This window comes from Myotis myotis, unplaced genomic scaffold (genome assembly GCF_014108235.1).
Source record: "Myotis myotis isolate mMyoMyo1 unplaced genomic scaffold, mMyoMyo1.p scaffold_m19_p_6, whole genome shotgun sequence".
Taxonomy (NCBI): Eukaryota; Metazoa; Chordata; class Mammalia; order Chiroptera; family Vespertilionidae; genus Myotis; species Myotis myotis.
Window position 1 is genome coordinate 84280917 of NW_023416368.1, and position 137322 is coordinate 84418238.

Consider the following 137322-nt stretch of genomic DNA (forward strand, 5'->3'; position numbering starts at 1 on the left):
TCAATGGAAGATATAGAGTTCAGAACCACAATTTTAAGGTCTCTCAAGAACTGTCTAGAAGCCGCTGATAAACTTAATGAGATCTGCAAGAAATCTAATGAGACCCTCGAAGTTATGATAAAGAACCAACTAGAAATTAAGCATACACTGACTGAAATAAAGAATACTATACAGACTCCCAACAGCAGACCAGAGGAGCGCAAGAATCAAGTCAAAGATTTGAAATGCGAAGAAGCAAAAAACACCCAACCGGAAAAGCAAAATGAGAAAAGAATCCAAAAATACGAAGATAGTGTAAGGAGCCTTTGGGACAGCTTCAAGCGTACCAACATCCAAATTATAGGGGTGCCAGAAGAAGAGAGAGAGCAAGATATTGAAAACCTATTTGAAGTAATAATGACAGAAAGCTTCCTCTACCTGGTGAAAGAAATAGACTTCCAAGTCCAGGAAGCGCAGAGAACCCCAAACAAAAGGAATCCAAAGAGGACCACACCAAGACACATCATAATTAAAATGCCAAGAGCAAAAGACAAAGAGAGAATCCTAAAAGCAGCAAGAGAAAGAAAATCAGTTACCTACAAGGGAGTACCCATACGACTGTCAGCTGATTTCTCAACAGAAACTTTGCAGGCCAGAAGGGAGTGGCAAGAAATATTCAAAGTGATGAATACCAAGAACCTACAACCAAGATTACTTTATCCAGCAAAGCTATCATTCAGAAGTGAAGGCCAGATAAAGAGCTTCACAGATAAGAAAAAGCTAAAGGAGTTCATCACCACCAAACCAGTATTATATGAAATGCTGAAAGGTATCCTTTAAGAAGAGGAAGAAGAAGAAAAAGGTAAAGATACAAATTATGAACAACAAATACACATCTATCAACAAGTGAATCTAAGAATCAAGTGAATAAATAATCTGATGAACAGTATGAACTGGTGATTGTAATAGAATCAGGGACATAGAAAGGGAATGGACTGACTATTCTTGCGGGGGGAAAGGGGTGTGGGGGTGAGGGAAGAGATTGGACAATAATCATGCACCTATGGATGAGGACAGTGGGTGGGGAGTGAGGGCGGAGGGTGGGGTGGGAACTGGGTGGAGGGGAGTTATGGTGGGGAAAAAAGAGTAACTAATGTAATAATCTGAACAATAAAGATTTAATTTAAAAAAAAAAAGGTTCTGCCAAGAGACACCCTCTCCAACACTTTGGAGCTTTTCCATTTCCCACACCTCCATTCCTGGCCGTTCCCAAGGTCTTCATTTGGTCAAACTGAGGGGGAAACTGACTAGATTGCAAATAGCACACACATGCTCCAGTTGTGTCCACTTCCTCCATAATTAAACAAATGGTCACCAGCTTAGACCTCTACGGGTTCAGCTGAAGAGTTGCTTTCGGGTCAAGATTTGCTGCTGTTGGCACGAGCTTTACCTCCCCCCCTTCTCCTTTCTCCTTAATCACACTGACCTTTAGCTTCCTGCAATGAACCAAATCCCTTCCCACCTCAGGACCTTTGCACATGCTGCTCCCTCTGCCATGAACGCCTTCACTTAGGTAACTCCTATTAACCCCTTGAGCAGATTATTGCAATTAGAAGGGAAAAAAAAAACCCACTGTTTTTCCATTCGTAATAATACTAGAGGCCCAGTGGGGTCCCTCAGCCTGGCCTGCGGGGATTGGGCTGAAACCAGCTCTCTGACATCCCCCGAGGGGTCCCGTATTGTGAGAGGGTGCAGGCCAGGCCGAGGGACCCCACCTGTGCACAATTGGGGCCGGGGAGGGACCATGGGAGGGCTCCAGGGTGTGTCCAGTCCATCTCGCCCAGTCCCGATCGGCCAGACCCCAGCAGCAAGCTAACCTACCGGTTGGAGTGTCTGCCCCCTGGTGGTCAGTGCACATCATAGCAACTGGTTGAATGGTCCAATGAATGGTGGGACACTTAGCATATTAGGCTTTTATTTTATAGGATGACCAGCTTCATAGTGTTACTATGAGGATCAGAGGAGATACCTAGTTTAAAACACTTGGCACAGTGTTTCAGAAAGTTTTAGGATTCAAATCAAGAAGCACCTCCCCAATGAAGCCCTCCCTGACCACCCTACTCAGGTCAGGTTCCCATGTGTTATCCTTTCTCATGGATCTCTCCATTTGGGAAGGGGGGAATATACCATAAATATGATTAAATAACTGCTTGCAATATTATCTGCTTCATGTTTCTCTTTCCCATTAAGACCATGACTCTGGAAGGGCAGAAATGGTGCCCAGCACCAAGCCCTCCCCGTCAGAAGCACTTGATACATTCTGTCAAATTAATGAGTAGCCCTAGCTGATTTGGCTCAGTGGCTAGAGAATCGGCCTGCAGACTGAAGGGTCCCGGGTTTGATTCCGGTTAAGGGCATGTGCCCAGGTTGTGGGCTTGATCCCCAGGAGGAGGCATGCAGGAGGCAGCCAATCAATGCTTCTCTCTCATTATTGATGTTTCTAGCTCTCTCTCCCTCTCCCTTCCTCTCTGAAATCAATAAAAATATATTTTAAAACAAAAAAAAATTAATGAATGCATGGATCAAATAAGCTGCATCTGTGACTCAATTATACTAAAGTGTCAGAGGCTACACTTCTTATCACTGTTATCAGCCTATCCATTTCCTCCCTTTCCACACCTTTTTATAAAGACAAAGGATAAAATGTCGAAATGCTCACTCACGCCACTGCACAAACAAGCCACATCTGGTCAGGCCAAGATGGCACCAAATCTCAAACAGAATTATTGGTGGGTAGGCAGCGCCCCCATGTGATCGCTGGGAATGTTTGATTTCGTGTTTATTACAATGCTATTCTGTTTGTCCTTCTAGATCAGCTCTCCCCCTCCTCCCCCAAGTCTGTGCCTGAGAGGCTGACAGCGTGGGCTGCTCCCTTGCCGGCCTTGTTTTCTGATGCAATCCCTGAGCTCCAGCAGGAGAGGGGAGGGTGGGAGGAAAGAGAGGGCATAGGCTGAATCTAGTGACTTAATTTTAGAGTTCAGAGGTGAAACCATGTAACTTCCCAGGCTAGGTCATAAAAAGACACTACTTTTGCCTTAGCCGGTTTGCTCAGTGGCTAGAGTGCCAGCCTGCGGACTGAAGGGTCCCGGGTTCAATTCCGGTCAAGGGTACATGGTGGTGGGCTCCAACCCCAGTAGGGGGTGTGCAGGGGGCAGCCAATCAATGATTCTCTCTCATCATTGATGTTTCTCTCTCTCCCTCTCCCTTTCTCTCTGAAATCAATAAAAAATACTATTTTAAGAAAGAAAAGAAAAGAAAATTTAAAAAGATACAACTTTCACCTGGTTTTCCTTCTCTTGGATCGCTTGCTCTGGGGAGGCCCACTGCCAAAATGGGCGTATACCCAAACACCTCCAGAAGGGAGAAATTAAGACATTCCACCAACAATCAGCATTCACCTGCCAACCATGTGATGAGCCACCTAGGGAGCAGATCCTTCAGATGACTGACCCCAGCCCTTCAGATGACTGCAGCCACCACAGACACCTTGATTGCAATCCTGTGAGAGACCCTGAGCCAGAAAAGCTTTGGAAAGATGCTCCTGGATTCCTAACCCACGAAAACTGTATAAAATAACGCTTGGGGAAATTCACTTGGGGAAATTCGTTATGCAGCAGTAGAGAACGACTACAACCGCTAACAATAGCCCCATGCTTCTGCCCCAGGGCCTTTGCACTTGCTATTGGCTCTGTCTGGAACTCCCCCCCCCACACACACACACACACCTCCTTCAGGTCTTCCCTCAGATGGTACTTCCCACCACCTTCCCTGACCCCCTTTCTCCATCTCCCTACGTCTGTCCCCCTCGCTAGAAGGCCAGCTCTTTCTTTTGTCCCATGCTCTGTCCACACTACCTGAAACAGTGCCTGGCACAGGGTGAGCACTCCATGTGGTGGCCATTATTATGAGAATCTAACATTCCTGATTCTTGTCATAGTTAGATCAGTCTCCCACCTGTTTCCTGCCCACTGGGTGTCCACCCTAACCAGCTGTGACCTCCCCCTCCATTGGTTAAGTAGCAATTGGCAACGATAATAAGAAAGCCCCTCCATGTCTCCCCACTTCCCTCTGGTTAAAAATCCCAGGTCCTCCATACAACCTCTTAGGTTTTACGCCGCCTCGAGGAAAAACCATGAGTCCAAAAAGAGACCAGATTAAACAGGCTTTATTGGGAGCACACGGGCGGGTTCACCGGCTCAGAGAGGGGAGCCGGAGAAGCCGCGCCCAACCTGGGCAGGGGCAAGGTTTTATACTTTTCTGAGGCAATTGTTGCTGGCCGAAACTGGTGGCAGTCGGGGCTTTCCAGGGTCAGGTGAAACCTGCGGCCTGTCCTTGGTCATTTTCCGGAGCCGTTTGTCCGGCAGAGATTTTTCACCGGGGTGGGGTGGTTTCCAGACGTCAGTGTGGACAGGTCAGCTTCTCACCGGCCCAAGAGAGGGAGGGGGTCCTTTCGCCCCGGGGCAGGGTGCCAGCGAATACCAGACATTCCGGACTCTATGATGGGATAAGAGGACGACGTGATCATCTGGAGAGGGAGGTATATGTGAGAGGAGGGTATAGGGGTTGGGGACCTCTGGAGAGATAGGGATTACAGCCGAATTGATTATGCGGAGGTCCTGAACCAGTCTATACTGCCCGTTGGGTTTTTTAACTGGGAGGATGGGGGAGTTACAGGGGGAGTTGATGGGAATGAGGAGCCCCTGGGTTTTTAGCTTGGTGATTATGGGGCTAAGTCCCATCCGGTAAGTGCGAGAGATGGGGAACTGGGGGCGGTTAGGATAGGAATGAGGAATTTTCAGTTTTACAAGGGCTGGTGTATGATGCCTGGCCACAGAGGGAGTTTCAATATTCCAGACCCCAGGGTTTACTTCGGGTAGAAGAGGGTGTGAAGGAGGGGAGGGGGCGTCGGACATATAGTCCAGGAGAACAGCTATGAGGGGGTGGTCCGAGGAGGAGAAGGTTATGGATGCGTGGAGTTTAGTTAAAATATCCCGCCCCAGTAGGGGGACAGGGCAAGTTGGGATAATGAGGAAGGAGTGTGAAAAAAGGCGGTCTTGGAACTGGCAGGCTAAAGGAGTTGTTTGCCTGGGGGTTGAGGGGGACCCATCTATCCCCGTAACTGAGATCTGGGAAGGAATACTAAGGCCCGAATGAGAGGGGAGGACCGAGTAGGTAGCCCCCGTGTCTACCAAAAAGGAGATAGACTTACCCGCTACCTGGAGAACTACCCTGGGCTCGGCGAGGGTCACCGGAGTCGTGGAGCCAGGGCTACTTCATTCGTCCGCCAGCCCGAGGAGCTCCATTGCTGGGTATACCTGGTTCTCAAGCCCCCCACATGGAGATGTAGAGGGCCGAGCCAGGGTCGGACAGTCCGACTTCCAGTGCCCAGAGCGTTTGCACAGAGGACAGGGCTTTGTTGGCGGCCGGGGCTGGGGGCACGATTTAGCCCAGTGGCCTTCTTTACCACATTTGAAGCATGCCCCTGGTGGGGATCGGAACCCACCCTTTGAGGGCTGGCGCCGACCCGGTTCCCCCGCCGGCCGCAGAGCCGCCACCAGAGCCTGGGCCTGAAGGGATACCTTCTCACGGAGCCGCTCCTGTCGGGCGGCTTCTGCCGTCTCCTCCCGGGCATTAAAGACTTTAAAGGCCATTTTTACCAGGTCCTGTATGGGGGTTTCAGGGCCCTCCTCAACCTTTTTGAGTTTCTTTCTGATATCGGGAGCAGATTGGGAAATAAAGTGTGAGGCCAGGACAGTAGCCCCATTGGAGGAGCTAGGGTCAAGACGGGTGAATTTTATGAGGGCTTCTTGAAGGCGGTTAAGAAAAAGGGCAGGGTTTTCATCAGCTTGTTGGGTGATTTCTCTTAATTTATCATAGTTTACTACTTTATTGGAGACAGCATCCATCCCTCTGAGGAGGTATCTTAGCGGGGTGTTACGGTTAGGGATGTTAGAGCCTTGCCCAGTCTGGTAATTCCATAAAGGATCCTCCCGGGGAACAGCCTGCTCTCCTATGGGGACAGTGGGATCTACTTCATGGTCCCGGTCAGCCTGGTGTCGAGCCGCGGCGATGATACGTTCGCGCTCATCCGGGGTGAGGGAGGATGAAAGGAGGACATGTACATCATGCCAGGTTAAATCATATGTCTGAGTTAAGTATCGAAATTCTTTTATATATGAGGTCGGATCAGCCGAGAACGATCCTAGGCGTTTCTCAATTTGGGAGAGATCTTGGAGTGAGAAGGGGACATGAACCCGGACCAGACCTTCGCCCCCGCTACCTCTCGGAGGGGGCAAAGAGGGGCCGGGGTTGAAGAATGTGAGCGGGTATGAGAGGCAACCGGAGAGGAGAGCGAGGACGGTTGAGGTTCGGGTTCCTGAGCCGGGGATTTCGGGGGAGGAGAAGGGACAGAGGGGGTTTCGGGGACGGCAGGAGAAGTCGGGGGATGAACGGCTCGGTCAGGGGGACGGTAAGGAGGAGGAGAGGAGAGGAGGTCAATGAGGTCAGGGTTATCGGTTGAATCAGAGGTTTTTGGGGGGAGGTGGGGCGGCGGGTGGGTCGGGATTTTTGGGAGAAGGCGGAGCAGTGGGAAGAGGAGGGTTGCTGATGGCTAGGAGTATCTGACGGGTTGAGCAGGGAGAACAGAGGTCGGGGCGGGAACGTATGTCCCAAAAAGCCTGGACGTAGGGGACCTCAGAATCTTTGCCCGTGCGCCGGCAGTAATTAAGTCTGTTAGAACATTAAAGTCAAAGGTGCCAGTTGGGGGCCAGCGGGACTGGTTATCTAGAGGATATTGAGGCCATTGTTGTTGTGAGAGAGAAATTAAGCGTTTGGCCTTGAGTGTCTGAGTATACCCCAATTTGGAAAAATTTTTAAGGAGACACCCTAGAGGTGTCTTAGGATCCGGCCTGGACTCTGAGACTCCCATAGTTGAGGGGTTTCCTGCTCCCCGAGATTAGAGACAAAGCACCAAGGGAGGCGTCCCACCGATTGGTACAGAGTCCCGGTTCTGGGTTGGGGTCTGAAGAGGACCAAGGACGTCTCCTTTGTCCTCAAAGAGACCAGACAGTGGCCCTCTGAGTCCGGAGGAGTTCTCTCGGCACGGCCGCGACTTAGGACGAGAGGCTCCGGACGGATCTCGGAGAGCAGGAAGGAAAGGGAGGGAGGTTTCCCGTGTGACTTACTGGAGATGGAGTCCGGGGGAAGTCCAGGCCGAGGTCCAGGGCGGCAAACCGGGGAAGTGAGCTGGACCTGCCAATCGACTCGGACCCCGGCACCTCAGAGTCTGGGAGTTAGCCCGGGAGAGCTGCCGCTGCCCACTGCTTCCCAGGTCGTAAGAGGAGACCGGGGCGAGGATTGTCCGAGTCCGAGACCCACTCCCGGGTTTCGGCACCAAATCTTAGGTTTTACGCCGCCTCGAGGAAAAACCATGAGTCCAAAAAGAGACCAGATTAAACAGGCTTTATTGGGAGCACACGGGCGGGTTCACCGGCTCAGAGAGGGGAGCCGGAGAAGCCGCGCCCAACCTGGGCAGGGGCAAGGTTTTATACTTTTCTGAGGCAATTGTTGCTGGCCGAAACTGGTGGCAGTCGGGGCTTTCCAGGGTCAAGTGAAACCTGCGGTCTGTCCTGCGGTTTGGTCATTTTCCGGAGCCGTTTGTCCGGCAGAGATTTTTCACCGGGGTGGGGTGGTTTCCAGACGTCAGTGTGGATGATGGGGCAGAGGCCATGTGCTCAGAAAAGTGCCTTCTTCCCGAGCCCAGGCCCCTGCTGGCCACGCCCAGGATTTAACAAGACCCGACTTGCGCCTGGCCAATCGGCAGGGCCCACAGCCGGCTCCCCTCCCCTCACTATTCTCACGGGTGGCACTCGGTTTCCGGTCGCTGCGTCGACTGGAGGCCCGGGTCGGGTTAGCTACCTCAATAAAGGACCTTCTGCTTTTGCATCGGACTGACTCCCTGGCATGGTTTCTTGGGGATCTTGAATTCTGGGCATAACAGTGGACAGGTCAGCTTCTCACCGGCCCAAGAGAGGGAGGGGGTCCTTTCGCCCCGGGGCAGGGTGCCAGCGAATACCAGACACAACCTACAGGCCCCCATCCCTGCCTTAAAATTCCACCATCAGCCACACAGAATCCTGAACTGTTTACAATCACTAATAGTCTCCACAGCCACAAAGCTTTGGGGATCAAGCAGAAACCATTAGAGTAGCTATTTTTTAAAATATGTTTTTATTGATTTCACAGAGGAAGAGAGAGAAACATCAATGATGAGAATTATTGATTGACTGCCTCCTGCACACCCCACACCAGGGATGGAGCCCACAACCCGGGCATATGCCCTTGACCGGAATTGAACCCGGGACCCTTCAGTCTGCAGGCTGACACTCTCTCTGCTGAGCCAAACCGGCTAGGACAGAGTAGCTATTTTTTAATCTCATTTTTGTTTGCTAAAGAATATCTTTATGTAATAAACATAGTATTATAAAATAATCTAACAGAATTTATTGGTATAACTGTACTTGTATATTATTTGTAAGTAAATATCCAGCTGGGGGTGAAGCTTCAACATTTTTACTGATACGGGTGCACAATTGGAAAACAAATTTAGAATCATTTATCCTAATGCAATTGCCCTCCGTCCCCTGACCCCCTCCCCCGTCCCCCACCCCCCACCCCCCACCCAGGACATCTGGCATTGTCTGGAGACATTTTCAGTTGTCAACCACTGGGGGAGGGGTGCCCCTGGCATCTAAGGGTGGAGGCCAGGGATGTAGGTCAACATCCTACAGTGCACAGAGCAGGCTCCAGCACAAATAACTCTCCAGCCCAAAATGTCACTAGTGAGGAGGTTGAGAAGCCTGGCCTAAAGCACCAGACTCTCTCTTGATTCCGGCGTCTTTGCACCGGCTGCTTCCTTCTCCCCACTCTTCCTCATCTAGCTAAATTTACTGCTAAAACCTCAAAGCTCAAGCCGCCCCCTCCTCCAAGAAGCCATCCCTGCCGCCTATAAGCTGGGCCAGAGCCCCTCCTAAGGGCCCCTCCAGCCCCCTGTGCCGAGTGGGTAAGAATCAGCTTGGATCCAGGGAGTCTCAACCTTCAGATTTACAATGCAAATCCCTGCAGCCGCTGACCGCCGGGTTCGGCCGCCTGCTGGGACCAGGTGCTTTTCACAAGCACCTCCCCCATGCCCCAAGGCCTGTCCCTGGGAACCCGCAGCGGAGGCAGCCCGGTGCTAGTTCGCCTACTAGTTTGCATGCGAGGATTCCACCCGGGGTCTCAAATCCTGGCAAATATACACACGCGCGCGCGCGCGCACACACACACACGTAGGATGTAGTCACTACTTTCATCCCCATTTTACAGAGGAGTACACTGAGGTTCAGAGGGGACCTGGCCAGAGACTCAAGAAAGACGTAGGGGTCCAGGTCCTCGTTAGCGCCTGATCCTGGGGGGAGGGGAGAGGGCGAGGAGCTGAGGGACCAGGAGCTCGAGGGGGCGGGGGCGCGCACACCCGCAGCGGCCTGGGGATGCGGCCCCGCCCCCACGAGGGACGTGAAGACGCGGACCCCGCGCAGCGTGGGGACATGTGACCGACCGCAGCGGCCGCGCCGCCTCCCCACCCCGAGGTCTGCGCGCTCCGCCGCCGGGTGCAGACCCCCGCCGCCCTCCGCGGTTTGGGGCGCAGAGCAGAGGCGGAGCCAGGGCGGGGCCAGGGCTTCATCCTCCCCTCGCCACCCACCACCCACCACCCACCCATCGAAAGCGAAAGGGAAGGAAGGGCGGGGCCTGCCGGAGCCCCTCCCCTGCTCTGCGCGCGGCTGGACCGCGGGGCTCGTCCCAGCCGGGGGGCGCGGAGCGCGCAGTGCGGACCCTCGCGGGCACCTGCGCGGCGGCCACCATGTCTCAGGAAGGTGTGGAGGTAGGAGAGGACTGCGGCGGGGCCGGGGACCCGCGAACGATGCCCGGGAGGGACCAGGGCCGCGGAGGGGGCTTCGCACTTCCTGGGGACACCCTCCGAAGCCCAGACCTTCCCCCGCTGGCGCTCGTCCCCACTCCCCACCCCCGCAGGAAGGAGAGTGGCGGCCCCCTCCCCCAGAGCGACAGGAGGCCTCCTCGACGAAAAGCGGGGGCCGCAGGGTCAGGGGTCAAAGGCCAGGGGCTACCTGGCCGGCCTCCCTCCGACCCTGGGAAGCTTGCCCCAGTCCGCACCCTCCCCCAGTGTCCAGTGAGGACTTTGGCTTTTTCCAGGAAATGCCACGGAGGGTGGAGATGGGAGGTTCGGAGGCCAAAGCTAAGGGTCAAGTTCAGGCGGGGAGAAGGGTGTCTAGAAATGGGGGGAGGGCAGTGGCTCTCCTCCCCCCATCGGAGCCCCCCTGTCCCCACCCCAGCTGGAGAAGAGCGTCCGGCGCCTCCGGGAGAAGTTTCATGGGAAGGTCTCCTCCAGGAAGGCGGGGACTCTGATGAGGAAATTTGGCAGCGACCACACTGGAGTGGGCCGCTCCATCGTGTACGGTGAGCGGGCGGCAGGCTGGGGGTAGGGGACATGGTCTGAGGAAGGCAGGAAGAGGCCTTGAGATCCTCTCTTGGGAGGGTCTGGGGACCTGAAACTCCCACAAGGTCTTTCAAGGGTCCTTCACTTACACTTACTCTCCCCACCAGGAGTAAAGCAGAAAGATGGGCAGGAACTGAGTCACGACCTGGATGCCCAGGTAAACTGCCTCCCGCTCCTCAAAGGACAGGGTAACGGGAGGGAGAGCAGGGGGAACCCGGCCCGTCCATGGCGAGCCCCTCGGGGCACTGCCACGTCACAACTCATGGTCCCACCACATGTACTCACTCCTCAGTTGCAGGGAGCCTGCAGACAGAAGATGTCCATTACATGCTGATGCTATTAAATGGGGGAGAGACATGGAACTGGGCAGTGACGGGAGCCAGGAAGAATGTCATCATAGAGGAGGCGAGAGGTCAGGGAGAGCTTCCTGGAGGGGGTGTTGCCAACTCTTCAAGGCTGGAGGCTAGTGATCCCTGGGCATGCTGGGCATGGAGGGGTCAGAAAGGGTCGACCTGGAAGAGGGAATGGCTGAGCGAAGGAATGCAAACAGGCTGAGATGAGCAGGAGATGGGGCGAGAGAGGGGGCAGAGGAGCTCATGTGTTGAATGAATGAATGAATGAGTGAGTGAGTGAATGAGTGAATGAATGAATGAGTGAATGAATGAAAGCTCTGAGGCACAGGAACATCATGACCCCTTTGCCCTGTGGTGGCTTTGGCAGCTGATGCACTGTGGATTTTGCCGGCCTGAAAAGCCCAGCAGAGAGCTGCTGAAGAGTATAATAAAGCACGCATTATATTCTTGCATTTATACCTATAGAGTATGATAGAACATAATAGCAAAGAGCCCTGGCTGGTGTGGCTCAGTTGACTGAGCGTTGCCCTGTGCACCAAAAGGTCTCCAGTTCAGTTCCCCCTCAGGGCACATGCCCAGGTTCCGTTCCCAGGCGGGGTGCATACGGGAGGAAACCGATTGATGTGTCTCTCTCACACATCAATGTTTCTCTCTCTTCCTCTCTCTAAAATCAATACAAACCTATTTTTAAATAATAACAGTAAAGAGTAGCATTGATTGAGCACTTCCCTTGCAACAGGGCCCCAGGAATTTTACCTGTTGACTCATTTCATTGCCACAGTGGCCCCATGAGACAGGTCCTGTTATTTATTGTCGTTTTACGGATAAGGCAAGGGAGACACAGAGTGATGAAGTCACTAGCCAGGATTACGCAGCATGCAGGTGGCAGCTGGGATTTGAACCCCAGCCACCCAGTCAGGGTCTGAGCTCTGAGATACCCCTCATTAGGGACCCAGCTGAAAGTAATGGAACCAGGGGTTGGTACCTGCTTCTGTCTGAGCCCAGCGCTGGAACACTTAGCCTAAAGCAGTGTGGCCTCAGAGGGGCCGCCTGTCCCAGTGCCAGCAAGTGTGTGGCATTTGCGAGCAGGATGGGAGCACGGGGTCCAGGCCTGCGCCACTGCACTCTCTCGGGGTGATCCCAGGCAGGCTGTCTCCTGGCTCTGGGTCTCGGTGTCCCCATCTGAACAATGAGGATAACAAGTATGCTCACCTCCCAGCACTGCGTAAGGACAGCAGGGGTCACGCACCTGGCTCTCAGCTAGTGACTGCTGCTCCATCAGCTCCTTGTGAGTTAGGGACACTCCGTTCTTATATGGGGCCGGGACCCTCCCCCAACAAACGAGGTGAAAGAGCCTGAGCTGAATCCCCAGCCTCTGCCCCTGGTATCTCCACCCAGGACCCACCGGAGGACATGAAGCAGGACCAAGACATCCAGGTGGGTCCAGTATCTGGGAATGGGGGAGGCGGAACAGGGAGGACCCCCATGGGGGAGAGAGGGGTACATCCTAGGGGCACAAGGGGGCCCGTCTGTTGGGAGTGTGGAACTGACATGTTTATGTTGTTGGAGGGCTGACCACCCTCTCGTGCTCACCACCACCCCACCACCCCCGTCCCACAGGCAGTGGCAACCTCCCTCCTGCCGCTGACGAAAGCCAACCTCCGCATGTTCCAACGTGCCCAGGAAGACGTTATCCCTGCCGTGGATCGGCAGTTTGCCTGCTCCTCCTGCGACCATGTCTGGTGGCGCCGTGTGCCCCAGCGGAAGGAGGTGACAACCCAACCCCGGGCCTTGACTCCTTGACTGTCGTGTCCCCCATCCTCAGCATCTGAAGCTCTGACTGCAGATGTTCAGCCTCTGAGAGTTCATCCCCAATTCCCCACCCTGAGCTGGACTTCTGACCTCCAACTCGAGCTCAGCCCTTACCCCAGAGCTCTGACTCCGCAGTTTGACAGCTACCACAGAAATCAAAGCTGACTCCGAAAACACAACCCCAAATCTGGCTTCTGAACCCCCCTGACCAGTGATGTGCTCCTGGCAAATGCTTAAGAACCAACTCTTGCAGCATAGGCCTGGGATGGAGCCTAGATTTGTAGTGTTTACCAATTTCCATGGTGTAAATATTCCCACTTTGGCCAATATCAAGCTACCAGAGTTCTCTTCTGAGAGTAAGCCCACACCCTTCTCCACACCCACAGGTGTCTCGGTGCAGGAAATGCCGAAAGCGCTATGAGCCAGTACCAGAGGACAAGATGTGGGGTGTGGCTGAGTTCCACTGCCCCAAGTGCAGGCACAAGTTCCGGTGAGGATGCTGACCCCCACCTCGCCCCTCAGCCCTGTCCCACCCCAGCCCTGCCCTCCCTGCCTTGGCCCCACTGCAGTCCAGCTTCACCCTCACCCTCAGACCCTCATGGCCCTGCCTGCCCACAGGGGCTGGGCACAGATGGGGTCCCCATCCCCTTGTTATGGGTGTGGCTTTCCGGTGTATCCGACACGGATCCTCCCTCCGCGCTGGGACCGGGACACGGATCACCGCAGCACCCACACCCACTCCTGCTCAGCTGCTGACTGCTTCAACAGGCGAGGTAAGGACCTGGCCTGGCCTCCCCCAACTCTGGGTGGGCTACTTGGCTTTTACTTCAGCCCCTTCTTCCATGTCTTCTCTGGTGCCCCGAGTCTCTGTGGCCTCCAACGCTACCTCCCATTGCATCAGCCACCTTCCATGGTCTCGCGCATGAGGCTCTGTATTCTTGGTTCCTGTTTTGTCTTCTGAAGTCTCAGGTGATGCCCATGTCCCCGGGTCTCCTGTGGCTTTGACACCTGTGACTTTCACGTCTGAATTTCCTGTAGCTCTGAGTCTGTATCCTCAGCCCCTTCCCTCCCCAGAGCGCCCTTGGCCTCAGCCCCCTTGTCCCCAGAGTCTCATGTGACTTCAAGCTCCAGGACCTCAGAACCCCTCCTTTCCCAGAGCCCCATGTGCCTGGGACATCCTGCGCACACCCCAAGAGCCGGAAGCAGAACCACCTGCCCAAAGTCCTGTACCCCAGCGACCTCCACATCAGCAGTGGCTCCACGGTGGGCACCTGCCTGAGCCAGGGGAGCCTCCTAGAACACCTGGACAACCTCATCCTGGAGGACCTGAAGGAGGAGGAGGAGGAAGAGGAGGAGGAGGGTGGGCCCCAGGAGTGACCCGTGCCAGGTGTGGATGCAAACCAGACACAGTCTGTAGATATTTTGTGTTGTTATAAAATATGAGCTCAAACCGAGATCTGAGTGCCCTTGGGGAGCCACACGGGTTGGAGATGTTGGCAGGGGGATTCCTGGGTCCTACTTTCAGAGTCCTGGGGAGCAGATCCACAGTGGGAGGGTCTGTGGGACGGGGCTCACACTGAACCATAAAGGAGGTGTGGCCAGGACAACTTGGGCTCCTGCTGACAAACATCCCCTGGGGGACAGATGGTCACAGCCTCAGGGGCCGGATCAGCATGGCCGCCTTCTTGAGAGAGTAAGCCCCGCCACGAAACTCAGCCCAGTAGACACCGTCCTGGTAGCGGTTGCGGTAGTGGCCACCACGGTGCCACACACCATTGAGGTTGGAGTGGGCACAGGCATGGTACCACCAGCCTCCCCGGTGGTACAGGGCACAGTTACCTGAGGGGAGAGAGAGAGTCCATGTCCTCTCACCATAATAAAAGCTTCTACCAGTACCTCACTAGTGCAAGGCTTTAGCCAGGCATCCCCTTCCCCACTCCCACGCCCCCTGCCCCTGCCACCCCCCTCCCCATGGGCACTTTCTTCTTCAGAGTAATGGCCTTAATTCCTTCCCTATCCCCTTACCAAAGTACAAGTCACACTTTTCCTATCCTTTCTGCAAACGAGGATCTCTACCTCTCATTCCTTTACCAGGGAAAAAAAATTTCTACTTTCTTTCTAAAACAGTGGTTCTCAACCTGTGGGTCGCGACCCCTTTGGCGGTCGAACGACCCTTTCACAGGGGTCGTCTAAGACCATCCTGCATATCAGATATTTACATGACGATTCATAACAGTAGCAACATTACAGCTATGAAGTAGCAACAAAAATAATTTTAGGTTTCTGTTCTCTTGCATACCCTTACCAAAGCGAAATCTGACCCATCCCTTCCATTCTTTGACTAGAAGTACCATCTCCCTTACTCCCGCCCTCCTCTTCCCTCCACCCCCCACACCCCAATAAGAGCTCCTTACCAGAATAGGAGTCTCGGTCCCTATCCACAGTGCTGAAAGGCTTGTCATTGTGCCAGGAAAGAGAGTCTCCCGCATCTCCATGGTACTGGCCCAGCCGTAGGCGGTAGTGGTCACTCTCGGGCTCCAGGGAGAAACCATCATAGTGGGCGCGTGCACCACGGCCTCCCCAATCCTCCAGGAGCACCAGGAGCTCGTTGTCCCCACGGCTGGTCAGCTGATGCACAGGTTCAAGGCCCAACCAGTATTCCCCATTAGGCTGCCCGAAGCCCGCCTGGCAGGAAAGTCAGGGAGTTAGGAACAGGTCCCCTCCCCTGCCCAGCCCTGCCCCTGCCTACCTGCGCTCACCTTGTAGTGCTGCCAGGTAGTGAAAAAGTTGACGGAACCATCTTGCCGCCTCTGGATCACCGTCCAGCCTCCACCCTCCAGCTGTTGCTCACACCATGCTGACACCACGTGCCGGCCCAGTCGCAGCTCATACACTCCACTCTGCCCATGGCCTGCCCGGTGTGCCTCTGCACAATCTTGCCATGGGCCTGTGGGCACAGAGATATGGAGTAAGTACAGCCTGGACCAACCAACCCCTTATTGAAATAAGAGTCCTAATTTGCACTGGTCCCCTCACCAGAATAGCAGTGTTCTCTCTTCCATTCTGTCCTCAGAATTAGTGCTCCAGTACTGATTTCCTTACCTGAATAAGACTGAGTCACTCTTCCCTCACTACAGCACAGGTAGATCCTGGAGTTCTTAAATCCTGGTAAAATGATCTCACCAGAATAAGAGTCCTGAACATGGCCCTCTGAACCAGCTCAAATTCTCACCAAAGTAGCAGTGTTAAATTCCCTGACCCCTCATTAAAATAAAAGCGCCTCCTTCCCTGTTTTCATACCAGAGTAAGAATTTTGGTTTTTATCAGAGTAAGAGCCACAGCCCCTCGTTCAGTCACCAGGGTAAAATTTCCTTCAGTCCTCTCACCGTGAGAGGAATATACCATAAAAATCCGGGCTCATCACACCCCCAGCAGCCCTGCCCTCATCTTACCTGCTGGCTTGGTGGGGACTGCAGGGTGCCCTGCAGGTAAGGGAAAAGCCAAGGTCCCCTGCTGTCTCAGGGTCTGGTCTCTCTGGGACTCTGGGGCTGGGTCTAACCTGCTGTTGTCGCTGGTGCCACCCACCAGACTGACTGGAACCACCGGTACCAGGGGTGGTGGCAGGACCTGGGTGACCAAGAGAATCATGTGATTGCATTAACCCTCAGCCCAGGCCACCTTGGGCTCCTCCATCTCCATCTCAGCATCCAGATGGGTAGGAGGTCAGGCAGGGGCAGGAACTGATCCTCCCCAAATGCCCAATTCTAGCTTCAAGGACAGGCAGAGTTGAGCTTACATTCCCGCTCCCGTGTGCACGGCTTAACCAATCCGTGCCTCCAAATCCTTTTCTTTAAAGTGAAAATAATGAGTGCCTGCAACAATGAGGAATAACTTACTGAATGCTTTCAACAACCCTGTAAGGTAGGGACTGTCCCAGAGCAACAATCTCTTATTCAAAACCCAGGCCCAGACACGTGCCAGAATTCAGAATACTATGGCAGGAGTTAGGGACAGTGATATACAGCCTGCATTGTAACATTACATAACACCTCCAAAACATGGGGCTTTGGTCTTTATCCACATAATGTGCTTGCTTGAAGGATTCTAAGACTATTCATATGACGTGGATAAGTAAAGACTTTACGTGACCACCAGTTGCGTTTTGACCCGAAGGATTGTAGGGGGGAAATGTAGGAATCTGTGTTTTGGAACGTTTCGGGTTCAGGAGGCCCATCTTCCAGGCAACACGCACAGGGAGTGGCGGCGGGGCTACCGCGTGGGTTACCTGCTGCTGCCCGCCCGCGCCCCCCGGACACAGGCGCTCCAGGCGGGCGATGAGGCTGCTCTGCTGGCTGACGAGCTGCGCCAGCTCCCGGAACTTGACGTCCAGCTGGTGGAAGCGGACGGCGGCGCGCTGCGCCTCGGCGGAGGCGTTGAGCACGCGCTCCCCCAGCAGGGCCAGCGCCGCCGCCGGCTCCGCCCCCGGGCCCGGGCCCGCCTCGTGCTGCAGCTGCGCGCGCAGCTGGCCCAGGCGCGAGCTCAGGCCGCGGCTCTCCTTGCGCAGCGCGCGCACCTCGCCCGCCGCCTCGCCGTCCGCCGCCGCCAGCCGCTGGAGCTCGCGCAGCAGCTCCTCGTGGCGGCCCACGCGCGCGCGCAGCGCCGCCACCTCGCTGGCGTTCACGGCCTCCGTGGCCGGGCGCGCGGCCGCCGGCCCGCTCCAACACACGGCGCCCGAGAACTTCTGCTGCGGGAGCACGAAGGTGTAGGTGCAGCGCGGGGCGCCCGCCCGAGCCCAGGATGCGCCCAGAAGAAGCAGCAGCTGCAGCGCGCGCAGCCCGGGTGCCCACATGGCGGACCTGCAGGCAGAGGACGGAGGGGAAGGAGAGGGAGGCCCGGGAACCCAGACTCGACCCCCAACTCTCAGGCCGGGCCAAATCCAACTGCTCCCAATGCGTGTGTTTACACCTGCGTGGCTCTGGGCCCACCCAGGCCCACCTCGGTCCTCCCACCCCAAGGCTGGAGGCTACCTAACAATGGGATCCCAGCCAGGCCTCTCTCCACTGAGTTCCAGGCATCCTGCGGGGCAGCATTGGTTCAGCGAGCATTCACTAGTGCCTACTGTGTGCAAGGCGCTGGGAATATAGTCGGAAACAAAATAAAATTCCTGCCTGGTGTGCAAGGAACAAAATAAAGTATGAGGTTAATAAAGTTTTAGATAGCACTCAGTGCTAAAGATAAAGATCAGAGAGACATGAAGCAATTTGAAAGGAGGGAAGACCTGCTGGAGAGGTGACCTTTGAACAAAGTCCTGAAGGAGGAAGCCATGGGGATGTCTAGGGGAGAAGAGCAGCCCTGGCGGGGGGAACAGCATGTGCAAAGGCCCTGAGGCTAGATCACTCCTGATGTATTAAAGCAGTGGTTCTCAACCTTCCTAATGCCACGACCCTGTAATACAGTTCCTCATGTTGTGGTGACCCCCAACCATAAAATTATTTTCATTGCTACTTCATAACTGTCATTTTGCTACTGTTATGAATCATAATGTAAATATCTGATATGCAAGATGTATTTTCATTGTTACAAATTGAACATAATTAAAGCATAGTGACTAATCACAAAAACAATATGTAATTATATATGTGTTTTCCGATGGTCTTAGGCGACCCCTTGTGAAAGGGTCGTTCGACCCCCAAAGGGGTCGCGACCCACAGGTTGAGAACCACTGTATTAAAGGAACCTCAGGAGGCTGGAACAGAAGCAGGGCAAGTATGGTTAGAAGGGGGTGAGGTGGGGTGAGGGGCAAGTCTCACTAACTCAGTCTAGTAGTGGACACCCCATTTCCCATGTCCTCATCAAAACTGACTGGTGCCACACCCACACCCCAACACCCACATGCCCCCGGTCTGCTGTGTCCCCCAGGTGTTTGTTCCCCAGTTTACACAGGTGACCTCCTATGAGTGTCCTCACTCAAGGTTGTGTACTCGTAGCCATCACCTCTGACCCCGTAAGGTCCACACACGGGCCCCATTGCCTTCATTCCTGGGTTCACAGCCTCTGAGATGGGGACAAACCTGACTCCCATGTACACTTGCCAACCCAGAACACATCTCACTCGTCCGCACATCACCTCTCTCTGTACTAAGTTCTATGACCTAACCCGCACGTCCTGGTGGCAACACGGGCACATGTCCATGGTCTTTATCGTCACACACATTGCCTCGTTCACATATTCAGCAAACACTCCCTGAGTGCCTGTTGTGTGCCAGGAGCCGTTCCAAGCGATGGGGACACAGGCATGACCAACAGACAAAATCCCTGCCCTCATGAGCTTGACATCCTGGTTGGGAAAATGGACGATGGACAGGTCAGAGGGTGATAAGTGCTTAGAAGGAACCTCAAGCCGGGAAGGGGTGGGAGTCCTGGGCTGGGGTGGGTGTTTTAAATAGAAGGGTCAGGCCTCTATTTAAAGAGAAGATGACACTTGAATGAAGACCTGAAGGAAGAGAGAGAAGGGGAAGAGCATTTAGGCAAAGGGAACAGCAGTGCAAAAGCCCTGAGGTGGGAGCTTGCTTGATATGCCCAAGGAATAGCAGGGAGGCCTGTGTGGCTGGAACAGTGAGCGAGGGGGAGAGTGGAAGGATGGAAGAGGAGAGAGGTGAGGGGGAAATGTGTGCAGGACCCTGAGAACCTCCAGGAGGACTTGAGTTTTACTCTAACTCATGTGAAAACCAGGAGGGGTTCTGAGCTGGGAAAAGGCCCGTTCACGACTAAACTCACACACCAAGCAGGAGCTTCCAAGGGCAGCAGGGAGCAGGGTCCTCTCCTAGCGCACCCCCCCCCCCCCCGCCCCGACACCAGGTCCCACTCTACAGAAAAGGACTGCATTTTCTGGAGCTAGAGTGTGTAACACCCACTGCCTACCAGGGTCTCAGCCTGAGGTGAGGAGGAGGCCGGGGAAGCCCTCCAGCCAAGGAGAGGCCCAGGTCTCCCACAGGACAGAATTGGCCTCCACCTGCCCTCCCACCCTCCTGCCCTCTCACCTCTCACAACCAAGATCCTGAATCCAGCGAGGAGGCCCGTAGCAGGCACAGAAGTCAGAGGAGGAGCCAAGGGTCCAGCAGGGGCCTCTGAGCAGGGGAAGGGAAGAGGCCAGTGGGAGAGCAGGGGGGAGGAGACTTGGTAACCCCCCAACCCTACCAGCCCCCCATCAGAGCCTGGGACTACAGCTGGGATGCTGAGCCCAGGAGCTCTAACTGTAAATATTTAGCATTTTCCGCATGAGAATTGAGGCCAAATTGCCAGACCCTCCTGCCCAGGCCACCAGAGCCTGATAACACAGGTCAGTGCCCTGGACATTCCCCCCGTAGCAGAACACAGAGCGTGGGAGGCTGCAGGCCCCAGGAAGCCGGGAAGATCCAGCATCAGACACATGCACACGCACAGAAAAGGACAACAGCCAACATCAGCAGTGGCACCTGCTGTGTATTAGGCGTGACTCTAAACGCTTTACACCTTTTATCGCATTTAATCCTTGCAGCCTGAGCTGGCTTCTATGCGTAGCCTCATCTTGCAACAGGGAGAACTGAGCCTCAGAGAGGGTGAGTGACTTGCTCACGGTCCCACAGGCCAAAAGGGTCCACAGTGGGATCTGGCCCAGCAGCTTGGCTCCAAAACTTGCACGTGTATATTGCGACAGTCACACACCCCTTTGTGCGCATAACAAGACACGCAGACCGCTGCACAAAGCAGCAAAGATAGACAGATAGAATCTGTGTGTGCGTGTGTGTCTGGGTATTTGCCTGGCACGTGCATACACACACTTTTTCCAAAGACATAACTGGAAACATGACACAGATTCAGGCAGCAGTGTTCAAAATATGTTCACACACACACACATATACATCACAACTTAAAGGAAAAGATCCTGCCGAAACCGGTTTGGCTCAGTGGATAGAGCGTTGGCCTGCGGACTGAAAGGTCCCGGGTTCGATTCCGGTTAAGGGCATGTACCTGGGTTGCGGGCACATCCCCAGTGGGAGATGTGCAGGAGGCAGCTGATCGATGTTTCTAACTATCTCTCTCCCTTCCTCTCTGTAAAAAATCAATAAAAAATATTTTTTTTAAAAAAAGGAAAAGATCCTGTGGACTGATTGTGTCTGAACCTGTGTGCCAGACATTTACACACCCAGGTACACGCAGTCACACACTGACAAGCACAGAGATGCAGATCAGTGTGCTCCCAGTTGTCTAGTAAGACACTGATACCTGCCCCCACCCACACCCTAGTGCACGTGTTTCCATTTGTCCACACACTGTCACATCCTCACACTGGGAAAGTCATGCAGGGACAGAAGCAGGCAGAAGTCATCATCCAGCCATTTTTCAGGGGTACGAAAAGACTCACGCAGAGCCTCCAGAGCACAGGTCTGGGATCTGCAACCCGTGCGAAGGCCTCCTCCACCAGCAGCCTTTCCTGCGTTCCGTTCCTACTGTCCTCAACTCGCAACCCAAGTGGACTCCTGGGCTGAAAGAGGAAATGGTCCTCCCAGATCTAAGAGAGGCTGCCAAGCTGGGCTCCAGCCTGGACTGGGGCCCCCCACCCGCAGCCCCCTCCAGCTTCCCCCATTGGCAGCAGAGAGAGAAAAAACCTCCTAAGTGACAGAGAGGCTGACATAAGCGCGAGTCTGAAAGACAGGGAAGGGGAGAGACGTGGGGGAGATGGGGAGACATGGGGAGTCCGGAGAGAGAGGATATGAGAGAAATGGGGTAGGGACAGAAAGAGAGAGGAGAAAGATGGAAAGAAATAATGAAAGTGGCAGAAACAAAGTTGGGGAAGAGGGAGACAGGGAGGAGACAGATGGGGAGGAGGAGGCAAAGTGGGGGAAGAATTGGGGAGGGGGGACAGAGGAAGCAGGAAGGCAGCTGGGGGAGGGAAGGCAGATGGGAGAGGAAGCAAATGGGACAGGGAGAGAGATGTTGGGGGCATCCCTTCCCCTCACCCCAAGGTTCTGGGGAAGAAGCCAGAGCCCTGAGGCCAAGACTGGGGCTTTGAGCGGAAACCGGAGATGAATTTTTCACCAAGCGCCGAATTGCTTTGAGTTTCCAGAGGTGATGTGGAGTTTCCATCCTCAGCTGGTGTGCAGACAAGACCCTCTGGGGAGGGCAGCTGGCCCTCAGGAGCTCGGGGCCCAAATGAGTAATCGACCATGGCGCTACTCCCTTTTCTGGTTGCTCCCCAAGTGCCTGGTGCCAGTGTGCCAAGCACTGGGTGTACGTACATCGTCTCTCTTAATTCACCAGTCAGGACTTAAATGACTTATCATATTCACTTTAGGATACATTAGAAGCCTCGGGGTGCAGACATTGGTTCTCAAAATCGCACCTCTGGCGGAAATGACCGAGGCGGGATTCGAACCTGAGCTTCCTTTCTCGGAGCGCTCAAAAGCTCCGGAGCCGCGCGGCCCCGCCCCGGTTTCCACGGAAACAGGCACCAAGTGTCTCCATAGCAATACATCAATGATTTCCCCACCCCGCGCACGCTAACTGGTGCGTAGACCCATACGGTGACGTCATCGCTCAGCGACGCCTCACGTGACCACCTCTCCAGCGCCGGAAGTGAACGGCACGGCGCCGGAAGCGGCCGGCGGAAGGTCCTCGTGGAGTAGACGCCAGCATGGGGCAGTCGGGGCGGGTGAGGTGCGGCGGCCCGGGAGGCGGGCAGCACGGGTGGGGTCCCCGCGGAATCGCAGGGCTCACCTGTCGCCTCTCGCCCCCGTAGTCCCGGCACCAGAAGCGCGCGCGCGCCCAGGCTCAACAACGCAACCTCGAGGCATACGCCGCGCAGCCTCACTCGTTCGTGTTCGCCCGGGGCCGCGCCGGTCGCGGCGTCCGGCAGCTCAGCCTGGACCTCCGGCGGGTCATGGAGCCGCTCACCGCCACCCGCCTGCAGGTCTGCACCCTCCAGCCCACTTCCACTGACCGTTGAGGCTGCGAGGGTGCCGCCAGCCTCGCGGGGCCTCATTTTCCTCGGCTAGAGAAAGGGTTCCTGACGGGGACCATCGTCCCAGCCTCAGCTTTGCGGGGCATGAACGCGCTCAGCTTAGGGCTTGGCCGGGTACCTGGAGTTTGTGGTTAAGAGGGGACTCTGGAATCAGCAAAGTTGAGTTGGAAACTTGACTTCTCTCAGAGGCCTGCAGCAAGTTACGTTTTAAACACGCTGGGCTTCTGTTGGCTCATTTGCAAAAGGGGGCGATGCTCGGTAAGCAAGGACAGAGGCAGCTCGCTAGGCGAGACAGTGCTCTAGGCGAGGCCAAGGGCAGTTCACTCCCCTCACCCCCTTTTCAGAAACATTAGATGCAAGAGAGGGCATAACAGTTTCAGCTTAGAGTCTTTGCTCAAAAGAGGAATGACTGATCATTTCTTTTTTTTTTCTTTTTCTAATATCCAGATACGCAAGAAAAATTCTCTGAAGGATTGTGTGGCAGTGGCTGGGCCCCTTGGGGTCACGCATTTCCTGATACTGAGCAAAACGGAGACTAATATCTACTTTGTGAGTGGATCCCTGCACCCATCTCCCCCATACCCTCCTTCTCCCCCAGCTCTCTTGATGAACCCATGTGCCTCTGAGCTGCCATGATTCTGGCTTCAAAGTAAACGCTCTGAAGAGATGGGGCAAAGGTTCCCACTCCTGCTCCCCACCTGGATGCCTCCACCCTCATTGATCCTTTCTTTGTAGAAGCTGATGCGCCTCCCAGGAGGCCCCACCTTGACTTTCCGGGTCAACAAGGTAAGGCTCAGAGGTGAGAACCATGTGGGGTAGGAGCTGGGGTGGGGAATGACGTCCGCCATGCGTGGCTGGTGGTCACCCCCTCCTCGCCCCGCCCTGCAGTACACCCTGACACGTGACGTGGTCTCCTCGCTGCGCCGCCACCGCATGCACGAGCAGCAGTTCACCCATCCTCCCCTCCTGGTGCTCAACAGCTTCGGCCCCCTGGGCATGCACGTGAAGCTCATGGCTACTATGTTCCAGAACCTGTTCCCCTCCATCAACGTGCACAAGGTGGGCAGGGCCTGCGTGGTGGCAGGTGTGGGTGGATGGGGCAGGTAGCAGGTACCACACAGGCCCTAGGGCTGACTGCTCAGTCCTCACCTCCCAGCACTGAGGCTGAGAGTTCTGACTCCCAAGGTCAAGTCTCACTTGCATTCTATGTCATGGGACTCCCTTTGAACTGCCTTCCCATATGGCAGGTGGAAAACGCCACTGGTGCTTGCTTTTTTTAAAAAAATATATTTTCATTGATTTCAGATAGAAAGGGGGAGTGAGAGACAATCATGGGTCGGCTGCCTCCTGGACACCCCCTACTGGGGATCGAGCCTGCAACCGGGGCATGTGCCCTTGACCAGAATCGAACCTGGGACCCTTCAGTCCGCAGGCCAATGGTGCTTTCTTGAGTGCTAGTTTATGCAGTGTCCGTTGTGTTGTCATGCCCCACCTTAGGGGAACTGAGGCTGACAAGTGAGGTTACTAGTCTGAGGTTAGTTATAGGCAACAGTTCCTAAGCCCTGGCACCAGTGGGCCTCAGATTCTGCTTGTTGGAGATGATCATCGGGGAGTTGGAGTGGGCGGCCTTGGTGGGCTGGAACCAGGTTTCTAGCCAGCAGTCCATGGACACCGCTTGCAGCCCCATCAGTCCCTGCAGGGCGTGGCCTGGCCTCCAGTACGCAGTGAGGCCTAAAGGAACTGACATGGCGCCGTGCCCCTTCCCAGGTGAACCTGAATACCATCAAGCGCTGCCTTCTCATCAACTACAACCCTGACACCCAGGATCTGGATTTCCGCCACTAGTGAGTACAGGCGGGGGAGGTGGGCTGTGCTGCTCTGTGTGCGGCTGATGACAGTGCTGCTACTGAGACTCCGTGATTGCTCAGTCTCAAAGTAAACGCCCTGACGCACCACGAAAATGGGAGAGGGTAAGACTGGCCCCTGACTCTGTGACCCCTAACCCCCCACCTCACTCACTCCGGCCTCTGCAGTAGCATCAAAGTTGTCCCTGTGGGCGCAAGTCGTGGGATGAAGAAGCTTCTCCAAGAGAAGTTCCCCAACATGAGCCGCCTGCAGGACATCAGCGAGCTGTTGGCCACGTGAGGAAGGGGCAGAGTGGGAGGCTGCCATGGTCTAGGGCAGTGGGAGGCAAACTGCGGCTCGCAAGCCACATGCGGCTCTTTGGCCCCTTGAGTGTGGCTCTTCCACAAAATACCGACTTCTGCGCATGGGCCAGGAAGTTTCAATCACGTTGTACATGTGTGCCCACACGTGGTATTTTGTGGAAGAGCCACTCAAGGGGCCAAAGAGCCGCATGTGGCTCGCAAGCCGTGGTTTGCCGGCCACGGGTCTAGGGGACCCCAGGAGCCTGGGGTTCCCTGCTGAGCTTTGTGTCCCTGGCACAGGGGTGCGGGACTGTCAGAGAGTGAGGCAGAGCCCGATGGCGAACACAACATTACGGAGCTACCCCAGGCCATCGCAGGGCGCGGCAACATGCGGGCCCAGCAGAGCGCTGTGAGGCTTACTGAGGTGAGGCCCAGTGGCTGAGGGGACTTCCTCCAGCAGCCCCAGTCCTGAAGGAGGACTGACTCTTCCTCCATGTCCCTCCAGATCGGACCTCGGATGACGCTGCAGCTTATCAAGATTCAGGAGGGTGTCGGGGAGGGGAACGTGCTCTTCCATAGTTTCGGTGAGGTCAGGGCTGGCGGGCACAGGGCCTGGGGTCTGAGGCCCCCCAAGGAGGGCTGTTAGGTGCAGTGGGCACACATGGATCTTGGTGAACCGTTTCTTCTAAGTGCACAAGACAGAGGAGGAGCTGCAGGCCATACTGGCAGCCAAGGAGGAGAAGCTGCGGCTCAAGGCCCAGAGGCAGGACCAGCAGGCCCAGAATGTCCAGCGTAAGCAGGAGCAGCGAGAGGCCCACAGGTGTGTGGTCGGCGGGTGGGGCAGGTCCCTGGTGCAGGCTGCTACACTGACCACCACTCCTCTCCTCCAGGAAGAAGAGCCTGGCGGGCATGAAGCGGGCACGGGCAGAGGCTGATGGGGACAGCGATGCTGAGGACCCTGGGGCCCCCCCAGAGGCAGAGAGGGCTGGCCAGCAGGAGGAGGAGGATGAAGCGGAGTACTTCCGCCAAGCAGTGGGCGAGGAGCCTGACGAAGGTGCTTGGCAGGGATCCGTGCAGCCGGGCACTGGAACCTGTCCCTGCCCAGGTGACCCTGACACCATCTTTCTTCACAGACATGTTCCCAAAGGCCCAGCGGAGACGGTCCACCAGGCCTCCGAGCAAGAAGCAGCAGTTAAAGCAGCGGAGGCCAGACCGTGGCAGTGACCACAGGCCTCCAAAAGCCAAGGGCAGGCCCTGGGGGACCCAAGCCAAGCTGGGGCCTCGAGGGGCTGTTCAGAACTATGGCCGAGGCCGAGCACAGCCACCGAAGAGAGTGGCCTGAGGCTGAACCTGAGCAGTGGGTGAAGTGCCCCAGATTGGGGCCCCAGAGATGCTGCCCTGGGCTCCTGCCTGGGTGTCCAGGTGCAGCCCTCAGTTTCCTTTCATAAAGGAGCTGGTTCCCCAACCTTCTAATAAACACTGATTTCCCATGAGTCAGAGGCTGCAGTTGGAATGAGGGGATCAGAGGCCGCTGGGAGTTGGGCCTGGAAGTGTCGAATGCGGGTGTGGAGCTCAGATTTGATCATGGTGGTTGGTCCGGTCTGGGTCCTGGGCTCCTTCCCAGCCTCCCTCAGACGGAGGTTTCCTGCCTGCCCAGGCCAGGTCTAGAGCGCCATGAGGAAGGAAGTGCGCAAACGGCTGGCTCAACAAGATCTGACTGTGGGCGGTGGGTGGACCTGTGGAGGGAGGGGCCAACAGGCTGCTGTTCACTGGGGGTGGGACCCGGACACACTGTAGGCAGGAGCCCCAGAGGCAGGGCGAGGGCCATGGCGGACACGATCTCAGGTGAGGAGGGAGCACAGGGCCCTGGCCCCTGTGTACCCCGGGCTTGGGGTGGAGGTGGGAGTGGGGATGGTGTAAGAAGCACGTCTGAAGCCAAGAACTAGAACAGGAAGGCAGAAGTGAGAGGGTGGTAACAGTCTGGTGAGGGAGGTCTGTGCACACCCTCCCTTCAGAAGGGACTGGTTCCTGGGGGTTTTACTTCAACAGTGATCAGAGCTATAGACTGTTTTGAGAAGATTAGCAGGGGAGGGGACTATGGGGTGCAGTGGAAATGTTAGGGTGGTCAGAACCAGAGGGCGAGCCTTCAGGACGTCCGTGACTCAAAAAGAGCCGCCAGCGCAAAGGCCCTGAGGCACATGTGCCTAAGAAAACCAGGAAGCAGACTGGAGGTCGCCGGGAGCAGGAGATGAAAGCCAGTGGGTGGGAGCCAGCCCTCCCTCAGGGCCTTGTGGGATGAGGCAAGTGCTGGCTTTTCCTCCCAGGAAGGAGGGACCCCTAGAGTGGCCTCTGAGCAGAGGCACGGGGCCGGTAGGTGCTCACAGGCGCCCTCTGGAGGCTCGGGGAATAGATCAGGTGAGCGGAGCCGGAGACCCGGGCCTCGGCTGCTGTTGGTCCAGACAGATGACGTGGGCTGGACACAAGTGCGTTAGGGGGACAGTGAAGATGGGTACTTGCTGGTGGATTGCAGTGAGGTCTGAGGCTCCCCTGACTCCTGTTCTCCATCCCAGTCCTGATGCCTCCCAGCCATTATTTCCAGTTTACTTGGGTCCTTTGAGGGCACCAATTCCCCCTGGTTCTTCAGGGTGCAGGACCCCAAGGGAGCCAAGGGAACTTGTCTTCTGACCGTTCTAGGCCTGACTCCCTCCACAGAAAGGAGCTGGACTCATCAAAAGTCCTCTGAAAAAGGGGTCATGCAGGCCTGGTGCACAACAGGTACTCAGGCCTGATCGACAGCACAACGCAGCTCTGAAAGCAGAGGCTGTGCCCAGCGAGGTGGGGGGCAGGTTTCACTCAGCCACACCCTCGCCCACAGGTGCCCCACCCTGCCCAGCCAACATCTCAGCAGCTGCTGATCGAATCCTCAGTGGCTTCCAGGAAGGCTTCCTGTGGCCCATTCTGGTGACCGAGTTCCTGGTGGCAGTGGCTGGCAACAGCCTGGCCCTCTACCGCTTCGGCACACGGGAGCAGCGCCCATGGCACCCAGCTGTGATCTTCTCAGCCCAGCTGGCTGTCAGCGATCTGTTCTACGCCCTGACACTGCCCCCGCTGGCTGCCTACTTCTACCCACCCAAACACTGGCGCTATGGGGAGGCCATGTGCCGCCTGGAGCGTTTCCTCTTCATCTGCAACACGCTGGGTAGCATCATCTTTATCACCTGCATCAGCCTCAACCGCTACCTGGGTGTCGTCCACCCCTTCTTCACCCGCAGTCACCTGCGTCCCAAGCACGCCTGGGCCATTAGTGCTGCGGGCTGGGTGCTGGCGGCCCTGCTGGCTGCACCCACACTCAGCTTCTCCCACCTGACGATACCACAGCAAGAAGGCCGCTGCTCCGTGTCCAGGCCTGAGGCCTGCATCAAGTGCCTGGGGACTGCGAGTGACAACCAGCTCAAGGCCTACACAGCCTATAGCCTGGTGCTGATGGCACTGGGCTGCGGCCTGCCGCTGCTGCTCACCCTGGCAGCCTTTGGCGCCCTTGGGCGGGCCGTGCTACGCAGCCACGGCATGACGGCAGCCGAGAAAATGCATGTGGTAGTATTGGTGGCCAGTGGTGTGGTGCTCTATGCTGGTTCCTATCTGCCCTACTTTGTCACACGTGTGATCAACGTGTCTGCCCGGCAGCGCTGGAGAGCCCGCTGCCCATCCTTTGTGGACGAGACTCAGGCTGTGAAGGCATTGGACCTGGGGTCCTATGTGGGCCACCAGGTGACGCGGGGCCTTGTGCCCCTGGCCATCTGCATCCACCCGCTGCTCTACATGGCTGTAGCACCCAGCATAGGCTGCTGCCACCAATGCTGCCTTGGCTGCAAGGAGGGCCGGGCCTCAGAGAATGCTGAGAGCTCCAGCCAACCCCTGCCCCTCACTGCCACAGACACCAAAACCTTGGGGCCCCCGTCCCCTGAGCTGAGCCCATGACCTGACCTATTTTGAGCCTCCCCCCCACAAAGCACTGGAGCCCAGCAGCCGAACGGGTGAGAGCACAGCAGGGGTCAAACCACTTCCCCAGAGGCCTGTCATGGGAGCAGCAAGCACACAGACCAGACAGGCAAGAGTTCTGCCCCCAGCACTAACCATGCGCAGGGCTACAGAGCAAACCTACGCAGGGGAAAGGGGAGGGCTGCCCCCACCTGCCACAAGTGGGTGATATTCATGTATAAACAGGACACGCATAGGGCAATTGGAGCCTTTTTATTGCCCTTGGAGTTCCCTGCTTTTGGAGGTCGCCTTCTGTCGCCACAGGGTCCTGGGGCCAGGAGCCAAGCAGCAGCAGCAGTAACAGCTGGTTTAGTTGGTGGATGGTCTAGAGAGGAAGACGGGAGTGATGAGAAGGGAGTGTAAAGTGTGGGGGCTACAGGCCCCAAAGGGAGTCCCAACCGCCACCCCCCTCCTGCCCCGCACAAAACTGGGGCCTCAGTGGGGGCGGGCAGGACATATGGAGCTCAACCAGCAGTGACCAGCCTGACCCTGGATGGCAGTGGCCCCTCCTCGAGATAAAGGACAATAAATGACTTGCACCTCACAACAGGCTTGGCAATTATTCAACTGGTGTGGGGCTGTGTCAGCTGTCACATGGTGATGGGGCAGGGGAGGGGTCTTACTTGGCCCACTCAACGTTGAGGATGAGGTGGTCGTAGCCAAAGCCGGACACTCCCGCAATGGCACGGGCAGCGTCCTCACGGCGGTGGAAGCTGATGAAGGCAAAGCCCTGGGGAAGAGGAGAAAAAAGGGAGTTCAGGGCTCAGCCAGACGGATGACCCCTCCCCACTCATGGCCATCAACCCACCTTGGACTGGCCGGTGGTCTTGTCCTTCGCCAAGTAGATGCGGGAGATGGAGCCGAAGGGTCTAAAGAGCTCTTGCAGGTCTGTCTCACGGGTGTCCTCTGACAGGTTGGTGACGCGGATGGTGGCATTGTCATCGGCTGGGCATCGGGCAAGGAGAAGCAGCCGTGAGTGGCCGGGCCAGCTCGGGCCCCACCCACAGGATAATCACTGGGTGCTGGGAGGTGCCTGCCCACGGGCCATCAGCAGGGTCCCTCACTGCCTCACCTCTGCGGTTGGGCTGCATGGACTCCCCACGGCGGCTGGCCCCATCCCGCAGACTCGGTGGCACGTACTTCCCTGTCTTGCTCTGGGCCGCCTGCACAGGCTCCAGCTCTGGAAACCAAAAGCACAGTCGGGTGAGGCCTCACCCTAGCACAGCAGAGGGACAGACCCACCCAGGTGCTGTCTGTCAAAGCCCCAGGCATCCGGTCGGTCCCTCAGAGACCTGGTGGCCATGACATAAAGGTCACATCCAGGAAACCAGCAGCACACAGAGCAAGAAGCCATAGGTGTTAATACGGTCTGAGGAGCCCACAGGGTTGAGAGCTAGAGGAATGCCCGCCTGGGCCAACACAGGGGAACACGAGCACATGGGGCAGGACAGTCCCTGGGTCCCACACACATGTCAGTAAACAAGTATGCTGCACACACAAGTCAGATGGAGACTTGTGCAAACTCAAACTCACCATCAGCAAATCACGCTGAAGGATGTGGACTATGAACAGTCACGTGTGTGAGACTACTCATAGGTGTGCGTGTGCATGCACAAAAACACGCACGGGTGGCAGCCGTGTCCATGGTGGACAGACACGGCACACTCAAGTCAGGACCATCACAAAATCAGCAGAACCACAGGGGGCAAGTCTCACATACAGCGGTCCACCATCTCCCAATCACGCACAGTGCAGTTACACACACAGGATGCACATGGGTGATTCTCACAGCCCCCAACAGGAAGCGACAGGTGACACCACCAGCAGTCACAGCAGCCACCTGGCTAGTCTCTCACACACAGAAACAGGGACTGTGGCCACAGCCTTCGCAGTGCTCACGCTGCAGTGTGGACGGTGACCAGAGGTGAGGGGCACAGCCCACTCACACAAAGCAGGTGACAACCTAGGACTCACACACAGTGCCTCCCCACCCCACCCCACTTCCTCCCTGGCCTGCCAGCCACACCCCCGGGCCCCGTCACCTCCAGGCAGTTTCTCCTTCTCGCCGGTGGACAGGCCCAGCTGCTCAGCCAGCTCCTTCTGCATGGGCCCCAGCGTGTCCTTGTAGGGACAGCGGGTAGTCCAGTGGTCGCCCTTGCAGATCCGGCAGGACACGATCTTCTGGCCCTTGAGCTTGTTCATCGGATCCTCCTCCTCCTGGCAGTTCAGATCCTGGCAGGGCAGACGAAGGCAGCTCAGAGGGGGAAGCCACATCACCACCACCAGCCTGGCGACCGCCACCCCGCCCTGTTGCCCACTTACCTCCTTGCTGGTGATAAAAGTCATGGACACATCATCGCTGACCGTGGTGGTGGCCACATTGGGTCCTGGTGGGTCAAACTCCGAGTTCCCAAACTTCTTCCAGTTCTGGGCTCAGGGCAGAGGGGGGGACAGGTCAGGACAAGGACGGAGCAGGTAGGCCCTCCCCTCTGGACCCAGGACCCACAGGAGCCCCTTCCAGGGTGTCTTGGCCTTAAATCCCCTTCTCCACCCTCTCCAGATGCGTGCCAGACCCTAGTTTCACATCAGCTCCAGGAGGCCGGGGAAGCTCTCAGCCTCATGTTTTCAATGAGCAAACGAAGCTCAGGGGGAAACAGCTGCACAGCCAACACTTCCTAGGGGGCCATGCAGGGGGTGGACCAGCTCCCAACAGGGAGTGATGCTCAGAGGGATGCAGGGTCACTCAGACTCGAGGGGCCTTGGGCTAAACAACCTGAGCCTCAGCTTCCTCCCCTAAAAGGTGGGGACCACAAATGCTCCCCTCCTCCCTGTGTTGCTATGGGGGTCAAAGGAGAAAACTCCTCCTACAAAGCTTATGGCAGGGTCTGGCACAAAGTGTCAAGATAACTGTGCCAAATCTATTTACTGCTATCGCTTCTTCTGCTGCGACCACCTCAGGGGAGCTCTTGACTCTGTTCCTCCTGGTAGAGAAGCCAAGCAGAGTAAGAAACAACCTCCCCCACGCCTGGACTTTTGGGGACCCCAACAGAGTGCAAACACCCCTGGGCCTCAGTTCTCCAATAAAATAGGTAAACCAGTTACACTTTTCCCTTCTAAAAACAAAGGCAGTGGGAACAAGAATTCTTCATTCCTCTGAGTCAGCCCTTAGGGACCCCCAAGACCAGGAAGGAGCAGGGTCTTACCTTCCTCCTGGCAACTGCCTTTGAGGCCTTCCGGGTCTCGATTCTGAAGGTGCGGACAATCTGCATGGGAGAGGAGAGGGGTGGGCTTCCTGTGCCTCAAGGCTCCTGGGCCCAGGGCACCTCTGTCACCAGCCCACCCAACACATACCACCCGCCCCTGGTCCGGGTGCCCCACCTCCTCACCCAGCCTCACCTTGAACTTCTTGCCATCTTCATCTATCTTGTACTCGGTTACTGTCTTGATGTTCCCATTGATGACCTCCTTGGGTGCCGGAAGTGGAGCTGCAACAGGGGAGGAGGCAGAGGAACTGAGCCCTCGGCCATGGGGGTTAGGAGGGCAGGTGGTTAGGGGGAGCGGCGGTCCAGGGATGGAGCGGAGGGTGTCACTCACCTCCTGGCAGTAGCTCGGGCTCTGGGCTCGTGTCGCCAGTGGCCAAAGGGATCCCCTTGAGGAGCTCGCTGGTGACGCATTTGTCTGTGAGAGGCAGCGTGGGGAGAGGGATGGAGTGGAGGGGCAGGACTGCCCAAGCTAAAACGGGGGTTGGGATGATGCCCAGACCAGGAGCTGAAAAAGGCAGGACCGAGGCCAGAGGACTGGCCAGGAAGCGCCCTGGGACAGCCGTGCGGGGGCCCGCGAGCTGGCTGTAATCACCCGGAGCAATCGCCAGGATAGGGTCTCCCTGGCATGGAGGCAGGGGCAGGCCACCGGGGCATCTGGGCGCTGGCACAAGGCCGGAGGCGGACTGTTACAACCCCCTCCGCGGAGCGGCTGAGGACTTGGGCGGTGGCAGGGGAGGAAGAGGGGCTGGGGCCAGGGCACATCGGGACCTGGCGAGCCTGGCCATGTAAGGATGGCGCGGGGCAGAGCGGGCTGTGAAGGGAAATGCGGGGTCTGACGGCGGTGACGAGGTGGGGGGCGGGGGCTGGAGCGGGCGGCAGTGGCCGGGCTGGGGGGGTGGGGGGGCCGCGGCGCCCCGGGGCGCCCCGGCGAACTCACCGTCCTCTACCTCCTCCTCTACCTGGTCGGCCCAGCTGGGCTTCGAACTGCGGGGACAAGTTTGCAGAGTCAGCGAGGCCTGGCTCCCGCCGCCGCAGCTCGCCCAGGCCCCAAACACCCTCTAGGGCTCCCCCAAGTCGCCTCCCGGCCCCTCTCCCCGGCCCTCTACTCACTCAAAGTCTCCGGTGGGCATTGCAGAACTCTTCCACGCAGCCCAGGCCTGGGCCAGAGACCGGAAGTACGGGGGAACAAGACTTCCGGTGCGTGGCCTACACCAGCCCGCCCCAGCGCCCACAGCGCCCCCTGCAGTCAGGGATGCCCTCTGTGCGAGCGGCTGGGCGCTGGGACCCAAGCAGGTAGGAGCAGACGCGGATCTCAGGGCTTAACCGATTGATTACCTTTTAAAAAAAAATTTAAATCCCAGACAAGAAAAGGACTAAAGGAAAACACACAAGAAAAAAAGTAAAAAAGAAAAAGAACCAAAGGGATTTATCACCACCAAACCAGTATTACAAGAAATGTTAAAGGGACTTCTTCAGGAACATGAAAGAAAAAATATAAAAATGTGAATAATAGAATGGCAGTAACAACATACCTATAGAAAACTACTTTAAGTGCAAATTGATTAAGTGATCCAATCAAAAGACATAGGGTAGCTGAGTGCGTAAGAAAACAAGACCCTTACATATGCTGCCTACAAGAGACCGGCTTCAGACTGCAAGACACAGAGGCTGAAAGTAAAGGGATGGAAAAAGATATTTAAAGCAAATGGAAACAAAAGAAAACCTGGGGTAGCAAGACTTATACCACACAACACAGGTTTTCTTTTCGTAATCTCACTCGAGGGTGGTGAATTTTCCACTGATTTTTTTTTAGAGTGAGTGGGAGGAAGGGAGAGAAGGAGGGAAAAGAGAGGAGAGAGAGAGAGAGAGAGAGAGAGAGAGAGAGAGAGAGAGAGAGAGAGATTGGTTGCCTCCCACACTCACCCCAACCGGGGAATTGAACCCATGACCCTTCAGTGTGGGCAAATGCTCTAACCACTTAGCAACACTGGCCAGGGCCAAACTAGACTTTTTTTTTTTTTAATATATATTTTATTGATTTTTTACAGAGAGGAAGGGAGAGGGACAGAGAGTTAGAAACATCGATGAGAGAGAAACATCGATCAGCTGCTTCATGCACAACCCCTACTGGGGATGTGCCTGCAACCAAGGTACATGCCCTTGACCGGAATCGAACCTGGGACCCTTGAGTCCGCAGGCTGACGCTCTATCCATTGAGCCAAACCGGTTAGGGCTAGACTTTAAAACAAAGGCTATAACAAGAGAAAAGAGAGACCCAACAAGTCCACTTCTGAGAATTTATCCGAAGAAACCCAAAACACTAATTCAAAAAGACATGCTTGGGTGCGAAGAGATCAACCAAAGAACTTGTATTCATAAGCCATGGACATAGACAATAGGGTGGTGAAGGCCTAGGTGGGGGCTGGGGGCGGGCTAGAAGAGGTCAATGGGGAAAAAAAGGGACATATTAATACTTTCAACAATAAAGATTTTTTTAAAAAAGACATGCACCCCCATGTCCACTGCAGCATTATTTACAATGGCCAGATACCAAAGCAACCTAAACGTCCATCAATAGAAGAATGGATAGAGAAGAGGTGGCACATATATACAATAGAATATTACTCCACCATAAAAAAGAGTTAAATCTTGCTATTTGCAACACCATAAATGAACCTAGAGGGTATTGTGCTAAGTGAAATAAGTCAGACAGAGAAAGACAAATACCACATGATTTCACTTATGTGTGGAGCCTGGAAAACAAAACAAATGAACGAACAAAACAGAAACAAACTCACAGATACAGAGAACAGACTATTGGTTATCAGATGGGAGGGGGAAGGCGTTGGTGGTATAGTGATGAGCATAGCTGCCTTCCAGATGGGAGGGGATTGTGGGGATGTGTGAAAAGGGCCAAGGGATTAAGTTGTGCAAATTGCCAGTTATAAAAACAGTCACAGAGATGTAAAGAACAGGGAATGTAGTCAATAATATTGTAATGACTACGCCTGGGTCAGATGGGTACTACATTTATCAGGGGGATCACGTTGTGAGTTATATAAACGTCTAATCACTATGTTATACACATGAAACTAATGTAATGTTGTGTGTCAACTGCAATTTAAAAATAAAAAATTATTTTAAATTTTTAACTGTCAATTATACCTCAATAAAAATAATAAAATAAATAATACTACCAATGAAGCTCATTCATTTAGCACGTACTGTGCTTAATGAATCACTTCCATTTTGCAGCTGAAAAAAACTAAAGCTAGTCTTCCTTGTCCGGAGAGAACTTCTCTGGTTCAGATGAGCCAGGTGTCAAGTGGCCCCCTCAACCACTCTCCCTTCTTTCCTTTGCAACATTCTTGGCTCTCTGATATCATCTTTTCCATTTATTTGTTTATTGTTCAGCTCTCCCTTTAGGGCATGCATTCTTTTTAAAAAATATATATTTTTATTTATTTGAGAGAGGAAGGGAGAGGGAGTGGGAGATAGAAACACCAATGATGAGAGAGAATCATTGGTTGGCTGCCTCCTGCATGCCCCACACTGGGGATAAAGCCTGTAACGCAGGCATGTGCCCTAAACAGGAATTGGACCCTGGATTCCTTGTTCATAGGTTGATACTCAACCACGGAGCCATGCTGGCCGGGCAGGACATACATTCTCAATGTGGTTGACATGGCTCCCACGGGGGCCAAAATTAATTCTTGGGGGGCAAAAAAACCCTCATATACTACAATGGCTTGTGGCCGTCTAAAGCCAACCAACCCCCCCCAAAATTTAAATAAAGCGAACCCATCCAAATAAGTATTTAAATTCCATAATTAGAGAGAAATTGAATGTAATTGGATTGAAATTGATTTAAATTTCGAGATAATTCCATTTTTCCCTTTAGAAGGACAATGATGAAAAAAAGTTTGAGAAACACTGCTCTAGAACGTCTGCCGCAGAAAGCAAACATTTGCCTGCTTTGCTCACCTCTGGGTCCCCAGCACCCACAGGGTACTTGCTCAGTTAATGGGCATTTGGGGCGGGGTGGGAACCATACTATAAAGGATTTTTAAACCACACTAAAGAATGTAGGCTCTTTACCCTATAGGCTGTGGGTGTGGGTGAAGTCACTGACATATTTTGAGTGGTAACCCAGTGTGACCAGATGTTCTTGTGAGAAAGATTATTCTGGAAGCTTGAAGAGGAGAGAGTGGAAAGGATGAATTAGCAAGAGGCCTGAAGGAGACTGGGGAGATTAGTGAAAGAACGAGGGTGGTCTGGAAATAAGGATGAAAATATAAAGTTTGTACAAAGAAGCAATGCACATGTGTGCACTTGTTCAAACTTACTCCAAGAAATGCAAAATGCAAACAACATACCAATGGGCAAAACTTTTAAAATGTGATGTTACCCAATAGTAGCAAAGATGTAGAGAAGCATTCACACACTTTGTCAGGGCATGAAATTAGGCAAACATTTTTGGATTGAAATTTGACATCTACTATAACTTGAACTGCACAGATGTCTTTTCCTTTGAGCCAGGTAGTAATTCAACCTGTGATGAAAACTTGTAAATGTTTGCAAAGATGTGAGAATACGATATCCACGCAGTATTGTTCATGATAGCAAAACCCAGAAACGCCCAGGTCTCCATTCATAGGGGCTGCTTAAACAGATTGAAATATACTCTGCCATAATCGATGAGATGTTAGGAGGCCTTTAAGGAAGTAAATCCATTTGTGCTCATGTTAAAACACAAGCCAAGGTAAGAGGAGGAAGCAAGATGTAAAATGACATATATTATGGGAACCAATTTGTGTAAATTTTTAATAGCGTATAGATATGTAGATGTATGCATATCAGAAAAGGAATATCAAATTGTTCCTGAGGGATGCTTTGAGAGGAAGGCATCAGGGGAGAAAAGCTTCTTTTTTAGCCTTTTCTGTTACATTTAAAGTTTTTACCATGTGTATGTATTATTTTGATTTAAATGTGAATAGATACATAAATATGAAATCATTTACTTTATATACATTAGATATTAATATGTAGTGTGTACTTATGTAATACATGTGAGATGTAACATGTGCATGTATTTTTTATTTTTTATTAATTTTAGAGGAGAGAGAGGAAGGGGAGGGCTAGAGAGATAGAAACATCAAAAGAACCTGTAGCCCTAACCAGTTTGGCTCAGTGGATAGAGCGTCGGCCTGCGGACTCAGGGGTCCCAGGTTCGATTCTGGTCAAGGGCATGTACCTTGGTTGCAGGCACATACCCAGCGGGGAGTGTGCAGGAGGCAGCTGATTGATGTTTCTCTCTCATCGATGTTTCTAACTCTCTATCCTTCTCCCTTCCTCTCTGTAAAGAATCAATAAAATATATTTTAAAAAAAACAACAAAAAAAACCCCTGTAATCTGGGCATGTGCCGATCTGGAATTGAACTGGTGACCTCTTGGTTCCTAGGTTGATGCTCAACCATGGAGCAGGAGGCAGCTGATCAATGATTCTCTCTCTTCATTGATGTTTCTATATCTCTCTCCCTTTCTCTTCCTCTCTGAAATCAATAAAGATATATATTTTGCCTGAACCAGTTTGGCTCAGTGGATAGAGCATCCGCCTGCAGACTGAAGGGTCCCAGGTTCGATTCTGGTCAGGGACATGCGCCTTGGTTGCAGGCACATCCCCAGTGGGGAGCATGCTGGAGGCAGCTGATCGATGTTTCTCTCTCATCAATGTTTCTAACTCTCTATCCCTCTCCCCTCCTCTCTGTAAAAAAATCAATATATTAAAGAAATAAACATATATATTTTTAAAAAGGCTGGAAAACAAAGACTATGCAACCATCATGAATAAAAACTTAGCTAGATGTTGCTTCCATACACGTACCAACCCTGGAGAGAAACTGTGATGCCCAGATAAGATTAGCCACTAAGAGAACCAAGATGGCGGCATAGGTTAACGCCGGAGTTTGCTGCCTTGAACAACTACTTCAAAAGTGAAACTAAAAGACAGAACGGACATCACCCCGAACCACAGGAACGCTGGCTGAGTGGAAGTCCTACAACTAGGAGGAAAGAGAGACGCATACGGACACTCAGAGGAGGCGCAGTGCTTAAGTCAAATTCTGAGGTGCGGAGTGCGCGAAGCGGGCTGGCGGCGGAGGGCGCGGTTGGCGTTTTCAATCGGGAGGGAGTCGCAGACTCTGAGCTCCAGATCCGGGCGAGTCTTTAGGGACCCAGACTCAAACGGGAGAAGCGGGACTGTCTGGCTTCGGTCAGAGCGAGTGCAGCTTTCTCTCCGAGCTTTGCAGGGGGTGCTGGGACTCAGAGAGGCAGAGCCCCTGGGGACAGGACTGAGAGCCGCCATAACTGCTTTCTCCGGCCCACCCTGTTGATCCTGTGGGACCCGCCCCGCCCAAGCCCTGCACAGAGGCTTTTGCCAGATAGCCTCAGGCAAAAGCCAGATTAGCACCTCCCTAGAGAACAGAAGTTTTCTCACCGCAGACATAGCTGATTCTCATAGCCACTTGGCCTGGAGGTCAAACCCTCCCTGGTATTAGCTACAACAATCAAGGTTTATAGGACTGCGCACAAAGACCACTAGGGGGGGCACCAAGGAAGCATAACAAAATGCGGAGACAAAGAAACAGGACAAAATTGTCAGTGGAAGATATAGAGTTCAGAACCACACTTTTAAGGTCTCTCAAGAACTGTTTAGAAGCTGCCGATAAACTTTATGAGATCTACAAGAAAACTAATGAGACCCTCGATCTTATATTGGGGAACCAACTAGAAATTAAGCATACACGGACTGAAATAACGAATATTATACAGACTCCCGACAGCAGACCAGAGGAGCGCAAGAATCAAGTCAATGATTTGAAATGCGAGGAAGTAAAAAACACCCAACCGGAAAAGCAAAATGAAAAAAGAATCCAAAAATGCGAGGATAGTGTAAGGAGCCTCTGGGACAGCTTCAAGCGTACCAACATCAGAATTATAGGGGTGCCAGAAGATGAGAGAGAGCAAGATATTGAAAACCTATTTGAAGAAATAATGACAGAAAACTTCCCCCACCTGGTGAAAGAAATGGACTTACAGGTCCAAGAAGCTCGGAGAACCCCAAACAAAAGGAATCCAAAGAGGACCACACCAAGACACATCATAATTAAAATGCCAAGAGCAAAAGATAAAGAGAGAATCTTAAAAACAGCAAGAGAAAGAAACTCAGTTACCTACAAGGGAATACCCATACGACTGTCAGCTGATTTCTCAACAGAAACTTTGCAGGCCAGAAGGGAGTGGCAAGAAATATTCAAAGTGATGATTACCAAGAACCTACAACCAAGATTACTTTATCCAGCAAAGCTATCATTCAGAATTGAAGGTCAGATAAAGAGCTTCACAGATAAGGAAAAGCTAAAGGAGTTCATCACCACCAAACCAGGATTATATGAAATGCTGAAAGGTATCCTTTAAGAAGAGGAAGAGGGAGAAAAAGGTAAAGATACAAATTATGAACAACAAATATGCATCTATCAACAAGTGAATCTAAGAATCAAGTGAATAAATAATCTGATGAACAGAATGAACTGGTGATTATAATAGAATCAGGGACATAGAAAGGGAATGGACTCACTATTCTTGGGGGGGAAAGGGGTGTGGGGGTGCGGGAAGAGACTGGACAAAAATCGTGCACCTATGGATGAGGACAATGGGTGGGGAGTGAGGGCGGAGGGTGGGGCGGGAACTGGGAGGAGGGGAGTTATGGGGGGGAAAAAAGAGGAACAAATGTAATAATCTGAACAATAAAGTTTTAATTTAAAAAAAAATACAATAAAGTAAAAAAAAAAAAAAAAAAAAAAAAAAAAAAAAGATTAGCCACTAAACATGGTGCTTCTGGGTGTTTCCATTTGGCCTCATCTTTACTTCCTCTTTTTGTCTTTTTCTGTATGAAATACTTTTGTTGTTGTTGTTGCTAATCCTGACCCGAGGATATTTTTTCCATTGCTTTTTATTTTATTATTTTTTTTTTAATTAAATCTTTATTGTTCAGATTATTACATTTGTTCCTCTTCCCCCCCCCCCCCATAACTCCCCTCCTCCCAGTTCCCGCCCCACCCTCTGCCCTCACTCCCCACCCACTGTCCTCATCCATAGGTGCACGATTTTTGTCCAGTCTCTTCCCGCATCTCCCACACCCCTTTCCCCCCCAGGAATAGTCAGTCCATTCCCTTTCTATGTCCCTGATTCTATTATAATCAACAGTTCATTCTGCTCATCAGATTATTTATTCACTTGATTCTTAGATTCACTTGTTGATAGATGCATATTTGTTGTTCATAATTTGTATCTTTACCTTTTTCTTCCTCTTCCTCTTCCTCTTCTTAAAGGATACCTTTCAGCATTTCATATAATCCTGGTTTGGTGGTGATGAACTCCTTTAGCTTTTCCTTATCTGTGAAGCTCTTTATCTGACCTTCAATTCTGAATGATAGCTTTGCTGGATAAAGTAATCTTGGTTGTAGGTTCTTGGTATTCATCACTTTGAATATTTCTTGCCACTCCCTTCTGGCCTGCAAAGTTTCTGTTGAGAAATCAGCTGACAGTTGTATGGGTATTCCCTTGTAGGTAACTGAGTTTCTTTCTCTTGCTGTTTTTAAGATTCTCTCTTTATCTTTTGCTCTTGGCATTTTAATTATGATGTGTCTTGGTGTGGTCCTCTTTGGATTCCTTTTGTTTGGGGTTCTCCGCGCTTCTTGGACCTGTAAGTCCATTTCTTTCACCAGGTAGGGGAAGTTTTCTGTCATTATTTCTTCAAATAGGTTTTCAATATCTTGCTCTCTCTCATCTTCTGGCACCCCTATAATTCTGATGTTGGTACGCTTGAAGCTGTCCCAGAGGCTCCTTACACTATCCTCGCATTTTTGGATTCTTTTTTCATTTTGCTTTTCTGGTTGGGTGTTTTTTGCTTCCTCGCATTTCAAATCATTGACTTGATTCTTGCGCTCCTCTGGTCTGCTGTCGGGAGTCTGTATAATATTCGTTATTTCAGTCCGTGTATGCTTAATTTCTAGTTGGTTCCCCAATATAAGATCGAGGGTCTCATTAGTTTTCTTGTAGATCTCATTAAGTTTATCGGCGGCTTCTAAACAGTTCTTGAGAGACCTTAAAAGTGTGGTTCTGAACTCTATATCTTCCATTGACAATTTTGTCCTGTTTCTTTGTCTCCGAATTTTGTTATGCTTCCTTGGTGCACCCCCTAGTGGTCTTTGTTCGAAGTCTTATAGTTAAATCTTGATTGTTGTAGCTAATTCCAGGGAGGGTTTGACCTCCAGGCCAAGTGGCTATGAGAATCAGCTGTGTCAGCAGTGAGAGAACTTCTGTCCTCTAGGGAGGTGCTAATCTAGCCTTTGCCTGAGGCTATCTGGCAAATGCCTGTGTGCAGGGCTTGGGCGGGGCGGGTCGCACAGGATCAACAGGGTGGGCCGGAGAGAGCAGTTATGGCGACTCTCAGTCCTGTCCCCAGGGGCTCTGCCTCTCTGAGTCCCAGCACCCGCTGCAAAGCTCAGAGAGAAAGCTGCACTCGCTCTGACCGAAGCCAGACAGCCCCGCTTCTCCCGTTTGAGTCTGGGTCCCCAAAGACTCGCCAGGATCTGGAGCTCAGAGTCTGCGACTCCCTCCCGATTGAAAACGCCAACCGCGCCCTCCGCCGCCAGCCCGCTCGCGCACTCCGCACCTCAGAATTTGACTTCAGCACTGTGCCTCCTCTGAGTGTCCGTATGCGTTTCTCTTTCCTCCTAGTTGTAGGACTTCCACTCAGCCAGCGTTCCTGTGGTTCTGGGTGATGTCCCTTCCGTTTTTTGGTTTCACTTTTGAAGTAGTTGTTCAAAGCAGCAAACTCCGGCGTTAACCTATGCCGCCATCTTGGTTCTTATTTTTTTTTTCTTTATTAAGGTATTACATATGTGCCTTTATCCCCCCCCATTGCCCCCGGCCCCCCCCCACCCCCGAGGCAGGGAAGGCCTTTCTAAACAAGCAGAGAAATATAAATCTAATCCCTAAATAGAGTCAATATGGCAAAGATATGACTCAAGATGAAAGCAACACAAGCAGAGGTAAAAAATCCAATGCCAGAACAGCTCCCAGAGAAGACAAAGTCCGTGTCACCTCAGAGGAGGAACGGGTCCTGTGGCCACCAGACACATGGAGTGTGGAATCACTCCTTAAAAAACGCTAAGGAGACCTTCTCTCCTCCCCTGACAAGGACTAAGGGGTCAAGGGCAGGGCAGGCTGAAGGAAGTTGGTATTGTGGGAGGGGCAGCCACATGCTCTGTAACGGAAATAGGAACCCTTTTATACTGGATAATCTCAGAACCTCTTGAGACAGTTCCCTGAGGAGATGACGGAAGAGAATATGTCGGTGCAGTGCTGTTTGCAGCAGAGGCCAACACCTAACTACTTACTGGAAGGAACTTGGTGAGTTTAGCACTTGCATTACATTTAGCCCTTTAGTCTAGAAGACCTGGGCTCCCAGTGGGTGTTACAGGCGAAGGGCCTCCGAGGACACCAGGTGTAAGTGCACATGCAGGTCGAACAGCAGGTGCCCCTTACCCTCCTCCTGGTGGCACTCAGGTCACGGGGCTGGTGATGGACGCTTCTTCGTCTGCTTCTGCTTTGCTAGCGTCTTATAGCAAGTCCTTCCCCAAAGACAAACCAAGGAGAAATTTTGTTCACCTTAGAATTCAGGACTGAGTTAGGCTGGAGGCCCAGAAAGCCCACCTCCAGGTTCTTCTTTTTCAAAAATATATTTTATTGATTTTTTACAGAAAGGAAGGGAGAGGGATAGTTAGAAACATCGATCAGCTGCCTCCTGCACACTCCCTACTGGGATGTGCCTGCGACCAAGGTACATGCCCTTGACTGGAATCGAACCTGGGACCCTTCAGTCTGCAGGCCACTGAGCCAAACGAGTCAGGGCCAAGCTCCAGGTTCTTAAGCAAATAAGGGGTTTGTCTGGGGTGGCAGGCCAGGGCTCCAACTAATTTTTTGTTAATCCTCACCTGAGGATATTTTTTCCATTGTTTTTTTACAGCAATTGGGAGGGAGGGGGAGAAACATTGAGGTGAGAGAGACACGCATTGGTTGGTTGACTCCCACACACATACCCCAACTGGGGCAGGGGATCAAACCTGCAACCCAGGTACGTGTTCTTGACTGGGAATCAAACCCATGATCCTTCCGTGTGTGGGCCAACACTCTAACCACTGGGGGTGGCAGCCAGGGCTCCTCTCTCCTTGCTCCACCACCCATGCCAGGGGCTTCTGTTCCCATGGTCACAAGAAGGCAGCTGCCCTGCCAGGGGCTGCCAGGGGTCAGGGCCACTCCAAAGGCCTGCAAGGCCATGGGTTAGGCCAACCAAGACTATTCTTTTAAAAGGCCTCCCTGGGAGCTGCACCAGCGAGTTCCACTGCAGCTCACTGGCCAGAACTAAGTCCCACAAGTTAACCCCCACCCCTCACACACACGCACGGGACACATGAAGTGATGTAACGTCATACAAACGCCTCTGTGGGGCCCCCTTCAGCACTAAGGAACCCCTTCTCATTCAGCCTCAGCTGAGAGACGGCCAGAAGCTCCCTGTACATGAGTCACCACCCCAGATGATTTATAGGAGCGATTTATTTGAAGAAATATTACAACATATAAAAACTACATAAAGTCTTAATTTCCACTCATACAGTGGTAAATTTGATATAATGCATAATAAAAAACTTTTAAAATTCAGAATGCACAAAGTACTGCACAATTCGATCACTAAGTCATTAGTTGGTAAGCAAACCTTACAGAACAGCTTCATGTCAGCCAAGGCCACAAACACCGTGTACAACACATTTGAACTGACAGATTTCAACATGTTAAAAACAACATCAGTGCACATTGGGGATCCCTGGTGCCAGAAACACGGGCGCGGGAGGGGAAGCTAATCCTCGGCAGTTTTCTCCTCGGCAGTTTTCTCCTCGATTTTAACTAAGGAGAAAGAAAAGGGAAGTCACCACAGGGAATCTATACATCAGACTCAACAGGCGAGATCACAGACACTACGTCAGGAGCTACCGGAGTGCGCAGGCGTCGGTGTTAGGGGCCGACTGTAAAAGAACTGTGGGAGCTCTGCGTGAACATGCTGAGCGCGCTCAAAGGTGCCCCCTAGGGTTTCCAGACTGCCTGCGTTAGAGGCTGGGGCGGCCCACCCGGCAGGACAGGGGAAAGTGCCCCGGGACCCACAGCTCACTGTGCCGGGTCTGTTCTGAGCACCTGACGTGTGACTCGTTCCATCTCACGGCAGCCCAGAGAGAAATGAGGCCACTCGGGAGTGTGCGACTCGCCTGAGCTCCAGAGCCCAGCAGTGACGGCGAGCCTACGACACCGTGTCAGAGGTGACACGCGAACTCATTTTTTTGGTTGATTTTTCTTTGTTAAATGGCATTTCAATATATAAAATAAATATCAAAAATATAAGTCTTTGTTTTACTATGGTTGCGAGTATCAAAAAATTTCTATTATGTGACACGGCACCAAAGTTAGGGTTTTTCAAAATGCTGACACGCCGAGCTCAAACGGTTCGCCATCACGGGCCTAGAGTTATACCCTGCCTGCCTCAGCCCACCCACCTCACCATACCTGAGGCACTCTCTTGAGCCTTGGCCAACATACAGCGCTTGATCTCCAAGCCAATGGCTTTGGCCAGGGGTGGCGGCACGGCGTTACCCACCTGCAGGAGGGAAGGAGGGCAATGCCGAGTTTGGCACAGCTAGGGTCAGCGCCAGCCTCCACTCAGCACTGTGATGAGGACGCTGGGCCCCTGGCCTCCTGCTCACAGGGTCCCCAAAGCCCTTCCACCACGATAACCCCTCGGCCCTGCCCATCAGCTCATCCTCCCACCCCCAACACCAACCTGTCTAGAACCACCCACAGAGAAGGGGGCCATTAAAGGGCAGAGATCCAGATGTGGAAGCCACCTTGCTTCACTTTAGCTGAGTAGCTGCTTTCAGAGAACAGGACTGGGGGTTAAGGAGTGAAATGGGTTTTCCACTATGACCCCCAGGCACTCTTAGCTCGTTAAGCTATGTGTGTGCATTACTTGGACGGAAATACGTTCAATTAAGAAGCCAACCTGACCTGGCCAGTGTTGCTTCGTGGTTGGAGCATTGGACCGTGCACCGAAGGGTCACGGGTTCAATTCCCAGTCAGGGGAACGGAACGTACCTGGGTTGCAGGTTTAATTCCCTGGCCCGTCAGAGTACGTGCCAGAGGCAACCAATTAATGTAATGTGTCTCTCACATTGGTGTGTGTGTCTCCCCTCTCCCTTCCATTCTCTAAAAATCAATGGATGGGAAAAAATATATCCTGGGGTAAGGATTAAAAAAAAAAAGCCAACCTAACAAAACCCTAAGAATCAGTGAGGAACTGTTGGTCCATCTTAACCCTTAGCAACAGTGACTTCGCCACCAGACATTTAGTCTGCGCCGTCTCTGAAGTTCACTATAGTGAAACTTGCCTTTTTGGGTAAATCTGCCTCAGAGCAGCAACCAACATGCTTAGCCCGTGAGCACTGGGCCCAGAGACAGGGACCCTCTGTCCTGGTCGTGCCCGTGAGCACTGGGCCCAGAGACAGGGACCCTCTGTCCTGGTCGTGCCCCCGCTGGGCCTACTGAGGCCAAACAGCACCCCTGTGTGAGCTGTGCCCTCTGCTGAACCGCTTTCTACCCTGTGCAGGGGGCGGGGGGGGTGGGGGGTAAGAGGGCCTCCTTCCTGTCTGCCCTGCTCAAGGCCACGCCACTGACCTGCCGGTGCTTGTCCAGGATATTGCCAAACAGCCTGTAGGTGTCCGGGAAGCCCTGGGAGCGAGCACACTCCCGCACGCTCACCACACGGTGCTGCTCAGGGTGAAGCACACGGCCCTGGGGGCGAGAGGCAACGGTGGGGCCGGGGCACATGACCGGCCATTGTGGGCAGGCTGGGGAACTACGCCACGGAGAAGTCCAGCTTTCGGCCTCAGCCGGTGAGCCCGTCTCCTCAGCACCAAGGCGGGAAGTGAGGAGTGCTGACTCCTGACAGGCCACTCCCACCTCAGCCCGTGCCTGTCCCCTTCCCAGGCCTGACCCGGGGCCTCCATCCTACCTGCTTGCCCATGGGCTCAGGGTTGGTGACAGTTGTGCTGAAGAAGCCATCCCACTCGAGCCGCCCATAGAGGCCGGCCCAATGGTTGTGCCTGTTCCCGGTGTGGGGCAGGCACCAGGGGATGAGGGTGTTGAACTGTCTGGCCGTGGAGTCGCAGGCTTTGCCTGTTGGAAGAGACGGCTGCAATGAGGCTGAGGTTCCAGAACAAGAGGAGGCCCGGGAAGTACCTACAGCATTCTGTCCCCCCGGGGACAGAGCAGCAACAGGCCCTGTTCCTGGGCACAGCTTTCACAATGCGGACCCCAGGCTTGCCCCACCCAGGGCCACTGGGTTAGTGAGCAGCAGCACCAGGATCTCCTCCGGGAGACCCCCGCTGACAGTGCTCCTTCATCCGGGCTGGCTGCTGTGGGAACCAGGACCTGGGGGACTGGGCTTCAGGGTACATGGAGGGAAGCCACATCCGGGCACACGGGCGTCTCACCGCTCGCACAGGAGCAGACCCCTCGGAGGGCCCCCTTGCTGCTGCAGCCGTTCTTCCGGTCGTGGTAGGTGTACCGCAGCTTCCTGGTCATGGTGCCGTCTGAGAGCCGCACCTCGATGTTAGGCAGGTCACGCCAGTCTGAGCCCGGAGCCAGAGGGACATGCCGCATGCGGGCGGCCACCAATGCGCTCATGTCCTAGAAGTGTGGCAAGGCCCAGCTGTCACCCAGCTCAGGGAGCATCTGCAGTGGCCTGGGCACCACTGCTCTAGGCACTGGTACCACCACCACAACCAGGAACCCACAAGGGGTTTACATCCCATTTGGGCAGACAGTTACCTGAATGAACAGCTTAGGGATTACACATGTGCCAGGAGACAGAGCAAGGATGCAGAATAATGTGGGGGGAACAGGTGAGGGATAGCTTAGGGCAAGTGGGGGGAGGGTGCCTGAGCTGAGCCCTGCTGTATTAGGAGCCAGCAGCTGGGGGCACAAAAGGCCAGGTTTGGCGTATCTGGGACAACATGCAGAGAACAGGAATGGTGAGAGAGGTCAGTCAGAGGAGGACAGTGATATTCCAGGCCTATTCCAGGAAGAGCAAGAGCTCTGATTGATGCTTTATATGATTACACTAGAGGCCCAGTGCACGAAATTCGTGCACAGGTAGGGTCCCTAGGCCTGGCCGGCAATTAGGACCCATCAGCTCCCCATCCCTCCTCCTTCTCTCACTCCCTCAGTGCCCCCCCCAACCCCACACCGCTGGTCACCTGTCATGTTTCACACTGCCCTCTGGTGGTCAGCACACATCATAGTGAGCAATCTCCCAAGGGGGCACTTTGCACACATATATATATATATATATATATATGCTGTAGGGGCATAGGGGATGGGGGCAAGAAGAAAAGCACGAGGAAGTGAGGCTGGGGGAAAGATGGTGATGATTTGGGCTTGGCCTGTGTGGCTCTGTGGTTGAGCACTGACCTATGAATATGGTTTGATTCCAGGTCGGGGCACATGCCTAGGTTGTGGGCTCAGTCCCCAGTGTGGGGCGTGCAGGAGGCAGGTAATCAATAACTCTCATCATTGATGTTTCTCTCTCTCCCTTCCTCTCTAAAAATGACAGTGATTTGGGTTAGGAGCCAGGAGCAGAGAAGCTGGAGGGGCTGGGATCAGACTCTGCTTCCCACCCCAAGCCTTGGCTGGGCTCCCCACAGGTCTGTCCCTGTGAGGCAGCTGGAAGGAGGGCCCTCTGTGGGGCAATGTTACCTTACAGATGTGGTCCCTGAGGATAGGCTGGTACTGCGAGCCCCGGAGCTGCCTCTGGAACCAGGACTGGGGCTCCCCGTTGTACGAGATCTCCAGCGCTGAAGCCCCATTCCGGATCTCAGGAAGGTCAGACATTGTGTCCCGCACGGTGATGGTTCGGAACGGACATGAGCTCAGCCTGCAACAGAGCATGGCACTTCTGGGGACACATACTGCCGCTGTCCATCGAATCACAGCTGCCATCTCCTGACTGCTGGCACTGCCCGCTCTAGCGAGGACAACCCAGCTCAGAGGTCAAAGGGCTGCCTGAGGTCACACAAACAGCATTCTTCTTGGACTGTCTGGGAAGGAGACAGGCTACACTGGGTTCTGCTAATGACTACAGCCAGGCATCTAGCCACTGCTCTGCATGTGGTGCTCACTCGGCCAGAACTTGAGACTGGAAGTGGCAGAGTGCCGACGCCAAGCTTTCCCGGGGATGCCCACAGACACTGGCGCGGCAGGGTGAGGGGGCTCCTACCTAGTTACGTTGCTGACAAACTTCTTGTCGTCCACCACGACGCTCAGCTGGCAGGCCCGGGGTGCGAACACGTGCAGCGGCTCTGGGAAGAGGGGGAGCTTCTCCCCAGGGGCCGCAGCCAGGATAATGGCTCGCCTCCGTGTCTGGGCCACGCCGTACTGACCAGCCTGTGCACAGGAGAGCCACACACAGGGTCAACTGGCACCTCCACTGGCTGAACCAAGGTCTGGGGTCAGTGACACCCCACTTCCTGGAGTGGCTGGCTGCTGCACAGCTCACCCGGAAAACCCCCAATTAACCCAGCAAGTTTACTCCCAATAAGTGAGACCAGCCCTGCTCAATAGTTGTTGGTTAGAGCGTCATCCTGATACACCAAGGCTGTGGGTTCGATCCCCGTCAGGGCACATAAGAGAATCAACCAACGAATGCATAAATAAGTGGAACAACAGACCAATGATTCTCTCTCCCTAAAATCAATTTTGGAGAAAAAAAAAGTGAGACTAGATGAGAGAACCCCAGCCCATGTGGTGACCATTGGAGAAGATGGAAGTGAACCCGCTGGGGACCCGCCAGCTCCTTACAGAGCACCGAAGGCGCCCCATGGTGTCAGCACTTGTGGAGAAGAGGCTGCAGAGCCCAGCCAGCCATGGATACAGGGTCAGAGAACACGCTGCCAAGCAGGCTTGACCATGAGCCTGGAGCCCCCCGAGGCTGAACTAGGGAGAGCTGTGCGGCCCTGGCACTCCCTCACTCATGGCTTCCCAGCCAACCTTCTCTCCCTTCTCAATAGCCATCTCAGTGTTAGTTAAGCCAACAATGACTGAATGGATACAGTGGCTGCTTTCAGATAAGGCCTACTCCTTATGGGTCATCCCAAATCTTTACCCCTGCCACTGGAAGCCACCGGGAGTGAGACCTTTTACTCCCTCTAGGTGTTGGAATGCACATGTGCTCACCCAAAGGAAACGTTCGTTTTTACCCTGTAACAGCTTGGTCTATGTGTGGTTCTGCCAACCTGGCCTCACCCACCCTTCTGTGGAGATCTAGCTGCCGCCCGAGTATCAGACTCATCCACCACGTGCCCTATTCAGGAAAAAGGGCTGGAAACAAAGCAGCCAAGAGCTCCCTTGCATGCAGTCCCTGCTCAGTTACACAGGAGGATGCAGCTCTACCAAGACCCAAAGGGGTGGGCCTGATGGGACACTGGCTCTGAGCTTTCAGACCTGAATGCTGCAGGCTTCACAGGGGTGGATGCGGCCTCACAGCCATCGCCCTCTCCTTGCCAGCCAGCAGGCTGCCCTCCCAGGCCTGACCCTTTGAGGCTATTTTCAGTTGGAGACAGTTTGCTGCAGTCCAGGGACTGACCCTCCTCCCGCCCACATTCACCCTCCCATCTCTGCCCCATTCCCCGGGAGCCCACCTGCAACACGCCAAAGGTGCACTGATAGCCCATGCGGACCAGGCAGCGGAGAGTGAGCTTTAGGACCATGGAGCGCTTGAAGGACACGAAGTTCCTGACGTTCTCCAGGAGGAAGTACCGCGGCCGGTAGTAGTCACAGTAGCTGTAGAAGGCAGGCGAGACCACCAGAGTCACCACGTGGATCGAAATAAAAAAGGACCCGCTCGACCAAAAGCCATTCCCAGAAGGTCAATGTTTGGCCGTCAAGAAACGGGACCCCCAACTCTTAAGGTCTCTGACCAGTGGAATGCTTCACCTCAGCACATGGCCTTCAGCAGCTGCAAAGGCTACAGCAGTTACTGGTCAGCGGGCACATCAGCATCCAGCCCAGGGGTGGCTGTCTAGTTACCTGTGTGCAGCACTGAACAGAACCTGCTCCGATTACCTGAGGAAAGAGACCACCAGGGAGTTCTTGAACTTGGAGTAGGTGCGAGAGTTGAAGCGGTTCATGCCACTGAAGCCTTGGCAGGGTGGCCCGCCGCACAGCATCTCCACGTCTCCCTTCTGAGGCAGCTTCTGGCCAAGGGAGTTGGTCACCTCTCCAGCCATGACCAGCTTCAGCAGGACATTGCAGTCCTCCGTGAACACTGTGGACCCGGGGTTGTTCAGCCGGAACGCCTGCGCCGCGGGGTCCCACATTTCAATGGCCCACAGTGTTTGTGAGATGCCTGGCAGATAAAGGGACAAAGATGGGCTCTGACCTCCCTGGAATGAGACTCTTGAGTCAGAAAGGTGACCAGAGCCAGAAAGCTCTTCCAGGCAGAATGTGCCCAGTCTGGTTGTGCTAGTTACACAGAGAAAGACCTCGGGGCCTTTACCTGCTTGGTGGAATCCTTCCGATAACCCCCCACAGCCAGAAAACACATCCAGGGTCCGCAGTTTGGGCAGCTGAATGTCCACCTTGGGTTCCTTTGGCTCACTTGTCTGAGATTTTGGCCTGCCTTTCCCTGGAGGAGACAGACCACAAATACCTTATTGTTTCAGAGACGGCCTCCCTGAGTTGTTAATACAGAATGAGGTAACACCAGAGGCTGTTTTATACTGACCATAAATACCCGGTTTATAAGAGATGGACTTGAAAAGAACCCTATGGAGTGACAACATACCTTTCCCCTTCCCTTTCCCTTTGTTTCCAGGGCTACGGGCATGGTTGGGAGGATCTTCAAAGCTTTTGTTCTTGGCATTATAGGCCTGGGAAGGGAAGAATCACAATAGTCTAGCAGAGAAACACATTGGTCACCTCTCTAACAAGTTAGTTTGATAAAGAGCTACTTAATTTCTCCCTGAATGTGGCCATAAACTATTAGCCATTAATAAGAGTACTTCGATTTTACTACATGCAGATAAATTGTATTAATACAAATATTCTGTGGTTGACTTCGAGATTCTTGCTTTTATAAGTGCCTGGACTACTCATTCTAAAAATAAGCAAGTGTTATACCAAGAGTCTCATCTAATGAGGCTACCTTCACTGGAACCTTGGAAAACAGACACGTGTCACTTTAAGTGTGCCCACACAGGAAGGCCATGCTCAGACAATTTAAAAGTGATCAGCTTGGTTAACAAACTCCTGGCTCTTCTCTCAGTAACAAGGGCCAGCTGCACGGCGTGTGGTCCTGGCCTGGACACAGCTGGAGGGACTAAGGGGCAGGGCTGTGTCTCCCGGGGAGAGGGCCCCTTTCCCTAACTCACATCAAGGCACTGGCCAGGCTGGAAGAGGCCTTCAAATACATTTTAGTTGCTTAGGACACTCAGATACTACACTTATCATTGTACTTTTTGTGTTTCCTTAAATTGATTTTTAGAGAGAAGGAGAGAAAGAGAAAGATCAATGAGAGTGAAACATTGACTGGCTGCTCCTGCAGAACCCCCAATAGGGATTGAGTCTGAAACCAGGGCGTGGGGCATGTGCCCTGATTGGGAATCGAACCAGAGATCTTTTGGTGCGTGGAACAACACCCAACCAACTGAACCACACCGGCCAGGGTTCATTGTACATTTTAAAAAGCCAAATGTAGAAGCATTTGAGATCGTTGCTTCCCAGCAATTGCTATCAATTTGGCTCAAATAAAGGCTTATTTAAAAAAAAAAAAAGAAAAACAAAAAGCCAAAAGTTAAGTTTCAGACTTGAATGTATAATTAAACTGCTTTCTCAGGGGCAGTGAATTTGACCCAAAACCCCTCCCTCCCATAAGCCCAGAGCATTACCTCAAGGAAGTAGAAGCGGTCGGGGCCGCCAGTTGAGAAGTCCTGCAAGCACCCCGGCAGGTCCTCCCCGTATTCCACAGTGCAGCGGCCCTGCACATCGCTGAAGTCCACCACGGCCTCCTCGTCGCTCCAGTAAAGCAGGTTGATGTCTGTATGGTAACTTGCTGGAGTGGATTTGTGGGTGTTCTCCGGCCTGCAAGCAGAAGAGTCTTTGTTAAGCAATTCTTAAAATCAAAAACATGTTCTTATTGATTTCACAGAGAGGAAGGGGAAGGGAGAGAAACATTGTTGAGAGAGAAACATCCATCAGCTACCTCCTGCACACTCCCTACAGGGGATCAAGCCCACAACCTGGGCATGTGCACTGACCGGGAATCAACTGGCGACCTCCTGTGAGCCACACTAGCCGGGCAGCAATTCTCTTTTGCTGTGAACTGACAATGAGTTGAATGGTACCATATTCCTGGGGATGATCCAAGAATCCATCGGTAATGACCATGACCCCCAGTCAGGTCAGCTTGATAATTATCCTTAGTTGGCACTAGATACTATAAACAGTGGAATTCTTTGCAACAACCATGCCTTCCGTGCGCATTTCACAGGACTGGACAGCTTGGTGCTGTGGAGAAGCTAACCATTATGAAGAACTCAACATTAAACCTTAAGGAGTTCGGTTGGTTGAGTCATTTGCTTGTTCTTCGTTTCTCCACTGCAACCCGAACAGACTGGCCCTGTGTCAAGACTATAGCTGCACCCTGGCCGGCTCAGTTGGTTGGGTATCATCCTGTGCAACAGGTTTTCCGGTTTGGTTCCCATTCAGGGCACATGCCTGGATTATGGGCTCAGTCCCTAGTAGGGGGTGTGAGGTTCTGCTCTCACATTGATGTTTCTCTCTCTCTAAAAATAAATTAAACAAACAAACAAAAAAAAAACAGGCTGCGGCTGCCTGCCTCAGCCATGCTCTATTAAGAAGCATGTCTAGAGCTTCTTTTCCTCACCTATACATCCAGACTTCTCCTTTCTTTCCCGTTACAAGTGATTATTACAAGGACTTCAGAAAGTCTTTGATATACATTAGTCAAGAAGTGAAGCAACAATGCCAAAACCGGTTTGGCTCAGTGGATAGAGCGTCGGCCTGTGGACTGAAAGGTCCCAGGTTCGATTCCGGTCAAGGGCATGTACCTGGGTTGCGGGCACATCCCCAGTGGAGGATGTGCAGGAGGCGGCTGATCGATGTTTCTCTCTCATCGATGTTTCTGACTCTCTATCTCTCTCCCTTCCTCTCTGTAAAAAATCAATAAAATATATTAAAAAAAAATTAAAAAAAAAAGAAGTGAAGCAACGTTATAACTATCTGTATGGCTTAGTTTCAGGTTAACTCCTAATTACTACAAATTACTCGGGTCCCAGAAAAAGACTCGGTGCAGCCAAGACCTTGGAAAAGCATAGAGCTGGGAGGGACAGGAGAGAGGGTGGAACGGTCATAAACAGAACCCTAGGTTCTCTGGGGCTGCCTCAGGCCAAGCCCAGGACATTCTCCCTCTGCCTTTGTCACATTCTGAATTGAGGCTTAAGGATTTCTTTGAAGATAGAACTCAGCAGCTTTAAAATAAGGTCTAAAAGCAAGGGTATGAAATATAATTTGAGTCGCTGTCAGCACTCATCAGATCATCAGAAACACTTGAGAAACAGCTACCTTTACATAACTTTTTTTATATCACCAAGGATATTTTTCCATTGAGTTTTAGAGAGTGGAAGGGAGGGGGAGAGACAGAGAGAGAAACATTGATGCAAGAGACACACTGATTGGTTGCCTTTCACAAGCACCCCAATTGGGACCAGGGATCGAGCCTGCAACTGAGGTATTTGCTGGTGCCCTTGACTGGAATTGAACCAGGAACCCTTTAGTCTGGGGGCCAGCACTCTATAACCGAGAAAAACCGGCTAGAGCTCTACCTAACTTCGAACATCACTGTGTGCAATGTTAGAACCCATTTCAGGCAGAACTTTCTGGAAGTCTGCTGCCTCCTGGGAGAGCAGAGGACACCACCGACCTGTAGAACTTGTTCAGTCTGATCTTGATGTCTGTCTCATTGGGTTTGCCATTGTTCTTCTTGACACAGAAGATCTCTCTGATGCGGCCAATTCGGTATGGCTCAGGGGCGTCCAGGTTGCTGCCTTTGATGTAGTCGGAGTATTTCCGGTAGTGTTCTGGATACAGGTCTTCATTCACAGGCTCCTTCCGTGGGCGTTTCACAGGACTGGAAAGCTTAATGCTGCAGAGTAGCAAACATTACACATAACTGAACATTAAACCTTAAAAAGTGGATAGTTCAGCATGACTGATCAGTGACAATGGCTCAGACAACAGCTGGTACAAGGGGTGCAGGGTGGGGATATTCCAAAGCAGCTCAGTAGTGGCCCAGGGAGCCTGGCCTGGAACTGGCAAAGGGGGCACTCACTTGAACGTGAAGGCCTCCGGGAGAAGGTACACGCCGTCGCCCACTCGGTACTGGATGCCGTCCTTGGAGGCTGAGCTGTAGAAAACCCGGTCCTCCAGGTCCTCGAGCAGCTCCAGGGCCCTGGGAATTTCCTTCTGCTTCATCTCAACCAGATGGGCACAGCTGGCGCAGAATCTGAAGGAGCCGAGGACAAAAGGAAAAGGCCCTGAGACGGCAGGTAATGACTGCAGCAGAGCTGCTGGCTTAACCCAGAGATGCTGGTGACCAAGAGAAAACACCTGCAGGTGTCTGAAGGAACTCGTTCTCCTGGACCTGATGCTCATACTGTGAAAGCACTTATTTGGGACCAGAGTCCAGGGATATATACAACACAAGAAAACATCAAGCCTGTCCCACTTTTGAGTATTTGCTCTAAAAACCCTAAGACATTAACAAACAGAATTTGGAATATGATAAAAATAAACCAGAAGCGAGAATACAGAGTGGTTCAGTTAGGAACTCAAAATATCAGAGCAGGCTCACACTATCTATACGAACAGCAGCATAATATGCTAATTAGACTGGATGTCCTTCTGGACGAAGCCATGGCGGGCAGGCGGGGGCTGAGCCAGCCACCACGGCAGTGGGGCCGAGCCCTTTGCACGAATTTCGTGCATCGGGCCTCTAGTTAGCTAATAAAAGCTGAAGAGGTAGTTGGTGAAGTTCAATATTTCTGCTTAAAGGAGAGCTGGAGACTGCCTTTAACATGGAGATCAGGTCCAGGCCAGTTTTTCTCAGTGGTTAGAGCGTTGGACCTTAGACTGAAGGGCCATGATTGGATTCCTGGTCAAGGGCACGTACCTCAGTTGCAGGTTCCCCAGTCTCAGTAGGGGCGTGTGCCGGAGGTAACCAATTGATATGCCTCTCCAAGTCGATGTTTCTCTCTCTCCCCCTCCTCCCTCCCTTACACTCTCTAGAAATCAATGGAAAAAATATCCTTGGGTGAGGACTTAAAAGGCAGACTCCCTAAGAGCAGCCACCCACCAGTTAAAATAAAATGAAGTCAAAAGATCTCACTTAGAAGATAGCTAAGAAACAAAAGAAAACACATGAAATCTGTGGTATAGACACTGAACATGCAAAAAGGCAGATAATGAAAAGATCAATCCTACTCCTGGACAAGACAGCTTCTTATGACGGTAACTCCATGCCCAGGCCAGCCATACACCTAAAGCCACTGCAACAAAGCCCGGCTGGGCCCTGACCGGTGGCTCAGTTGGTTGGAGCATCAACCAACCAACCAACCAAAACGGTTGCAGGTTCCCGGTCAGGGCACATACCTAAGTTGTGGGTTCCACCCCCCAGTAGAGTACCTATAGGAGGTAACCAATCAATGTTTCTCTCCCTCCCTTCTTCTCTAAAAATAAAAAAAATTGGACTTTAAAAAAGTCCTCAGGTGAGGATTAAAAAAAAAGTTTTCAAAGCCAGGCTGATCTTGGATTAACGAGGAAAACAACCAGATAGTGTCCAGGAAGCAAACCCAGCAGATGGAAGCACGTGAAAAGCCAGAGGGATTCACACAGAAGCAGGGTGTCCTCCCCCAGAAGGTGACCAGCACTCACTTGTACTTGTTGTCCTCAGTTGGTTCAGTTTTTGGAGGGGACTCAAATCTTGCGTAGTCTTGATCATACCACAGCTGGTAGAAATAGGTCTTCCCGTTGTCCTCTTCCATCAGGGTCTCGGGATCCATGCCTCCCTTTGGGACAAGGATGCTGTGTCAGGCATGACCCCACAGTGAGGGAGGGCACATGAGGGACGCTAGGTACTCACCTCCATGGCCCAGTTTTCCGACGGAGCTTTATAGACGACCGTCACCTTGCTGTGAATGTATGACAGCTGCATGTCCTCACACTCGTCTACCAGGAACAGCTCCAGGGGGTCCGATGTGGCCCCCAGGACCGTGTCTGTGCCGGCACAGAACCAGTGGGCGTGAAACATCGGCCCTTGGCTGCTGTCCTCCCACAACGCCGTGACCCTGGTGTCAGAGGAGCAGAAGGGAAGGAAGTTCTAACGTCACCGGCAGATCTGCTTCGAGTTTACTTGGGAACTTTTTTTTTTTAAGTTTGTCTCGAGCAAAGACCTGCTGCTGCTTTTCTTGCAAACAGGCATCTCCTACCTGCTCAAGAGAGAGTGTGTGCTGAGGCCAAGCAAAGGGAAATATACAAACCTTGCTAAGTACAGTGGTTTTGAAGAGTCATCTGGAATAACAGATACACAGTCCCCCACTTTCAGGGTTTCTGAGTCAATGCACACCTTCTTATAGTAAGTCTTCTTGCCATCAGTCTGAAAACAAAGAGCTTATTTCAGGTGGAGATGGGTTTGAAGGTCCATGCTAGGCTTGGTGTTCTTGTTAATATAAAGGCATAGCCCATAATGATTTCGTTAAGAAGGCATGGCTACTGCCTGGCTCCCAGAGAGCACCCCACTCCCTAGGCTGGAAGCACGCCCACTGTCTACTATCAGCTCCGCCCTGGCCAGTCAGCAGCAAATCAGAGCCCAGCATTGCAGGTTAACAGCACCAGTCCCAACTATTCACTGTGGTCTTAAAGGCACATCCCATCCCTGGTTCCTTTCCGCCTCATTCCTCTTCTCCCACAAGAACTGATCCCACCTCAGGGCTCTGCCCTGGTTCTTCCCCACATCTTCATGGGACGGTTCCTCTCCCACCTTCTGGGTCTCAGCTCAGCTGTCACCTCCTTAGGAAAGCCTCACGGCCCCAGGCCCCTCCACCTTTCTACCAGCCCAGGGGACACAGTCTGTCCTCCTGCCCTGGAGCATCAACACCACAGGGCAGGGGCTGAGCCACATCCAGGCCTGAAGCAGCACCCGGCAGAGGGAGGCCTCGCGCTTGCTGAATGAACTGACTGTATCTTTTACTTATGAACATCGAGAAAGCAGTGCTAGGACAGTGATGGCGAACCCATGACACGCGTGTCAGAGGTGACACACGAACTCATTTTTTTGGTTGATTTTTCTTTGTTAAATGGCATTTAAATATATAAAATAAATATCAAAAATATAAGTGTTTTACTATGGTTGCAAATATCAAAAAATTTCTATATGTGACACGGCACCAGAGTTAAGTTAGGGTTTTTCAAAATGCTGACACGTCGAGCTCAAAAGGTTCGCCATCACTGGCTTAGGACGTTTGCTTTCTAACTTTGGTAAAAGAACTGAGCCTTAGATGGGGAGATGACCACAGAATGACCAGTAAGGGATCTGCTAGTGCCCAAAAGACACCCACTGCCAGGCAAGAGATGATGACAACTCTTCAAAACGAGCTTTGAAGGGGAAGCAGCCTGACACCCTTAAACTGTGTCCATTACCCATTTTGGAACTTGAAGGAAACCAAGTCTTTGGGCAGACAAACAAAAACACATTTCTTGTGTGTGGCCACGGGCCTGGACCATGGCCTTGCAGCCGGCCGTGCTCTCTCACGAGGCAAGCGAGCAGGATTCAGGCTGCTTAAGAGGCCTGGTGGCGAGACACCAGGAAACAACGTGCTTCCCAGGGGGGCGGCCGTAAGAAGACGGAGAACCCGCTGTGGGATTACCTTAACAGCCTCTCCAATCCAAGAGATCCGGTCCTTGTTCTGTTTCTTTTTCTTCCCCTGGTGCATTTTTTTGGGCGACGGCATCTCTGGGATATCGTCGTCCTCTTCTTCGTCGTCATCTGCCTCCTTCATGGCCATGTTGGGACACCTACAAACTCATGTGTATAAGCAAGACCCTTTTTATAAGTAAAACTGCCTGGGGCTGTTGGGGTCCGATAACAGGACAGGCCCGGGGACCATTCGAGATGAAGCACTGCTGCCTGTCCTGCACATGTCAACACAGTTACCCACACACAGCGCACAGCCCTCAGCCGGCACTGTCCTCTGCTACCAGACATCACCCGCCAAGCCTACCTCCTCTTTAGGCAGGCTTGTTTGCTCCGGCCGCTACCACCGAACTTAACCATATCCTTACAGGCTTTACACGTTCCACAGTCGGGCTGCTGACAAACCTGAAAGATATTTAAAAAGTCAAATGACCATTAGTAACAACTGGTAACCAGGTTTTTAATGAATTACAATTTTAGAACTTTTATATTTAGCCTCATTTAGAGGTAAGGGAACTGAAGAGTTAAGAACAAGGTACCAGTCATATACCCCCAGAATAGCAAAGGTTAAGCTGGGTATGTTGGTGTTGAAACATGTGGGGAAACTGGCTCTGCTCACAGGTTTTAAGTTGGTAGCACCACTTGGAGAGCAGTTTTCTATATCAAAGTTAAATATAGAACCCACACCCCAGCAATTCTACTTCAAAATAGGGGCAGCCCTAGCTGGTGAGCTAAGTGGTTAGAGCGTCGGCCCACAGACTGGAGGGTCTTGGGGTTTGATTTGGGTCAAGGGCAAATACCTCGATTGCAGGCTCAACTCCGCCCCCCATTTGGGATATGTGCAGGAGGCAACCAATCGATGTGCATCTCTCACATCAATGTTTCCTTCTCTCTGTCTTTCCCCCTCCCTTCCATTTTCAAAAAAATAAATAAATAAATAAATTAAAAATCAATGGGGAAAAAAAACATATATATACTCGGGTAAGAATTAACAAAAAATTTTAAAAGAAATAGGGGTAGACACTGAAGTCTCGTTCAAGGATGCTGCTATATCATGATTTCTAATATCAAAAGTTGCACATTATCGAGGGGTAAGTTGGGACTATTATATAATGCAGCATGATGAAATAGTCAAAACGAATTAACTAGATCTACCTACATGAACACATAACATGATTACAAAAAATACCAGTTATGTATATTTAAAAAATTTTTTAAGGCTTAGATACATGCGCTAGATGAAAAAAAAGTAAAACCAAAACACGAATGGTAAGGATGTGCAAATTCCTGTTAAGGGCTGCCACTAAAAAAAAAAAGAGCTCTGAATCCAGTGGACAGTGTGAACACAGGGCGGTTCTAAAGGTAGCTGCACTGAAGCCGGTTTGGCTTGGTGGATAGAGCGTTGGCCTGCGGACTGAGGGGTCCCGGGTTCGATTCCGGTCAAGGGCATGTGCCTGGGTTGCGGGCACATCCCCAGTAGGAGATGTACAAGAGGCAGCTAATCGATGTTTCTCTCTCATTGATGTTTCTGGCTCTCCATCTCTCTCCCTTCCTCTCTGTAAAAAATCAATAAAACATATTTAAAAATAAAATAAATAAATAAATAATAAAAACAACAACAACAACAAAAAACTAAAGGTAGCTGCTATATTTTTGCATCCAGGTGTTCGCCCAAAATAAGTCAAATAACAGATACCAAAATATATCCGATCTCTGGGTCACAGAAGATTAGGGGGATTCAAATATTTAAAATTCACAGAAAGAGATTTGTTTTTTAAATATATATATATTTAATTGATTTTAGAGAGGAAGGGGGAGAGAGAGAGAAACATCAGTGATGAGAGAGAACCGCTGATCGGCTGCTTCCTGCACACCCCACACTGAGGATTGAGCCCACAACTCGGGCATGTGCCTTGACCCGGAATTGAACAGTGACCCAAGTTAGTGATCGGGCATTAACAGCAAAGCATCCGAGCCACCGATTTCAACAGCCGTCTTATCAACCTGTTTGTTCTCCGAGGCATGCAGTTCTCCCCAGATCACCAACTTCCTCCCCGCTTATGTCCTACGGGTCACATTTGAACAGTGAGCATCTCAAGCCAGAAAGAGAAAGTGAGTTGCTCAGATTGCATGGTGAGCCCAGCCCAGGTGAGGTTACCTCGCAGACGCCACACCGCCGGCGTTTGAAGGCATTCTCCTTGTCTTCTCTGTCATCCTTTTCGATTTGCTCTGCGAAGAAAGTGTCGAAGATCTGGTAGACCAGCTTGGTGGTGGTAGCTTTTGTGGGGCCTTTGTCCTTCTCCTTGGTGGAATGACTGATGGCTCGACGTTTTTCGTTTCTGGGAGAAAGGTTCCCATCATGTTAGCAGGCTGGGGAAGAGTGTGTGGGACACTCTGCCTTCTCTGCAATCAGGTCTTCAATTTTATTCCTGCTGCATCCTTACCTTCTTCCTAGGGTGACCCCAACCAACTTGATCAAGTCTCTCATGCAGGGGGTCAGGAAGATGGGCAGTTCATCACTGTCCCCAGCCGCATCGTAACTCTCTACTTGTTCCACCACAAACTGAGCATGTCGAAGGAGAGAATCCTCAGTGAATCGATTCAGGTTGAGCGTGGAAGGAGGAACCGTGGTCTTTAAGAAATAACATCAGAAGTTTCTTAGGCTTAAGCAAAACTATTCTAATTGAACTAAAAAAGTTTCTGCTAATTCTAGACATGAGTTTCTCAGCAATATCTATATAGCACGTAAAAGGTGCGAGTCCCAGATCACAAATGACCTAACCCCGTACCTCAATCTTATTGATCAGGTCCTCGTAGGTCGCATCACGGTTGTTCTGCAGGAACTCAACGACTATCTTACTTATGTAGATCTTCTCCTGCATTAAGTTGAACATTGGTGAGTACTCTGGGCTGGGCTCCATTAGGATGTACTCAGCATAGGCTGCAGTGAACAGAAGATGTTGTTAGAAAGCAGTTTGAACCTGATGGCAGCTATGGTGGCTGAAGAGCACAAATGAGTCTATGAAGCTTATGAGGAGTCTAAGTCAGTGGTCGGCAAACTGTAGCTCGCGAGCCACATGCGGCTCTTTGGCACCCTGAGTGTGGCTCTTCCACAAAATACCACGTGCGGATGCACATGTACAGTGCGATTGAAACTTCGTGGCTCATGCGCAGAAGTCAGTATTTTGTGGAAGAGCCACACTCAAGGGGCCAAAGAGCCGCATGTAGCTCGCGAGCCGCAGTTTGCCCACCACTGGTCTAAGTCATTGCATACCCAAATGTCACAAACATCAAGTGCAATCAGAATTATTAGCGCATTCAGAAGTGGCCTATTTGAGCCGACTAGAGAACTGGCTGAGGAGTTTTCATTTCGCTCATCTCTGGCTTTTGAAATTTTGCCTGGGTTTGAGTTGCAAGAATATGACCTACTTGTATAACTAGAGCAGCTGTGGGCAAACTACGGCCCACGGGCCTCCGGCCCGTTTGAAATGAATAAAACTATTGAAAAAAAAGACCGTACCCTTTTATGTAATGATGTTTACTTTGAATTTATATTAGTTCACACAAACACTCCATCCATGCTTTGTTCCGGCCCTCCGGTCCAGTTTAAGAACCCATTGTGGCCCTCGAGTCAAAAAGTTTGCCCACCCCTGAACTAGAGAGTTGATTCCAAGGCTGGTTGTAATTAATAGGAGAGGCCATCCCAGAACCCCACGTGATTACCACATGTTTAGTGGTGTTCACGTGAGCTTGTTGAGACGTCCCAAAGCCCAACCAAGCCCCCGGGAGGACAGAAGCAAAGTCTCCTTTCATAACCCAGAACAGTCCACAGTTAGCACATACTTACCGGTGCTAAAGCCAATGAGAGCCTTTTCGCCTCCGTCAAAGCCAGTGATCCACCATTCAGTGATGGGGCCAAGGTTTTTGCCATTAACACCACCTAAGAGATGGAAAAGAGGACAGTTTCTTGAAAGGAAATGGACTCAGAGCTATGAACTCATATCAAAATCTCAGTGGGCCCAAGTGGCACTCGAAGTGCCCAGCTGAGCTGATATCCCTTATCAGCCAAGCCAGGCAGTCCTCATCAGAGGCAGAGAGCATTTCCTTATAGCTGTTCAGAGACCGCAAGCCCTAACTTTAAGAGGCAGGGATTCCAGCTGAACAGTGCTTTGCAGGCGAGTTGTTTGTTTTTAAGATATCTGTCCCAAACATAAGCAGGGAAGTTCCACTTACCTTCAGGAGACGGGTCATCATCATATATCGGTTTTGCTGAACCAGAAAAGTAGAGCTTAATATCCTTCTCAATGAGACCAGTGTCAATGGGGCACAGGTGACCATGTTTACAGTACACACTAGACGGGCAACAAAGAGCGTGTTAGCCAGCTGACCAGTGAAGGCAAGCTGCAGCAGAGTCAAGTTCAGACACAAGTGACAGTGACTACCTGCAATTCCTAGACTCTTATCTTTCTGGTTGCCAGATCACTAGATGAGTAGTGTTCTCTGACCCAAACAGCTTCTACCTGATCCTCCCACCGGTGCATCAAGAGTACAGGTAGCCTGGCCGGTGTGGCTCAGTGGTTGAGCGTCAACCTATGAACCAGGAGGTCATGATTGGATTCCTGGTCAGGGCACATACCTGGGTTGCTGGCTCGATCCCCAGTTGGGGGGCGGGGGTGGGGCGTGGTGGTGGGTGTATGTGCAGGAGGCAGCCAATCAATGATTTTTTCTCATCATTGATGTCTCTATCTCTCTCCAAATATATCTTAATATCAATAAAATTATTAAAATATTAAAAAAGTACAAGTATCTGCAAAGGCAACACCAAGAGATCAGTGAGACAGTGAATGATGAGAAATCTCAGAGAGCAACTCACTGCACCCGCGCTTGGCATGATGCTAACAGAAACATCAGCTCTCAAACACATTCTACTCCTAGTTGTGCAACCACTTCTACCTAGCTCCAAAACATTTTCATTGAACAAAATAAAACCTCATACCCATTAAGCAGTCACTCCCTATTCCCTCTCCACCCCCAGCAACCACAGATCTGCTTTCTGTTTCTATGGATTTACCTCTGAAAATATTTCTTATATGGTTAGTTTTGTGTTTAATCACGTAAAGCATATTGTATAATGTCATAAAAAGTGAGGCACATCAGGGATATGTGAAGGAAGGGCTTCCGCCTCTGTCTAGGGGTAAAGCTCAGGTTTAAGGGCATTAACGGTCCCACCATCCAGAGACACTCCTTGACAGTTGGAAGAATGCTCCTCCTTCAGCAGGATAAATCAGGGGTTCTGCTTATGGGCCTGCTCATGCTGGCCTCAAGGTTGATGCTCCTACACTGGAGATGCCATGCTATCCCTGAGTCACCGGTGGGCCACATGGGACCTGTACAGGTCTCCTGAGACCATCTCCCACCACACTCCCCTAGTGTCAGGGCTTGGAGGCCAGAAATCCTCATCTTGAAATCTCACAAAACCTTTTTAAAAATAGAAATGAACACCGTGAGTTGAGCTCCTCCCGTGCCAGGCATGGAGACAACATGGTAACAGCCCTGCTCTCGAGACTTGAAGTCCAGTGGGAAATATGGACACATATCAAGGGAGGGCACATATTGCAAACCCACAGAAAACAAGGATCCACAGCCCAGCCCACTGGACTGTATCAGTAGACGTGACATCAAAGAAGTTGCAAGTCCTAGGCAGGGGCAGGACCCCCTGGTTTACAGGATTGACCTCTCCTGACTTGTTTCCATCCACCACATTCAGCCCAAGTACTAGAGGTAAGCAGAGTCCCTTAATAACTCAGGCAGTCTGGCTCCGACGGCCTGATGCTAAAAGGCACACTTCTGCCGTAACCGGTTTGGCTCAATGGATAGAGCGTCGGCCTGCGGACTCGAGGGTCCCAGGTTCGATTCCGGTCAAGGGTATGTACCCTGGGGGTTGCGGGCACATCCCCAGTAGGGAGTGTGCAGGAGGCAGCTGATCGATGTTTCTCTCTCATGGATGTTTCTAACTCTCTATCCCTCTCCCTTCCTCTCTGTAAAAAGTCAATAAAATATATTAAAAAAAAGAAATAAAAGGCACATTTCTCCTGGGAAATTTGTCTTTACTGCTACCCTCCAACCATACAGGAATCAATTTACAGCACGCCATGTCTCGAGGAGGAAGCCAAGGGACTCCAGCAGCCCTGGCTTCAGCTAGTCCTCTTCCAGCCTCTAGCCTGAGGAATGCTACAGGAAGGCACAAGGGCGTGGACGCCAGCTACATCAACACAGCATATTTGGTTGTGCCATCAGGCAGAGGTTTGGGCCAGGCCCTGGGGGTCGCTGGTAGATGAACAGCATCCCAAAATGGACCAGAATCCTGATTGTATTGGGAGAAGGGCATACAACCAATCCACCACAGGGAGTGTGAGAAGTGCCACAGAAGAAACACTGGGGTCTTGTCCCAGGGCATAGGAACCCCTCAACCTGCTATGGGGCAAGGGTGTCAGAAAGGGCTTCCCAGCATTGACGCCCACCTGGGGCTTACGCTAGGTATTACTGAGGTGACCACTTGCCCCTATACTTCTTCAGGAAGAGAAACAGCATGTGCCTAGGCCTGAAAGAGACATGGGCTGGAACTACAGCCAAGTCACCACGAAGAAACAAAGTGAAGCCCGTTTTGCACAAAGCAACTGCACTTTCAGCAAGAGGGAGCTGACTAAATTGAAAGGTGCTGAAAGCATGGGGACTCTGTTCACTCAAGGGTGTGTTTGAGCCTTGCCAAAGACAGAGTCCACACACCAGGGATCATCAGAGAAAACCCTGGAGTCAATGCCACGGCCTGCAAAGCCCTGTATGATCTAGCCCTCTCCCCAGCCCCTGCCTACATCCCCTACCTCTCACTCTACACCCTGGCCCCCCAGCCCCACCAGCCTCATCACTTGTCTTCCATTGCCAACCCATGCCCACCTCTGAGCCTTTGTACCTGCTGTTCCCTCCTCCTGAGGTGTCTTTCCCTAGTTATTCCCTTGGCCTGTTCTCTTATGCCACTGAGTCTTTGCTGAAGTCATTTCCCCACCTTTTTTTTTTTTTTTTAGAGAGAAGGGAGAGAGAAACATCGACCAGTTGCTTCCTGAACGCATTCCGACTGAGGATCAAACTGGCAGCCTGGGTATGTGCCCTGACTGGGAATCGAACCCGCAACCTTTTGGTACACAAGATGCTCCATCAATTGAGCCACACTGGCCAGGGTTCCCTACCATTCTAAACACAACTTCTTTCTCCTATCCACTTTGTGCTTTCCACGCTTTTTACTTGTGTTGTTGTTGTACCTACTTGACAGGCATAACTTTTGTTCTGCCTCTATGAAAGCAGGGACCTGAAGTGCTATATTCATATACCTAGTACAGTAGCCGGCCCTCATTTGAATGAATGACCTCCAGAATATACACAAACTGAAGACTTAACATGTATAGTTTTAATACCCTCCCCCCCCAAAAAAACCCCAACCGCCAGCAAATATCTACTATACTTCCACCAGGGCTTTGTGGCTTTTATCCATCTAGTGTTAGCAGCATAAGAAATGTGGCAGGTAAGGTGCTAGAGATATTAAGAACTTGGACATCTTTAGGGAAGTGCCCTGTCACAATGAAGAAGCGTATCAGTACCTGAAGCATGTCAGTCTGTTTTGAGGAAAATATTCATAACTCTCAAAGCCAGATTCATTGGCATCGAAGATGGACAGTCTTTCATTTGTCAACATCGGTACCTCGTCCACCTGAGAGACATAGGACCATTAAGCAGAGGGATAAGAGACAGGAAAAGAAAAAGCTGAAGATAGAGCTGGAACTTACTGCATTCGGGAGATGATGTTCGTACTTTAGTTCAGGGTCATCCAGATACTGTCCACACTGAAGGCACTTTTGAAGCTGGTTCTGTGGGGGCAGGACACAAACGGTGCTCAGAGAGCCAGCTCTAGGCAGCCCCATTAGTGCTGCACTACCCGTTTTACCCCCAGGTGCATGTTTACCTTGGGAGACAGTGCTGTTTTGGTTTGAGCTACTTTTTTCTCATCACTGGGGGGAAACAAAACAAAACACAAGATACGTTCTGAAATGACTGAAAAAAGAAACTATCAGAATCCATTGTCAAAGTCATACCTAAACCTCCTGCCACAGATGATTACCAGGCTGCCTAAGGGGCAAGGTGCTAGGTCACAAGTGTCTCTACCACACGAAGGGGACCTGCCTCACTGGGAAGAACTGGAACGTCTTGGTCCTGTGCTCACAGACCCAACCTATCAGACTTACAGCTAAGGCAAGTCACTAAAAACCTCTTTTCCTTTCTAGAACAATTATTGTAATATTATTACCTGCTATGTATAAAGACAAAAATAAGTTCTTACGGCTCTTTGGATGTCGATCTGCGTCTCTTCTCCTCCTAAATGGAAAATTGGAGTGAAGACTAAGAAAGTATTTTTACATCTGCATCATGCTTCAGAGTTAAGAATTTTACATATGTGGTTATCACAAAACCTAGTCAAGTCTGGCTGGTGTGGCTCAGTGGATTGAGCGACTAAGCATCATCCCAGGAACCAAGAGGTTACCGGTTCGATTCCTGGTCAGGGCACATGCCCTGGTTGCAGGCTCGATCCCCAGCGGGGGCGGGCACGAAGCAGCCCATCAATGTTTCTATCTCTCTCACTCTCCCCGACTCAGTCACTCTCACTCTCCCTTCCTCTCTATCTAAAAATAAATAAAAACATTAAAAACAAACACCTAGTCAGAGGTAGGGAAGAAGGCAAAGAACCAGAGAGACCAGAGCCACCTCCAGTGTGTAGTCTTATCAAAATCCTTATAACCAAAGACTTCCTTAAAAGACTTGAGACCAATTAAACACACACACACACACACACACACACACACCCCTTAGCTTCCTATACAAGTGGTAACTCAAAATAACTGATGAGGGGTGCTATGGACTGAACTGTACCCCCAATTCATATATTGAAGCCCTAACCCCAAATGTGACTATCCGGAGATGGGGCTTTTAAAAAAGTAACTGAGTATAAATGAAGTCACATGGGTGGTGGGTACTAATCCAATAGGAACGGTGTCCTCGTAAGGGGAAGGGACACCAGAGCTCACTTGCCCTCTGTGCTCACACAGGGAGAGGCCACATGAGGGCCCAGCGAGAAGCCAGAAATAAAGGCTTCACCAGACACTAACCCTGCCAGCATTTTGATTTTTAGACTTCCAGTCTCCAGAACGGAAGAAAATGTCTTGTTTACACCAAACAGACTGTGGTATTTAGTTATGGCAGTCTGAGCAGACTAATACAGGGGAAACGTATTCCTGGAATTATTTTGCATAAATGAAGAAATGATGGGATTAGACTATCACCACTTTGCAACTCCTGGTGAAATAATGGAATTAAGCAATGACTTAAAAACATTAGGTGACCAAAAAACAAAACAAAACAAAAATTAGGTGAAAAACTGAGGGGACTCTATAATGAATGGGTGGATCAGGCACACAGCACCTGAGCCCAGTAATCTATCTTAACACTATAAAAAGATAACTGTGGCCCTAACCGGTTTGGCTCAGTGGATAGAGTGTCAGCCTGTGGACTCAAGGGTCCCGGGTTGGATTCTGGTCAAGGGCATGTACCTTGGTTGCGGGCACAACCCCAGTAGGGGATGTGCAAGAGGCAGCTGATCGATGTTTCTCTCTCATCGATGTTTCTAACTCTCTATCCCTCTCCCCTCCTCTCTGTAAAAAATCAATAAAATATATTAAAAAAAAGAAAGATAACTGTGCCGTCTGGTGTGATGCAAGTCCTCCTGACAACAACAAAAGCCCTACATCTGGTCAAGCATCGGTCAAGCCTCTGGACCTAACTATCAGTCTGCAGGGCTAGAGGAGATGTCAAATGCAAGAGGAGTGCAAGGGGCAAAATCCAGAACCCAGAACTACAGATAAATAGGTTCCTTCCACATAATACAAGTAAAAGGAGACGGATAAAACTCTGGTGAGACAAATACCAACCAGATATACTGTACAGACTTTATTTGTGTCCTGATTCAAATAAACTGTAAAAACAAAATGGAGCCTAGCTGGTGTGGCTCAGTGGCTGAGCACTGACCCATGAACCAGGAGTTCAGGGTTTCATTCCGTCAGGGCACATGTCCGAGTTGTGGGCTCGATCCCAGTAGGGTGCGTGGAAGAGGCAGCTGACCAATGATTCCCATCATTAATGTTCCTCTCTTTCTCTCTCTCTCCTCACTTCCTCACTCTGAAATACACACACACACACACACACACAATTTTAAAAATACACAAAAAACACATGGAGACTAGCAGGGAAGTTTGAACAAAAACTACACCTCAATATCATTGTGCTATGATGATGAGATTGTGCCAAAGTTTAAAAAGAGTTCTTTCCACCCTATTGGGTTTGGCTCAGTGGATAGAGCGTCAGCTAGTGGACTGAAGAGTCCCAGTTTCAATTCTGGTTAAGGGCACATACCAGGGTTGCAGACTCAGTCCCCAGTCCTGGTTGGGGCACATGCAGGAGGCAGCCAATCGATGTCCTCCCCCCCCGCCCCCCCATCCCTTCCACTCTTAAAAAGAAAAAAAATCAATGGAAAAATATCCGAGGAGGAGGATTAACAAAACATCAACAACAAAAAAGTCCTTTCTTTTTATAAGTTCTATAAATATTTTAATAATATATCTGGGATTTGTTGGCTAAAACATATTTGGTCACAAGACGGTATTTGTTGAAGGTTGAGAATGTGAGAGTTTCCTACCCTCACATTCTGCCTACTTTTTGGTATGTTTGAATATTTCCATAATAAAAAAAGCAATTAAAAAATGTTTTTATTGATTTTAGAGGAAGAGAGAGAAACATCCATGTGTGAGAGAAACACTGAGTAGCTGCCTCCTACACACCCCTGACCAGGGATCTAGCCGCCTGCAACCCAGGCATGTGCCCTGACCAGGAATAGAACTGATGACCTTTAGGTGCACGGGACTACACTCAACCAACTGAGCCGCACCAGCCAGGGCACAAAAAAGCAACTTTAGCCGAAACTGGTTTGGCTCAGTGGATAGAGCGTCGGCCTGCGGACTGAAGGGTCCCAGGTTCGATTCCAGTCAAGGGCATGTACCTTGGTTGCGGTCTCATCCCCAGTAGGAGATGTGCAGGAGGCAGCTGATCGATGTTTCTCTCTCATCGATGTTTCTGACTCTCTATCTCTCTCCCTTACTCTCTGTAAAAAATCAATAAAATATATTTAAAAAAAAAAAAAAAGTAATTTTAAAAAAGCCACTTTAACATTCCAGCCAATGGGATGTATAAAACGTGGTAACAGTGAAAAAACAAGCCTTACCTTTTCATCCTCATCTTTTCCATCAGAATCTTGTGAATCTTTTTCAGGTTTCCGTTTGGCAGCTCTGCTGGTTAAACATATATGCCGAGTATTAGCTCAGAAAAACTAACCATATCGACAGCTTGCATCAAACAACAAACACCTCCTAATGAAAAAGCAAAATATTCAGAACACATCTGAGAAACAGATTCTTCCCATCCAAAAGAGAGCCCCATGTCACGGTGGCTCCAAGGGCACATTGCTGACTTGTAATCCTGAGATGAGGCTTTCAGAAGCCCCTTCTGACCGCTCAGATGTGGAAGGGCCTGATGAGCGCTGCCGGAAGCTAAGGGATACACACACATGACTGTGCAGAGACAGGAGTGCCACATACATGCAGAGGGTAGGAAGCAAGAGGGCCCAGTTGGGTTTCTTATCCAACCCTGCCCCAACTAATCCAATCTCCCAATACCATCAGCAGCTCCCTGTAAACCTCCACAGTCACAGGTCTCTAGAACAGTTACTTTAGCAATTAACAGTACACACGGCACAGCACAAAGGTGCAAGCATTTGGACTACTTACAGATCTCTGGATTGACTTCTGCACCTCGTTTCATCCTGAGAGGGAGAAGCAGGGGTGGAGAGATAAAGAGGGGAAAATCAGCCTCTGAGAAAGACCTAGGCCAAACCTGAAGTATCAGTTAGTAACTGCAGTATGTGGAACTAGACAACAGAAGTTCTGGGCAGATACATGGGGTAGAGATGAGGCTTCAAATTTTTAACTCAGCTCCCTACACTTTACAAACAAGAGTTGATTAGGAGTTGGTAAACTACTTCTGAAAAAGGCCTAAAACAACATTTCAGATTTGTAGGCCACATGGTCTGTGCCACAACCACTCAACTCTGCTTCTGCAGCACAAAAGCAACCAGAGACAATATGTAAATGAAAAGGCATGACAGTGTTCCAGTGAAGCTTTATTCATAAAAACAGACAGAGTGGCCCGGCCGGCCAGTGTGGCTCAGTGGCTGCGCATTGACCTATGAACCAAGAGGTCACAGTGCGATTCCTGGTTGGGGCACATGGCCAGGCTGTGGGCTCGATCCTTGGTGGGGGGATGTGCAGGAGGCAGCTGATCAATGATTCTCTCATCATTGATGTTTCTATCTCTCCCTTCCTCTCTGATATCAATAAATATTTTTTAAAAAAAAGATGACAGAGGGCCCTACCTGGTTTGGCTCAGTGGATAGAGCATCAGCCCAAGGACTGAAGGGTCCTGGGTTCAATTCCAGTCAAAGAATCGAACCTTGGTTGCTGACTCAATCCCCAGCCCCGTTAGGATGCATGCAGGAGGTAACCAATCGATGTGTCTCTCTCACATAGATCTTTCTCTCTCTCTCTAGCTCTCCCCCTCCCTTCCACTCTCTAAAAAAAAAAAAAAAAAAAAAAAAAAATCAATGAAAAAATATCCTCAGGGGAGGATTAACAACAACAAAGAGTCCTTTCGTTTTATAAGCAGTTCTGTAAATATTTTTAAATATATTTTTATTAATTTCAGAGAGGGAGGGGGAGGGAGGGAGACGGAAACATCAATGATGAGAATCACTGACTGGCCGCCTCCTGCACGCCCCTTATTGGGAATTGAGCCTGCAACCCGGGCATGTGCCTTTGACCAGAATCGAACCTGGGACCCTTTAGTCCGCAAGCCAACACACACTATTCACTGAGCCAAACCAGCCAGGGCAGTTCTGTCAACATTTTAATAATGTCTGGGATTTGTTCATCATCGGAGTGAAGAGAAGGTAATAAGAATGAGTGAGGGTTGGCTAAAACACATTCGGTCACGAGGCAATAATTGTTGGAGGAAGATGAGAATATGAGAGTTTCCTACCCTATTCTGCTTACTTTTTGATATGTTTGAATATTTCCATAACAAAAAAGCAATTTTAAAAAAATTTTGGCCCTAACCAGTTTGGCTCAGTGGATAGAGTGTCGGCCTGCGGACTCAAGGGTCCCAGGTTCGATTCCGGTCAAGGGCATGTACCTTGGTTGCGGGCACATCCCCAGTGGGGAGTGTGCAGGAGGCAACTGATTGATGTTTCTCTCTCATCGATGTTTCTAACTCTCTATCCCTCTCCCTTCCTCTCTGTAAAAAATCGGTAAAATATATTTTTAAAAAATTTTGTTTTCATTGATTTTAGAGAGGAAGACAGAAAGAGAAAGAGAGAGAAACATCCATGTGTGAGAGAAACACTGAGTAGCTGCCTCCTACATGCCCTTTACCGGGGATCTAGCCGTCTGCAACCCAGGCATGTGCCCTGACCAGGAATAGAACTGATGACCTTTTGGTGCATAGGACTACGCTCAACCAACTGAGCCGCACCAGCCAGGGCACAAAAAAGCAACTTTTAAAAAGCCACTTTATCATTCCAGCCAATAGGATGTATAAAACGTGGTAACAGTGGAAAAAAAAGACCTTACCTTTTCATCCTCATCTTTTTCATCAGAATCTTGTGAATCTTTTTCAGATTTCCGTTTGGCAGCTCTGCTGGTTAAACATATATGTTGAGTATTAGCTCAGAAAAACTAACCATATCGACAGCTTGCATCAAACAACAAACACCTCCTAATGAAAAAGCAAAATATTCAGAACACATCTGAGAAACAGATTCTTCCCATCCAAAAGAGAGCCCCATGTCACGGTGGCTCCAAGGGCACATTGCTGACTTGTAATCCTGAGACGAGGCTTTCAGAAGCCCCTTCTGACCCCTCAGATGTGGAAGCGCCTGATGAGCGCTGCCGGAAGCTAAGGGATACACACACATGACTGTGCAGAGACAGGAGTGCCACATACATGCAGAGGGTAGGAAGCAAGAGGGCCCAGTTGGGTTTCTTATCCAACCCTGCCCCAACTAATCCAATCTCCCAATACCATCAGCAGCTCCCTGTAAACCTCCACAGTCACAGGTCTCTAGAACAGTTACTTTAGCAATTAACAGTACACATGGCACAGCACAAAGGTGCAAGCATTTGAACTACTTACAGATCTCTGGATTGACTTCTGCGCCTCTTTTCAACCTGAGAGGGAGAAGCAGGGGTGGAGAGATAAAGAGGGGAAAATTAGCCTCTGAGAAAGACCTAGGCCAAACCTGAAGTATCAGTTAGTGACTGCAGTATGTGGAACTAGACAACGAAGTTCTGGGCAGATACATGGGGTAGAGATGAGGCTTCAAATTTTTACCTCAGCTCCCTACACTCGACAATCAAGAGTTGATTAGGAGTTGGAAACTATTTCCGAAAAAGGCCTAAAATATTTCAGATTTGTAGGCCACATGGTCTGTGCCACAACCACTCAACTCTGCTTCTGCATCACAAAAGCAACCAGAGACAATATGTAAATGAAAAGGCATGACTATGTTCCAGTAAAGCTTTATTCATAAAAATAGAGGGGGCCCGGCTGGCGTGGCTCAGTGGCTGAGCATTGACCTATTAACCAGGAGGTCACAGTGCAATTCCCAGTTGGGGCACATGGCCAGGTTCTAGGCTGGATCATTGGCGCGGGGGGTGGGGTGGGGGGGAGGGCCTGCAGGAGCTGATCAATGATTCTCATCATTGATGTTTCTCTCTCTACCTTTCCCTTCCTCTCTGATATCAATATTAAAAAAAAAAAAATAGTGCCCTAACCGGTTTGGCTCAGCGGATAGAGCATTGGCCTGCGGACTCAAGGGTCCCAGGTTCAATTCCAGTCAAGGGCATGTACCTTGGTTGCGGGCACATCCCCAGTAGGGAGTGTGCAGGAGGCAGCTGATCGATGGTTCTCTTTCATCAATGTTTCTAACACTCTATCCCTCGCCCTTCTCTCTGTACAAAATCAATAAAATATATATTTTTTTAAAAAAATAGTGATTCTGTAAAATCACTGCTTCCGAGAGTTATTAAAAGTCACATTTTTGCCAAAAAACAAACAAACACAACAACAAAAACAACAACAACAAAAAAACACACAAAATCCCCCCCAAAACAGAGGGCCCTATCTGGTTCGGCTCGGTGGACAGAGCGTCTGCCTGTGGACTGAAGGATCCTAGGGGTAGGAAGGAAAACAAGAAAAAAAAGACTCCAGCTTTTCCGGATGGGGCTGCCTTGCCTGGGTCCAGGGATACATTCTAACATCTTCTCAGTCACTTTAAGTCTATTAGACAGGCCGAGACCGGTTTGGCTCAGTGGATAGGGCGTCGGCTTGCGGACTGGGGGGTCCCAGGTTCGATTCCGGTCAGGGGCATGTGCCTGGGTTGCGGGCACATCCCCAGTAGGAGATGTGCAGGAGGCAGCTGGTCGATGTTTCTCTCTCATCGATGTTTCTAACTATCTCTCTCCCCTCCTCTCTGTAAAAAATCAATAAAATATATTTAAAAAAAAAAAAAGTCTATTAGACAGTCCAAGTATAAAGTCCCAATTACCAGCAAATGTACCCAAAAGGCAGGGAAGAAGCTTCAGCGCTAGCCCTACCTGCTCTTCTTCTTCTTCATCGCCAGAACTGTCCACATGGGTTCTTCCAGGGTCTTCCTCGGGTCTCCGTTTAGCAGGGCTATCAAACACAGCAAAGCCAGCCGTCAGCCTGGCCAGACCTCAGGCCTCCAGCAGGTGTGGAATGACTTACATGCCTCCCCCTCTCTAGGGCAGATTCAGGCCATGGAGGCCCTCTTCCCTCCACGGAGAGGCCTTCACCGTCAGGATGTTGAAAGAGGCTTCAAATGTAATATTTCTTTGAATGATACAGAATATCTCCATTTTGCAAATCCTAAGAAATTGTGAATCTAGACATTGTTCATTGGCTGTTGGTATCACAGAAGAGACATTACATGCCTCTGATGAAGTCTACAGAGCCATCTATGAAGAAGTCTCAAAAAAATAAAATAAAGCTGGAATTTGATCAAGCCAGTCTAGGGCTAAATACCAGATTATAGGAAACTGAAATAAGAGAACACATTAACCACCAAGGATACAGTCAAACAGATCTAGAAACTCTATTGGACAAATGACACACTTTTTTCAAATAAATGGCAAGAAAATAAGAAGGAATCTAACTTGAAAGGCTTAAGGAACAAATCAACCAAACACTTTGTTTGCTACACACAGGGAAATATGAACACTGGCTATGTATATGACAGTAAGGAATTGTTATACTTTATAAGGCATGAAAATAGTATGTTATGTTTTGTCTTTTTAACTAAATGTTAGCAATTATAGTAAAATATGAATTAAAAGTTTGTCAGAGAAAGAGACTTTTTGGCCTAGAAATCTACTGAAATATTTACGGATGACATGTCTGGGATTTGTTTCCAAATAATCAAGTTGGGGAGACTTGGGGGGATATGAAGTTGTAATCCACTTGGAGTAACCCAGTTGGAATGTATGGGGTGTAAATGAAATGACAGCAGGAGCTATTAACCGGTAGCACTAGGTGACGGGTTATTTGGGGGTGCATTTTACTATACTCACTAATTTTTTTTGTTTCCTATAGTTAAGAATAAAAATAGATGAAGTATTCAGAAATGCCATTCACACAGGGATATAAATACAGCATTGAGAATACAGTCAATAACCTATATATATAAAAGCCTAATATGCTAAGTGTCCCTCCAACTGTTTGACCAGTCACTATGATGCACACTGACCACCAGGGGGCAGAGACTCCGACCAGTAGGTTAGCTTGCTGCTGGGGTCCGGCTGATCAGGACTGGGCAAGACGGGCCAGACATGCCCTGGAGCCCTCCCAAGGTCCCTCCTCAGCCCCAATTGTGCACTGGTGGGGTCCCTTGGCCTGGCCTGTGCCCTCTCACAATCCGGGACCCCTCAGGGGATGTCAGAGAGCCGGTTTTGGCCCGATCCCCACAGGCCAGGCTGAGGGACCCCAATGGTGCACGAATCCATGCACCGGGCCTCTAATTCTGTAGTAACTATGTACGGTGCCAGGTGGGTACTCAAAATGTCAGGGGAATACTTTATAAAGTTTCTGATTGTCTAACCACTATGCTGTACACCTGAAACTAAAACAAAATATTGAATATAAAAAAAATGCTGTTCATAAATGTCTAATGAACAAAACTGCACAGGCAAACCTATGCAACATGGAAAGTCTAATTCCATACATGTTTTACCGAAAGCAGTTAGCCCCTAGAAAAGGCAGCTGTCAATTCATTATATACTGACCCCCTTGTGAAATGAGAGGTGATGGTGGTCTGCCTGGTAGACTGCCTTGTAATCCTGGGGCTAGGTGAGACTTCAGCTGTTTAAAGAAAAAGAAAGCCACTATGAATAAAAAAGTTTACAGCAAAGGTACAGTTCTTCAGCATCACCAAGTTAAGAGGATTAAGTGTCCTCCCCTTATTCTAATCAACAACTGTCTTGATAAAATTGGCAATTAGGCCCTAGCCAGTTTGGCTCAGTGAATAGAGCGTCGGCCTGAGGAGCGAAGGGTCCCAGGATCGATTATGGTCAAGGGTATGAACCTTGGTTGCAGGGTCCCTGGCCCTGGTCGGGGTACATGCAGGAGGCAACCAATCAATGTGTCTCTCTCACATCTATGCTTCTGTCTTTCCCTCTCTTTTCCACTCTCCCTAAAAAAAAATTGATGGAAAAATATCCTCTGGTGAGGATTAACAACAAAAATTGGCAATTAGCACCTACCTGCTAGTTTTACACAAACTCTTATTGAGGGGTCAACCCCTGAACCAGACAAGGAACCTGAACCATCAAAAAGTGAAAGGGCTACGCCTGGGCCTGTTTCTCAGTGGTTAGAGTGTCAGCGTGTTCACCTAAGGTTCGGTTCCCAGTCAAGGGCACCTGCCTGGGTTGCAGAGTCAATCCCTGGCCCCAGCCGAGGCTTGCGCAGGAGGCAGCCAGTCTGTGTGTCTCTCACACAGATGTTTCTGTCCCTCCTTCCCACCCTCCCTTCCACTCTCTCTCAGAGGTATTGGGAAAAATATTCTCTGGTGAGGATTAAAAAAAAAACAGTGGCCCAGCAGGTGTGCCTCAGTGGTTGAACATCGACTCAGGAACCAAGAGGTCCCCAATTTGATTACCAGTCAGAGCACATGCCCGGTTGTGGGCTGGATCTCAGTAGGGGGTGTGCAGGAGGCAGCCAATATCAACGTTTCTCTGTCTCTATGTCCTTCCTCTCTCTAAAAATCAGTAATACAGAAAATATATTTTAAAATGTTGAAAAAAAAATTAAATAGTGAAGTGGCTGAGAGCTGGACCTGAGCTCAAGTCCATGCTCTTTTGTTTGTAAAGATTCCAAAAGAGTTACTTTGACTACAAACTGGGAAGGAGTCTAAAAATAAATGTTTAGCTTCAATAGGCAAATTAACAGAAGTAATTTAAGTATTAGTAGTTCCTGTTACCTTATACCTCATAAACTTAGCCATGTTTTGAGACCTAATGCCCAAGACTTGGTCAAAGACAAAATTTAGATTAGCATACACCTAAGCTAGTTAGGAAGTATAATTTACTAGTTAGGGGTATAGACACGAAACAAGCCAGGAAGTACTGCCCGGAGGACTATGACTCCGGGTCTGACTGTCCCCTTCTTTATGTGGCAACAGTCTCCATCAAGGTCACACGAGTTAAGGGCTCTTACACTTGGTCTCTCCATCAGACTTGCTTCTCCTGGGCGTGCAAGGTTTGGACATGGATTTGGGCGACTTGTTTTCCTCTGCCATTCTCACTCTGCGGTCCTCACCACTTGAATGACTCCCGTTTTCTAGACATCCATTCACTTCCCGACTGAAAGGATGAGCTCCGTTCTCCAAGGACAAATCTTTATTTAAAAGGGATTTGACTTTAGCCAGGTAGCCCTCCTATAGCAGGAAAGGATAATTTAAGTAGCAGTGAATGTAAACAAGTGGTAATAAGAATAAGGAAACAAACGCATTTCCTTTATAACTATCAGGTAACAGGGGGAGCTGGGGATTACTCCACCTCCCTGATCACAGACAAGCTGCATGAGAGGAGACGTTTCCTAGATGTCGGGATGCTGAAAACTTACCTCTGATAATTCTTCTTTATGTAATTTCGTTTCCAAATCACATAACTGATTCTTTATTTCTGTTTGCAGAAATTCATGCAAGAGATTCAATTTCTCCTTCACACACTCCTAAGGGAAGGATACAAGTTTAGAAGTCCCCAAACTCCCAAGCTACTAACTCATGGACATCATAATACACAATGATGCTGCCTGGTCACATAATGACTGAACGGCAGGCAATGCTGACTGTCAAAAACCCAAGTATTCACCAAGACACTTTCGTGATGTTTCCATTAAGATCATGTCACATCATTTCCAGAACGGTGAAAAATAGAAAAGATCAGAGGTGAGACAGAGACATATATGGCGTATTAGAACAAAACTGTGCTTCGGAAAACAGTGTGACCAAGACAAGTTATAGTTCAGAACTGATGGTTTGGAACTTAGATTGGTAAACTTGTCAACAAGTTACCAAAAGTCAACTGGTATTGGCAGTATTAACACAGCACATTAAACAAGAAGAATATTTCCAAGCTATCTCAAAACTTTATGGAAAAAAAAACGATTCCACCTAAACTTTTTCAGGGGAGAGCACACAGCTGCCCACTTCCACGAATGACGCAGTTGAGTTTCCCATATTTGGGGAAACTGCCAAAGGCCAGCACATCCAGAGGGCAATGGGTAAGCCTCACCCTAGGAAAACCACCTTCCTGATCATAGTATCTCCCTGCCAGATAAGTATCCCCTTAAACCTTTCACAAGCTACACAATGATTTGTCAGTCACATTTGGTAGTAAAAATGTTTGAAGATAGTTGATTACCTTTTCTGTTAAGCTATCTCTTTCCAAATCTTTGAGCCTGGGGAAAGAAAATAAGGGAAAAGGAAAAAAAACACTTGTTAAACAACTTTATTTACCTATAAGAATTAGTACCACAGTTTTAAAGAACTTTGGAAATAAATATTTTTCTTTTTTTAAAATTTTTTATTGATTAAGCCTTAACAACGGTTCTCAACCTGTGGGTCGCGACCATCGGAAAACACATATAGCATATCAGATATTTACATTACGATTGGTAACAGTAGCAAAATTACAGTTATGAAGTAGCACGAAAATAATTTTATGGTTGGGGGGGGGGGCACCACAGCATGAGGAACTGTATTAAAGGGTCGCGGCATTAGGAAGGTTGAGAACCACTGGATTAAGGTATTACAAATGTGTCTTTATCCCCCTATTGTCCCTTCATCCTCCCACTCTTGCCCTCACCCTCACCCCCTGTTGTCTGCATCCATCGCTTATGCTTATATGCATGTTTACAAGTCCTTTGGTTGATCTCTTTGGAAATAAATTTAACTTACATGAGTGTTAGGGGAAAAAAACCATAGTGCCCTTCCCCTCCCCCCCCCCCCCCGCCCCCTGCCATGTCTAGAATGCCTCTTTTTTTATTGAAATGAGGTCCTTGGGGGGGAAGGGGGTAAGTTTCTTTTAATGATGGTGAGAGGTGATACAGAAGTTCTATAACAATACAGGGGTGGTAAAAAGTGTGCAGTTGTAATACAAATAAATACAATAATACAAGAATAAGCTATTTCCTGTACTCACAGCTGTGAACCTACTATTGCCCACCAGTATATATAATTTAAAAGGTCCTGGGAAAGGAAGCGGGTCAGAGTTGGGGTCTTTCTGTAAATTAAGTGACCTACAGGTGGTCTTTCTCTAGATGGATCTGAGAAGAACCAATAAGAAGGTACACCTCCTTGCCGTGGTCAGCGTCAGAATGAGAGAACCAGGGCCACGGGATGCTGTGGGGAATAGACAGCTAACATTCCTAAGAGCTGAGGTGGAGGGATGGCCGCCTTGCAGTGAGGACTGCATGAAATAGGGAAATGAAGGCAGCAGGGGTGCCCACACAAAGGGGGAGACGCATGAAGTTAGAAGGCTTAGCTGGCACCTGGCCCAAGAGCTCATCCTTTGGAATGTTAGTACCTAACATTCAGAAGTGCAGTCATGAGTCTGGCTGGAAAGTCATGGTCTGATTTGATTATTGAAGAGGTGTCTTGCTTCTTTCGGGAGAAGGGAGAAAAAGAATAAAGGAACAAGAACAGACACCGAGGAAAGGGAGGTTAGTGGAGACGCTGCTCCTAGTCCAAGTGCTGACTGTGGGCAGTGGGGCGACAACAGGTCTAACCATTGGGGCGAGCAACAGTCAGTGGAGTGGCAGGCAGCACACGGGGCAGGGACCAGGCCTCCACTGTTTCTGGATCTTCCGGCCCAGCACCCACACAGACTAGGTACTCAGTTATCACCAGCCCAAAGGGCAGGAACAGAGCTTCTCCTGAGGGCAAGTGTTATCAGCAAAGCCAGGAATTTGAGAATAGGCTTTGTTGGGCCAGTATCTTACAGGAGCTGTTCCAAGTGGATGTGGACCCTGCTGCTAGCTTTGACCGTGAGGACCTACTATATGCCAGGCCCGGTTCCAGGCAACGAGCTGGGTGACTGGACACAGGCATTGCCAGGTAGGGACCTCCTGACTTGGGTGGTCAGGAAAGGCCTTTCTGTAGCAAAAACTCTCAGCAGGCTGCAGCTACAGCGGTAGTACAGGTGACCCGTAAACAACATGAGTTTGAACGGCACAGGTCCACTTATATGTGGATTTTTTTCAAAATACTATAACCATATTTTCTCTTCCTTATGATTTTAATAATTTTCTTTCCTCTAGCTTCCTTTACTATAGGAATACAGTATCTATATATATAAAAGCCTAAGTGATCGTTAGGACCTGATGACTGGCCAGTAGCTATGACGTGCACTGACCACCAGGGGGCAGACGCTCAACACAGGAGCTGCCCCTGGGTGGTCAGTGCGTTTCCACAGCCAAGCTCCTGCAGCCAGCCAACCTCCAGCAGTCCCTCCCCCTGGTAGGCGGGCCCCCATCAGCCCCAATTGCCGGCCAGGCCGAGGGACCCCACCAGTGCATGAATTCATGCATGGGGCCTCTAGTTAAAAGGTAACATACAACATATGTGTTATTCAACTGTTTATGTTATCCATAGGGCTTCTGGTTAACAGTAGGCTATCAGCCCTAGCTGGTTTGGCTTAGTGGACAGAGCGTGGGCCTGTGGACTGAAGGGTCCCAGGTTCGATTCTGGTCAAGGGCACATGCCTGGGTTGCGGCCTTGATCCCCAGTAGGGGGCATGCAGGAGGTAGCCAACCGATGATTCTCTCTCATCATTGATGTTTCTCTCTCTCTCTCTGAAATCAATAAAAATATAAAAAACAAACAGACAGTAGGCTATTAGTTAAGTTTGGAGGAGTCAAAAGTTAAACTCGAGCCCTGAATAGTGTTGGTCAGTGTCAGCCCATGCACCAAAGGGTTGCAGGTTTAATTCCTGATCAAGGGCACCTACCTGGGTTGCAGGTTCGACCCCCAACCTGGGTACAGAGGGCAACTAACCAACGTATCTCTGTCACACTGATGTGTATGTCTTTCTCTCCTTCTCTCCCTCCCTCTCTTCCACTCTAAAATTCTGTGGAAAAATATCCTCGGGCCCAGCTGGAATTGCTCCGTGGTTGAGCATCAACCTATGAAACAGGAGGTCACAGTTTGATTCCAGGTCAGGGCACATGCCCAGGTTAGGGGCTCAATTTCCAGGTAAGGCATGCAGGAGGCAGCCAATCAATGGTTCTCTCTCATCACTGATGTTTCTATTTCTTTCTCCCTTTCCCTTCCTCTCTGAAATCAATAAACATATATTAAAACACATATGTATTTTTAAAAATACAGTATCAAAAAAAGTTAAAAAAAATAATACAGTATCAGAGAGAGGTAGTGGGTGGAGATGGAAGAGGGCATAGGGGGGATTAATGGTGATGGGAAATAAAAGAAATTGAATACAGTATCAGAAATTCAGAACTCTTTGGTGGGGAAAAAGAGTAACCAGGCTACGAGTTTTAGAAATGATGTTTCCGTGAACAGCAGCTACCCCGATGGCTATTCAGCAGCTAGTAATTAAAACTGGCTCTCCAGAGAGGCATCAGAACTGGAGGTATTTATCTCCAGCAGGCACCCCAATTGCTGAAAGTAGAAGTCCCACAACCAGAAGAGATAAGGGGCCAAGAATGAAAGGGGATGGGGAAGTAGGGAAATCAGGCAAGAAAGAGGCCCCCTGGTAGTAGACAGCAACACAAAAACCAAGGATACAAAGAATTAAGAAGCAATACACTGAGTTGAAAGAAAATAGAATGCCACCTCAACCCTAAAGAAAAGGATGCCTGAGCAAGAGTAGGAGCGGACAGTTGGCATAAAAGCTAAGGTGGCAGTTGAAAGAGCAAGTCCAGACCTTTCTACAAGAAGCCAGGAAAAAAGGAAGTTTGGAATAAGCAGGCATATATCTCATCTCTATACAATGCTATTACCTGCCTCAGTATAAGAGGAACATGTTCGTACTTTAAATTATGTTCCTCTAATGGAAATAAGTGACACAGCTAAGCACTGGAGGTTTCCGGAAGGTGCTGCTCTACCATGTTTACACCTATCAGCTCCGTTCGTCTTCCTAATGCCTTGGTAGGTCAGGCCCCTCCACCCCACTTTACAGACAAAGCACCAGGAGGTTAGCCACACAACCGCAAGTGGCGGGGTGGGATTTGAACCCGTGGTCTGCACCTCTAGAATCCTACTGCAGGGAGAACCAGAAGAGGTTAAGTCAGTTTTTCCCCATCCAATACCTACTCAGCAGGAGCCATGAAACTGGTTCAGAACTTCAAGACCTGGCTTAATCTAATCTCAGAATGACTAGCAGATAAGAAAGCTGTCATAATTACAAAGGCTAATTGGAGTTGTGCCCAGGTTGCTAGCATCGTGTGTAAACCCAGGCTTCATTCAAGGGGAAAGATTGACATGCCAGCGTGTGAGAGTTTACTGTGCACCAAACGGCAGATACGATGAATAAGGCAAACATGCTCCGACAACAAATCAACTCCAGAGCTGCGAGGCAGCATGCGAGGTGCACGAACACCCTTCTCCAGGGTGGGGGAAGGCGGCCGTCTTTCTGAATACCATCTTAAGAACAAAGGGACGAAGCCCAGCCTCACACTGGTCACTCTGCATGGCCTCACGCCCCGAGAACCCAGAAGGCGGCCTGTGTGGCTTGCGGGAAGAACACACGATGACTCAGGCAACAGGACAGGAATTCTGGACTTCAGGCCAAGTGTACGGCAGTGGGGGTGAGGGAGCGGCGAGGAAAGGGGCAGGAAAACCACTGGATCCAACTTATTTGTAAGAGGATGAGTTCCCACTTACCGAAAACAGACCTGAGTGGCAACAGGAAGACAAGTGGAAGACTATCGCTTTTCTATGCAAATGATGGCAGCTTGGGCTGAGTAAGAAAAATCAAGTGGAAAAATGTGGCTTGTCCTGAAAAGCGTGCTTTTTAGGAGACTTAAGGTAACACTTTTTAAAAAAAAATATTTTTATTGACTTCAGAGAGGAAGGGAGAGGGAGATAGAAACATCAATAATGAGAATCACTGATCGGCTGCCTCCTGCACGCCCCCCACTGGGGATCGAGCCCACAACCCTGGCAAATGCCCTTGACCAGAATCGAACCCGGGACCCTTCGGTCCACAGGCTGACACTCTATCCGCTGGGCCAAACCGGCCAGGGCAGGTAAGTAATACCTCAGTAAAGTTAAAGACCAATCATTGAAGATACTTTGTACTTTCTTTACATATGTAATGGAACTAACTATATGCGCATTATAAAAGAAGCTGCCATATAAACACACGTTAGCAAAAATGACAGAAATGCAAAACTAAGGAGGGTTCTAACCTCTGCTCCTAGAGTATTCTAACAGACTTAGGTTCCCTCATATAACAGGTCACTCACCTCTAATTTTCGTCAATCAAGAGCGTTCTACCCGCGTTTACAAATCTAAGCGTAAGGGAGTGTTTGATGCCGCGGCTGTGTGTTCTGCACACCGAAATTCAAACGTACGAAAGGCTGCTGCGCGGATCTCACACGCTGACGATTTCATCGTCTACCACAGGGTCTAAAGCGGAAACCTGAAAAAGCTGCCTACCTACAGTAGGCCATTCCAGTTCCAAGTTAACATGGAACCCAGAGTAAACGGCAGATTGGAACACTCACCGAACGTTCCGAATTAGTCCAGCCAGGCGGCGGCCTGGCCCGGTGCAACCCCGACCGACCGGCCAGGTCAGCCGGCACAATGTAACGCGGGGCCTTTCCGCGGCGGGCACGTTCGCATGCGCTCCAATTCGAATATCCACTTTATAATGAATATTGAATATATATTGTTCATGACACTGGCCCAAAGTCAAACAGACCAGGAGAGGTAGAGCGCTCACCATCGGAATAAAGAAGGCCAGGCCCCACCACCCCCGATTGGGTCTACCATCATGAAGCCAGAGGCGTTCCGAATCCCATTTTCAGTCTAAGTCGCGCCATATCTCGGGGGGTGGGGGGTTGGGGGGAATAGAGATACAGATTCTTCAAAAACACTCCCCGCTCTGTGCTTAAGTATTTGGATGGGGGAGGAAGGAGGGCATATGTAATAACTTTCAACAACCAAGATTTTTTTAAAAATAAAAGTGTTTTGACAATTTTTGTTTGTTGTTTTGTTTTTTTATCGTCACCCAAGGATAAAACTGATTTTGAGAGAGAGGGAGAGAAACATCAATGGGTTGCCGCCTGCATGCGCTCCGACTGGGGATCGGACCCGCAACCGAGGTAGGTGTCCTATCGGGGAATCGAGCCCAGGACGGAGCTCCAACCAACGGAGCCACACGAGGAGCGGAACGACCAGAAAAGCCTGCTCAGTCTTCATGCTGCCACAGCCCCGGTGGGGGGGCCTCCCCCAAAAGACGGGACTCGCATCGCAAACCTGAGCCGGCTGCACCCGAGCCCTAACCGGCGACGTCTGTCTTTGGTGGTCGCCATCGGGGTGTTGGTGCGGGACGCCAAGAGGGTTCCCTGAAACACCCCGGAGCCAGGCCGGCCAGGCCCCTCGACCCCCCCCCCCAACCCCCCACAGTGTGCACCGGAAGTGGAGGCCAAAGTGCCGGGCCGAGTGGTGGATCGGCCCTGGGCTGCCCACTTCCTGTACGACCAAGCTGGAGACAGGAGCCGGGCGGCTGTTCTGGGAAAGGGGTTCCCTGAAGCAAACTCGGAGTTTGCTCTATTCCGAGGTCAGAAGAGACCCCAAGTTTCCAGTCACGAGGGAACCGTGAAGAGCCTTGGCCCATTTTGGCGCCAAACTGCCCGAGACGCGCGCGACCGGAAGTCCCACCCTACCCGCGCCAACTGCCGCCAAGCAACCCCACGCATGCGCGCCCGTCTGTCAGCAGCAGCCAAGGGCTACCCAGAGGGGAAGCAACGCCTGCACCCCCAGCAACATGCCGCCCCACGGAGCTCGCGGTCCCCTGCAGCACCTACCGCCTGCGGACATCGTCCGGCAGTGAGATGGCCCGGGAGGCCAGCGCGGGCACCCGGGCCGGGGCGGTTCGGGCAGGCATCTTGGAAGCTGCAACAGAGGTGTCGGCAGCACAGGCAGCTCTGGCTTTTCGCGCGGAAACCGACAGGGAGGGGCTGGAGGAGGTGGCGCGTACCACCCCGACCTGGGCATGGGGGAAGGCAGGACGTACCATGCTGAGAGAGCCTGTAACAGTTGCGGACAGACTGAGTGGAGCCGGCTGTGCCCAGGGGGTGCGCATGCGCGAGACGGATGTGCACCCCCGCGTGGAGCAGTGGACTTGTCCAAGATCCAGCATTTGCTCCAAGCTTTTTGCCAGAGAAAGTCATTCATTCATTCTTTCCAGTATGCTGGGAATAAAAAAGGGAGGATCCCCCACGGGATTCAAGCATGTAGGCCTTGAATTCAAGTCCGCAGCTCCAATCCCATCTCTACCTGTTTGCTCGCTATAAGGACCTTGGGCAGGTTATTTGGATCCAGTTTTAGTGTCCTCATCTATAAAAAGGAGCTGGGCCCTAGCTGGTTTGGCTCAGTGGATAGAGTGGGCCTTCGGACCGAAGGGTTGCGATAAGGGCACATGCTCAGGTTGTGGGCGTGCAGGAAGCAGCCGATCGATGATTCTCATCATTGATATGTCTAGCACTCTCCCCTCCTTTCTCTCTGAAATCCGTAAAAATAAATAAATAAATACATAAATAAAAAGGAGCTAGCCCTGGCCGGTGGGTTAGAGCATCAGCCCACACACGCACGGAAGGGTTGTGGCAAGGTCATACCTGGGTTGTAGGTTCTATCCTCGCTCCCATTAGGGTGCATGCCAGAGGCAATTGATTAGCCTCTCCCATTGAGGTTTCTGTCTCTCTCTCCTCCTTCCTCCCTCCCTTCCACTCTCTCTAAAAATCAATGGAAATATTAAAAAGGAGGAGGGGGGGGGTGGCTAATAGCATCTACTCCAAAAAATTATCAGGATGTATAACTAGCACCAAGGATCTCAGAGACCCGGGCCACTTCTACAGTCTGTATGTTTAAAAAAGCACCAGAACCTTGTTTGAGTGGCTCAGTTGGTTGAGCGTCCTCCAGTGCACCAGAAGGCTGTCAGTTCATTCCAGGTCGGCCCATACCTGGATTACAGGTTTGAGTGCACAGGAGGCAACCGATTTCTTTCCCTTCCTCTCTCTAAGAATGTCCTGGAGTGAGGGCATAAATAAATAAAAGAGTTTTTATTGTTTTGTTTTGTTTTAAAGCACCAGAACCTGGGGAAAGTATAGTTTTCAACAAATGCTGCTGGGAAAACTGCATATTCATATGCAAAAGAATGAAGTTAGACCCTTACTTAATACCATATGTAAAAATTAACTCAAAATGGATTAAAGACCTAAATGTAAGGCCTGAAACTATAGAACTCCTAGGAGAAAACCTGGGGGGAGGGGAGGCAGCTTCACAACACTGGGCTTGACAATGATTTCTTGATTATGGTACCAAAAGCACAAACAATAAAAACTACAATTGACAAATGGGACTACATCAAATTCAATTTATACACAGCAACAGAATCAATCAACAAATGGCAACCGATGGAATAGGAACAAATATGTGCAATCCATATATGCCATAAGGAGTTAACATCCAGAGTATATAAAGAACTCCTGCAACTCAAATAACCTGATTTTAAAAATGGGAAAGGATTTGAATACACACTTCAAATTCTTTCGAAATAAAAGTTACACAGCCCTGGCTGGTTTGGTTCAGTTGACAGAGCGTCGGCCTACGGACTGAAGGGTCCCGGGTTCGATTCCAGTCAAGGGCACATGCCAGGTTTCGGGCTCGATCCCCAGTAGGGGGCGTGCAGTAGGCAGCCAATCAATGATTCTCATCATTGATGTTTCTATCTCTCTCCCTTCCTCTCTGAAATCAATAAAAAGAAAAAGATACACAAATGACCGATAAGCATATGAAACGATGGTCAACATCACTAACCATCAGGGAAATGCCAATCAAAACCACAATGAAATATCATCTCACACCCATGAGGAAGGCCATTATTCAAAATGAAGTATGGCAAAGATGTAGAGAGTTCGGAACCCATGTGCACTGTTAATAGGGATGTAAAATGATGCAGCAGCTACAGAAAAGTGGAAGTTCCTCAAAAAATAAAAATAGAACTACCATATGATCCAGCAATCCCACTTCTGGGTATATATTCAGAAGAATTGAAAACAGGATCTTAAAGAGATATTTGCATACCCAGCTTGATCACTGCATCATTATTCACAGCAGCCAGAATGTGGGAGCAACCCAAATGTCCATTGCTAGATGAGTGAATTAAAAATGTGGCACCCTCTGCTGGGACTCAGAGAGGCAGAGCTCCTGGGGACAGGACTGAGAGCCGCCATAACTGCTCCCTCCGGCCCACCCTGTTGATCCTGTGCGACCCGCCCCGCCCAAGCCCTGCACACAGGCATTTGCCGGATAGCCTCAGGCAAACGCCAGATTAGCACCTCCCTAGAGGACAGAAGTTCTCTCACTGCTGACACAGCTGATTCTCATAGCCACTTGGCCTGGAGGTCAAACCCTCCCTGGAATTAGCTACAACAATCAAGATTTAACTATAAGACTTCGAACAAAGACCACTAGGGGGTGCACCAAGGAAGCATAACAAAATGCGGAGACAAAGAAACAGGACAAAATTGTCAATGGAAGATATAGAGTTCAGAACCACACTTTTAAGGTCTCTCAAGAACTGTTTAGAAGCCGCCGATAAACTTAATGAGATCTACAAGAAAACTAATAAGACCCTCGATCTTATATTGGGGAACCAACTAGAAATTAAGCATACACGGACTGAAATAACGAATATTATACAGACTCCCGACAGCAGACCAGAAGAGCGCAAGAATCAAGTCAATGATTTGAAATGCGAGGAAGCAAAAAACACCCAACCAGAAAAGCAAAATGAAAAAAGAATCCAAAAATGCGAGGATAGTGTAAGGAGCCTCTGGGACAGCTTCAAGCGTACCAACATCAGAATTATAGGGGTGCCAGAAGATGAGAGAGAGCAAGATATTGAAAACCTATTTGAAGAAATAATGACAGAAAACTTCCCCCACCTGGTGAAAGAAATGGACTTACAGGTCCAAGAAGCGCGGAGAACCCCAAACAAAAGGAATCCAAAGAGGACCACACCAAGACACATCATAATTAAAATCCCAAGAGCAAAAGATAAAGAGAGAATCTTAAAAACAGCAAGAGAAAGAAACTCAGTTACCTACAAGGGAATACCCATACGACTGTCAGCTGATTTCTCAACAGAAACTTTGCAGGCCAGAAGGGAGTGGCAAGAAATATTCAAAGTGATGAATACCAAGAACCTACAACCAAGATTACTTTATCCAGCAAAGCTATCATTCAGAATTGAAGGTCAGATAAAGAGCTTCGCAGATAAGGAAAAGCTAAAGGAGTTCATCACCACCAAACCAGGATTATATGAAATGCTGAAAGGTATCCTTTAAGAAGAGGAAGAGGAAGAAAAAGGTAAAGATACAAATTATGAACAACAGATATGCATCTATCAACAAGTGAATCTAAGAATCAAGTGAATAAATAATCTGATGAACAGAATGAACTGTTGATTATAATAGAATCAGGGACATAGAAAGGGAATGGACTGACTATTCCTGGGGGGGAAAGGGGTGTGGGAGATGCGGGAAGAGACTGGACAAAAATCGTGCACCTATGGATGAGGACAGTGGGTGGGGAGTGAGGGCGGAGGGTGGGGCGGGAACTGGGAGGAGGGGAGTTATGGGGGGAAAAAAAGAGGAACAAATGTAATAATCTGAACAATAAAGAATTAAAAAAAAAAATGTGGCACCCTAGCCAGTTTGGTTCAGTGGATAGAACATCAGCCCGAGGACTGAAGGGTCCCGGATTCGAATCCAGACAAGGGCACATGCCTGGGTTGCAGGCTCAATCCCCAGTAGGGGGCGTGCAGAAGGCAGCTGATCAATGATTACCTCTCATCATTGATGTTTCTATCTCTCCTCCCTTCCTCTCTAAAGTCAAAAATACATTTTAAAAGAGAAAAAAAAAGAAAATGTGGCATAGCCCGGTTGGCATGGTTCAGCGGTTGAGCGTCAACCTATGAACCAGGAGATCATGCCTGGGCACATGTCCGGGCACATGCCCGAGTTTCAGGCTTAGTCCCCATTGGGAGGTGCGCAGGAGGCAGTGATCGGTGATTCTCATCATTGATGTTGCTATCTCCCTCCCCCTTCCTCAATGAAATCAATAAAAAATATTTTTAAAATGTGGCATATACATACAATGGAATATTATTCAGCCTTCATATTATTAATATTAATTGTTGTTAATATCATTCAGTGCTGCTGTAGAAGGGAGGGAACTCTTGCCCTTTGTGACAGCATGGATGGACCTGGAGATTATTGTGCTGGATAGAACAGGCCAGCCAGAGAAGGACGGGTACCGTGTAGGTTCACTTATGTGGAATCTAATGAACAGGATGAACTGATGAACAGAATGGAACCAGAGGCATGGGTACATGGAACAGACTGGCAAATGTAGGAGGGAAGCGGGGGAGGGAGGCTGGATGAAAGAAGGTGAAGGAATCAGCCAAAGAACATATATGCATAAGCCATGGATACAGACAATAGAGTGATGAAGGCCAGGGGAAGGGTGGCAGGGTGGGTGGAGGTGAGCAAAGGGGAGAGGGGAATGGGGACATCTGTAGTAGTGTCAACAATAGAACAACAAAAGAACTAATTCTTGGACAAGTTGTCAAAAGTCAATACTTCTATCTCCATAGTAACAGTCAATTCAATCAATATAGATTTTTAAAAGGGTTTTAAACAAATGATTTGTGTAATTGTTTTTCTCTTAATAACCTATAAATGATGCTCATTTCAAGATTATTAATTTTTTTTTTCTTTACAAAAGGAAATCCTGGCCTTTGAAACAACCTGATGAACCTTGAGGTCATTATGGTAAGTGAAATAAACCAGTCTCAAAAGGCAAAGACTGTATGATTCCACTTATTGGAGATTATGTAAGGTAGTCAAACTCAGGTAGAGAAAGAACTATGGTGATTACCAGAGGATAGTGGAGGACAGAAAAGGGAAGTTGTTCAATAGAGCGGAGTTTCAGTTTTACAAGATGAAAGTGCCAGAGATCTGTTGCACAACAGTGTTATGTAGTTAACAATACTGTTCTGTATTAAAGAACAGTATGTAAATACTGTTGATGGCAAATACTATTTTTTAACCACAATAGAAAACCCCACAAAAAACAGGCCTATCTTATTGTTAATTTTTGTTTGTTTTTAGGGCTGAGGTTTTTTTTTAAAAAGAGTACTTTATCTGCCATCACAACAACAGAAGCACCAGAACAGAATTAAAAATAATGATATAGTTTTACATTTTCATATTACAATACGTGTAAGCAAATGTGTTCATAAACACAAACATACACCTAGTTTCCACAACAGCTGGTAGGGAGGAGGGGGAGCCTGGCCAGAAGTGGACCCTAGGCCCTCTGGTTGCTATGAGTTACCCATACATGGCAAGATCCAGGAGAATGGAAACATTAGAACTAAAGTTAATAACCATTAATTTAATATTTAATCAACGTGTATGTACTGTACCCAGCTCTTTAGAGAAGTTATCTAATTCTTAAGCAAGCATTAAGGGAGATGTCAGGACCCCATTTCCCGTGGCCGAGGATAGTTATTACAAAGGAGCCTGGCTCAGACGCTGCTTATCCAAGATCATAAACTCAGGGACCATGAACTCAGGTGTCTTTGGCTAGAGCCTGCATGCTAAGCAGCCTGCTGTCAGGCCCCGGGATGCCAAAGGGATGCACTGGGGGAATTGGACTGAGGAAGGGGCAGAAAGGGGGTAGCAGATAGAAGACAATCTGACCAGAGTGAGGCTCAAGTCCCATAGACCTGCCAGAAGCCTGCATTGGGCCCCTAGCCCACCTTAGGAGAAGGGGTGCTCACAGGACCAGAAGGGAGGTGAGGGAAGGGGAGACACATAAGCAGACCAGCTGCTGGCCGGGGCCTCAGCTCACAGGAGAGCGCTGCATTTATTGGAGGCTCCCCTCAGGTGAGTTACCTTTATAATCCTTTTGCAGCAGATAATTGACCCATTTTACAGAAGGGGCAAAGGCTCAGGGACATAAAGACTTGCTCAAGAGCCCGAACAAGCTGGTGCCAAAGCTGGGCTTCCAGCCCAACTGGACCTGCTCTCAAGTGGCTCAGGGGCAAAAGCCAGACGTCATCTCTAATTGGTCTCCTCCCTCACATGCAAGGCATGGGGAATCTCTTTTAGTTCTTCCTCTGAAATTTAGCCCAGGTCTTTCTGCTTATTTCCTCTGCCACCACCTCAGCCAGGACTGCCATCATCACTCACCCGGACGATTCTAGCAGCCTTCTCTCTGATCCCCCGGAACACTGTATCCAAAGAGCTTTAAAAAATTTTTTTGGAACATGCCGTTTTCCTCTTCCCCACCAAAGCTCTCATAGCCCTAGAACTAAAACTTAGCCCTTGAACTAAAATCTAAGTATTTTACTCCATTTACAGAGTCCTGCCTGAAGGCGTCTCCTTCTTCCTCACTGAGCTCCAGCTTTGACCCACTTTTAGTCTCTCAAGCTCTTCTGTGCCCCAGGGCCTTTGCCTTTGCTGTCACTTCTGTCCAGGCCACTTTTTTTTTAAATCCTCTCCTGAGGATATTTTTTTTTTTTATTGATTTGAGAGAGACACACAGACATCAGTATGAGAGAGAAATATCAATCCACTGCCTCCCCTATGCATCCTGACCAGGGATCAAATCTGCAACCTGGGTATGTGCCCTGACTGGGAATTGAACTCGCCACCTTTTGGTGTGTTTGGGGATGATGCTCCAACCAACGGAGCCACACTGGCCAGGGCACCCAGGCTACTCTTCTGGGAGAGTCACACAACTCAAAGTTTGCTGCTACCCAAAGCCTTTTCCCTGCCCACCTGGAAGCAACCCTCACCACCACTAGTCACTCTATCCTATTACCCAGTTCCTTCATAGCATCTATTGTCAGAGATTCTCTTTTCATCTATTGTAGTCTGTCGGCTGCATTCGAACAGAGCAGGGATCAGCAGGTTTTTCTATAAAGGATCAGATAGTAAACGTTTCCGGTTTTGTGGGTCCTCTATCTCTGTTGCAGCCACTCACTCCTGCCATGATAGCAGGAAAACAGCCATAGACAATACATCAGTGAAGAGGTATGGCTGTTCCAATAAAAGTCCGGCATCCTTCCTGGGCTGTATTGACCAAAACAGATGGTGGGCCAATCCCTGCAAAGGTTATGAGCTCCAGATGGTCTGCCTCCTTCACAGCAGAGGCTCCAAGGACTCATCCACAGGAATCTAAATAGCAGCTGAATTAATATACAGGACATGGGAGGTACCTGATGCAAATGTTGGCAGGTATAAAGCCGTTTTCTTCCCCAGAACAATGTAATTTCCCTCTTACAAACAGGGAAACTGAGGCCCAAATCAGCTCAGGTTTGTCTCTAATGCATGAATCACCTGCTTCATTCCAGAGTTTTTAGCTAAAAATATATCAGCTAAATCAATGTAGAAAGGATACTCATGGCTTCAGGAACCTCCACAGTGACTGGTTGGGCCCCCAGACACCCCTCCCCCACCTAGAAATGGGCTCCTCCCTTTAGCAGGACTGGAACTTCCAGAAGAAACCAGGTTCAGCTCTCGTGGGCATTCACTCCACCTCCACCTCTTGGTCGTGTTCACAAACCCCTCACGAGAAAAGGCTTGTCAGGCCCAAGCTCCCTGCTTCCAGCCGCCAGTTACAAGGAAGAAGAGGCCAGCATCAGTGCTAGGGCTGGTGAGGGGGTTGTCACACTCTCGAGCCAAGGTCAGCCAGAAGGTCAGCGCTGAGTCATGCCCACATGCTGGGGAATTAGTCACAGCCACCAAGGTCTCTCGCCTGGAGCAAAGCCCGGCAGCCTCACGGATTGCTGCCAAGCTAGGTGGGTTGTTTTTTCAAACAGTCCTTGAGTCAGTTAGCTGAGCTTCCCTGGCCCAGGCCACCTTCCCCGCTCTCCTGAGCACTGGCCCAGCATCCTTCCCGGGCTGCCATTCAGCCCTCCCCCACCTCTTCTCCACATGGCCGTGGGAGGGATCTTTTCAGAATCCCAATCTGATCCTGCCATCTGCTCCCTAGCCCATCCCACACTCCTAGATGGCTTCTCAGTGCACTTAGGGTAACCCCAACCCCTGCAAACCTAGCCCTGCCACTCACTCCTTGGCTCACCCCAGCTGAGCTACATCCTGGATACTTCCAGCCCCTTCTTGCCTAAGACCTGTGGTAGCCAGCCTCTAATGGGGCCCCCAACATCTCTTGCCTCTCAGGATTCATGCCCTTGTGGAGTCGTCTCCCACAGAATCAAGGCCCGTCTGTGTGGCCAAGAGAATACGGTACAAGTAAAGGCATGTGACTTCTGAGAATAGGCCATAGAAGCCATCACACCACAAGCTTGTTCTCGTGGAGGAAGCCAGACACCACGTTGTAAGGATGCTCCCACAGCACTACAGGGAGGTCCACAGGAAGAGGAACCAATTTCTCTGCCAGGTGAGTGAGCCACATGAGAAGTGCTCCTCCAGCCTCAGTCAAGCCTTCAGATGATGGTAGCCCCGGCCAATATCTGCCTGTACCCTCAAGAGAGGCCTCAAGCTAGAGCTCTCAGTTTTGCTGTTCCCAAATTCCCAATCCACAGAAACCCTGAAGGATAATACATGGGTATTGTTCTAAGCCACTAGACTTTGGGGCTTTTTGTTACGCAACCATAGAAAACTTTTGCACCGTGATTCTCTTAGCCTGGAAAGTCCTGCTGTTCTATGTGTCCACTTCTCCTAAACTTTGATCATTCTTCCTATTTGGTCTTAACCATCACCTCCTTCACGGAGCCTTTCCTTTCCTCCTCCAGCCCTATCAGGTATCTGCTTAGGCTCTTAGAACTACAGCCCTCTCTTTCAGAGCCTTTACCTCAGCTGGCAGCCACACAGTGGGGTGATGGTTTATGTCACTCATACCACCCCCACCTACGTCCAGCAAAGTGCCCAGGATATAGTTGGCATGCAATAAAGACTTAGGGAGATTCAAGGGTTAGGGTATGATGCCTGTTCCCCCACATTAAATGCTCAGTCTGCAAATATCCCTCGAAAAGCAAATGCACCCCACTTTGATTCACTTATTCTACTTACAAGAATTTCTCCCGAGAGCCACTCATCCACATGTGCAAAATGAGAAGCAGACATAGCTATTCACTAAGCCTTGACTATAGTAAAGAGGGAAAAACCTAGTTTTCCATCAGCGATGATTAGCTAAAGAAATGGTGTTCCATTCATACCATGACAGACCCCAAACAACAAAAAACAAAAGGATATTTGCTCACATAATATCATAGAGTTTCCTATCCGCAAGTGAAAATAAAATACAGATGTAGAACAGAATTCATAGAGTGCTGTTTATGTAAAAAGGGGGGGAGGGGGGGAGTAATTATGTATATTTACTCGTCTCTGCATAAAACCTTGGAAAAGAAACAGATAACTTCCTAGAGATAAGAATGTTAACTAGAGGAATGGAAGCTGTGGGCAGGAAGAGGAATTCTTCTGAATATCTTTTTGCCCTTTTGAATACTGGAGCATGTGGCTATGTTATTTATGTCAAACAAAAACAACTGGCAGAGCAGTGGGGAAAGGATGGTCTTTTCAATAAATGGTGCTGGGTCTGTTGGATGGCCATTGGAAGAAAGTGTATTTTGATCCCTACCTCAAACCATAATTCAGTTCCAAACATCGTGCAGATCTAAATGGGAAAGCAAAGTCAAGAAAGCTTTTAAGCCCTGGCCAGGTAGTTCAATTGGTTAGAGCATCGTCCCAATACACTTGGGTTTTGGTCCCTGGTCAGGGCACATACAAGAAGCAACCAAGGATCCATAAATAAGTGAAACAACAAATCAAAGTTTCTCTCTCTTCCTCTCTTTCTAATTAAAAATAAAATATCAGCCCGGCCAGTGTGGCTCACTGGTTGAGTGTTGACCTATGAACCAGGAGGTCATGGTTGGATTTCCAGTCAGGGCACATGCCTGGGTTGCAGGCTCAATCCCCAGAGGGGGCATATAGGAGGCAGCCGATCAATGATTCTCATCATTGATGTTTCTCTCTCTCTCCCTCTACCTTCCTCTCTGAAATCAATAAAATATATATTTTTAAAGTCAGTAAATTTAAAAAAATTTAAAGAAAGCTTTTAAAATAAGACATCTATATTCTCCATATTTGTGCCTTTGGGATAGGCACGTGTTTAACAGGCCACAAAGCACGTTAATCAAGGAAAACATTGAGGCTATATCAAAATGAATTTGTTCATTAAAGGTTCCCCCTAAAGACAAGCCACACATAAATGCCGACCAAGCACTCATGTTTACAATACACACAGGACTCCTCCAAATTAGTAAAAAGACAGACAATTCCTTTTTTACTAAGTAGACAAAAATGCTGAACAGGCATTTCACAAAAGAGGATATCCAAACGGCAAGGACTCATACGGGAAGCTGTTCAACTTCATTAGTCATCAGGGAAATGCAAAGCCTCCATGCAATATATCAGCTCCTACCCACACCAGGATGGCTCTAATGAAAAAAGAAAATTGGCAATTGTTAGCAACAGCAGAACGCTCCTGTGTTGCTGGGGGAGTTGAACACGGTACAATCACTTTGGAAAACAAGTTAGCTTTATTTACTAAAGCTAAATATATGCCTGCCCTATGACCCAGCAACTCCACTCCTGGAATGCGTGCTCACATCCACCAAATGATGTACAAAAATGTTCCTAGCCGCTTTCTTCACAATAGCCAATAACTGAAGGCCACGTAGACACCTAACACCAATAGAAACAATGACAGCTACCTACTTACACAGTGGAATACGATACACTGGGGTCACAAACTTTTTCTGTAAGGGGTCAGAGAGTAAATATTTTAGAATTTGTGGGCCATACTGTCTATCACAACAGCTCAACTCTGCCCTTGTAGAGGGAAAGCCGCCACAGATGGTTTTGTAAATGAGTGGGCATGGCTGTGTTCAATTTTATGTATTGACACTGAAATTTGAATGTTATTTTCACATGTCAAAATATTGTTTTCTTTTGATTTTTTCTAATTAAAAATGGAAAAACCATTCTTACCTTCAAGTCCACACAAAAACAGGCTACGGGGTGAATTTGGCCTAGTTTGCGGAACCCTAGTATTTAGTATCGAGAATGAGTACTTGACAACTCCATGCAAAACTATAGACAAATCTCAAAAACAAACAAACATCCGTCTGTGTGCAAGAAAGCAGGCATAAAAGAGTACATATCACCTGATTCTGTTTATATAAGTCGCCAGAGTACTTATCCCCACTTCTCTCATGTACATACTTCAAACTTGGGCTTCCTTTCTTCCTTCCAAGACCTTTAGCCCTCCTCCCCTCCCTCAGCCCAGCCCGCATCAGCCTGCCTGGGTCCCCACAGGCCATTACAGCCACCGGGCCCTAGAGAAAAACAGGGCTGAGACCTAGGTGAGTCACCCACCTTCTGGCACAGGAAGTAAAAGCACAACAGCGTCTGCTCCTGAACTGCAAGGAAAAGCGTCCACGCCGCACTGAGCAGGGATGAGAAATGGGCCCGCCCCGGCCATTATATCAGAGACACTGCACGTGAAGCTCCTCCCACCTGGGGAAATAACCACTAACTAACCACCACCGCCTCTCCAAAGGCGATCACCAGGTTATTAACACTACCTGGCAAAGACATGTGGCCAGAGTCTCCAATCGGCGCATTGGGGATGTCTCTGGAACAGTGGTTCTCAACCTTGGCTGCACATTAGAATCACCTGGGAATCTTTTTTTTTAAATCCTGATTTCTGGGCCTCATCCTCCGGAAATTCTGTTTCTTTGTTACTAATGTTGTGTCCCCAGGTGATTCTAATGTGCAGCCAAGGTTGAGAACCACTGGTCTAGAAGTTTCCTCACTCTATCAGCTGTGGCCAGGCAGTCCTGACCCAGCTGACCAGGGGGAAGGAGCCAGAGGGGCACATGCTGTTCTTCAAGCTGAGCTCGGCTGACATTCGGAGCCGGATAGTCTTTGTCATGGGGGACTGTCCTGTGCATTTCAGGGCGACCAGCAACGTGTCTGACCTCTACCCACGGTAGCACTGCCACCCCCAGGTGGGAAAACCAAGTGTCTCTATAATTGCCAAATGCCCCCTGGAGGTATGGCATCATCCTGGATGAGAATGACTGATTTAGCCACGAGGAAATGAGAAAGCAACGACCTTGTCCTGTATTTCCTCGAGGCAGTATCTTCACGGTCCTTTATTGGCCCTCGGACCAGCATTTGTAAGTCATGCATGATTCACATCAGAAGTGGCGCAGAGTAAAAATGCAGAGTCCTGCCCCTGGCTGGGTATCTCAGTGGGTTAGAGCGGCGACCAATACGCCAGGGCTGTGGGTTTGATTTTGGGGGAAGTACATTTGCCTTGTAGACAAATGAGAAAACTGGCCAGTATGTGAGGATGGGGAGACAGGTTAGAAACCCTTTGAAGACTGCTCATGCAGCGATGGGTCCAGGCAACAGCTGTTCATGGGTGATCGGACCGTGAGGGAATGGTTGGAGGTGGGATCGGACTGATGGCCTCTGAACCCCCTGATCAGTCTTCGTCACCAGTAAAAGAGAGAGACATCGAAAGATCATATCCCCCTGCTGGAAGTTTCCAGCACCACCAGTAAAGAATTGAAGCCAAAATTTCAATCTCAAATCTGACTGGGGAAGAGGAACGTGACATAAGGGGATGCCATCAGCTAATACCAAATTAGGAAACTCGCCAGGGCAAACAACCTGTTTCTTCAACAGATGAATTACTCAACCTCAGTTAAACAAGGTTAAGTAGGTGGTTAAGCCTATTGTTTAACAAGGGAAGGCTGTTAAACAATACTTAAGAAATGCAATAACTAATGTATGTGAAGACCTTATTTGAATTCTAATTCAAATAAATAAAATGTTAAAGAAAACAGTGGTTAGATGATCATGATTGTAGGAGGTTTATCATATAAGGGTAAGATTGAAATGAGAATTTGAAGGAATGTAAATTTCAATAAACACATTGAAGAAGAGAAAAATGTCTGAAAACGTATGTTAAATATACTGGATTGTGAATAAATTTGGGAAAGCAAAATAGATTGTATTGAAAAATAATAAAAGATACATCTATAAAAAAAGGAAAACATGCCCTGACTGGTTTGGCTCAGTGGATAGAGTGTCAGCCTGCAGACTCAAGGGTCCCAGGTTCGATTCCGGTCAAGGGCATATACCTTGGTTGCAGGCACATACCCCCGGTGGGGAGTGTGCAGGAGGCAGCTGATCGATGTTTCTCTCTCATTGATGTTTCTAACTCTCTATCCCTCTCCCTTCCTCTCTGTAAAAAATCAATAAAATATATATATTTTTTTTAAAAAGGAAAACAGACAGATGGGGAAATTTTAACACTGATACTTTTTAAAAAATATATATGTTTATTGACTTTAGAGAGGAAGGGAGAGGGAGAGCTAGAAACATCAATGATGAGAGAGAATTATTTATCAGCTGCCTCCTGCCCGCCCCCGCACTGGGGATCGAGCCCGAAACCCGGGCGTATGCTCTTGACCGGAATTGAACCGGGAACTCTTCAGTCCACAGGCTGACGCTCTATCCACTGAGCCAAACCAGCTAGGGCTGACTGATACTTTTGATAAGTATAATCATGGTGTTGTGTTTAAGTTGAAAAAAAAGGTATTATTTTCTTTTGAAGATAAAAAGTGGCATATCTACAAATACAATGATGTGACGTCCTCCTATTTTCCTAAAGATATCCAGTGAGTAATAATTGATCCAGACAAGAATGGCTGCTAAAGGAGTAAAAGTTTGATGAGTAACAGGCTATTTACAGTCTCCAAGTACCACCCTACAAGACAGGTAATCATTGCAAAGGGGGTAACGGTAAGTTTAAAGTGGGGAAACTTGGCAGATACCACCAAGTGATCAGAGTTAGCATGGCTGGTAGGGAGGCTAATTGAGAAAAACACATTACTTCTGTGATATTTTTGCCAAAAAAATGCATAGCCTGAATGTAATCATGAGGAAATACCAGACAAATCCAAGTTGAAGGACATTCTTTCTAGTAACGGGCCTATATTTTTCTAAAATGTCACAAGGTCACAAAAGATAGAGGTTCAGAAACTATCCTTTATTTATTTTGATTTTTAAAAACTGACTTTTAGAGAGATAGGGAGAGGAAGAGGAACATCGATGGGCCACCTCCCACCCCCCCCACACCCCCCACACCCCACTGGGGATCAAGCCCACACCTGGGCATGTGCTCCAACCTTCAGCCTTTCACTGCACGGGTCAACGCCCAACCGATTGAAGAGACTGAAAAGATAAATGAATTCAACAAGTGCTCTGGGGTTTTCTTCTGCTGAAAAGGTCAGTAATAGGACAATTGGTGAAATCTGGTAAAGGTTTGTAGATTTCCTGATTTTGGTAATTTTACTGAGGTTAGGAGAATGCCTTGTTCTTAGGAAACAAAGTATTTAGGTGGAGAGATGGATGGTAGATGATAAATAAACAGATAGACTTAGGTAGATGGATGGGTGGACGGGTGGACAGACAGACAGATGGGAGCCTGGATGTTAATAAGTAGGCATCTGCCGAACCGGTTTGGCTCAGTGGATAGAGCATCGGCCTGCGGACTGAGGGGTCCCGGGTTCGATTCCGGTCAAGGGCATGTACCTTGGTTGCGGGCACAACCCCAGTAGGGGGCGTGCAGGAGGCAGCTGATCGATCTCTCTCATCGATGTTTCTAACTCTCTATCCCTCTCCCTTCTTCTCTGTAAAAAATCAATAAAATATATTTTAAAAAAAATAAGTAGGCATCTGTCCTTACCCAGACCAATTTCCTCTGAAACTCTTTTATATGAGAAATCCATTTCTCTCCCCCCACTTCCCACAAGCCTGAGAGTCCATTTATTTGATGAACGTGGATGAAGTCTCCAGCCAAGGGTCAGGCACTCATTTCTTTTAAATTACTAATATTTTATTTTCTATTTGCAGCTGAGTCTAATATATTTTTTAAATTATTATATTTTTAAAATATATTTTTATTAATTTCAGAGAGGGAGAGATAGAAATATAAATGATAAGAGAGGATCATTGATTGACTGCCTCCTGCACACCCCACACTAGAGATCAAACCTGCAACCCGGGCATGTGCCCTGACCAAGAATCCAACTGTGACCTTCTGGTTCAAAGGTCAATGCTCAACCACTGAGCCATGCTGGCCAGGCACTGGGCTTAATCTTGATATCATTATTAAAAGAAATATTCCAAAATTATGAAGTGACATGTGGAAGCTACCATGTCATTCATAACAATGATATGGTGAGACTTAAGAATTTTTGTTGAATTGGTGGTATAATGCCAAGAGAGTTCAGCTGCCTGGACGCTGCAGAAACCAGAGGTGCACACTGTGGAATTGCTAATGGCAATCATGGCTATTTACATTTAAATTAATTAAAGTTAACATTTAGTCCCTGCATCACACTAGCCAAATTTCAAGTGCTAAATAGCCCACAAGTGGGCAGGCTAATATGGCCTAGGTCCATCAATGCAAGAAATTCTATTGAGATTATGGAGTCTGGAACCTTCTTACACTGCGGTCCCAAGATGATCCCTGGAGGTGTTTGGTGAAAAACAGGCGTTGCTGGGGTCACTTCAGACCTACTCAAATCAGAATCTCTCACTGCAACACCTAACCTAAGAGTCTGCATGTTAACAGGTTCTTCCAGATGATTCTGATGCTTCCTAATATCCAACAGGCATTAGGGGGTTAGGAGGTGAAAGTCATCTTGCCTCCCTATAGGTTGGTCTCTCCCATTCTAGGCTCCAAGATTTGAGAGATATGAGTAAAGTGGATCTTCAGGATACTGAGGAGGATCAGATGTGATTGCCATTTTCAATCAAGGCCTGCCTGGGTTCAAATCCTGACACTTCCACTCACATGCTACATGACCTTGGGCAGTTCACTGCTCCCTCTGCGCCTCAGTTTCCTTAACCTGTTAGAGTGCTGATGAGAGTACCACTTACTGACATGACCATCATTTGCGTTTGCTTTCATTTATTTCACAAACATTTATTGAGCACCTACTGTATGCTAGTCACTGTTCTGGAACCAAACAGTGAAGACAGAAACCAACCCCTGCTGTCATAGAACTAGCATTCTAAAGGGGAGATAAAAAATAAACAGGATGAAGCAAGATGTGTTCCAGGTTAAAAGAGTAGCAAGAGAGGCAGATAGGAAAAGAAACTAGCCCTATGAATAGAGCGTCGACGACCTGTGGACTGAAGGGTCCCAGCTTTGATTCTGGTCAAGGGCACATGCCAGGTTTGTGGGCTCGATCCCCAGTGGGGGGCGTGCAGGAGGCAGCCGATCAATGATTCTCTCTCATGATTAATATTTCTAGCTTTCTCTCCTTCTCCCTCTCTGAAATCAATAAAAAAATATATATAAAAAAACAAAACTCATGTATGGTGAGGCCAGAGGCCTCACCCAGGGTATGATATTTGAATATAGATCTGGAGGAGAGAAGAGTCACAAGGATGTCTGGGGACAGTCATTCCAGACAGAGGGAACAGCAGGTGCAAAGGCCCTGTGGTGGGGAGCCAAGTGTTGCTTAACATGCTAGAGACACAGTGGTGAAGAAGACTGATGCAATCCTATCTTCAAGGTTCTCATATTTTAATGGGGGAAGACCGGTAAATTGTTATATAAAATACTGCCAGGTGATGGGCTAGATGGGGAAAGGCAGGCTTCTACAAGGAGGTGGCATTTGAGCAAAGGCCTGAAGGAGGAGACGGTGGAAGCATGGAAGTATTTGGGGGAAATTTATTGATTCTTGCCTGGCCTATGCCTCTTCCTCCCAAACTCAACTAGGCCTCAGATTTGCAGAGATTGTGTCTGCACTGCTGGCGGGAGGGGAATTCCAATGGGGGCGCAGGCCTTTCGGCCTCTGGCTGCTGCCTGCCTCACTCCTCTCTCACTGACCGCCCTGGTATTTGTGCTGGCGTCGCTGGGCGAGGCTTCAGCTTGGGCTCTGTGTTCCCCATCAACGTGCAGCTCTTCAAAGGAGCCACAGGGCCCTGTGCCTCTGGGCAAAGGAGTGGGGTGTCACCCTGGAGCTGAGCTAGGTACCCACCCTCCAGCTGTGTTCCATCTGGGCTTCTCCTGGTTCCACGCATGGCAAAGAGGGGGTTGAGGAGGATCAGATGTGACTGCCATTTTCAATCAGGGACTACCCAGGGTGAGAGCTGGCAGCATCTCAAGTCAGCCCACCTGAGCTCAAATTCAGACAGGGGCTGCTCCAACGGGCTGTGTGACCTGAGCAGCTCACTTCACTTCTCTAAACCCACGTCTCCATCAAAGGAGTCCTGCTGAGTCGCGTCTATGTGCCTGGAAAGTGCTTAGTCAGCCATTTCTCTGGGGAATGCTGATCTCTGGAGGATCCTGTGGGCCACTGGGCCCCAAGATAATGTCTCTAGCTCCCAGGGAGAGACATGTACTTGGGTTGGAGAAAGGGGTCCCCACCAGCCGCCAGACCCTTCTTTGTAGGAAAAGAGGAAGGCCCTGGACAACTGTCCTGGGGAAATGCCAGCGTTGACCCTGTTTTCTCAGAAGCCGCTGCGACCCTGGTCTGGGACACGAAATGGGAAGACTGGCAAAGGGTGGTGAGTTGCCGGGGCAGCAGCCACCCTCCCCCATCCCATCCACCCCCAGCCACAGAGCGATAATAGGAGGGCTACCACTGTAAACCTGAAAAGACAAACAGGCATCAGAAAGAGAAATTGAACCGTTTATTGGCCTGGGCCTGGTCTCAGACATGGGGCGTGGGGGCATCTGGGGAGCTGAATAAGGGGAGACAAGCCCCCAACTGGCTCCTTGCCCCCCAACAGACCCTCCCAACCTTTGCATTCACAAGAAATCGTTTTGAGGCATGAGGTTTCCGTCCCCAGGTGAGCTGCAGCCCAGCTCTCACGTGGGGGCATGAGCCAGCGATTACGAAGGGGTCTGTGTGGGGCCGGACCCCTCTTTGGCAGCTTCAACACAGACACAAGGAGACAGAATAGCATTCATTCTGGGGAAAAATGGGCACAGGTCGCAGACGTCACACACGCACACACGAGGACACGCACAGACACGGAGAGACACATAAATATGTTCGTACCGCAATGACCCTTGTCTCTATCCACAGGATTTAGCAAAGTCCTTCTGGAGCAGGTTGGGGGAGAGCCCCCACAAATGTCCTGGGCACCCCCACTCCCTGCTCCGTTCACTACAACCTGAAAGGAGGCACAATGGACAAGCTGCCCTGCTTTAGGAGAGCTGGTACCTCAGCGGGGGCTGGCGGTGGGAGTAGCCTGGGAGTGGTTGTTTTGGGGGGAAAGGTGGAAGGGTCCTGGGCTAACAGCTCCCCCAGAACTTTCTCAAGTTCCATGCTGAGCCCTCCTCAGCTCCCCAGACAGGTTTTTCCAGCCCTTGGTGATTATTTCTCTGTGCCCCAAACAGTACGACTGGCCGATGAGGTCTGAGAATGGGGTTCAGGCCCCCCCATCCGTGGTTTCCTGGCATCTCGTGGAGTAAGAGGAAAGGGAAGAAGTGGCCAAAGTACCAGCTGGTGAAATTTGGGGAAGCTGTGGATTTGGGCTTGGGGAACTATTAGCTGGGGCTGCCAGACAGTAAGGGAGGAGGCCTCCAGCCCCTGGGGCACTGGTTCCAGGGAAGGGGCCTGAGGTTGCCAGGAGGTGGCAAGGTGGAGGGTCAGACAGTTGTGCAATGAAATCCTTTGTACCACGTTGTAAATTGCTCCTGCCTTGAGTTCCTCTTGAGTGCCTGCCTGCTGTCACCCAGGCCCTTTGCAGGTAACCTCAGACCTCCCCGGAGTCAGTTCTGAAGGGGTCACGCCAGTCACTGCCCTGGCCTCCAGGCCTCTGCTGCAGCTCTTTCTTCCAACAGGTCAGTGCCTCCGCTGGCCATCCCAGGTATGAGATATTTTCAATATCACCCAGGTCTGTGGAGTGGGCCACCTTGCTTGGCAGCCCCACAGCTGTCTGAGGTCACGTGGCACCTCTCCAGGGAGCCCTCTGCCATGGCCTGGTTGTCAGCCCACATGTCCCTCAAACCACTGTGTTGCCCTCCAGCATCGTAGGCGATGTGGGCATGTGGGTGCCCCTCTCCAGTGAGCTAGAGCTACGGAGGGGCAGGAGGCGGTGATGTGGGGTCCCACCCCGCCGTCCTTGCACCCCTGCCACCTTCCGGCAGCACTGCAGGGGCCGCAGCACCTCCCGCCGCAGGTCCCGGCTACGCCACGTGTAGATGACAGGGTTGAGCAGCGAGTTGAGGGTAGCGAAAGCAAAAAAGTAGTGGGCCTTGTAGAGGATAGGGCAGGAGCGCACGGGACAGGCGTAGTCCAGGAGGAGGATGCTAAAGGCAGGCAGCCAGCACACAATGAAGACCCCTAGCACGATGGTGACTGTCTTGAGAAGGGCCAGCGTCTGCGGGCCAGCCACCTCGGCATGACTGGAGCGGACCACGCAGTAGATGCGGACATACAGAACGACGATGGCCGACAGGATGACAGAGAAGATGGTGACCACGCAGAGCACGTAGTCTTTGGTGTAGAGCGGCAAAACGGTGGAACAGGTCTCGAGGTGATCCAGGCAGTTCCAACCGAGGATGGGCAGGCCCCCGAGAACCAGTGAGATGAGCCAGGAGGCCCCGATCAGCAGCAGCATGCGGCAGCTCTTGTCGCTGCCGTAGACCTTGACCTTGGCAATGGCCACATGGCGCTCGATGGCGATGGCCAGGAGGCTGAAGACAGAGGCAGAGAGTGTGATGAAAGCCGAGCCCTCACGGGCAAACCACTGCACGGGGGTCAGGTGCACGGTGACAGAGCCCGAGAGCAAGGTATTGGCAATGAAGGCCACGCCCGCCAGCAGGTCCGAGGCGGCCAGGTTGCCCAGGAACAGGTACATGGCTGAGTGGAACTTGCTGTTTCGGGCGACGGCGATGAGCACCAGCAGGTTCTCCACCACGATGGCACAGCAGAGGATGATGATGAGGACCAAGGCCACCTGGCGGGACAGTGTCTGCGGGACGTCGAGTGTCTCCTTGGTGTAGTTATAGTGCTCCAGGACCTTGGTGGGGCTCAGGTACTCCGAGTACAGGCTGCCCATGGTGGGGCTCAGTGGCCGGCAGGGGCCATGGAGCTGTCAGAGCTGCAGAGAGAAGAGACGGATAGGCAGGTCAGTGGTGTGGATGCTGCCTGGGCTCTGACGTTGGACGTCTAGGGGTTGAGTCCCAGGGCCATCCCTCCTCACTGAGTGGCCACCTAAAGTCAAAATGACCATGATCCCTGCTTTACAGATGGGAAAGCCAGAGAATCAACTCACTTTGCCAAAGTCTCAAAGTTAGTAAGTGGCAGAGTCAGAGCGACCGGCTCCAAAGCCTCTAGACCAGCGGTTCTCAGCCTGTGGGTCGCGACCCCTTCGAGGGTCGAATGACCCTTTCACAGGGGTCGCCTAAGACCATCGGAAAACACATATATAATTACATATTGTTTTTGTGATTAATCACTATGCTTTAATTATGTTTGATTTGTAACAATAAAAATACATCCTGCATATCAGATATTTACATTACGAATCATAACAGTAGCAAAATTACAGTTATGAAGTAGCAACGAAAATAATTTTATGGTTGGGGGTCACCACAACATGAGGAGCTGTATTAAAGGGTCACGGCATCAGGAAGGTTGAGAACCACTGCTCTATAGCCTCTAGGCTACACTGTCTCTCAGAAGCTCCCCCAACGGCATGAAGGACACCAAGTGGACCTCCAGAAGCCTTGCCCGCCTACCCAGAGGTGGAGCTGTGGGCAGGAACCGGAGGGATCGCCCCTTTTCTCAAATACACCGGAGCCTGGGGCCTCGTGCCACCTGCCAACCTGGTCAGAGAGATGCTTGGTGCCGACAGCACCATCCCCTGCTCATGACCACCCACGGCCCTAGATTTCAGGCTGGGCGTAAGCCTGGAGGCTGTGGGTGCTCCCAAAATAAGGTCTGGAGGAGAAACCAGGTTGGCCCTGAGGTTCCAGCATCCCAGAGGTCATGTCACCCCAGAGGACAGAGGCCTGGAAGACAATCTAGTGTCAATGCCACACCCCCTCTGACATGCTGTGGGGTCTTGGGCAAGTCAATCGGCGCGCAGCCCCAGTGTCGTCATCTGCGCAACGGGGAGAAGCAAGCCCACTTCACCGGGTGACAGAAAAATCCTGTTGAACAATGCAGGAGGCAGCCTTCCCACGTAACAAGCGCGAAATAAATACGATTAGTTCCCTTCTTCCTGCCGCACTATGCTGGGGACTAGCTGCCCTCCACCCAATCTTTTGGGAGGGGATGCTGACGGAGCCAGCCCAGCAAGATTCCCAACAGCCTGTTCTCATCAGCACCATCTAGCCCTGCCCTTGGACAGAGGGTCCAGAGGGATAGGCAGGGCGCTGGCACCCCCTCCCAGGCCGGATGAAATCCAGATGTGAGGCCCCTAGAACAAACAGGGTGGAGTCCTGGTTCCCCAGTCACATCCGCTGTGGGGAAGGCGGGGAGAGGGTGATGGGATGGGGGAGAGAGAGACACGGGAGACCAGTCTGGGAGGTCCTGGCTGGGAGGATGGGGCAGCTGTGCTGAAGTCATGTGAGAGGTGAGGGGGTGTGCAGCCCCGCGGGGAGGGGGGGCGGTATTTGTTTCCATGAAAGCCTGAGTCACCCCCTCTCAAGGAAAACCAATCCGTCGGGGAGGGGGCGGGAAGAGGTGCAGAGAGGATGCAAGGACACCACGGCCGGCCTCCCTCCAGCTTGGGAGGGAGGTGTCTCAGAGGAGCGGTGCAGCCTGCCTTTCACGAGGGGAACCATTTGCTAAAAGAGGGTGGGGGATGGGGCGCAGGAAGAGCCCTCCCCAGGTCCCTGGAAACATGTCTGCCAAGGCCTGGCAGGGACCACGTGTGCGTCAGGACCCGCCTTCCAGAAAAGGCTGGTTAGGCCGGTTCCCTGTGAGCCCCGGGAGTGAAGGGGGACTTCCGGGGTCGCTCGGCCATCTCTGTCACCATCACCGGTGCCCCCTCAGGGAGGTGGCCCGGACCTTGGCCGGACAGAGAAGCAGCTGCTCCCCTTGGGCGAAGGGACATCCGTCCTAGTTTGGGAACAGAGAAGGGCTTGTGTGCATCCCCGGGGCTGCTGCCCTGCCCAGATCGCCACACAGAGGCCCCTTGTTCCTGTACAGGACAGAGCTCTGGCGCCCCGATGCCCTCTGCCCGCCGCAGAGCCCAGAAGCAGGCTTAGCCCTACCAGACCCACGGTCGGGCCAGAAACAGCCCGCACCCTGATTGGCTTATTTTCAATTCCAGGGTATTGGGCTATTCGCTCATTGGCCTGAGCTTCCCATCTTCGGCTTCTGATTGGCCCAGTTTGGGAGCGCTCAGCAGCTACCACCACTGAACTGGTCCTTTCCTGGAGGCTGGAACTCACTGCTTTCCGAGGAGAATTAAAACTGTGTGAATGTCCCTGGGGAGAGTTTGAACTGTAGTCTGACCGCCAGGTCATCCTAACCAGACATCCCCAGGCTGCCCTGGCCTACTGGGACCCTCCTGGAGTTTAACATTGAGAATCAAAAACCCGTCACTGGCCTGGGAAGCACCCTTGCTAGTGGGGCCAGAAGTGCAGGGCGTGTCCTGTGGCTGCCCCCTCCTTCCCTGAAGGAGGGCCACCACCCTCTCCAGTCAGGCGGCCAAGAGACAGATTTATGGCCACTTCCTGGAGAAATAAGAAATGGGGTCAGCCCTGGCTGGTTTGGCTCAGTGGACAGAGCACTGGCCTGCAGACTAAAGGGTCCCAGGTTCAATTCCAGCCAAGGGCACATGCCTAGGTTGTGGGCTCGGTTCCCAGTGGGGGGCGTGCAGGAGGCAGCCAATCAATGATTCTCTCTCATCATTGGTGTTTCTCCCTTCCTCTCTGAAATCAATAAAAACATATATTTAAAATAAATAAAAGAAATGGGTTCGGCCCTCGAACCCCAGGAACTGACCAAAAAGTCTATCTCTTCCCTGGGAGGGAGGACCAGGGCACTGCACCCTCATTTTCTGCAGCCCCAGGAGGCTTGTAGGCATCCTCAGAGGGGTGGCTCTCCGAGTAAGAGAAGGGGAAACTGAGGCCCACACGACTTCATCTTCCCAACTAGAGTTTTGCTAACTAAAGCAGGAGCTTAAGGTAGGTTGGTGCTTTCCAGAAAGAGGAAGCCAGCCCCGGGTTGGGGCTAGCAGATGCATGCCTCGCCTGCTTCTCCTCCCTGGGTGGGCTCCCAGGCCTGGCTACACACCGGGCCTGTCTCCTGCTCACCTTTACCAAGGCAACCCTGACTCCCTCCCAGAGGCTCCGCAAGAGGTCACTGGGCTCGAAACCAGGGAATGTCCAGGCCTGAAATGGAGCAAGAGGGACAAGTGGGAACAAGAGGCAGGGTTGGGAAGGGCAGGGAAGAGACACAGATCAAGATTGTTCAGGGGGTGATTAGGAGGGAGGAAGGCAGGAGGCAGCTCCGTGCTTCCAGGAGCCCCTCCCCCGAGTTCCACTGAGGCAGGGCCTGTGGTTCAGTTCTCCATGGTCACTCACTGATCCCATGCCTCTTGCCTAGGGCAGCGGGCCCCAAACCCCCACTTTCCTTCGGTTTCTCTTCAGCTGTCAGGTCCCTCCTACACTGCCATTCTCCATACAGCAGCCTGGGGAGCTCCAATATGTCACTCCAAATTCTTCCATGGCTCCCCACTGCCCCAATCGGCGTGGCCCCTGGCCAGTTAGCTTCCTCCCACTCTCCCCCTGAGCCGTTCCACTCCAACCACACTGGCCTCCTACAGGCCAACCCCACCTCCTAGCCTTTGCCCCTGCTGTTCCTCCACCCAGCATGCCCTTCCCCCAAATCCTTGAGTAGTCTTCGTTCCCCCAGGGGTCTCCTCATCTTTCAAATTTCAGTTTTAAGGTCACTTGCTCTGACCCCTGGTCTAGTATAGCGGCTGTCTCCTCAGAGCATCTTGCTTTGTTATCTTGGCAGCACTTAACACTTGTGAAAAGCATGATTTCTAGTTTTCTGTCTGGCTTCCATCGTAGAATGTGTCAGCAACCAAGTCCACTTGCAGCCCCTTTGGATGGAGACCTCGCATACACACGGTGCTCAGAAAACATGTGGGATGGATGTGGATAAACAGATGGACGGATGGATGAATGAATGAACGAACCAACCAATCAACCAGCCAACGAAAAACAAATGAGGCCCCAGTGGGCCAGGGCGGGTGGAGGCTCCTAAGTTCAGCCCAGCCCCAAACAGCAAAGTGGGCTGGAGACGCCCCGGGTGTGCTGGCAGCCTCCCTGCTAGGCAAGCCCAGATGCCCAGAAAAAGGCGACAGGACCCGCCCCCGCCCTTGGGCCACAGTCTCAGCCTCCTTATCTGGCGGTGGAATGTACGGTATCCACACTTGGGCTACTGGGGCCGCACCTCCTTTCTCTTTCGCCATACACACGCACAGTATTCCACAGCTGCCATGGGGTTGGGGGACCCCTCCCCGTCCCGCCAGGTGCCCTGCCCCAATACTCCCAGAAGACACGGGGGTGCGGGTGGGGGAGATCCCAACCTCAGCCGCACGGCAAGCGCCGCACCGGTGTCGGTGTCGCGCCACAGGGGAGACTGTGGGCTCAGCGCGTGGCGCCCGGAGCATCTGACTAGAAGAGTTTGGGGAGGGGGTGGAAATCCCCGGTGAGTCAACTCGTGCCGGAGGAGGGGGCGAGGTTCCGAAGCTCTGCTGGGCCTGGGACCCAGCGGGGCCCATGCCGCGCGCGCCTGCACCCCCGCCCCATCCCCGGGCCCCAGAGGGGAGGGAGAGGAGCCGGAGCCACAGTCACGCTCCCTTCTCTTCCAGAACAAAGCCAGGTCCCCGCGGGGGACCTGAAGACGACTTGAGGAAACTGAGGCAGAGCGCCAGATGTGCAGACGGGCCGACTGCCCTCGCCAGGGGCCCCGCCCCTCGGCTTGGCGGCTCCGCGGCGCGCAGCACCTTTTGCTCAACCCGAGTTAGCCAAGAGGGGCGCCCTACCCACCTCCTACGCACTCCCCAAACTCCCCGGCACGCCGTCCTGTCTCCCAGTCTCCGGTCAAAAGGGCTTGGATTCCGCCTTCTCGGAGCCAACTTCCTGCCGCTGGGTAAGCGCAGTCAGGGGTTCGCGGCCGAGCCCGTGGGGGGCCGCCTGGAGTCGTGGAGAGGGCGCACGACGACCACTCCCCGGTGCAGCGGGGGCACGGCGACGCGTGCGCGCCCCGGACCCCGGCCAGGCCCCCCACCCCGCCGCCACGGCTCGGATCCCGCGACCCGAGAGGACCGAGCCCGCCTTTGATTCCTCCCCCTTGCCACGCATGCTCACCTGGCTAGGCGGACCCGGGTCCCGGCCCTGGCCGGAGGGGCTTTGGCATCAGCGTTCCCGGGACGGCCTCGGCTGGGGCTGGGGCTGCCCGCCGGGCTCGGCTGCGTCCCGGGGCTGGGGACTAGACGGAGCGGGGGGCGGGGAGAGGCTCCGCCTTGGCCCCCCCACTCGCCCCGCCCTCTTCTCCTCCTTTCGGGAGGCCCAGCAATGCATTCCAGATGTGGTCTGGCTGCCCGGCGCGCGCGGAGGCCGGCGGGGGCGGTGCGCCAGTCCCTTTGTCCGCGCCCCCCCCCCCTCCCCGGGGCCCTGCCCCTCCCAGGTCCTCCCGTGAGAACCGGCTGGAGCTTGACGTCACTCGGCCCCGTGACTTTATGTCCCTCCTGGCCAGGTGGCCTGAACCTGAAACAGCTGTCTGCAAGTACGGATTTATTCTGGCCCATCCCTGGGACCCTGGAATTGGAGGAGAGCACGGGATCCCCTTTACTCAACAAGAAGCCACGAAGCACCTACTGTGTGTCAACGCAGCAATTAGGCACCAAGGCCTATTGTGTGTTCATTTAAAAAATAATCAAGTTCCTACCATGTGCCACGCACTGTCCCAAATACAGAGCTGATTTTTGCCTTGATAGGATCCCAGAATTCGGCGCTGCCTCCTGTCCCCTAGAAGACGCAACCCACAGCCTACCTGCCTTTGCCCATGGCTGCCCCGCCCTCGCTGCCAGGTCCAAGTTGTACCCTGCCTTCCAACTTGGGGCCCATCCTCTATCTGGTTCTTGAGTTTCCCCCTCTTTTCCTCATTCAGCCTGCACTAGTTGTGAACATGCATAAGTAACCTGCTTATATGTTTATTTACCAAACACACTAAACATCTGGTAGGTGCCAGACACTGTTCTAAAGGATAGAGACAAATCAGGGTACAAAACAGGCAAAACTCCCGGCCCCGTGCGGCTGATGTTCTACCTGATGTGTGCAGAATATCCAGAATATTGCAAGAAGAAACTGGTAAATGTCCTGGGGAAGGAGGCGGTTCCACTCTATGAATCCTTTGTACCTTTTGGCTGTTGTAACGTGCACATTATTGTAACATGTTTAAATATTCCAACAATAAATTAAATTAAAAATTAAGCCTGCTTGCCCAGCTGGTGTGGCTCATTGGTTGAGCATTATCCTATGCACCAAGAAGTTGCCGGTTAGATCCCTGTCAGGGCACAGGCCCTGGGTTTCAGGCTTGATCCCCAGTAGAGGGCGTGGAGGAGGCAGCCAATTGTTTCTCGCTCATGTATGTTTCTCTCTCTCCCTTCTCCCTCTCCTTTCTCCCTCTCCCTTCCTCTCTCTAAAAAATACATAAAAAAAAATATTTTTAAAAAAATTAAAACTGTTTGATACCCAGACAGTGCAATAAAAAGAAGGGAGAAGGTAGGTGCTTCAAAAAACAACAACAACAATATTATGAAAAAGGGTATCTCCACTCCCACGTGTATTGCAGCATTATTCACAATAGCCAAGACATGGAAACAACCTAAGTGTCCCTCGGTGGATGGCTGGGTAGAGAAAATGTGAGCCCTGGCCGGTTTTGCTCAGTGGATAGAGCATTGGCCTGCAGACCAAAGGGTCCCAGGTTTGATTCAGTCAAGGGCATTTACCTTGGTTGCAGGCTCCTCCCCGGCCCAGGCCCTGGTTGGGGCTCATGCAGGAGGCAACCCATCGATGTGTTTCTCTTACATCAATGTTTCTCTCAGTCTTTCCTTCTCTCTTCCACTCTCCCTAAAAATCAATGGAAAAATGTCCTCAGGTGAGGATTAACAACAACAACAACAAAGCAGAAAAAGTGATATATGTTTTTCATATATATAATGTTCCATTTATAATTTCATATATATAAAATATATATAATGAAATATTACCTAGCCTTAAAAGTAGGGAGTCCTGTCATTTGCAACAACATGAGTGGACCTTGAGGGCATTATGCCAAGTGAAAAAAGTCCCATGGTGTCACTTGTATATGGAATCTAAAAACAGAAAGTCAAACTCACAGAAACGGAGAGTAGGAAAGTGGCTGCCAGGGGCTGGGGTGAGGGAAATGGGGAGAGGTTGGTAAAAGGCTACGAACTTTCAGCAGTAAGATGAAATAAGGTGTGAGAATCGAATGTGAAACATGGTGACTATAGTTGATAATATTGTATGATATGGAAATGTGCTGAGAGTAGAACTTAAATGTTCACACACACACACACACACACACAACACCTCACAAAAACAGATAAATAAGTGAGGTGATGGATGTATTAATGAAATCAATGGGAGAACTCTTTCAGAATGTATACGTATATCAAATCACTATGATGTGTGCTTTAAATACCTTATAATTTTTTTATGTCAATACAGCTGAAATTAATGAAACAAAAAAAAAACTAAACTGCTTGATACCTTCATAAAGGGTATTGAAAAGCAAAATGATGAAAAAGGAAATTAAAATGGACCCATTAAGCCCTAACCGGGTTGGCTCAGTGGATAGAGCATCAGCCTGCAGACTGAAGGGTCCCAGGATCGATTTCTGTCGAGGGCACATGCCTGGGTTGCGGGCTCCATCCCCAGTAGGGGGCGTGCAGGAGGCAGCCCATCAAAGATTCTCTCTCGTCATTGATGCAATATAAAAAAATACATTTAAAAAATGGACCCATTAATGCTCATTACAAAATTAAAATGGAGTAGCCTTGTTTGTACTGAGTGAAATTGTCTTCACCGTGTTAACTTGAAAAAAAAGCACAATGCAGAACAGTTTGCATCGTTTGCCTGAACTTCTGGGTGTATTTATAAGGGCTGTGTAAATACACACACATGTGCCTCTCTGGGAGAAGGCACAAGACACCCGTCACAGCGGTTAACCTCGGAGGGCACTGAGCGGGGGGCAGGAGGATAGGCGAGAGGGTGTCAAACTTTTCATCCTGTGCCCTGTAAGACTGTTTGAAATTTTTAGCTCACATTACCAATCCAAAAAACTTACAAAGACATAAAAATTAAATAACAGGTAACAATCACCAGACGTTTAGTTGTAAAAATCATTCCTGTAATAATAATCATAATCAATGTAAATATACAAAGCACGGTTAATAAAGATATCGATATTATTATTCAACGTATCAATACTAACAAATTTATATTAAGAATAAACGTGTTGCCCGGCCAGCATGGCTCAGTGGTTAAGCATTGAACTATGAAGCAGAAGGTCACGGTTCGATTCCCAGTCAGGGCACATGCCCAGGTTGCAGGCTTGATCCCCAGTGTGGGGGCGTGCAGGAGGCAACCGATCAATTATTCTCTTTCATCATTGATGTTTCTATCTCTCTCTCCCTCTCCTTTCCTCTCTGAAATCAATAAAAACAGCTTTTTTGTTTACACTATAAGTGCAAGTTCTTTTTTAAAAAAATCTTTATTGTTGTAACTATTACATATGTCCTCCATTTCCCCCCATTGACCCTTCTAGCCTGCCCCCACCCCAGGCTTTCACCACCCTATTGTCTGTGTCCATGGGTTATACATATATGCATACAAGTTCTTGGTTGGCCCTAACCAGTTTGGCTCAGTGGATAGAGCATCAGCCTGTGGACTCAAGGGTCCCAGGTTCGATTCCAGTCAAGGGCATGTACCTTGGTTGTGGGCACATCCCCAGTTAGGGGGTGTGCAGGAGGCAGCTGATCAATGTTTCTCTCTCATTGATGTTTCTAACTCTCTATTCCTCGCCCTTCCTCTCTGTAAAAAAATCAATAAAATATATATATAAAAAAAAGTTCTTGGTTGATTTCTTCCCACCCACCCACCCACCCACCCAATAAAAACATATTTTTAAACAATTAAAAAAAAATAAACATGTTGCCCGGGCCCCATTTTCTCAGTGGTTAGAGCACCAGTCCAAGAACCGAAGGGTCTTGGGTTTGATTATTGGTCAAGGGCATGTATGTACCTGGGTTGCAGGTTCAATCACCTGCTGTTCAGGGAAAGTACGGGAGGCAACACATCCCCGATTTGATGTTTCTCACATCAATGTTTCTCTCTCCTTTCCCCTCTCTCTAAAATCAATAAACTTATCCTCAGGTGAGGATAGTTTTTAAAAGTATTTAAAAAATAAACATGTTTACATGATTAACAAAGGAATGCATAAAGATTATATTAATGCTACATATATGTGTGCAGCATATACTATATAATAAAAGGCTAATATGCAAATCGACCGAACAGCAGAACGACTGGTTGCTATGACGCGCACTGACCACCAGGGGGAAGACGCTCAGTGCAGGAGTTGCCCCCTGGTGGTCAGTGTGCTCCCACAGAGGGAGCTCTGCTCAGCCAGAAGCGGGGAGTGAGCCTAAGCCATCAGTCGGACATCCCCCGAGGGGTCCCAGATTGGAGAGGATGCAGGCTGGGCTAAGGGACATCCCCCCCACCCCCCCAGTGCACGAATTTTGTGTCCAGGCCTCTAGTATATTCATATAATGCTCTGTGCAGGTTCTGGTGATGCCTCCTGGGTCTCTGCCACCCAGACCTGACAGTCTGATGAAGGAGACAGTGAAGAAGCCAGACAGTTCTAACAGCGTAACAGGGCTTTGATGCGGAGATAAGGAAAGAGACTGTGACTTTGCTCCTTTTCCTGAACCAGATTTCAGCGTCCACTCATTTCAGGGCCAGATCTTGGGGTCCACTGACACCTCAGCAAAACCCCACTGAGTCCTCTGCCAGGTGAAATGTCTTGCCTGAGCAACTGCTCGAAGCCAGGTGTTCAACACACAGGGGACAAGGCAGAGAGCAAACTGGGTCTCTTCTCGACGGGGAGCTATCAGAGCGGAAATCTCAGCTCTTTGTGGGGACCTGAAGGCTGGGGAGGAAGTGACCCCCCCACACACACTTGCCTGGGCTGGCTCAGCAGTTTGCCATTCCCCCAGGGACCTGGGGGTGGGGATGATGTCAAGGCCACAGACATATCTGGCGTCTGTTAGAGAGACCATGGCTACTAGACAAAGGTGATATCCTCAGAGACACAGAGATACACCCATAAGCAACTTCCGTCCCCTCTTCTCAGCCCTCCCACCGCCCACTTCTGGGGCAACACAAGGTCTCCGCTGGGTCAGCTGAGGGAACGGCTGGAGAACTGGAAAACACGGGAGGCCTGGATTTCCTGAGAGTCGGCAGGGGTGGGGAGATGGGGGCACAGGGGAAGCTGCTCTAAGGGGGCTCCTGAGAGAGAACAGCGGACGAAGGAGGAAAGGACCCTCCTCTTGGGGAGCTACCAGGAAGGGAAACTAGAGGTGAAGCGCCTCGGAGCAGCCTCTACTGATGATAGGGCCGCTGACAATGGCTAAAGCTCACGTGGCACAGACTATTCTGAGTGCAACTCCGAACCCTCCCAATCCTAGGAGGTGGGGAATATTATCATCATCCTATTGTTTTAAATCGGCTTTATTTTTAGGACAGTTTTAGGTTCACAGCAAAACCGAGCGGAAAGTACAGCGATTTCTCATACACCCCCGCCCCCTGCCCTCAGGCATGCAAAGCCTCCCCCTCTATCAACATGGCACCACAGAGGTGCTTTGGTTATCATTGATGAGCCTACATTGATACACCATTAGCACCCCAAATTCAGAATTTACACTGTGGTTTGCTCTTGGTGTTGCACCTCCTGTGGGTTTGATGAAACATATAGTGACTTGTACGCATACAGAATGGTTTCCCTCCCCTAAAGATTCTCCGAGCTTTGCCTATTGATCCCTCCCTACCCCCAAACCCCTGATCTTTTTTTTTTTAAGAATAGTTTAGTGATTTTTAGAGAGAGAAGAAGAGAGAGAGAGAGGAAGGGAGAGGGAGAGAGAAAGAGAAACATCAATGTGAGAGGGGAACATCCATAGGTTGCCTTCTACGTGCCCCCTACCTGGATCGAGCCCCAAGCCCAGGCATGTGATCTGACCAGGAATAGAACTGGCAACCTTTGGGTGCACTGGGTGATGCCCAATCCACTGAGCCGCACTGGCCAGGGCACCCCTGATCGTTTTACTGTCTCCACAGTTTTGCCTTTTCCTTCTCACCCCAATTTAAAGATGAAGAAGCTAAAAAAACAACAACAACAACAACAAAAAACAAAACAAAAAAAACGAGTTACCCCGCAAAAAAAATAAAAATAAAGATGAAGAAGCTGAGGTACACAGCAGTGGGAGGATTTGAATTTGTTTATCCCCAGTCCTGATGCAGCGACCCCCTGCCCTGTCCCAGAGGGTCAGGACAGAAGGATGATGGTTACTACTCAGGACCACATGGGTCGGTGGTGAGATAGGATGTTCTCCTCTGTGATCCAGGTGAGGGAAACCCTCTGATCTCTGAGTCTTTGAACTCCCCCAGATCGACGGGGCCCAGGCCTGTCCTCAAGCCTCTCTGGGTCTCTACTGTCACCCCACCCCCAGCTCTCCGCTTTTGGCAGGAGAAACTGCATAAAAAGAAGTGTCTGAGACAGGTCCCAACTTTCTCATCATCACCCCGGCACTGGGGGAAGGGGCCCCAGCTGCAGAGAAGCTTTCCAGATGCTGATCTTGGCAGACGCTTCCTCCATCCATGGGCTTGGGGCCCACTTTCAGCTTCAGGGATGGGCTGAGTTCCTGCCACGTCTGCACCAGATGCAGTCTTGGCCCTTCCAGCCTGGGAAGGGTGGGCTCTGTCTTCCGGACAAGGGACCAGAGAGGCAAGCCGTTAGGGGGAGGGGGACACCTGAGGCCCACTTCTCAGGACCACCCCCTCTTCCCTGTCCCGTCCCCCCCCTCCCCCCACCCCCCCACCCCCCGCCCCGCCGCCACCAGCATAAAAGTAATGGCTGACACATTTTTACGGTGCCAGTTACTGTCCTAAACATTTTGCAAATATTGGCTCATGAAAAGCTCACGGCAGCCCTGGCAGTTTTGCTCAGTGGTTAGAGGACCAGCCCGCAGAAGGGTCTCGGGTTCGATTCCCAGTCTAGGTCATGTACCTTGGTTGCAGATTCAATCCATAGCCCAGTCAGGGCATGTGGGGAAGGTAATAGTCTCTCTTGTATCGATGTTTTTCTCTCTCTCCCTCTCCTCCCTTCCTCCACTGTCTCTAAAAAAAAAAAAAAAAAAAAAAAAATCAATGGAAGAGATACTTTCCAGTGAGGATTAAAAAACAAACAAACATCACAGCAGCTGCCCTAAGTAGGGAATGTAGACACACTGCAGTCCCTCCTTACACAGGTCACTCAGGAATATATTTGGAACCGCCAGTTCCAAAAGGAAGGAGCCAGTTATAAATAACAACGTGGATGAATCTCAAATGCATCATAAGGAGGGAAAGCAGCCATACACCAAAGGCTACAGGCTGTATGATTCCATTTCAATGACATTCTAGTAAAGGGCAAACTATAGGGACTATGAACAGACCAGTAACTGGCAGGGCTGGGGGTTAGGGAGGACTTGACTACAGAAGGGGGAAAGTTTTTGGTAATGGAACCATTTTATGTCTTGATTGTGGTGGTGGTTACATGACGATATATGTTTGTGGAAACTTGCAGAACTGTACACTGATAAGGGGAGACTTTATTGTCTCTAAATTGTATCTTAAAACAAAAACAAATAAAATCCCTCACAGCTGCCTTACATCAGAAAAATAGAAATATTTCAAACAGAGGGGATTTAATACAGGGGTTGGTTACATAGATACGAAACCGAAGTGTAAACAGGGTGAGATTAGAAATTAGCACATAGGGCCTGGCCAGTGTGGCTCAGTGGCTGAGCGTCGACCTATGAACCAGGAGGTTATGGTTCAATTCCCGGTCAGGGCACATGTCCAGGTTTGGGGCTCGATCCCCAGTCGGGGGCGTACAGGAGGCAGCCAATCAATGAATCTCTCTCATCATTGATGTTTCCATCTCTCTCCCTCTCCCTTCTTCTCTGAAATCAATAAAAATATATTTAAAAAAAAAGAAATGAGAACTTAGGCAGGCCTTATCCAGTGGGAGATGTTGCCAAGAGCCGTTGGGAAGAAATATTCTGGCTTCTCCCATCCTCCTGCCTCCCAATCTACCCTCAGTGCCTGCCATTGGCAAAATCTGGGCAGAAACCAGTGGACAAGGGAAATGTTGTGGGCAGGGGTCAGCCCCTAGCCATGGGACAGGGTCGGCGGGGGAAGTGGGTGTCTGAGGGTACACAGGCTCAAGCTGGGCACACACCATGGGAGGTCGGGTCAATTACACCTCATTTTACAGAGGAGGAAATTGAGACCCAATGAGCCCATGTGCCCTCCCCAGGCTTTCAAGCCCTGAGGAGGGTCTGAGTTTCTGCCAAGACCTGACTGGAGTGCTGGTTCAGTGCCTTTTTTATTTTTTTTCTTCTTTCTTTTCTCCAAATTCCTATTGCGGTTAAACTGAAGGTAACTAAAATGGCATGGAAATGACTATGCAAATCAGGCCCATCCTGGGGGTGGAGGGGTGACTCAATGGGAGACTCCCCCTCCAGGGCTTGGCAGTTACCCACAAACTGAGCTGCAAACACACAGCAGATGTTCTGGCAGGTGGTGAGGGGGCACTTTAGACAGCTCCCCCCAGTAGGTCAGATCCCTCCATCAAGCCTGCACCCATGCTCTGCATCTCCTCAGGGCTGCCCCCAATATTGCAGCCTTGACCTCTGGCCTTTGTGAAAACCTTTGCACAGTGATTGGGGGGGGGGGGCCTAGGAAAGACCAGATGTTGGGGGGCCCTGCAGTTTATGATGTGTCTTCCCTAAATTGCTATCATGCTTGTGGCCAGCAGAGTCACGAGGCTGATACTGGAGACAGAGGCTACCTGCCGTTGAGCCTTTGATCCACAGCCGTGAGCTGGACATGTTGACCTTTGACCTCCACCAAGGCTCAGGCCAAAATGGTCAAACTTTGAGCCTTGCAGGATGCAGGTCTCAAGGTCATTATTTCTCTTTCATGAAAGGCTCAAAAATCAATATGCCGCCGCGGGCGGGGGCGGGGGGAGGTGCAGAGCCCTGTGCAAAGTGCTTTCTCTACATCCTATTTGTTCAATTACTGTGTATGGAGAACTTACTGGGTGCCCTTCTTAGCAATGGAGTCCAGCAGTGAAAGAAACAAAGAACCCTGTCATCTAGGAGCTGACGTTCTAGTGGGGGAGACAGAAAAGCATCAGGAAAATAAGAACTCGGTGTCGTCTGTTAGTATATGGTGAACATTCCGGAAACAAATGACACCTGGGAAGGCAGCAGAAAGTAAGGTAGGAAGGGAGCAGTGATTTTAGACCCAGTGTCAGCTGAGAAGGTGGCCTTTAAGGAGATGAGGGAGTAAGCCATGAAGACATTCAGGGGAGAGTGGTCCAGGCAGAAGGAATGACAGATGAAAAGGCCCCGAGACTGGCGTGGGAGTGACAGGTCTGGTGACAAGACCACTGTGGCCAGAAACCAAAGAGTGACAGAGGAGGAGGGTGGGAGGCGGTGAGGACAAGTCCTGAAGGGCCTTGTCGGATGCAGGGAGGACTTTGGCTTTGGCTCTAAGGGAAATGGGAAGTAAGAGGGTTCTGAGCAGAGGAGGGATGTGATCTGATTCCTGTTTGTAGGTTCCCTCTGTAGGAGAGAAAGGACAGTGGGGAGTATAAACGGAAAGAAAGAGAACTCTGACCCTCCACACAGCTCAGGGGGAAGGTTTGTGTGTGTCACACTTACTAATTAGACCCCCGGAAGAGCTAACCACTTGCCGATAAACATGCGGCCAATTAGCAGCAGCCCCTGGAGTTGAACCTGTGTCTATGTGACTCCAGTGCCATTGGGTAAATTATCATTTACTGGGTACCTTATGTGCCTGTGACTTCAGGGGGATAGAGACCTTAATACAATGGGAGTGCTTTCTCTGTTTCTGGTAATACCTTTGCAACAGGGCAATGAGAAGGAATTGGCTTAAGAAACACGTCGTGAGCCTCTACTGTGTTACAGGTACTAGGCTGCATGCTGGGCTATAGCAGGGAACAAAAGGGAGCAAAATTTCTTTCTGACTTGGAACCTGGCTGGCATGGCTCTGTGGCTGAGCATCAACATATGAACCAGGAGGTCGAGGTTCAATTCCCGGTTAGGGCACATGCCAGGGTTGCTGGCCTGATTCAGTAGAAGGCGTGCAGGAAGCAGCCAATCAATGATTCTCTCTATCATTGATGTTTCTGTCTCTCTCTCACTCTCCTTTCCTCTATGAAATATATATATGTAAAGTAAATATATATATGTATATATAAATAATATAAATATGTAAATATATATAAGTATATATGTATATATAAATAAATATATATAGGTATATATGTATATATAAATAATTCCTACCCTGGAGAAGTTTATATTCTAATGGGAAAACAGACAAAAAGCATTTAAAAAGGGGAGGATTTTGTAGGATGTTAGGACATAAATACTGATGGGAAAAATGGGGCAAGATGAGGGAGTCAAAAGGGCAAGGGGGAAAAAAAGGGCTAGGGGTGGGGACTGCACTTTTAAAAAGGGTGGTCAATAGAAAAAGACAAAAAAAAAATAGGGTGGTCAAGACAGGCTTCTTGCTAGAGGTGACCTTTTGAGAAAAGAATCAAAGGAAGTGAGAGATCAAGCCATGTGGAGCTCTGGGAAAAGTATGCTCTAAGCAGAAGGAGCTGTGGAATGTTAAACGCACATCCACAATTATTCTTTCAGGGGTATTCTTGCAAAGACCCTGAAGTGGGTTCAACATAAGTGCAGGAGTTGAAAACAAAGCATGTGGCCATCAGGAAGGTTCAGCTCCCCACCCTGTCACACCCTACTCATTTCCAGGCTTCGTAAACTCTGTTCCCTCAGCCTGGAACACCTTTTCTTCTCTGGACAAACTGCCAATGGACCCTCAACCCTTAACTCCCAGGTTACAGCTTCAGAGAAGCCAACTCTGAGACCTCATCCCACAGACCCTGAAGAACCCTTCCCCCCCCAATTCCAATCCCTCAGCCTTCTCCACTGGACTATATCTCAAGGGTGTCTACTGGCTTTACTCCAGTGGTATACAGTAGGTGCCTAATATAATCATTAAGCAACTAAGTGCCATTCCATCATTCATCACAAAAAATCTTAACTCCCTGGCGATCTGCCTGTAAAATCAAACTGGTTCTGAGAGGGGACACACAGCTATTTGTGGTGGTGACTTTCTGGGAAGGGAACTGAGTTGGGGTCAGGGGACAGAGGTTAGAGAAAACAGATTTTTTTGTCTGTGCTAGTTACCCATTTATAGTTTTTTAAAAAATATATTTTATTGATTTTTTTACAGAGAGGAAGGGAGAGGGATAGAAAGTTAGAAACATTGATGAGAGAGAAACATCAATCAGCTGCCTCGTGCACACCCCCTAGTGGGGATGTGCCCGCAACCATGGACATGCCCTTGACTGGAATCGAACCTGGGACCCTTAAGTCCGCAGGCCGATGCTGTATCCACTGAGTCAAACCAGTTAGGGCCCATTTGTAGTTTTTGAATTTTTTTTTTACCAGGTGCAAATTACTGACACAAACATAAAATGAATAAATGAAATTCTACAAAACAAAGGACTAAAAGACTTTTAAATTGCAAAGAGTGTGGAATTTTAAACACACATTCAGTTATTCTTTCAGGAATACAATACACAATGAAATACATTGTAAGTTTTAATTATCAATTCATACAAATATTCATTTTATATATCAGATGCAAAAAAAAAAAAAGCCTGTATCTTTAACATGTCATTCAAATCCTCCAGGGTCCACCCTCATCCCTGCCTTGGTTCTTGCCTCACTTTGATGACAAAATTCACCTTTAATAATAATGATAATGCGATGTATTAAGTTTTCACCTTGTGACAAGCATGACACGCTTTGCCTCCATTTATTTCATTAAAGTCCCACAACCATCCCGTTTTCCAGATAGGAAGACTGACTGAGGTCGGTGCAGACCACACCGACTCCCTGGTGATCAGGCCTGATCGGGAAGGGAAGGCTGCTATGGGCTCGTAGCGCCCCTGGAGGTCGTGCGGGGAACATGGCAGAGAATTTATAAATGAGCATTTGGATTTCTGTTGAGAGGGTGGGCGACAAGAAAGGCGATCCGGGATCCCTGGACTCTCCACTTTGCTGTCTCCTTGGAGAGCCTGGCAGTGCTCTGACGGGACAGGAACCTGGCCTAGGGCGTGCGGGAGACACAGACCTAATCTGGGGGGGCGGCGGGGGGACGGACACAGCCCGTCGCCGGGGAATCTAAGCGGATAGGCACTGCCCTGCAGGCTGTCCTGAGGGCTTCCTGTAGAAAATAAGACCCCGCAAGCGCTCAAACAAGCAAAACCTCTCATTGAATAGAGCAAAACCATCGCGGAGCCCAGGCGGCTAAAGGGGGCGGGACTTGGAGGGCGTGGCTTACACCAAAGCTTAACGGTTATTGGTCAATTCCCTTAGGTGTCCGCCCAGAACCTCCCAGCCATGAGCGGGCCACTTCTGCAGACTTAACGCTCATTGGCTGAACGAGCACAGGCTCTACGAAGGGGAAGGGGAGGCCTTGGGGGCTCCATGCTGTGGGGTCGCGTTCCCAGGTGTCGCAGGGGGCCCTGTAGGCCAGGAGTGAAAATGGGGGTCCTGGGAAGGCGGTGGGTCTCGACGTCTTCACTCTGCAGTACACGCTAGTTTGGCCCCGAACATGGGCGGAGCCGGCGGCGGCGCGGACGGGACGTCATCACTAGACGCCGCGCGCGCCCAGAGGAAGCTTTGACCTCGGGGCGTGCGGGGCTGCTTCGCGATGCTGCGGTTAGTCCGGGCCGGGGCGCGGGCCTGGCTTCCGCCCACCCGCTGCCAGGTGAGGCCGGGACTGGGAGCGGGGTCGAAGGACCAGGGTTGGAGGGTGCAGGCGTCGTCTCTCATTCTCGCCCACCGTTTACAGCGGCTGAACGTGCTGGCGGAAGAGGCAGTGCAGCCGCCGGAGAAGCCGGAGCCGGTGGCGAGCGCGGGTGAGTTTCCCGGGGTCGCCCCTCTTGGGAGCTCGAACCCTCTCCCCAGACCCCTGACTTACCAATTGCTGCAGGTCTCCAGGCACCGGTACTGCGAAAATGCGAGCTCCCCGTACCCTCACACCGGCGGCCGGCGCAGGCCTGGGTCGAGTCCCTGCGGGGCTTCGAGCAGGAGCGCGTAGGTCTGGCCGAGCTGCACCCCGACGTTTTCTCCACGGCGCCCAGGTGAACTGAAAGCTGAAATGGTGAATTGCGTGGCAAAGGGACAGTGAGCGCGGCTTTAGGAATCAGGTTGACCTGGGCTGCAGCCTCTTTAGTTTTTCCACCTGTCAAAAGGGGATGATGATAGCTTTGCGCAGTGGCAATGAGGTTTATCTGGGGCGCAATTATTGCTAATAAAAAAAAGGGGGGGTTGGGATGATTTTCCCTGCTACAGCGTGGTGAGGTTGAGAGCTGAGAGGTAACTTCCTCTAGGCCGGTTCAGGAGGCAGAACTCTGGAGCTTGCAGGGGTTAGGGATGCAGAACCTCGTTCAAATCCTGCCTTCCCCCCTTCTGTCAAACATCCAGAGGTTGCCGTGATGATTAAATGAGGTAATTCCGGCACATTAGTTCAATAGACATGTTGATTATCGTTGCTGTGACTGGTTTTTGCAAAAATCGGTTACCAACAGTGCCTAAATCCTATCTGTGTGCCGGGCACAGCCTATTTGCATTTTCGTTACCTAGACCTCATAGCAACACTAGGAAGCGGTTCTGTTAGCCTTGTTTTGTAGATAAGGAAACAGCACAGACAGATTAAGAAATTTGGTCACACAGCTTATAAGCTTTAAAGCCAGGATCTCAACCTTATGTGGTCCAACTCCCAGGGCTGGGTTATTGCTTGCCCAGGTGTATAATGCATCTCATGTGCATGGTGTCTGGTACCATAATAGGTGCTATTAACTCATTACTCCTACTGTTATTGGTATAGTTTGCCCCTACCTGTACAGAGTCATAATCTAGTAGAGGGTGACAAAGAAATTTTAAAACAACATATTTTGTTTTGTAAATATTTATGAAGCACCTATTACATGCCAGATTCCATTCCAGGTGTAGTGCATGAACACTGATGTTGCTTAGAATCTAGAGCAGCCGTGGGCAAACTACGGCCCACGGGCTGGATCCGGCCCCTTTGAAATGAATAAAACTAAAAAAAAAAAAAAGACCGTACCCTTTTATCTAATGATGTTTACTTTGAATTTATATTAGTTCACACAAACACTCCATCCATGCTTTTGTTCCGGCCCTCTGGTCCAGTTTAAGAACCCATTGTGGCCCTCGAGTCAAAAAGTTTGCCCACCCCTGATCTAGAGGAAGGGTCAGATAGTAAGTACAGAGGGGCCTTGACTTACGAGTGTACCGACTAAAGAGTTTTTTGAGATACCAGCTGTCTCTCGGCTGATTTTTTGCATTGAGTTGATAGTAATTTGAGTTAACGAGCTCGGTCTCGGAACGAATTAAACTCGTAAGTCAAGGCCCCACTGTACTTTAGCTTTTGCAGACTAACATCTCCATGGCAACTATTGATCTCTGCCAGTGTAGTGCAAAAAGTAGTTGATTCATCAGCAAATGACCATGGCTGTGTTCCAGTAAAACATATTTACAAAAAGGGGCAGCAGGCCAGATTTGGCCTGTTAGCCATCGTGTTCCGACCCCTGGCATACTGTTACCCTGGCGGCGGTGTCCAGCGCAACCACACAATGTGTAACTTAGGTTCTGCTGGGAGCCACATTTTTTACTACAACAGGAAGAAACAAGTGAGATTGATTTCAATCACATAATTATTTAACCTCATGTAGATATTATTGTCATTTTAACATGTGGCACTGCCCACAGTTTAGGTGTTCAGTAGCCACACATGTGGCCAGTGTCCACTGTATGGGACAGTGCAGGGCTAAAGAGTCAAACCAGTTCACAGAGAAGGTGGCATTAAGCAAGCTGTACTGGTAGGAAAGGAGGACGGTGTAACTCTCTCTTTTGCAAGGGAGCTTCTCTGGGTGCTGATGTTTGGGCTGAGACCTGTAGGCTGAGAAGGAACCAGTCAGGGGAAGAGCATTTCAGGCAGAGGGAACAGCAAGTGCAAAGGCCTGGGGGCCAGACGCCATTTCACAGAATGGAATGGAGGGCAGTGAGAAGGCGGCAAGACCTGGGGTCAAAGAAAGGCTGAGGCAGATCACACAGAGCCCTGGCGGGGGAAGAGAGGAGCCTGGGTTTTCATCTAGTGGGGTGGGACTGTGGGAAGGCTTTAAGTTGAGGGAGACATCTTGTGTCCTTCCTCCGCAGGCTGGATATCCTGCACCAGGTCGCCATGTGGCAGAAGAACTTCAAGAGAATTGTGAGTGTCCTGAGTGGGGTGAGGTGTGGAAGCCCCTTGGTGTGTTGTCTCTGGATTACTGGGCTTGGGCCCATCTTCTCTCTCCTGACCATTCACTGATGGGCCATTGGCCAGGCATTTTCTGAACACCCACTGTGCACGGGCATGGTGCTCGAGGACGGGACAGGAGAGATCCCTGCCCTCATGCAGCTCACGGTTTAGGTGGAGAGGTGAACAGGATCATGGAGTGATACCTGTAAATGTCTGATTAGGGAAGTTATCCCACAGAAGGGATATTTAACCTCAGGTTTGCAGTAAGAGTCACTAGGTGAGCCCAGCCAATGTGGCTCAGTGGTTGAGCAACAACCTAGGAACCAGGAGGTCACAGTTAGATTCCCGGTCAGGGCACATGTCCGGGTCGTGGGCTCAATCCCCAGTGTGGGATGTGCAGGAGGCAGCTGATCAGTGATGCTCTCTCATCATTGATGTTTCTATCTCTCTATCCCTCTCCCTTCTTTTCTGAAATCAATTTAAAAAATATATTTTTAAAACAACTAGGTGAAGGGGATAGTGGGGCTGGGGTGTAGGTAGTGGGGACAGCATATGCAAATGCCCTGTGGCAGGGGCCTGAAACAGCCCAGTGGAGCTCAGAGGCCAGCAGGAGTAATGGTGCAGACCTTGGATTTTATGCCAAGATTGAAGAAGCCGTTATCAATCAGGATCTCTCCGCCTTCCATCTGCCCACCTCAGAAGTCCAGCGAGCTCTCCCCCTGCCACACCCTCCCTGGCTCCTTGTTGCTCTAGGAATAGTGGTTAGCCCGGCATTGGAAGTTCCTCACGGTCCCCCCGCTACACTTCCCTCTGATTCTCTCTCCGTGTCTGTCCCCAAGCTCCACCTTCCTTTCAGATGCAGCCCCATTGGAATTATTCCAAAAAATACTGAGCACCTACTGATGCAGGCGGCAGAGTCCCTGCCTTTCTGAGACTGACATTCTGGAGTGCAGGAGGGAACTCTTGATTTCTTTGTCCTTCCTCCCTCTGAACGTGATCAGTGCTTGTCCTGATAGAGCCCCATTCTCTGTGTCTCTTCTCTGGCTCCCCAGTGGCAGGCCCAGTCCATCCAGGTCATGGCTATATTCCTGGGCTTAGTGCCTTTTGGCTACAATGACATCTGCCTCAGGAACCTGACCCCTCCTCACTTTGTGTCCACAGAGCTATGCCAAGACCAAGACTAGAGCTGAGGTGCGGGGTGGTGGCCGGAAGCCCTGGCCACAGAAAGGCAGTGGACGTGCAAGGCATGGCAGTATCCGCTCCCCAATCTGGCGAGGAGGCAAGTGGGCAGGGCGGGGAGGAGGCTCTGGGCTAACTCGGGGTCTGGATGTTTCTTTATACACATCTGGCATGATGTCTTGTTGGTCCCATTCCCTCTACCTCATCAGCCCACCTGGGGCAGGGACAGCAAGACTCAGACCCATGCACCTCACTGCCCACATGCAGCCAGAGGTCTGAGGGTCGCTCACTTTTCCCCATCCCCTGATTCTCCCCGACTCCCCCACCTGCAGCCAACTCCGGCCTTGGCCTCTCATCAGACTATGGCCACAGCCTCTTTTGGCCCTACCTCACATCTCATCTCTCCACACGTCACACAACACTCAGGATCTTCCTAAACCTCCCAGCTTCTGCGGCCTTTGCATGAGCTCCTTACCTTGTCATTCCAGGCACTGGTGGCCGCTGGACCCTCCCCATGTCCCCTTCACACCCTTTCTGCCCAGATAGCTCTGACTTAGTCATCTCCCCTTTGCCTGGTCAACTCTGTTCATCCTTCTGGTGTGTTGGGGTCATACTCCTCCAGGAAGCCCTCCCTGACCTCCTTTGGGTTCCCTGCCCACCCATGCCCACTCCCAGACTCTTGGGCTGCCATGCCCAGCCTTGATTCCCTCCGTAATCAAGCCTCTGTATGAATATGAATGGCGTGAGGGCAGGGATCCTTCCATTTTGTTCTGTGCTGTATTCCCAGAGCCCGGTGGGAGGGTGGACGTACAGGTAGACAGCCCTCACTCAGGGTTTGATGGCGAAAGAAACAGAGGCCCAGAGAAGTGAAGTTACTGGTCTCAGGTGATGCCCAATCAGGCCTCCCCTCTCCATCCTTACCTGAGGCCCTGCCCTTTTTGCTGGAGTTGAGCCTGACTGCTGGCAGCCTACCCACCCCCTCCCTCACACCTACCACTGGGGCTAATTTTTTACCTCCAGTTCTAGCTGGGGCCCTCACCTGCTTACACACCTCTGTCCCCACAGGAGGTGTTGCCCATGGCCCCCGGGGCCCCACAAGCTACTACTACATGCTGCCCATGAAAATGCGGGTGCAAGGCCTCAAAGTGGCGCTGACCATCAAGCTGGCTCAGGTACAGCCCGATCCCATTGGGAGCCCCTGGGGTATTTGGGTGTGTGGGCCGCGAGGGCCGGGAGAGGTGGTAGCGCAGACCTCTGTCCTTTCTCCCACCAGGACAACCTGCACATTGTGGACTCTCTGGAGATGCCAACTGCAGACCCTCAATACCTGACAGAGCTGGCCTGCTACCGCCGCTGGGGGGACTCCGTGCTCCTGGTGGACTTGTGAGGATTCAGGGCAGAGGGGTGGGGGCTGAGCTCCATCCTCCGCAGGGCTCACCTCCTGGCCTCTCTTTCAGAGTGCACGAGGACATGCCTCAGAACATTGTGACAGCCACAGCGGGGCTTAAGACCTTCAACCTGATCCCAGCTGTGGGTGAGTGAAGGGCACTGGTCCACTCCCAGATCTCCAGGGAGTGCCTGGGTCAGTTCAAGTCCTGTATCTGCCTCTCAATCACTGAGTGGCCTTGGGCAGTAACTACCCTCCCCACTCCTCAACTGGCCCAAACGGAGCACTGGGAGGATGATGCCTTTCTTAAATGCTCTGATAGCACATTGTCCAGCTGCGCTCACAGTGCTGGGCGTGGAGTGAGTGCGAGGGCCCACTGGCTGTCCCCACCTGGCTCCTCACTCAGAGAGGCTGGATCAGGTGTGTCCTGAGCACATCACAGCTTTCACCCTGCCGACTGATTCCCATTCTCCCGATTGCATTCCTGCTGCCTCCGGGGTAGCTGCACATGGGGGTCTCAGGCATCTCCTTCCTTCCAGTGGCTTAGGCCCCCACCACGCCGTCACCCTCCACTGCAGTGAGTCAGCTCACACAGTTGGCTCTGTCTTTAAACATATCCAGAATCTGATCGCTTCTTGTCACCCTGGGCCAGCCCCCTGCCTTGATCAGCACAGCCGCCTCTGCCCTCATCCCCACAGTCTGTCCCCACACCCCAGCTGCCAGACGACACCTGTGAGCACCTGCGTCTGCGCACATCGCTCTGTTGCCTCCAGCTCTCCGTGGCTCCCACTGCACTCTCCGGGGAGGGGGGGAGCCCAAGTCCTCCCCAAGACCCACCAGATCCTGCATGACCTGCCTTGTCCCATCCCTCCTCCCTTTCTCCTCCCCTGTTAACTGTAGCCCCACTGGGTACAATTGGTACATTGTTTTTCTTCATCTGCTCTGTCTGTGATCAGTACCCATCCATGGGAATCATGGCCAAGCAGAGGGCAGAGCCAGGCACATGGGAGGCTGTGAGTCAGAAGCTGATGAGTTGACAGTCCCTTGCCCAGGGTTCCCCCATGGTGACCTGCTCAGCCAGGGTTTGACTCCAGGCCGCAGGGCTCTTGACCCCATGCCAGACCATGGTCTCTCTATAAGGGGAAGTGCACCTGGGAGGAGGGAAAGGGGCTCCAGATGGGTACAACCCCGTCTGCCTACACTCCTGCCCTGACCACACTCCCTGCCTCCCCAGGCTTGAACGTGCACAGCATGCTGAAGCACCAAACGCTGGTCCTGACCCTGCAGACTGTGGCCTTTCTGGAGGAGAAGTTGCTCTGGCAGGACTCACGATACACGCCCCTCTACCCCTTCCGCCTGCCCTACTGCGACTTCCCCTGAGCCCCTGCGCCCAGGCCCGTCCGCTGCCTTCCTTCCTGCAGCGCTCTCCATGCCAGGTGCTTGCTCTGAGCCACGCCGAGAACCTGGCCGGTTTGGGGGCCTTGCGCCCACCCTGCGAGGGCAGCACTATCCAGGCTCCCTCGTCCCAGGAGGAAGCTGAGGCCGTGAAGAGTGGCTGGGCAGGCCAGGCAGGAGTCATGGTCATGACCAGGAAGGGGCAGCTCAGCAGAGAGCCCAATCAAGCTCCTGTCCAATTCTCTCTTTTCTGTTTTAAAGATAAGCTTTATTTTTTAATTACAGAGGAGAAACAGAACAGCTCATTGCCATGTTGAGAGTAATTCCATCTGGCAAGTCGGGCTCTTTCCTCAGTGCTGGGCACCGTCAGTACCTCTCTCTTCAAGGGGCGACCTCAGTGCTGTTTATAGGAATGTCTCAGCGTTAGCTTCCCTAGAGTGAGCCAGCCTCCAGGGACTCTGAGGATCAGAGCACTGCCCTTTCCTGGGAGCCTGCTCCTGGCACCCCCTGGCTCTCGGGCACCCAGACCTGTTAGGAGAGCATGTGCACAGGAAGCTGGGAGCGTGCCTGGGACAACTAGTGCCCGGGGATGTGGTTGTTCATAGCGCTGTGCACCTGCTTTCCTAACAGGATCTGGGGCCCATGTTATGGTCCCTCAGTCCAATGCGCGGGCTTGAGTCCGCTAATAGGTGCCGTATGCACACCTGAGCTTCCATCACAATGATTTCCCCTGAGCGCGGAATCAGAATCACTGGTGAATAAATACATTTTTTAAAACACCAAACCAGTATCCCAATTCTTGAGTCTGCTGATGTCGTTTGCCCCCAAGTTAATTTTTAAAATAATCATAATACAGCCCAGCAGGCATGGCTCAGTGGTTGAGTGTTGACCTATGAACCAGGAGGTCACGGTTTGATTCCAGGTCAGGGCACATGCTTGGGTTATGGGCTTGATCCCCAGTGTGGGATGTGCAAAAGGCAGTCGATGAATGATTCTCAACATTGCTGTTTTTATCTCTCTCTCCCTCTCCCTTCCTCTCTGGAATCAATAAAAATGTATTTTTTTTTCATTTTTTTTTTTCCTTTATTGATTAAGGTATAACATGTGTCCTTATTGACCCATTGCCCCCCCTACTCCCCCACTCATGCCCTCACCCCCCTGGTGTCTATGTCCATTGGTTAGGCTTATATCATGCATACAAGTCCTTTGGTTGATCTCTCCCCCTTACCTACACCCTCCCCTACCTTCCCTCTGAGGTTTGATGGTCTGATCGATGCTTCTCTGTCTCTGGATCTGTTTTTGTTCATCAGTTTATGTTGTTCATTATATTCCACAAATGAGTGAGCTCATGTGATATTTATCTTTCTCTGACTGGCTTATATCGTTTAGCATAATGCTCTCCAGTTCCATCCATGCTGTTGCAAATGGTAAAAATTCCTTTTTTTTTTACCACAGCATAGTATTCCATTGTATAGATGTGCCATAGTTTTGTAATCCATTCATCTGCTGATGGGCACTTAGGCTGTTTCCAAATCTTAGCTATGGTAAATTGGGCCGCTATGAACATAGGGGTGCATTATCCTTTCTGATTGGTGTTTCTAGTTCCTTGGGATATATTCCTAGAATTCATTCTTTTTAAATCCTACATGATTCCATTGTATATATGGTATATGCCAGATTTATCCATTCTCATACCATTAGAGTATTTGTAAATACATATTAGGTTCTAAGTCATAGGTTATGTACATCTTCTCACTCTAATCTTTTGATTAGTAAAAGTCCTTAATTTTAATACATTCCAATTTATCATTTTTTTTCCCCGTTTATGGTTAGCTTTCTTTGGCAGTAAGGGTATCTGATATCTGGTTTAAGAAATCTTTGCGGAGAAACCAAGATGGCGGCAGAGGTTAACGCTGGAGTTTGCTGCCTCGAACAACCACTTCAAAAATACAACTAGCCGAAACCGGTTTGGCTCAGTGGATAGAGCGTCGGCCTGCGGACTGAAAGGTCCCAGGTTCGATTCCGGTCAAGGGCATGTACCTGGGTTGCGGGCACATCCCCAGTGGGAGATGTGCAGGAGGCAGCTGATCGATGTTTCTCTCTCATCGATGTTTCTAACTATCTCTCTCCCTTCCTCTCTGTAAAAAATCAATAAAATATAAAAAAAAAATCCATCATCTCGTTCTTCCTTAGAAAAGAGCCTCTATTAAAAAAAAAAAAAAATACAACTAAAAGACGGAACGGACATCACCCAGAACCACAGGAAGGCTGGCTGAGTGGAAGTTCTACAACTAGGAGGAAAGAGAATAGCATACCGAGACTCAGAGGAGGCGCAGTGCTGAAGTCAAATACTAAGGTGCGGAGTGGCTGGCGGCTGAGGGCGCGGTTGTCTGTTTCTATCGGGATGGAGTCTCTGACTCTGAGCTCCAGATCCGGGCGAGTCTCTAGGGACCCAGACTCAAACGGGAGAAGCGGGACTGTCTGGCTTCGGTTGGAACTCGAAGGCAGCTTTCTCTCCAAGGTCTGCAGCGGTTGCTGGGACTCTGAGAGGCAGAGCCCCTGGGGACGGAACTGAGAGCAGCCATAACTGCTCGCTCTGCCCGCCCTCAAAATGTATTTTTAAAGATAACCATCATAATATAGACTAAATAATGTGGCTGGTTTTGTTGAAGTCACCCAGAACCATCTGCATCTGTGCGCAGGCCCAGCCAGGCCAGCAGCCACGGTGACCACCCACCAGCTGGGCTGTCCCTCACCAAAAGAATCTCTGAAATGCTTCTCTTGGGAGTGACTTCAGAACTTGAAACACATTCTTTGAAAATTCTCAGTGGACATAAAGTTTGACCCTTACAGCACCGGATTTGACTAAGTAAAAAAAAATCATTTGGAGCCAGCAGCAAGGGGTGCTGAGGCTGAGCAGGAAGTGCTGTGTGGGCTTGAGACAGGCCGTCACCCCTTTTCCCTGCGCCTCTGACCGACCCTGTGAGGCATCAAGGCCTAAGATAAGACCCAGCTGTTGCCCTGACAGCACCTGGCCTCGTCTAGTCATAACTGGAAGTAACACGGCTCAGTTGTCTACAGCACAGTCATCAGGAAACCGAATGATCACCCCCTGCCCAATGGGTTTTCAAAAAATGGGTCAGAACATGTTTCCCTCCACTGGAGTCCCCCAGCCAGATCAGAATGGAAAAAGGGCCCAGGCAGCGTGGCTTTGTGGTTGAGTGTTGACCTATGAGGAGGCCATGGTTTAGTTCTCAGGGCGCATGCACAGATTGTGGGCTGGATCCCCAGTGGGGGGTGTGTAGGAGGCAGCCAATCAATGGTTTTCATCATTGATGTTTCCCACTTCCTTGCTCTCTGAAATTAATAAAAATAAATTTTTAAAAAAGGAAAAAGGGTGGGGGGGGGGATGAGGACACAGTTGTAATACCTTAACTAATAAGAATAAAAAAAGGAAAAAGGGGGTGGGAGCGGCCGGGAAGAGGTCAATGGAGGAAAAAGAAGACATGTAATACTTTAAACAATAAAGAATTTAAATTTAAAAAAAAATGAGCTAGTGGGGAAAAAAAGGGGGGGAAGGTATCAGAAAAAAGGTCCAATGCCTAGAATATGCTTTTAAATAATTGGGGGGGAGGGAGTGTGTGCTCAAACTGCCATAACAAAGTACCTCAGATTTGGGGGGGGGGGCTTCAACAACAGATGTATCAGCTCACAACTCTGGAGGCCAGAAGTCAAGATCAGGGTGTCAGCGGGTTGGCTCCTGAGTCTGTGTTGAAGAATCTGTCCTGCCCCTTCCCCTGGCTTCTGGTGGTTTGCCAGCAATCCTTGGTGTCCCTTGGCTTGTAGACACATCCCCCCGATTTCTGCCTTCATCTTCAAATGGCATCCCCGTGTGCATGCGTGTGTGTGTCTGGGTCCAAATTTACCCTTTTTATAAGGACACCAGTCATGTTGGCTTAGGGTCCACCCTAATGACCCTATCTCGAGTTCATCATCCTCAAAGACTGTATCCCCAAATAAAGTCATATTCACTGGTACTAGAAGTAAGAGGAGTTTCTCTTTTTCTTTTTAATTATTATTATTATTAATTATGATTTTGCAGGGAGGAGAAACAGTTAAACCTGTGACAGTATGTAAGGGGAGAGATGGAACAAGAAGATGGGCTGTGAGAACTGTGGAAGTTGGCACATATGGCTTCATCATATGTCCTTTTTGCTGTTGCCTATGTTTGAAAATATAATAAAAAGCTTTTTTTTTTTTAAAGAGAGATGGATGAAGACATTTCTTCGGGGGGGGGGGGGCGGGCTGTTGCTACCTGCAAGTCCCCACCCCACCTCTTGGGGCAGGGGCTAACCCAGAGCCCAGAGCGGGAGGGGACTTTACAGCTTTTGAAAGTGTCCTTTGTAAAGGCTGCCCAGGACGTAGGCTGACTCAGGCCAGGAAAGCCGGGACCTGGCTCCTGGGGAACTTGGAAGGCAAGAGGCAGCTCTGATGGTGGAGCCAGAGGGTCTGCTATTGGTGCTCAGTTGACCTTGAAGGGAGGAGACAGCAGGATCAGATTCCCCAACCCAGCGAAGGGGTCCCCAGGAAAGAGAAAGCCTCAGAGCTCCTCAGATCACACATCCACCATCTCCACCAGGGGGTGCCACTTGAACACACTGCTGGGTCGTCCAAACTGGCAAAGCCATTAGCCAAGGAGGAACTGCCCTGCCCCTCCCTGCGTCTGGGCAGAAGGCGTCCAAAGGCTGGTGAGAGGGGGAGAGGTGGACAGGAAGAAAGTCAGTGGCAAAGGGAAGCCCTTCTTCCCCATTGAGGCCTCCATCCTGAAGAGGCCTGACCCTGGGCTCCCGTCAGACACCAATCAAGTTTAGACACTTGAATGTAATGCGGAGCTGGGCCTGCGTCCCAGCGGGAATTCTCAGACAGGGTAGGGCAAGATTCCGCTACAGAATTAAGCGGTGGAGGGGAAAGCATGAATTTTCGCTCTACACCCTAGGACCACTAGGGGAGCTGTAATGCAGTACGAACAAGACCTGTGGGAACCAGACAAGCGGTGAATACAGTGGGGCCTTGACTTACGAGTTTAATTCGTTCAGAGACTGAGCCCGTTAAGGAGCTCGTTAACTCAAATTACTCTATCAACTCAATGCAAAAAAATCGGCCAAGAGACAGCTGGTATCTCAAAAAACTCATTAGCCGGGACACTCGTAAGTCAAGGCCCCTCTGTACTCTCTGCTCTCACATCCACCCTTTAAGCTATGTGTTATCCTAGTTCTACAGCTGAAGCCATTAGGTGCAACCAGGGGAAGTGGCTTGCTGAAGGTCACAGCTTGTGACCGGTCCTCTCAGCGCTGTGCACAACCACATCCCCTTGGCACCAGCTGTCCCAGGCACACTCCCAGCTTCCTATGCAGGGCTTGTACACCGGAAAGTCAGAAGGACTGGGGAACCACAATGAGATACTACTTCCCACCCATTAGGATGGCAATAATAATAAAATAAAAAATAAGTGTTGACGCCCTAACCGGTCTGGCTCAGTGGACAGAGCGTCAGCCTGCGGACTCTAGGGTCCCAGGTTCGATTCCGGTCAAGGGCATGTACCTTGGTTGCGGGCACATCCCCAGTAGGGGGCGTGCAGGAGGCAGCTAATTGATGTTTCTCTCTCATCGATGTTTCTAACTCTCTATCCCTCTCCCTTCCTCTCTGTAAAAAATCAATAAAATATATTTTAAAAAATAAGTGTTGACAAGGATGTGGGGAAATGGGAACCCTTGAACCATTGTCCATTGCTGGTGGGGATGTAAAATGGTGCAGCCACTGTGGCAAAGTCTGGCAATCCCTCAAAAAGTTAAACACGGAATTACCATATGACCCCAAATTCCACTTCCAGGTATATACCCAAAAGAACCTACAACATGTTCATGCAAAGACTTATACATGAATACTCATAGCAGCTTGATTCACAATGGCCTAAACATGGAAACAACCCAAATTTCTATTGACTAATGAGTGGATGAACAAAATGTGATATGTCCAAGCAAAGGAATATTATTCACCGATAAACAGGAATGAGGTGTACCCAGCGGAGGATACAGGGACTCTAACAAATGCTTGTATGCCAATGTTCACGGCAGCATTATTCACAATAGCCAAAGGTGGGAAGAGCCTAAACGTCCATCTACAGATGAGTGGATAAGCAGAATGATATATAGCCTTACACCGGAACATTATTCAGCCAAAAAGGGAAGGAAATACTGATGCATACTAAGACATGGATGAATCTTTATGGTAAATGTTCTGAGTATCATGCTGAGTGAAAGAGGTCAGACACAAAGGCCACATATTGTTTGATCCCATTGATTTGATTTTATTATTTTTAAAATATTTTTATTGAGTTCAGAGAGGAAGAGAGAGGGAGAGAGAGAGAGATAGGAACATCAGTGATGAGAAAGAATCATTGATCAGCTGCCTCCTGCACGTCCCACACTGGGGATCGAGCCCACAACCCAGGCATGTGCCCTTGACCAGAATTGAACCTGGGACCTTTCAGATGGCAGGCCAGCGCTCTATCCACTGAGCAAAAGAGCGAAACTGGCTAGGGCTGATCAAGAGAGAGAAAGAGAGAGAGAGAGAGAGAGAGAGAGAGAGAGAGAGAGAACTATATATGATCCAGCAATTCCACTTTTTGGCATTTATCTGAAGGAAACAATATCACTACCTGGAAAAGATATGTGCAACACCATGTTCATTATTTACAGTCGCCAAGACATGGGAACAGGCTAAGTGTCCACGAGTTGTGGGTTCAATCCCAGGTTGGGGCACATGTGGGAGGCAACTGATCAATGTATTTCTCTTCTCTCCTCTTCTCTCTCTCCCCCCCTTCCTCTCACTCTAAAATCAATAAATAAATTAAAAACAAACTTTAAAGATGTGGTTCATGCCTGGCTGGCCTGGCTCGGTGGTTGAGAATTGACCTATGAACCAGGAGGTCATGGTTTGAGTCCTGGTTGGGGCACATATTGG

At 50.4% G+C, this 137322-nt stretch overlaps 8 protein-coding genes, 1 long non-coding RNA gene, 2 other non-coding genes and 1 pseudogene across 24 annotated transcripts; 6 read left to right on the plus strand and 6 right to left on the minus strand.

Annotated features, from left to right (window-relative positions):
- Positions 1 to 9754: 9754 nt before the first annotated feature.
- SHFL (shiftless antiviral inhibitor of ribosomal frameshifting) lies at positions 9755 to 14210 on the plus strand. Its single transcript, XM_036314853.1, has 8 exons — positions 9755 to 9958; positions 10428 to 10551; positions 10699 to 10748; positions 12343 to 12381; positions 12565 to 12714; positions 13143 to 13246; positions 13375 to 13529; positions 13913 to 14210. The coding sequence occupies exons 1-8, from the start codon at positions 9938 to 9940 to the stop codon at positions 14131 to 14133; spliced, it is 864 nt and encodes a 287-aa protein (XP_036170746.1). The 5' UTR covers positions 9755 to 9937; the 3' UTR covers positions 14134 to 14210.
- A 115-nt stretch (positions 14211 to 14325) lies between these two features.
- On the minus strand, positions 14326 to 19926 carry ANGPTL6 (angiopoietin like 6). The gene is made up of 6 exons (XM_036314852.1): positions 19797 to 19926; positions 17042 to 17612; positions 16209 to 16383; positions 15516 to 15703; positions 15171 to 15441; positions 14326 to 14595 (listed from the first exon to the last, which is right to left on the minus strand). Exons 2-6 carry the CDS (start codon positions 17603 to 17605, stop codon positions 14405 to 14407), a joined length of 1389 nt encoding a protein of 462 aa, XP_036170745.1. The 5' UTR covers positions 17606 to 17612; positions 19797 to 19926; the 3' UTR covers positions 14326 to 14404.
- Positions 19927 to 22365: 2439 nt separating this feature from the next.
- Positions 22366 to 29485, plus strand: LOC118658264 (suppressor of SWI4 1 homolog). 4 transcript variants are annotated; one of them, XM_036313523.1, is made up of 13 exons: positions 22366 to 22447; positions 22535 to 22705; positions 23204 to 23305; positions 23492 to 23542; positions 23645 to 23815; positions 24524 to 24600; positions 24790 to 24897; positions 25204 to 25327; positions 25409 to 25487; positions 25594 to 25723; positions 25794 to 25957; positions 26037 to 26120; positions 27779 to 29485. In XM_036313523.1, exons 1-13 carry the CDS (start codon positions 22430 to 22432, stop codon positions 28879 to 28881), a joined length of 2382 nt encoding a protein of 793 aa, XP_036169416.1. In that variant the 5' UTR covers positions 22366 to 22429; the 3' UTR covers positions 28882 to 29485. The 4 variants fall into 4 exon arrangements, with proteins under 4 accessions (XP_036169416.1, XP_036169412.1, XP_036169413.1 ...); XM_036313519.1 differs by lacking the exon at positions 27779 to 29485 and having other exon boundaries at positions 22372 to 22452; positions 26037 to 26245; XM_036313520.1 differs by lacking the exons at positions 22366 to 22447; positions 22535 to 22705; positions 23204 to 23305; ... (7 more) ...; positions 25794 to 25957; positions 26037 to 26120 and adding exons at positions 26241 to 26748; positions 27598 to 27678.
- On the plus strand, positions 23348 to 23434 carry LOC118659510. The gene has a single exon (XR_004968614.1). It is a non-coding gene; the product is annotated as a small nucleolar RNA SNORD105 (small nucleolar RNA).
- LOC118659520 lies at positions 24635 to 24714 on the plus strand. Its single transcript, XR_004968620.1, has one exon. It is a non-coding gene; the product is annotated as a small nucleolar RNA U105B (small nucleolar RNA).
- EIF3G (eukaryotic translation initiation factor 3 subunit G) lies at positions 29136 to 33432 on the minus strand. Of its 2 annotated transcripts, none has more exons than XM_036313524.1 (11): positions 33315 to 33432; positions 33142 to 33188; positions 32536 to 32673; positions 32338 to 32426; positions 32145 to 32204; positions 31264 to 31368; positions 30984 to 31173; positions 30014 to 30121; positions 29750 to 29886; positions 29565 to 29671; positions 29136 to 29266 (listed from the first exon to the last, which is right to left on the minus strand). In XM_036313524.1, exons 1-11 carry the CDS (start codon positions 33332 to 33334, stop codon positions 29251 to 29253), a joined length of 1017 nt encoding a protein of 338 aa, XP_036169417.1. In that variant the 5' UTR covers positions 33335 to 33432; the 3' UTR covers positions 29136 to 29250. The 2 variants fall into 2 exon arrangements, with proteins under 2 accessions (XP_036169417.1, XP_036169418.1); XM_036313525.1 differs by having other exon boundaries at positions 32536 to 32619; positions 33315 to 33431.
- Positions 33433 to 43866: 10434 nt separating this feature from the next.
- Positions 43867 to 85384, minus strand: DNMT1 (DNA methyltransferase 1). 7 transcript variants are annotated; one of them, XM_036313618.1, is made up of 38 exons: positions 85247 to 85384; positions 78619 to 78655; positions 77819 to 77926; positions 77411 to 77630; positions 75982 to 76057; positions 74278 to 74356; positions 72815 to 72849; positions 72253 to 72316; positions 70357 to 70391; positions 69795 to 69858; positions 66807 to 66841; positions 66432 to 66477; positions 66256 to 66336; positions 66070 to 66179; positions 62651 to 62769; positions 62265 to 62357; positions 61207 to 61358; positions 60862 to 61049; positions 60576 to 60756; positions 58725 to 58822; positions 58371 to 58518; positions 56985 to 57100; positions 56588 to 56792; positions 56380 to 56513; positions 54779 to 54952; positions 54371 to 54592; positions 52317 to 52509; positions 51215 to 51299; positions 50927 to 51055; positions 50494 to 50776; positions 50070 to 50211; positions 48650 to 48816; positions 48130 to 48307; positions 46866 to 47061; positions 46385 to 46548; positions 46048 to 46164; positions 44884 to 44974; positions 43867 to 44232 (listed from the first exon to the last, which is right to left on the minus strand). In XM_036313618.1, the coding sequence occupies exons 1-38, from the start codon at positions 85324 to 85326 to the stop codon at positions 44186 to 44188; spliced, it is 4692 nt and encodes a 1563-aa protein (XP_036169511.1). In that variant the 5' UTR covers positions 85327 to 85384; the 3' UTR covers positions 43867 to 44185. The 7 variants fall into 7 exon arrangements, with proteins under 7 accessions (XP_036169511.1, XP_036169510.1, XP_036169509.1 ...); XM_036313617.1 differs by having other exon boundaries at positions 69795 to 69861; XM_036313616.1 differs by having other exon boundaries at positions 72253 to 72319.
- Positions 78386 to 78539, minus strand: LOC118659517 (annotated as a pseudogene).
- A 10409-nt stretch (positions 85385 to 95793) lies between the features above and the next one.
- LOC118659252 lies at positions 95794 to 97029 on the minus strand. The gene is made up of 2 exons (XR_004968478.1): positions 96917 to 97029; positions 95794 to 95976 (listed from the first exon to the last, which is right to left on the minus strand). It is a non-coding gene; the product is annotated as an uncharacterized LOC118659252 (long non-coding RNA).
- Positions 97030 to 103248: 6219 nt separating this feature from the next.
- S1PR2 (sphingosine-1-phosphate receptor 2) lies at positions 103249 to 111172 on the minus strand. 2 transcript variants are annotated; one of them, XM_036313924.1, is made up of 2 exons: positions 110925 to 111172; positions 103249 to 105688 (listed from the first exon to the last, which is right to left on the minus strand). In XM_036313924.1, the coding sequence occupies exon 2, from the start codon at positions 105644 to 105646 to the stop codon at positions 104588 to 104590; it is 1059 nt and encodes a 352-aa protein (XP_036169817.1). In that variant the 5' UTR covers positions 105647 to 105688; positions 110925 to 111172; the 3' UTR covers positions 103249 to 104587. The 2 variants fall into 2 exon arrangements, with proteins under 2 accessions (XP_036169817.1, XP_036169818.1); XM_036313925.1 differs by lacking the exon at positions 110925 to 111172 and adding an exon at positions 110604 to 110821.
- LOC118658412 lies at positions 110005 to 112062 on the plus strand. Of its 2 annotated transcripts, none has more exons than XM_036313927.1 (3): positions 110005 to 110262; positions 110426 to 110706; positions 111554 to 112062. In XM_036313927.1, the coding sequence occupies exons 1-3, from the start codon at positions 110051 to 110053 to the stop codon at positions 111586 to 111588; spliced, it is 528 nt and encodes a 175-aa protein (XP_036169820.1). In that variant the 5' UTR covers positions 110005 to 110050; the 3' UTR covers positions 111589 to 112062. The 2 variants fall into 2 exon arrangements, with proteins under 2 accessions (XP_036169820.1, XP_036169819.1); XM_036313926.1 differs by having other exon boundaries at positions 110006 to 110262; positions 111313 to 112062.
- Positions 112063 to 123490: 11428 nt separating this feature from the next.
- On the plus strand, positions 123491 to 131368 carry MRPL4 (mitochondrial ribosomal protein L4). 2 transcript variants are annotated; one of them, XR_004968351.1, is made up of 10 exons: positions 123491 to 123782; positions 123867 to 123933; positions 124008 to 124158; positions 126257 to 126308; positions 127500 to 127617; positions 128583 to 128689; positions 128791 to 128900; positions 128975 to 129051; positions 129526 to 129636; positions 130139 to 130278. XR_004968351.1 is itself a non-coding variant. In XM_036314314.1 (9 exons), the coding sequence occupies exons 1-9, from the start codon at positions 123726 to 123728 to the stop codon at positions 130282 to 130284; spliced, it is 885 nt and encodes a 294-aa protein (XP_036170207.1). In that variant the 5' UTR covers positions 123504 to 123725; the 3' UTR covers positions 130285 to 131368. The 2 variants fall into 2 exon arrangements, 1 of the variants encoding a protein (XP_036170207.1); XM_036314314.1 differs by lacking the exon at positions 129526 to 129636 and having other exon boundaries at positions 123504 to 123782; positions 130139 to 131368.
- Positions 131369 to 137322: the final 5954 nt, after the last annotated feature.

Coding starts and splice junctions, on each gene's coding strand:
- ANGPTL6 (XM_036314852.1), bottom strand. CDS start 17,605: ATGTGGGCACCCGGGCTGCGCGCGCTGCAGCTGCTGCTTCTTCTGGGC. Junction 16,384..17,041: donor GCGCGGGCGGGCAGCAGCAG/GTAACCCACGCG, acceptor TTGGTCACCCAG/GTCCTGCCACCACCCCTGGT. Junction 14,596..15,170: donor GGACCGAGACTCCTATTCTG/GTAAGGAGCTCT, acceptor CTCTCCCCTCAG/GTAACTGTGCCCTGTACCAC.
- EIF3G (XM_036313524.1), bottom strand. CDS start 33,334: ATGCCCACCGGAGACTTTGA. Junction 33,189..33,314: donor ATGCCCACCGGAGACTTTGA/GTGAGTAGAGGG, acceptor TTGTCCCCGCAG/TTCGAAGCCCAGCTGGGCCG. Junction 30,122..30,983: donor GAAGGAGAAACTGCCTGGAG/GTGACGGGGCCC, acceptor TTTGGTTTCCAG/AGCTGGAGCCTGTGCAGGCG.
- MRPL4 (XM_036314314.1), top strand. CDS start 123,726: ATGCTGCGGTTAGTCCGGGCCGGGGCGCGGGCCTGGCTTCCGCCCACC. Junction 128,690..128,790: donor TGACCATCAAGCTGGCTCAG/GTACAGCCCGAT, acceptor TTCTCCCACCAG/GACAACCTGCACATTGTGGA. Junction 129,052..130,138: donor CAACCTGATCCCAGCTGTGG/GTGAGTGAAGGG, acceptor CTGCCTCCCCAG/GCTTGAACGTGCACAGCATG.
- SHFL (XM_036314853.1), top strand. CDS start 9,938: ATGTCTCAGGAAGGTGTGGAG. Junction 9,959..10,427: donor TGTCTCAGGAAGGTGTGGAG/GTAGGAGAGGAC, acceptor TCCCCACCCCAG/CTGGAGAAGAGCGTCCGGCG. Junction 13,247..13,374: donor AAGTGCAGGCACAAGTTCCG/GTGAGGATGCTG, acceptor GCCTGCCCACAG/GGGCTGGGCACAGATGGGGT.
- LOC118658264 (XM_036313523.1), top strand. Junction 25,328..25,408: donor GCGCTGTGAGGCTTACTGAG/GTGAGGCCCAGT, acceptor ATGTCCCTCCAG/ATCGGACCTCGGATGACGCT. Junction 25,958..26,036: donor GGGCGAGGAGCCTGACGAAG/GTGCTTGGCAGG, acceptor CTTTCTTCACAG/ACATGTTCCCAAAGGCCCAG.
- S1PR2 (XM_036313924.1), bottom strand. CDS start 105,646: ATGGGCAGCCTGTACTCGGAGTACCTGAGCCCCACCAAGGTCCTGGAG.
- DNMT1 (XM_036313615.1), bottom strand. CDS start 85,326: ATGCCTGCCCGAACCGCCCCGGCCCGGGTGCCCGCGCTGGCCTCCCGG. Junction 72,320..72,814: donor AGAAGTCAATCCAGAGATCT/GTAAGTAGTTCA, acceptor ATGTTTAACCAG/CAGAGCTGCCAAACGGAAAT. Junction 57,101..58,370: donor GGATTGGAGAGGCTGTTAAG/GTAATCCCACAG, acceptor CTTTGTTTTCAG/ACTGATGGCAAGAAGACTTA.
- LOC118658412 (XM_036313926.1), top strand. CDS start 110,051: ATGGGGTTGGGGGACCCCTCCCCGTCCCGCCAGGTGCCCTGCCCCAAT. Junction 110,263..110,425: donor GGAGGGGGTGGAAATCCCCG/GTGAGTCAACTC, acceptor CTTCTCTTCCAG/AACAAAGCCAGGTCCCCGCG. Junction 110,707..111,312: donor AGCCAACTTCCTGCCGCTGG/GTAAGCGCAGTC, acceptor CCTCCTGGCCAG/GTGGCCTGAACCTGAAACAG.